The sequence below is a fragment of the Giraffa tippelskirchi genome, chromosome 13 (genome assembly GCF_054371585.1).
Source record: "Giraffa tippelskirchi isolate mGirTip1 chromosome 13, T2T-mGirTip1v1.2.pri, whole genome shotgun sequence".
NCBI classification, from domain to species: Eukaryota; Metazoa; Chordata; class Mammalia; order Artiodactyla; family Giraffidae; genus Giraffa; species Giraffa tippelskirchi.
In genome coordinates this window covers 74,403,690-74,547,868 of record NC_137287.1, presented here as the reverse complement: position 1 = coordinate 74,547,868, position 144,179 = coordinate 74,403,690, and the positions used below count along the sequence as shown (strand labels likewise).

Genomic DNA, 144,179 nt, shown 5'->3' with positions numbered 1-144,179 from the left:
GGTTATTTTTTTCCTTCCCATATATTCCAGGGCTCAGTTTACCTATCAACTCCTCAGAGACGTCCTGGGTGACTACTACTAAGGTAGCCCACAGGGCACTGTCCCATCACCCTGCTTTTATTTTCTTTACAAAGTTTGGTATCCTTGCCTGGTTCATTATATTCTTGTGTCTATGATCTATCTCTTCCTTTTCTGCCCCCGGGTTCTTGTTCTCACTGAGTCCTCACTGACCACTTATCACCGTCTCCTGGGATAAGGGAGACCTTCCGGTCCATGCCTGATCTGACCTGATCTGTTATAGCAACCTCCTAACTGGTTATCAATAAGGTGCAAATGAAGATGGGTGGGAGTCCTTGAAGGTGATTCCAACAATTTTGTCCTTTCAGTCCAATCTGGATTTAATTTCATATACAAGGATTCCCCCCACCACCTTTCTCACTGGAACAGTATAGCTGTAAACACATGAAGAAAAAAAATGAACACCCTTCTTCCCATAAAAGATCTTTGTTTAGCATTTCAAATTTAACATCTTGGAACTCTTCGGGTAACCACCTGAGTTGATCTCAGCTGGCAGAGTTGAGAAAGGTGATCCTGAGACCAGCCAGAATTTATGAGGCAATTTAGCAAAAGATAGATTTAAAAACATTGAGTGTTCCTGGTAGACTTCGGAGCACAGGTGTACTTTCTTCTATTTGGAAAGAATTGCAAAGAAATACTGTCCAACACTGTACAATAACTGATGCATGGCAGCGGCTTCTCAATTACCTGGAAGTAAATGGGCTTTAATGGATGATTTGAGAGGTTCAGGAGGGGCTCAGGGATTTTTATTCCTCATTCTCTGAAGGGAATTACACCTATACCTCAAAAACTATCATGGGATGAATGTGTTAATGGTTTTGGTTGGTTTGGTTTTATCCTTGTGTGTTTTGCTTTGTTCTGCATACAACAGAAACAAACCAGTTTAAGTAAAGATGGGACAGGAGAGGGAGAAATTGGTAACAAAGACACAAGGGTGTCTCCTGGAAATGATGGGCAGAAGTGGAAGCTGGCTCCAGGTGGCTCTCAGTCTCCTTTCGTCTCTGCCTGGCTGCCTGCACCTTCAATTTCTCTGTGGACTACCTTTCCTTCAGTGTCACAAGGTGGGCCTCAGTTGCCCTCTTTCTATCACCTAAATAGACAAAAATAAGTCTGGCAGCTGTGAGAGGCCGGCATGAGTCTCTCTGTCTCAATCCAAGAAGTTACCCTGGTGGGACAGCATCCATCTCTGGTCCAGTGTCTGTGGCCAAGGGAACGAGACAAGAGACTCATGGTACACACTCACCTCCATCCATCTCTATGCTGTGTACCTTGATTGTGGAGGAGAGATGAGAGGTGGAGAAGTGAGAAAATCTGAGAAGGAGAGTCATTGGGACGGGACTAAAAACTCCCCCAGGGTTCCACACCGCATTTGCCTTAGTCATTCAGTCATTAGTGGTTTACTGAGCTCCTCCTGTAATAAAAGGGCACACGCAGGTACTGAGAACAATCTCTTCCCTCTAGAAGCTGGTAATTTAGCCAGAAATAAAAATATGCATGTGGAAATTGTCAGGAACCATGTAAAGGGGACATAGGGATAAAAATTCATGAAGTACCTGTGTTTATAAGATGCTACAGAATGTTAAGGAGCAAGGGTACTGAAACCTAGCACCCCGTCCTTCCTGCCCAAGTTTAAGACCAATTGAGAAATAGTATAAAGCAAACAGAGACCAAAGTACTACCTTTATTACCAAAAAAAGCTATGTTTTGAGGAGGGGTAGTTGGTATCTGCTGGCCAATGGACTTCCCCAGAATTAGGCAGAGATGGCTGGAGCTGGGCATATAGAAAGGGCTCCAAATTTCATTTCTTTGAACACCTACTATCCGCCAGGCCCTAAGATCTAGAAAATGAAGATACGGCAGTGAACAAAATTAAGTTTCTGCACTTTTGAACTTGACTTCCTAGTAGAGGGTATGCTAAGTCACTTCAGTTGTGCCCGACTCTTTGCGAACCAGTGAACCATAGCCTGCCAGTCTCCTCTGTCCATGGGATTCTCCAGGCAAGAATACTGGAGTGGGTTGCCTTGCCCTCCTTTAAGGGATCTTCCTGACCCAGGGATCGAACCTGCATCTCTAAACATTTCCTGCATTGGCAGATGGGTTCTTTACCTTTACCACTAGCACCACCTGGAAAGCCCCTAATAGAGGGACATAGATTCAGAACAATAGATAGTAATGTCTATACCTGTACTGTTTGTGCCACCATTTTAATGTATTGCAGACTGGATGACTGCAACAACAGAAACAAATTTTCTCGCAGTTGTGGAGGCTGGAAGTCTGAGATGAAGGTGTCTGCAAGGGTGGTTTCTTCTGAGAGCCACAAAGGGAGAATTTGTTCCAGGCCTCTCCCCTTGGCTTATAAATGACCATCTTCTACTTGTATCTTCATTGGGTCTTCTCTCTGTGTCTGCATCCTGATTTCCTCTTACAAGGACATCAGTCACATTGGATTAGGCCCACCCTAGTGACCTCATTTTAACTCTATCACTCCTCGAAAAAGTCCCTATCCCCAAATACAGCTACATCCGGAGGTACGTACTGGAGGTTAAGACTTTAACACAGGAATTTTTGAGGGAAACATAATTCAGCCAGTAATAGCACCATAAAGAAAAACAAAGCAGGGTGATAGGATATCAGTGGATGAGGCACCGTTGTAGACAAAATCGTCAGGGAAAACATTTCAGAGGAAGTAAAATTTGAATACAAGCTTTCTTTTAAAATTTTTATTGGAGTATACTTGATTTACAATGTTGTGTTAGTTTCAGGTATACAGCAAAGTGAATCAGTTATACATACACATGCATGCATGTGTGCTGGGTCACTTTAGTCATGTCCAACTCTTTGTAACCCTATGGACTGTAGCACACCAGTCTCCTCTGTCCACGAAGTTCTCCAGGCAAGAATACTGGAGTGGGTTACCATGCCCTTCTCCACTTATACATACATATATCCTCTGTTTTTCAGATTCTTTTCCCATATAGCTCATTACAGAATATTGAATAGAGTTGCCTGGGCTATACAGTAGGTTCTTATTAGTTATCTATTTTATATATAGTAGTGTGTATATGTTAATCCTAATCTCCTAATTTATCCCTCCCCCTATTCCCCACTGGTAACCATAAGTTTATTTTCTACATCTGTGACTCTGTTTCTGTTTTGTAAAAAAGTTCACTTGTACCATTTTTTTAGATTTTGCACATAAACAATATCTTATGATATTTGTCTTTCTCTGTCTGACAAGTTTTCTTTTAAAGAATGGTGAGCCTCCTGAAAGCTGAGACCTTTTGAGATATTCCAGATGGAGTGATATAAGCAAGGACTTGGGCTTGGAAATGTGTATGAAATGTGTAAGAAGAAAGTTGAGGAACTTGATCTAGAGGGATTCAGAAGAGAGGCTTTTGGGGTATTTTTGGTAGCAATAGAAATTAAAGTCTTAAGCATGCACTTAGCATGACATTAGGAATGTAGGATTAATCTTGAGATGATTAAGCTGAGACAGCCTTCTTTGAAGGTTACAAGAAATGGAAAGAACAATGAACAATGTCTCTTGGGAAGAAAAATCTAAGCTCGGTATGTACAGCAAACTAGAACCGAGCAAACTGGAGGCCAGGGGTGGTACAGGAAGCTGTTATGAGGGTCCTGGTGTTGGTCATAAAGATCTGCTTTTGATAGCAGTTGGAGGAAGGAAAATTCAAAATTAAAGATGATTTCAAAAGAAGACTGGACTGAGTCACAATTGACATTCAAACCTCATAGTTACATGAAAGAAGTCACACTCATTAAACTCCCAGGAAATGGTAACCTAGCGTCAAGCGATGCCCATGTCTGTAATTCATCTGCTGCCACAATTAAAATGCAGAAAATGCAGCCACACTTGAATTGGAAATGCTTAATAGGTCTCCAGTCTCAAGAGATACCAGTTTCCCAGCCATGCTAATGACTGGAATTTTCAATGTTGCTTTGTCTCTGGGGCATATCCACATTAGACATTAGTTATGGACTGAATTATGTCCCCTCTGCAGAATCCACATGTCCAAGTCCTAACCTCCAATATCTCAGAATATGACTGTATTTGGAGATAAAGCCTTTAAAGGAGTCACGAAGATAAAATAAGGCTGTGGTTGGGCCCTGGTCCAATGGGATTGGTGTCCTGTAGAGGAGATTAGGGCACAGACACACACAGAGGGAAGACCACATGAAGACACAGGGAGAAGACAGCCGTCTACAAGCCAAGGAGAGAGGCCTCAGAAGAAACCAACCCTGCTGACACCTCAGTCTTGGACTTCCAGCCTCCAGAACTGGGAGACAATAAATGTCTATTGTTTAAGCCACTCAAAAAGGAAGGTCGGCTTCTTTGGAAGATATAAAATACCCCACAGGATTAGAAGAACAGATAAAAGAGCCAAGGACAGCTCAAACAACTCATCGTTGTTCTCAATATTTATGTATTTATTTATTTGGCTGCGACTGGTCTTTGTTATGGCCTGTGGGCTCTTAGTTGTGGCATGTGGGATCTAGTTCCCTGACCAGAGATCGAACTTAAGCCCCATGCATCAGGAGCAGGGAGTCTTGGCCACCGGACCACCAGGGAAGTCCCTAACAAGTTTTGCAATTGGCATTTGTGAGCCTTTCTTCCATGGAACTGTCAATGTCCATGTCTTTCTATTCCACATCTCAAAAATCAGGAAAGAGAAGAATCTGAATGGCCCATTTTGAGATGAAGGTCTACTCAGCCAAACATGGGTGGTCAAGAGATGGCCCCTTAAGGACAAAATGGTCATGTGATGTCCATCCACGTTTCTTCCTCTTCATCTCAGGGAGCCAGGAGTCAGTGTAAGCGGAGCCACCACCTCAACCAGGGTTCAGTGCTCTGGATAAAGGTATCTCTGTAGTGGTTGATCTAGAACCATCCATTGCATGTTAGCATTGTATATGTTTTGCTCTTTTTGTAAGTCACAAGCAGCAAATAGAATGGTTCTCTTTATGGACTTGTGGACACAGCTGGGGCAAGAGAGGGTGGGATGAATGGAGACAGTAGGATTGAAATATATATATAGTACTGTATGTCAAATAGCAGTAGGAACCTGCTGTATAGCACAGGGAGCTCTGCTCGGTACTCTGTGATGACATAGAGGGGTAGGATTTGGGGTAGGTGGGAGGGAGGTTGAAGGGAGAGGGAATATATGTCATACACATAGCTGATCCACGTTGTTGTATGTTGTTGTTGGCAGAAACCAACACAACATTTAAAGCAATTATTCTCTGATTAAAAAAAAAAAAAAGATGGTTCTCTTTACCCATTTTGACAAATAATTATTGAAGACTCACTTGGTGCCCAGGTGCTGGTATGGATGCTCTGGGAGATATAAAAGGGAATAGGATATATTTTGTTAAAAATACATCTAGTTCCTTCATACAACTCATTCTGTACAAAATTGAATCATCTGAGAACTGAAAAGAGGCTGGTTTCTCTGGCTTCTTTGGCCCCTTACTTTAACAACCTGAAGAAGTACTTTTATGCTTTTGTGGCTTCATCAGTATGAAACATTACACGAAACAAACAGCCTTCAAATCAGAGTCCCTCCTTTCCAAAGCAGCCACCTCGTTTACTTTCACTAGCTCTTATTGCCAAGATCAGCTGTAGTGACATCTTGCCAGAGCCCAACATTTCATGTGAGTGAGAAAAATCCTGTAATTTTCCATTTTCATGAATAGTTCACTCAAAAAGAGTTTTCTGACTCGAATCCTGTACGTTTTATTTAAGTCGGCGTATATATAGCCCCCAATCATCCTGCAACGCTGAGCTTTATTACGGCAGCTAAATTCCACACAAAGACTTCAAACCCCTTCAAAATATGCTCTCTACCATCAAGAGGCCACTTCATTTCAGAGAACTCAGTAGAGATTGAACTCTCTCCTACTTTAAATTGAAAAACGTTCCACAAATGAATCATTAAAAATGATTGCATTGGAGTTGAAAAATTAAATCACTAATGAGTCCAAAATTAATAATCAGCAAACAAAGGGAGGAGTATGTGGAGTGGGTGACAGCAAAAATGAATCTCCAGGCCAACAAAACAGGGGAGATTTTAATTTGGAGTTGCCCACTCCCAGCTATCAAGTCCCTGATGAATATGAGGGATCACAGTTTATCATGAGACCAGAGGGCTAAGCACTTCAACAGATTTGGGATTGGTGAAGGGAAATGGCAGAACTTGTGTGGCAAGTCTTCACTGTCCCTCTGATTCTTTCCTATTCCTTATTTCCAATTTCACTGATAAATACTGTAATTGCATTTCCAAAGGGCTCCATTCTTTAGAAATGCTCACACTGCTTCAAAGCTCTCCATGACCACGACAAGAGTTAAACGCAGAACTTAATGTGCAGCCATATTTGAAACTTGAGTTATTCTAAGAAAGCTCGGTTTGTAAAGCCCTCCAAGAAAGAAAACCAGCAAGTCATTTTTCTCCCTCATTCAGATTCTCCTACTAGTTTAAACCACCTGTATTTATTCTTGCATTTTTATCTCCCTGGCTCCATTCCCTTTTGTGTTGTGAAAGAGTATTTATTTCCCCCCCTTTGTGAAATACGCTGTTTATCGCTTTGTAAGAGCAGTTTGCCTTTTATCTTTTGCTGATGCGGAGAGTGTTACTTTCTGAGTGGTTTCTGAACCCTGGGTATTAAAGCACTCAGCATAGAGATGGCTTTACCATCCACTGAACCCATTTCAATTTCATTTGCATTAGCCAATACATATTTCTATATTTGTGTGTGGATCTAAGAGGAGCTGAAAAATCATTAAAATTCACACAATGCTGCATGCTCAAAAATCTTCAGAAAATTCATTGGCTGTCTCAGGAGTACTGGGATGCTTTTAGTTTGCATACACTTGTCCATATTTTAGAGATTGTGAGTAAATATCCAATGAGTTACTATAGGCTAAAGTAAAGAGTTGTTGGTGTTGAAATCAATATACTTACTGAAAACTGACCAGTTGAATGTGAAGGGAGAAAAGTGATTTTTTTTTTTTTTTTTTTTTTTGCAGTAAGTAGATCAGTGCTTGTAATTCACAGGGGCGCATACAGTTGTTAATTTTTTATATAGGTAGTTCCGGGTGTTTATGAATATCCTTGTCAAATAGTATATGCCTCGTTTCTTGTTTACAAACTTGGAGATTTAGGTGGGATTCAGTTAACTTCCTATTGGCTCAAAGTTGTTTTGATAATACAAGTAACGTTTTTATCTCAGTCATAATTCACAGGTCAAAATATGGTAGTCATGACTTGGGAACAAATCTGCCAAATGGTTTAACTTTTTTTTTTCCTGTAGCTAATCACATTTGACTGATCTTTTCAAATTACACACTAAAAGGAAACAGAAATGTGGAATTTATTTGCATTTGTTTTCACTGAGTTTTGTCACTCCAGGGATATCATTTACTGCACTTTTGATTTTTATTTGAAAATAAGTCATCACCTCTTTTGCTTTGAACTCCACTCTCATTTTTTCCCCCATTCATTCTGTTCTTGCTAATTACGTATTTTCTGAGAGCTGTATTTGCCTGTTATTCAATATGTCAGCTTTCTTTGAATGAATTTCAAGACATTCTAGGGTTAGTAAGCTGAATTAGGCTTGGGCTACTTTAGTTCCTCTGTGGGGAATATATTTTTATTTCCTGCAAACCATCTTTGACTATTATCCATAATATTGGTTCATACCCCCTCACTTGATAAACTCTTCTTACAATTCTGTGTGAGGAACAATTATCTTTCTCCTGAAAGATGGATCTATTTCTTTCAATGAGTCATGAGCTAAAGTTCATTCATGATGTTTCCCTTTTTGCCTCGGCTCCTGGGGAGCTCAGAAGTATTTGATTTTCCATAGAGCAGCTACCAGGTTTGCTATAATACTTCTGATGCAATTTTTTTCTCCCTTGTCCAGCCTTTCTTTCAATCACATAGCTCAAGTTCTCGTATTTTTACTTTAAAAGAACTATTTTTTAAAATAATTTTATTTATTTTGGGCTGTGCTTGATCTTTGTTGCTGTGAGTGGGCTTTCTCTAGTTGCAGTGAGTGAAGGCTACTCTCTAGTTGTGGTGCACTGTCTTCTCATTGCAGTGGCTTCTCTTATTGCAGAGCATGGGCTCTAGGGCATGCGGGTTCCGTATTTGTGGTTCTTGGGCTCTAGAGCACAGGCTCAATAGTTGTGGCAAACGGGCTTAGTTGCTCCACGGCATGTGGGATCTTCCTGGACCAGGAATTTAACCCATGTCCGCTGTATTGGCAGGCAGATTCTTAACCCCTGGACCACCAGGGAAGTCTTTGGGCAGTTTAAAGAGTTTTCAGTCCTTGGAAATGGGCTTCCCAGGTGGCTCAGTGGTAAAGAATCCACCTGCCAGCGCAGGAGACACAGGAGACTAGGGTTCGATCCCTGGGTTGGGAAGATCCCCTGGAGTAGGAAATGGCAATCCACTCCAGTATTCTTGCCTGGAAAATTCCATGGACAGAGCAGCCTAGCAGGCTGCAGTCCATGGGGTCACAAAGAGTCGGACATGAGTGAGTGAATGAGCAGTCCTTGGAAGTGTCTCATTTGCAGTCCAGCTTTGTTCAGTACATCTGGATTTCTTCAGTCTTTTTTAAAGATTCTTTTGAAGATGCTGCTGCTGATTCCCAGTTCAACGATTCACATCCACAAACACATATTTAGTCCCTAGTAAATGTGTCTATAGTGTATGTGGATGGGGGAAGGAGTAGGTGGGGGGCTAAAGATGAAAGACTTGGGATTTTTCTCTGTCACAGGAGAAAGGACATGAGCCTTTAGGAAAGCAGGATGAGTTTAGTGCTATAAAGTGAAAGTGTTGTTCGCTCAGCCGTGTCCAACTCTTTGCGACCCCATGGACTGTAACCTGCCAAGCTCCTCTGTCCATGGAATTCTCCAGGCAAGAATACTAGAGTGGGTAGTCATTCTCTTCTTCAGGGGATCTTCCCAGCCCAGGGATCGATCCCAAGTCTCCTGCATTGATGGCAAATTCTTTACCATCTGAGCCACCAGGGTTGCCAGTGCTGTAAGACAAAGGGAACTCACTAGAGCTTGGGAGGCCCAGAGAAGAAAGAGGCAGTGAGGTGGGAGGTGGGGGAGGGGAGCTGTTAAGAAACAGGATGACAGAGGTGGCTTCCACAGGTGCTGAAGGAAGATGCCTGCAAATGCTGTGTGAGAGAGACAGTTTGCAGACGGGAGAGACTGGAGGCAGAGGAAAAGACAGCCAAGTCCAGCTCTCTTCTTGCATGTTTTCAATTAAATTAAATTGAATTAAATTGAACACATTAATGAGAAGATAATAGAAGTGACTTATCCAGAGAATTCATTCTAACTAGTGCCGTCAAACACCAGATAAAACATTAGATTAGGGCCTTCTGAGCTTGTTCTGAATTTCTGAGGATAAAGTTAATTACGTAGTTTAGACCTGATGCATGATTTTTCCTCTGAAAACCACACTTCTCCTAAAATTCCTTCTGATTAGCTCCTATTTTTTTCTTCTCTTTTCTGTCCAAGGCCTTTATAAAAAAGGGACCATGTGGAGGCCTCCCTCAAGCGTTAGGGAAATGGGCAAAGAGCACCAACCAGTGGCCTGTGTAATGAAAGGACAAGTGCTCACATGTCCTGGGGTGTCAAGGTCATGGCCTGGGCCTTTTGAGAAAGAGAAAGCACCATGGGTGGTCCATAGCTGGCTTTCATTATCTGACCATTAAGACTTTCTGCCCACCCACAAAAACAATCCTTACAAGTTTATGTAAAAGCAATTATATATATATATATATACGTATATAATTTATGTGTATATATATGTAAAAGAACAACAAACTGTGGAAAATTCTGAAGGAGATGGGCATGCCAGACCACCTGACCTGCCTCTTGAGAAATCTGTATGCAGGTCAGGAAGCAACAGTTAGAACTGGGCATGGAACAACAGACTGGTTCCAAATAGGAAAAGGAGTACGTCAAGGCTGTATATTGTCACCCTGCTTATTTAACTTATATGCAGAGTGCATCATGAGAAACGCTGGGCTGGAGGAAGCACAAGCTGGAATCAAGATTGCCGGGAGAAATATCAATAACCTCAGATATGCAGATGACACCACGCTTATGGCAGAAAGTGAAGAAGAACTAAAGAGCCTCTTGATGAAAGTGAAAGAGGAGAGTGAAAAAGTTGGCTTAAAGCTCAACATTCAGAAAACGAAGATCATGGCATGTGGTCCCATCACTTCATGGCAAATAGATGGGGAAACAGTGGAAACAGTGACAGACTTTGTTTTTTTGGGCTCCAAAATCACTGCAGATGGTGACTGCAGCCATGAAATTAAAAGATGCTTGCTCCTTAGAAGAAAAGTTATGACCAACCTAGATAGCATATTAAAAAACAGAGACATTACTTTGCCAACAAAGGTCCATCTAGTCAAGGCTATGGTTTTTCCAGTAGTCGTGTTAGGATGTGAGAGTTGGACTATAAAGAAAGCTGAGCACTGAAGAATTGATGCTTTTGAACTGTGGTGTTGGAGAAGACTCTTGAGAGTCCCTTGGACAGCAAGGAGATCCAACCAATCCATCCTAAAGGAAATCAGTCCTGAATATTCATTGGAAGGACTGATGCTGAAGCTGAAACTGCAATACTTTGGCCACCTGATGTGAGGATCTCACTCGTTTGAAAAGACCCTGATGCTGGGAAAGATTAAAGGCAGGAGGAGAAGGGGATGACAGAGGATGAGATGGTTGGATGGCATCACTGACTCGATGGACATGAATTTGAGTAAACTCCAGGAGTTGGTAATGGATAGTGAGGCCTGGTGTGCTGCAGTCCATGGGGTCGCAAAGAGCCGGACACGACTGAGCAACTGAACTGATGTAAAAGAAATCATATATATGATATACACATATCAATATAGAGATCATATATAATATACATATATGTGTTATGATGACATACTATATGTGCCATATTTAATATATATAATTGGGATTGTATGTATATATACAAGTACAAATACATGACGACAAGTACTGGATAATAGACATGTTCAGTTAATCCTTCTAAGTTAGCCAATAATTTAAAATTTTTCTGTCATGAAAATTTACCACAAATTCACAACAGCAGCCATTGGTAATAAAATGAACAGTCTTGTCTCTGTTCCCGCCTCTGTAAAGTTGCCGGCTTGCTGGAATGATCCCAACCAGGCAGCAGCAATAAAAGGCTAAAACACCCAGAATGATTAACATCACACTCAGCATCTTCCTGCCTGCTGGTGTGTGTCAGAAGGGCCGAGAGTGAAATCCGAGAACCTTTGTGGATACTGGCAAGTGGAAGGATGATGACTTCTGTCTTGAACTATCTAGGAAAAAGAAAATCACAAAACCCTGGTCTATGTAGGATCAACTTTGACTGACCTTTTCCTCTTTCCAGAGCCAAAGATAAAGTAATTCACTGAATTATGAATTGTGACAAGTTCTTTCAACGGGAGGTATTGGCGTATACCGCCACTTATATTGAATATACTACTACCTCTGATAGGTTAATTTTGGATTTTCTTCCTTTGAGCTTATTACAAATCTAAACTACCTTCACAATTTGTTTTGGGGATTATGGTTTCAAATTAAATCTATTTTTACACTGTTTAAGACTATTCCCATGAGATTGCCTGCATTAGGGAAAAGCGGATATGTCTGTTCATGTACAAATACTCAAGACACACAGTGTTTCTTCATAGCACATACATATTGTTCCCTTTTGAAGGTCAGTTACTCTGGGAGGAGTGGGGAGTGGGACCAAATTCACCTCACTTGATGCTCATGCCTCCTGCAGCCTAATTACTCTCCGAGCTAGTTTCTAGAATATTGGCTGCTCTTGGCTGGGTCTGGTTCCCTTGGGAGCTCTCTGTAACCTCTCCTCTCAGAATGCCTAATGCTTTAGATTTTTTACAACAAAACGTTAAGACCACCCCAGTTCTTATTGCTGCCTGTCAGTTCATCTGTCTGTTGCACAGCTTCTCAACTGTGTCCCTAGGATACATCTTCTGCTAGAAGGTTCCCACTTTTAGTTTCTTTCTTTATTTTAAATATTTTAGCATATATATAGTTGATTTACAGTGTTTTGTTAGTTTCAGGTGTATAGAAGAGTGATTCAGTTATATATATACATCTATTCATTCTTTCCTAGATTCTTTCCTCATATAGGTTATCTCAGAATATTTAGTAGAGTTCTCTGTGCTACACAGTAGGTCTTGGTTAGTTATCTGTCTTATATATATACTGGTGTGTGTATGTTCATCCCAAGTTTCTGATTTATGCTCCCCCATGTCTCCCTTTTGGTAACTGTAAGTTTGTTTTCAATATCTGTAAGTCTGTTTCTGTTTTGTAAATAAGTGCCTTTAGTTTCTTGAATTCATCCATCTACCTTGTATTACTGAGTTATCCTGGGCACAGCTTGGGAGGACTTGCCAATTTCTTAGACCTCAGTCTTTGTAATATTTCCCTTCATTTCTACATTAAGTAGAGTCATAGGGACCAAAAATTTGATCCATGACAAGCAAGTAGAAAATATCATATCCATACTAGAGATTTCATCCTTCTCTGGATGGACAGAACAAGAATTCGCGACCAACTTGAAACCATGTATTGTAACAGAGTCTTATATAATGTGCTAGTTACGATCTCCATCTGGCTATTCGATCATTTTCTGACAGTAGATCTGCCAAGCTAGTTGTTCAGCTCACTATCTGCTATGGAGGGTGTGTGTTGGAAATCCTCTCCTGCATGTGGTTCTGATTTAGGTCTGCAGCAGAGGGATGGCTCTTCTGGCTGTCTGTTCAAAGCAGCCCTCTCTGGTTTGTCTGCATTGTTGAGAGTCACCATCCAGAGGCTCAGGTCCTGAAGAACTACCTCAGTCATTTTTAAATACACTTGCTACTTCAGATTTGGAGAACTTTCCAGTGGACAAAAAGCATATTCTGATGCTTTCTTGGTGTGTTGTGCTGGGCTAAGTCCCTTCAGTCATGCCTGACTCTTTTGTAACTCTATAGACCATAACTCGCCAGGCTCCTCTGGAATTCTCCAGGCAAGAGTACTGGAGTGGATTGCCATGCCCTCCTCCAGGGAATCTTCCTGACCCAGAGATTGAACCTGCATCTCTTAGGTCTCCTGCACTGGCAGGCAGGTTCTTTACCACTAGAGCCACCGTGGGAAGTCCTAGGTTTTAAATGCAAAAACTTGGCCTGGCAAACTGCTGTGAATTCAAACTGCTGTGAAGTTTTTTCTTCCTTTGAAGAAGAGTAAAGTGATGCTTGTTTTGAGTTTTGTCTTTCTCTGTTTTATATTACGGAAGGCTGCTCTCCTGGACAACTTTTGTATTCTTTCTCATTTTATCTAAGTCTGTATTACTCATTGTTCATTGTATACAATTTTTCTGAAGTCTGGTTCTTTAGCTTTAACTCCCTTGAGAGCCTTGTATTCTACATCCAATACATAGACATACACACACTCTTCAGTAGACCTACAATATATTGGGTTGGCCAAAACGTTCGTTTGGGTTTTTCCCTAAGATGAAAAAGAAAAACCCAGATGAACTTTCTGGCCAATCCAATACTAAGATAAAAATTGACATTTACTGGCTTCTCACTGGACATTGAGTATCATTGTAATTAGATGTGTTAACTCAATCTTCTCCACAATCCTGATTTAGGTATTTCATAGAAAAGGAAATTAAGCCTCAGGAAGATTACCAGTAGCTTCCCTAGCTACTAAATGAGGAAGCTAAGATTCAAGTTGGGCTTCCCAGGTGGCTCAGTGGTAAAGAATCTGCCTGCCAGTGCAGAGGACGTGGGTTCGATCCCTGGGTTGGGAAGATCCCCTGGAGTAAAAAATGGCAGCCTGCTCTAGTATTCTTACCTGGAAAATTCCATGGACAAAGGAGCCTGATGGGCTACAGTCCACAGGGTTACAAAGAGTAGGGCATGATTGAAGTGACTGAGCACAGCACAAGAGTCAAGTTAAGACCCTTCTGATTCCAGAGCTTCCCTGTGTAACTTGAAGCAGACCCCATCTGGCTGGAAACCTCCAATTCTTCAATCAGAGCAGTGTGTGTCCTGAAATACAATATGAAGACCCAGAAATGAAAGATCAATAGCTGATCCAGCCCCAATTATTATTTTTTTTTTACATTTTTTATGTCTATTTCTTTAACTAGCCCTTGGGTTTGTGAATTCATTTTTTTTTTTCACTGTTATAAGAAATGCTATTTCTGTTGAAGTGCTGCTGGACTTGAAAATTATTCTCATGACTAAATATTTACCCGCCTCAGATGAGCCTGGTGTAGGGCTATGCTTGCAGTGAGTGCTCAATAAAGATTAATGGATGGCCGCACACGTCTGTGTGGGAGTCGTGGATTGAGGATCTGCTCAGTTCTGCGAAAGAGACAGAAATGATGTGGGAAAGGTGAAAACCACAGGATTATCACCAGTCCAGATCATGGGCGTTTGATTTTATTATTTAATGGCCCAAAGGCCCAGGTGCAGAAGAAATGGGAAGATGAAGCCTAGTGTTTTCCTGAGAAATGACTGGGAAGTCTTGTGAAAATGAGATTCTGGGGCCTGCTTCCAAAACTAGTATCGATTATGAGACACAACTTGATTCTCTGATGAGGAGTGAAAAGAAGCAAATATATTTTTTTCAATTGACACACTTTCTATTATTATAAACATATAAAGATGATGAGTAATATGCCATATCAGATGGTTTATTCAAACTGTCAGAACAAGGGCTGAAGCGTGAGTAACTTTCCAGAGAACCTTCTGAAAAATTCAAGCAGTGCAAAGTGGCAGAAATCAGCCATGAGTTCATCTACCACATAGGTATCCCTGAAAATCTTGAGAAAAGATGCTTCTCCCTAAGTATTGATATATGATTTCTAGAGGCAAGGAAGGAGAAGGATCATTTAAACTTCCTTCACTAAAAAGCAAATGTCCAGGCATTGCCCAGGTGTGTGCACTCAAGGGGAAGACTAGGATCAGCCATGTGAACTCAGAGAAGGTGTACTCCTTATGAAGGATGACGTGATGATTGAGCACCAGTCCACATCTCAGCAAAACTTTGAGATATTAGAGCCCTCACTTGCAAAAATCAAGCTCGGCTTTGGCATTAGAGAAAGGAGGAGGAAAGCCTGAATTACTAGGAACAGTACTGCAGGTCTTGGGCTGGGCCGGAATGTATCCATAGTACAGTGCAGAGGAAAGTGTACCAGCAAACACTGGGTGGATTTCCGTTCAGTGTGCATGTATGGGTCAGTCTCACCAGCTGCCAAGTGAGCAAGTAGAAAACAGCTTTCCAGGGTCCCTTTAAACTACTGTTTCCTCCTTGATGGGTTCCTCTATGGGATGAACATTCATCCTTGTATTGGGTTGGCCAAAAAGTTCGTTCAGGAAAAAACCCGCACAAACTTTTTGGCCAAACCCAATATCTTGAGGTTTTTGATGAGTATTTATTTATACAATTCTCCCTTAAAAAAAAAAAAAGCTTTGCTTTTATTCCCCTACTCAACTCTTCTTTGCAATAAAGAACTCAGATGACATCTGATAATTTGGTGTATCAGGGAAGAACTTATTAATACATTATCTGCTACTGCTGACACCACATTTTGTCCCCCGCTCCCCTCTCCCCCGCCCCGCCCACCAAAGAAAGGTGACTTTGAGAAGCAACCCAGAAGAGATGTTAGGTAAACAGGTACTGTTGCCTGGAGAGAACTATGTGTTTGTTGCTTAAGCATATGAAAATAAGGCAGCTCATGTGAACAAAAATAGTGTGACATGTATGTGTGAACAAAAACTGTGAAATGTATAACTATGTCCAAGGTAAAGACAGATGTTTATAAAACCAACCCCTTCAAATAAAAGTGAAAGGTTTGAGAAGTGAGAAGGACTGTGTCCCAGTAGCAGGGGCAGGGGCCATGTCAGCAGCCAGAGGGAGTGATCCTGGGGAGTAGGGAGACCTGGGCTAGGATGCCCCCCACTGCCCAATGCCTCAGTGTTGATTCTCCCAGGAAAGATCTGAGGAGCTGCTGACATTTCTTGTGGAAGAATCAATGAGTCTTTGTTTCCTTCTGCCTCCTCATTTGACCTTATTTTGTTCTGAAACAGAGGAGGAGGGGAGAAAGAACTGAACTGGTGGGGTGGGATGAGGGGAGGGAAAAAGCAAGAGAGGAGAGGATGTCCATCCGTTCTGTGGAACCCACAGAACAGATCACAGGCCCCTGATGGGCACCTGGGATGCTATTGTTTGCTGGTTGTGCAATCTTACTTGTTCCTGCTTCTCATTTCAATTCTTGCCCTGATGTAATAAGTCACCGTCTTCCCAGCCATCATCCCCTTATTGACAAGCAAATGTCACCCGCGTTTGATTGACATCCATTGCTCCTGAATGCAGAAGGATGATTTACGAATCAATTCTACTTGTTTATTTAAAGTCGTTCTTGTGTGTCTTATGTATTTGTTGGTGGGATAACTTGCCTAATATCTACTGCCGAGGGGCTTTCCATTAATATTATAAATTCAGGTTGTTCTTTTTGCTCGCTATCACAAATGAGAGCTCTTCTTTCTCATATTTTGCCCATTTTTCCCCGCCCCCAAGACACATGCAGGTAATGTGCTTGAAGCTTGCAGGACTCTTTCTGTGTCTTAGGAAAAGATCTTGTCCAGTACTTTTGTGAATGCTGCCTGCTTTTTCTCAAGACTTCTGAAGGCATCCTGACAAGTGATTATTTCTCATGCATGTACTGCCTTTAAGTAAATGTAACTTAGGTCCATGGCTGAATCTCCTGAAAGGTTGCTAGAATTGTAAGCCTATAATCAGAGTACCTATCTGTACTCTCACCATTTGCAGCATTTGTCAAAAGAGTCCCCCCTCCCCCTTTTATGTGGTGGGCATGTTCATTTAAAATCCTTGAGAAAGATCCTTTGGCTTTTCAACACACCTTACTGTTTTTTGGGTAACATCTTATTTCACTTTGGAAGGCTGGTGAAGAAAATCATAAGGTTAAAAAAAAATCACATCTACCATCTGGAAAATTCTAAAGGGCCCTCCTTATGTTAAAAGTGGCATTTTGAAAAAAAAAACAACAACAACAAAACAAAACACCTGAAGCGCTGATTGCGGGTGAGCCATTAGAGAAATACTGTCAACCCAGCCACCCTCCATTCAACCTTCAACTGTACCCTCCAACTGGGGCTGCAGGCAGTGGGGAAATAGAGGACTTAGGTGTGACCCTTGAGTTCTGAAGGCTCCTCCTGTACATCTGTCTCACCTTCCCCCCCACCCTCCACCCCCCACCCCATATGTCCAGGGAGAGCGCTGCCATCGCCTGAGTTCAGCAAGGGAGTATTCAGGATCTCACTGTTCATCCATGTGCAGAGAAGGAAAAAAAAGAGAGAGAGAGAGGCCGAGGGGGGGAAAAATCCCACATTGTCAGAGTAATGCCAAACTCTCTTTGAGTGGGATGAGCAGAGCAGATGCCGCAATGAGATGCCAAAGCGGCTCCCCTTCCTCTGCGCCTTGGGTGCCTATAAATTGCTCCGGCGCGCGTTTGTCAGCCTCCTCTTCTCCTGGCAGGTGGTACCCAGGCAGAATTCTGCGTTCAGTCTCTCTCTCGCTCCGCTCCCAGCCGTGAGGCGCTCGCCACTGCTAGCCAGCTCCTCCGATCCAGCCCGGAGCCTCTCCGAGCCGCCGCCGGTGCCCAGCGCTGCCGCTCCGCTCACCCGGGGGGCGCCGGGCCCGAGCTCGTGCGGCCGGTGCGCGGGGTTTTGGAGATGCGCATCTATTAGAGTTCTGGTGGTTGCCGAGGAGGGGAAATAAAAAAAAGAAAGAGAAAAGGCAGGAGAAGGGTGATCCCAGCGAGCGAAAGAAGAGAAGGAGGCAGAAAAAGGCAACTTCAGACGGAAAGTTGGTGCGAAGTGGCGCAGTCGGCAAAAACGGAAAAGTCGATCGCAGGCGGCGGCATAAAAGTGTGAGCGGCCCCGGCGAGCGCGGGAGGCGGCAGCTGCTCTGCGCTCGCGGCGGTCGCGCCGGCGCCCAGGCAGCCACAGGTGCGAGGGGCTCGCGGGAGGCGAGAGGGCGCCCAGCGCACCCCTCCCCCGGCCCCCACCCCCACCCGCACCCCCAGCTCGGGACTTCAGCTCAAGTCACTTGGCGTCCGAGCTCCCTCCCCAGCCGCAGCCTCAGCTGGGGGGAGAGTAAGAGCCCGAGAAGAGAGGCCGGCGAGCGCCCGCCCAGGGGACTTGGGGTTCGCAGGGGGTTGTTTTCGGCTCTGAAGAGGTCCCCGCCCAACCTTCAAAATTTTGTCCAAAAGCAGACAAGAGGATCGCCCCGCGCTGAGCCGGCTGGTGGGCAGCAGGAGGCGCCTGATTGCAGCCGGGGCGCTGGGGGTGGTGATGGTGCTGCTGCTGGTGATCCTCATCCCGGTGCTGGTGAGCTCGGCCGGCACGTCGGCGCACTACGAGATGCTGGGCACCTGCCGCATGGTCTGCGACCCCTACGGGGGCACCAAGGCACCCAGCACGGCCGCCACGCCCGACCGCGGCCTCATGCAGTCCCTGCCCACCTTCATCCAGGGCCCCAAAGGCGAGGCCGGCAGGCCGGGGAAGGCGGGCCCGCGGGGGCCCCCGGGTGAGCCTGGTCCGCCGGGCCCCGTGGGCCCCCCGGGTGAGAAGGGCGAGCCCGGCCGCCAGGGCCTGCCAGGCCCGCCGGGGGCGCCGGGCCTGAACGCGGCCGGGGCCATCAGCGCCGCCACCTACAGCACGGTGCCCAAGATCGCCTTCTACGCCGGCCTCAAGCGGCAGCACGAAGGCTACGAGGTGCTCAAGTTCGACGACGTGGTCACCAACCTCGGGAACCACTACGATCCCACCACGGGCAAATTCACCTGCTCCATCCCGGGCATCTACTTCTTCACCTACCACGTTCTGATGCGAGGAGGGGATGGCACCAGCATGTGGGCTGATCTCTGCAAAAACAACCAGGTGAGAGCAGGCGGAGGGCGCGGAGGGCACGCGCGGGAAGGTGCAGGCGAGAGGGAGAAGACCCGGGAAATGGGGGGCGGGAGCCCGCGGAGGAAGGGCGCGGCAGCTCCCGCTCCCGGGAGCCGCGAGCGAGGGGGGACGCTGTCCCCACCCTGGGGAGGTGGGGGTCGTAAGCCAAAGAGAGCCCGGTGGCCTGGCGAGGGTGGCTCCCGAGCCCGGGCACCTGTGCTCGGTGCGCGCGACCCTAGAGAAGCAGGAAGCAGGATTCGGTCCCGGGACAGTTCGTGCACCTCGGGCAGTCCGTGCACCTCGGGCAGTCCCGGAGCAGAAAGCGACCCCCCGGCTGCAGGATGCTCACCACTGTGGGGTCGCTATCAGGTTTTGCCAGGAATTAGGAGGGCTGGGGGAGCCCAGAAGTGGGCGTGCCAGCGTGACAAACCCAGACCTGGGCCCAAAGGAAAAAATAGAAGGGGCTCGGAGGAGTGAGTCCGAGCGGAGGGCGCACCCGGGGCCAAGGCAGGACCACGGGATCCGCGGTCGCCAGGCCTGGATAAACTCACAAGTAGTCAAATTCGAGATGCAAAAACTCTGGTTTAGATTTCAGCCGAAGAAGGGGGAGAGGCAATGAGTGCTGCTAACAAAAGGAAAAGTTGAGAATCCTGGGTTTGTGCCATAAAACACGCTCCCAAACAGAGCCCAAACTCCACTGGCTGGAGCCACAGGACGCACAGGCGGGTGATCAGGAGGCTGGCGGCCCAGCCCAACCCCGGGGCGATGAGCCTCCCTGCCAGCGAGCCCCAGGGCGCCTTCGTGAGGGTCTCTCCGACCCAACCTTTCCCTCACAAGCAGAGTTGGCCTAGACTGTGAAATAGCGTCAGGTTAGCCCTCGGCCAGACGATTTGCTCCCCTGAGCCAAGCCGTTGCCTGCTGCTCCAAGGGCCACTGGTCTGCGGTGTTAGGCTGGGGCCACTTTCCCGTTGCCTTGGGAAATTCACGGTCATTGCAAAACCAAAGTGTGTCTGATCTCTTAGTCAGGGGAGGAAAATCATATTTGTATCTACCTCAAAGTGTAATCAGACCCTCTGCACACAGTAAATCAGCAGCCGCTGGGGGAGGCCTTGCAGCCTGCAGTCTGGGCTGAGTTCTTGGGTTTAACTTTGCTTCTCGGGTGGCACAAAGAGTCCCCCCTCCACCCCGGTCCCCATGACCGTGCGAGGGCCAGCTGTGATGTAACAAGGACTCTCAGGCTTCAGGTCCCTTGTCCTTTGAATTGAGACCTTTCTAGCTATAACCCTGGCTTCTATTAAGCCACATTAAAGCAGAATTTATTCCAAACACCCAATTCACAGTTTCAGAATTCTTCCAAAGTGAAACACAAATGCTCTAAATAAATAAGAGAAAGGGAAAAATATCCTGTCCGTTCTCTTTCCTATCACCCTTCACTTCTAAAGGAATTCAGAAGTAAATGGCTTAAGGGACCCTAAGGTCGGATAGAACAAAAAAGAGGAAAAATGGCCACCAGGAGGCACTGACAGGGTTGTTTATTATAATTATCATGCATGAAAATAATATTAAGATAAATAAAAATTATTCAGAGAGCAGTGGCTTCATTATAGGTAAATGGCTAAAAAGGGCATGACTCATTGTACCAAAATAGAGCTATTGTGTCACCCTAACAAAGTGATTTGTGAACAGCCCCTCAGTAGGCGGTGATGAGGCACCCATTTATTTGCAATTTGGCTGCCTTCTGACTCAAAGATTAAGTCTAGCAAATACTGTCAGGCTGAAGAGATTGTTTTTAGAGGTATTAATTCAAATTAAAAAAAAGATTCAAGTTGTTTCAGCCAGAGTATAAAAACACACATCTTTAAGTCTCTGGAAATTGCAATTGCAGGAAAAGCCGGGGAGCAGTACATTTAAATTAGTTTAAATGTTGTCACTGAGGCCAGATTTAGATTCCAGGAAAACCATGCCATATATGTGTTCCATGTGCATTTTGTTTTCTTAAATTATTTCATTGTTTGGAGTGTAGAAGGCTTCTTTGTATCATCCTAGGATATGCATTCTGTGAGGATCAGGGGAAAAAAAGGCAAAACAGCTGACCTGATAATGTATAATGCTTTTCATTGGCATTATTAAGCTGCTGCTTCTATAAAAGGTGAGCAACAAGTTATTCAGAAAAACAAATACCGTACCAAACAATATATTTTCGAGTTCAGCAGGGACTGTTTTGCAAAATGGTTATTACAATATTAGTGTTAAGAAATTCTATCTCCAGAATAGAACTATTTTGTAAAGTCTGGTCTGCAGGCATTACAAATGACAAATCTTACAAAATCTTTTTTTAATTAACATTAAAGAAAGAGTTGATCCTTGATTTTCAATTTTCCTCTTGTCTGATCACTTCTTAGATGGCAGTTCCCTCTTCTGAGCTGACCTAATTTGTTTTCATAAAACAGAAACTCAAGAGATCCATGTCAGCGTAATGTTCTATGGATTAAGTAGATTTGAGAAGCACAAAAAATTAAACTAAAAAGCAGTTCACTCTAGGATAGAGGAATGCCTCTGGACCATAACCATATGAGAACTATTTTATTTATGCTTTGTGTTTGAATGCAGAATCACAGATGGAAACATCAAAGGCTGGTAAATTAACCTGATGCACCACTTAACCTTTTGTTTATGATTCCACAGAAGTACAATGAAAATGAAATTATGAGAGCATCAGTAGCGATTAATTAAATTAGCAAATGTTACCATAAATATTGTCTCTAATGATAAACCCTCACTAATAAGATAATGCTAAGGCAACATAACCTATTATATCCTCACAAACAGAGAACTAAAAGGACCATGATTCTCATATTCCCCATGAAACCATCGACCTAAATTTAATCTTACCATGTGTTAAAAGCCCATGACAGTGCATATTAAAGGCAAAAGTTGGAGTCAGATAGCTTTAACAGAGACAGGAATTTTTTTTTTTTTAAGTTTGTATACTTTTAGCAGGAAACCTGAATAAAAAATATAGCTATTTGAATCCAGTCACTATAATACCACTGTAATAAGCTACTCTAATTTTCTGGAAAGAAAAAAAAAAATAAGCTACTCTAATAAAAAATAAAACTGGCTTAAGATTAGAACTATAAAATAATTAAAGATCCATTTTTACTCTAAGAATTTATTAGTCATGGCACCAGTAAATATGAGATATATTGGAAATAATGGACAGTTTGTGGGCTGGTATTAATTTATTAGCAAGATTCACGAAATGTCAAATTAATTATCTTTTTAGGGGCTGTGAAACATGCACTAAAGATCAGCAGAATCTAAATAGTTAACTTATAAGATGAAAAGATATTAGAGTACATTTAGGTAGAAATGGGTATATGGGGCAAAGAAAAGAATACATCAATCTCTCAGAGAAAATGCTGAAATCAGTGTACATTTTGGAACCTGAAAATAGTCTCCAGGGTAGATACATTACTTTCCACAATAGTTTGATGGCTTAAAGGAAGAATTGTTGGAAGTTACTGGGCTGGATACTAGAGCTTGAAATTTCAAGTTCCATTATACCTTTATAGTATGATCAGGTGAGCAGGCATACAAAAATCATGCAAAGTACACTAGAACATGGCACGTATTTAATTGGGAGAGTATTACGGTACAGTACAGGTTAAAATCTTAGAGAATCACTTTCATTAAAAAGCAATCACACTGGCTTTATCCAACAAAGGAAGTGAAAACTGTAAGGGTAACCTTCCAGTCTGTGGGATCACCCTAATGCATTTGCAGATTTTCATGGTAACACCTATTGAATAAAAATGGTAACATTTACATGGGTTTGTGGTTAGACCCCATAATGCAATAGAATAAAAATTGCATTGTATATGTGTTTAAGACTGTTATCTCTAAATCAACTGATTTTGATAATCCCAGTTCTCAAATGCCCTCATGTAGAAAACAGTGTTAAAGCACAATATCCATAAAATTTCATACTAAATGCCTAAAGCACTAAATAAAAATGTGTGGCTGATTATTAGGTGAGAAACCTATTATGGATTGATAATTCATATATAACTAATATGGCTAGTTATTATTTTGTATTTTAATTTTTCTCACTCATTAAAAATCTACAGATTAAAAAAAAATCAAGTCCTAAGAATACTGTCCTTCTTGTAGATTATTTTCCCTTGGGAATGTAATGACTAGATGAAATTAGTGAATCAAAGCATCCAACCCCTATAATCTAGTGGATTAATTCCTAAGAAATATTATGACATTAAGTAGTATTTTTATTAATGTTCAAAACAGAGCACTTCACTAAACTAGTGTATACATTTGAATCAGTGCTTCTCAGCATAATTATATATCGCTTTCATTATATTAGTGTCAATTAGCACAGTGTTAAACGATTCTAAATCTTTAAGCCCTTTTCTCCTTTTGCCATATGATATCCAGAAAGAAATGCTTAAAATACTACTCGAATTACAAGTTCAGCAGTGTCAAAGAGCCTTCTCCTTTTTTAACATTTCAGCATTACTGTGAGAACATACCACATGAAAATTTAATTTGAAAACCTATCATTTAAATTTTGAAAGAAAGGAATGGAAATGCTTGACTTATGTCTCATTTCTCTCATTTTGCCAGGTGATAAAATCCCACATATTGCACCCCAAGTCATGCATTATTACGTAGTACAGGTTTACAAAACCACTAAATCACTCGCTGTGTTATATGGGGAAATATCATTACAGTGGAATAGAAACAAGCCACAAAGTAGATGTTTTACTGAAATAAATCAAGTACAAGTCTGCCTATTGAAAAATTTTTTTCCAAGGTAGACTCAAAATACAACTAAATGAATGTGAAGCCTAATTGGAGTTGAGAATGTGACAGAATGTCCATATTACTTGATATGATGGGGAACTGGACTGTTTGCAAGTGTCTGTCAGCTCTCTAATGAGATCACAGGCTCAACCTGAGTGGATTATAAGCAAAGCTCCATCCTCAGAGCAAACCAGAATCCCCGAAATATAAAAGGGTATTCCATGAGATCATTCAAAAATTCTAGAAATTTTAGAGACATCAAATCATGGAAATGCTGTTCCTTCTATAACTTTTAGATATATTGAAATTAAATAGTTTAAGTGCACACAAGTAAGTGATAAAAAGGCACAAATAGAAATAAGAGCTATGAAAACTTTTAAACCAAAGATGTTTGATTTGGGTACAGGGGCTTTTCCTTGAATTAAATTTCGAAAGCCTCAAATAAAAAAGATTTCTTCTTTTTTTCTTTCTGTATAGTAGAGTTAGAGGAGTCAGATTTCTCTGAGTCTGTACGTACCATGGATCTCAATTTTCTAATAATCAGAGGGACCAACTGCTTGGGACCAAGTTTGGTTTGAACTTCTGTACTCATCAACAACTGGTTAGAATACTGCTGCTTGGTTTAAATTAAATGCAAAAAACAATGGCCATTTCAGGAAGTGATTGGGCATAGAGATACAAGGAATTAAAAAATCCTGATTTAGGAAGAGAAGAGATTGGTATGCATTGTTTACCACATATAGTTGAAAGAAAAAAAAAAGACTGCTACAATGGCCCTCAGAAAAGCGCTATTTTCTGTTTTCCAATAGCGTAGTTGAAGCTGTTGCAAAGATATCCTCATAAAGCCCCAAGGCCAAGGTGGACTTGGCTGTGCTACATTCAGGGCCCTGATAGACAGTCTATTTATGGTGCTGTATGGATGGCAAAAAAAAAAAAAAAGAAAATCTCTTTTGCAGATTCTAATTCTTGTCTGTTTCACACAGGTGCGTGCCAGCGCGATAGCCCAAGATGCAGATCAGAATTATGATTACGCGAGTAACAGTGTGGTTCTTCATCTGGAGCCAGGGGACGAAGTCTACATCAAGTTAGATGGCGGAAAAGCCCACGGAGGCAACAACAACAAATACAGCACATTTTCTGGATTTATTATCTATGCTGACTGATCATGCAAAAACTAAGCTTCTTGCTCTGAGTTCAGACCTTGGATTCATGTGGCTAACGTCAGTGAACCGAGGACCCCGGGAGATGCCGGATGCGGGGCACCTCAGCTGTGTATATGATGTGGGGGATTCAAATGCTACCTGACTCACATCTGTGTACTCAGAACATGATGTAAAAAAAATATATTAAAATCAAGATAAGCAGATGTGTGATCCACTACCGCCAAAGCAAATACTCCTTATTGTTAGTGTCCATGTGAATGAAGTCCTATATATAGATCACAAATTTTTATAGAAAAATCTAAGACACTGAATTATTTCTTCGATATATATGATACTTTGGTGTACTGTGATCTCGCTGCTTTTATCCATATGTCAGCTTTGGTTCCTGTGAGTTTATCTGCTAATTATGAAACTCGGGGTCCATTTACAGTGTGGGGAAGAATGACTTTTGCCCTGCAGGAGAGGGTCTCATTGACACAATGCTGCTTTGTCCCCAAAGAAATCGTTTGCCTTGTATTTTTGTTAACTTTAGCTTAGACCTGGGAATGATTCAACTTCAAGCCTTAACCTGGAATTTTCTGGATTTGAGGGAATTCCCAAGCCTATGGTCATTTTTCACATTTTCTTTGACTTAGGAATCTTCTTTTCTTTTTGGGTGATAGTCCTTAAAAATAGAGATTGAACTTGTATCATAGGATTACCCTCTAAGTGTGTAAACGTGTAATTATGTATGGTATTTAGAAAAATCCCCTGTGTCCGGTTTGTCAATAGAACGTGTTTAGGTTTACTTGGACAAGTCAGAGAAATTTATTCTTTGGTGTTAAATCAGACAGAGGCTTTGCCTTTTTTGAAAAAAAGATTATTCATAACCCAATGCACATAGGTTTAATTTGCACTGCTGCATGCGTCACCGAGGGGACACTAAATAAGGCCTTCAAATAGTTACAACAGGTCATGGCCTGAGGTTATTTCAAAACAAACCATTTCACATATAACCAATATGACAACAAAGTGTATATATTTTATACAAATACCTGCTACATATATATATATGTGTATGTATATATATATATATATATATATATGTTAGATGAAATATATATATGGCTTCAGACCATAGGTACAGTGGCTGTATAGACCCAAAAATTTAATTTAAAAATATGTACATGTAGGCACAAACACAAACGTGCATAAATTACTTGACTTATTTTGAATTGAAAAATCATATTTTGGAAGACAAAAATATATGGAGTAGCAAAGTCATTCAGATGACTTCTAAGAGTGATCCAGAAAATTAAATTTTATCAGGTTAAAATGCCCCAGAAATCACATGTCTGTAAATTAAGCCTGTGGCTTCTTTATTACCATATGCCAATCAATACTTTCATTGCATTCTGTGACTGTTACTGTTAGGACTGCAGAGACGAAGTAGCTGTCCTTTGCAATGTTTATGAATCATATGCATTTGAATGATCAATTTTTTTCTTTTTTCTCAGGTGGCCTGAAGCTGACAGTAAGGTAGATTTTGAGAGTAGTGCAAATCCTTCCTCTCTGTTTAAAATACACTGCCAAAAGCCATCTCTTTAATCTAAGAAAAAGATTTGAAATGCATGTTGATATATCCTAACTATCAGACTACTTCCACTATTACAATGAAAAATCTGTTCCACTCTCAGTTGCCTTTGAAGACTCTTTGACAACTAGATTCAAAAACAGAGACTGAAAAATCTGTCTCTTTTACTGGCGAAGGGCATTTGCATTTTTTCATTTAAAGGAATTAGTTTGTTCTCCTGGCTCCTTCCTCTTGGGTGCTTTCTGTTCTAATACACAGAAAGCTTGATCATCCTTGATCCACAGAAATATCTTTCATTTCACAAACCTCAACTTTCTGAATGAGTTACGCCTGGTGTTCCCATCTGAAGGTGCTGTTTGCTTGGTTTAAATGCCTTGGTCTGAGTAACTCTCATGATTTACATGATTAGCAACACTTAGCCCCTTTATCAAGACTAATGACTAACTTTGTTTGGCTTTTCTAATACGCAAGATAAATCATAAAGGAGTTGCAGTGGATTTTATTTCCATTTAACAATATGTATTTATTGAAGAGGAATTAGCAGTAAGGCTTTGGAGACTTTTCTTTTTTAGGTAGCAAATAGTATAGTGAAGGATTCAACCAAAAGATTAGTTTATAAACAGCAGTATACATCAACTAAAAGTTTCAAAAAATGTTTTATTTACACTAAACATCAGGTCTGGGTACCTTTTAAAAATTTGGCTCTAGAATCAGACTGTCATTTCTAATAGATCTGACCTTTTCTTCAGATAAATAAGCATTATTTTCTGTTCAGGCCCAAGGAAAGACAAATGAAAGGTAAAGAAAATAAAGGGAATATATATATATATATAAGGCAAACATTTCTCCTTCTTTGCATTCTATATTATTATTTAATTAAATTGTGGCCTTTGTTATTATAAATGTAATGATTCATTAAACTATATTATGTAATATATTTTGACTATTATGACTGAATTTTTATAATAGAATACTATGCTGTGTGTTCATATCCCCTTATATAAATTTTTCAAATAACAAGAAAATATAGGAAAACTGGATGTCAGAAAGGCACAGGCAACAAAACTGATTTATTTTAAGTATATGAAGATAGGTGAACAGATATAATTAACCTTCCACAATATTTTTACTGTTGTGAATTTTTTATTGTATTACAGTATCCTTAAAATAAATGGCTCAAAATTTAGCTTCCTTTGCTGCAGAAGCTATTTTAAAGTGGGATAGTATTCATTAAGCATTAATTAAAGAACAGCAGGATAATTAGTGGAATCATCAATATTACAAGAAACATTAGATTGCTCCAGAAGGGGGTAATTTAAGTAAAAATGGTTTAAATTTTCTCAGGGAGTTCTGCTGATGGATTAAGAAAACAAAACAAAAGGAAGCAAAACTCCACTCAGGGGATCTAAACTGTAAATCATCATTTGGAAATGGCTACTTTTGTATTTATTTTGTGAAGGAAAAATAATAGGGCTTAATTAGGCTCTGCAACTCCCTAAAGGTACAGATGTAATAGCCAGTTTCTGAGAAGGCAAAAGTCTTCTACTTCTCATAAAAAGGAAATATTCTGTCATTAGTCCTCTGTGGCTCTGATTAATATCTCACAGTGGGTTTGAAATCACTCTCTGTTCCCTGGCAAGCTTTACACTCAAGGTGTGAATTAGTAACAACCATCCTATTTGAAAGTTAGCCATTGCTTGGGGTTCTCGATCAGTATCTTATCAAGTGCACCCTCAGTTATCCCCCTCAGCAACATTTTAGGGACAATGTTGGTGAGGATATGGGAATAGCCGTGACCTCCATATTTCATCAGCCGATTCTTCGTATGTATGTCATGTGCCATCAGAATTCGATCCTCGTAGCCCTCATCCACCAGAAGTCGCACCCTGTGAAAAAATGGTAATTCATTATATGGCACTGGTTTCATGTTTACAACATTCAGAATGCTTTAAACTTTTTCCTACTCATAAACCTATTGTGTTGTCATAAAGATACCATCTTCCGTTGCGAAGACACCCTTAATAAATATTGCGTGGTGATGCTAAAGATATTATCCTGTCGTACTAGGAAGAGGATCTTTATTCCATGCACACAGAAATTCCTAGCCTGTGATATTTATGATGATGCCTGGCAAGCCTGCATTAAAGATAGCTTCTAATCAGATGTGCCAGTTTGAATAAATGGCCACTTTAGCATTTCATTAAATAACTTTATCCTGAATTTGTATCCAGCTCTCTATTCTAAAATACCTCACTTAGTGAACCATTCTTCAGATCTCAGTCTCTCTGTCTCTCCTATTTTTGTTTTCTAGCAAGTAAAATCAATGACTATTTGGGACTAAAATAGCAAAATGATAGGAATTTTCGTACAAGTAAAACATTCTGAAACTAAAATTGGTTTTAAAATGAAGGGCATGTGATGCAGTAGACATCTTTAAAAAATATTTATTTATGTTATTATTTATTTGGCTGCACTGGGTCTTAATTGTAGCATGCAGGATCTTTAGTTGTGGCATGGGGGATCTAGTTTCCTGACCAGGGATCAAACCTGGGCCTCCTGCATTGGGAACACGGAGTCTTAGCCACTGGACCAGGGAAATCCCTTGGTTGTCATTTTTCTAAATTAATTTTATTGAAGTAGAGTTGATTTACAATTTGTGTTACAATTTGTGTTCATTTCTGCTGTGTAGCAAAGTGACTCCATTATACATATATATTCTTTTTCACATTCTTTTCCATGATGGTTTATCACAGGATATTGAGTATAGTTCCCTGTGTTACACAACAGACTTTGTTTCTCCATCCTGTTTCTAAAAGGTTGCATATCTGCTAATCCCAAACTCCCAGTCCTCCCCTGCCCCAACTCCCCTCTCCTTGGCAGCCACAAGTCTGTTCTCTATGTCTGTGAGTCTGTTTCTGTTTCGTAGCTATAGTTCATTCGTGTCATATTTTAGATCAATCATCATTTTTAAAAGGTCAGTTTCCGTCCCTCTGCGTTAGTCCTTTTGAAGCTGATGGGTATTTTGACTTAGTAGTAGTGTGGGAGCGTTGGCTTAAATTGACCAATAAAAATTTACTGTCTTCCTTCTCTGTCGATGAGATTGCTATAAATAATGAACTGTTCCTTTAAATTTATAGTCAGTGAACTATAGACCAGCTTCCTGCCTATTGTCTAAACATCTAATCCTGTTTGCTTTGTTAAGTGCTATAATCCTTAGTGTGAGCCAGTCCCCTCATGACAGCCACCATCTGTGAATGTCTGGACTCTGTGCGGTGACTTCCATGGGTCTCTGATGGCAGGACATGCAGCTTCGAGACCCTGGCTGTTCTCTGACCTTTTCAATATTATCTTGTTGGCTCCTAAATTCCCCAATGGATCTAGACAGATGGGCAGCACTTTCCTCCAAGGGCTAATTATTTGAAAGGTATCCTTTTTGCTTCAATAGTACTTCTTGGGATTCTAGTACATGAGTCATATTTAATAAATACTGCAGTAAGCAAAGGGCTTCCCTGATGGCTCAGTGGTAAAGAATCTGCCTGCTAGTACAGAAGATGGGGGTTTGATCCCTGGTCTCAGAAGATCCCCTGGAGAAGGAGATGGCAGCCCACTTTAGTATTCTTGCTTGGAAAATCCCATGGCTCCATGCCAGGAGCCTGGCAGGCTAGAGTCCATTGGGTCTCAAAAGAGTCAGACATGACTTAACAACTAAACAACAACCACAGTAAGCAACATGTGGGTCACCACAACAACACACTTGAACACAAAGCTTTGCCTTCTGAGAATGTGCATTTTATTTTATTCTTATTAATTTTTATTGAAGTATAGTAGCTTTACAATGCTGTGTTAGTTTCTGCTGTACAGCAAAGTGAATCAGCCACATGTATACCTATTCCCCCTTTTTTGGATTTCCTTCCCATTTAGGTCACCACAGAGCTTTCAGTATGGTTCCCTGAGCTATACTGTAGGTTCTCATTAGTTACTTATTCTATATGAGAACATACATTTTAAAACAAATTATACTTAAAGGGATGCCAGAAAAGAGCCAACCTGGGTGTTTCATCTAGAAATCTTCAGTCATACCACATGTACCCCAAGTGTGTCCTAAAAATACTTGGAGTGTTATCTGTGCCACCATCATTATTTGCTTTATATTTTTATTGAAGGATAGTTGATGTACAATAGTATGTAAGTTACAGGTATACAGTACAGTGATTCACAAGTTTTAAAGGTTATACTCTGTGTATAGTTACTATAAAATATTGACTGTATTCCCTACATTGTACAACATATCCTTGTAGCTTATTTTATAGATAATATTTGTACCTCTTAATCCCCCACCTCTGTATTCCATGTACCCTTACCTCCCCCTATATAGGGGTAGGACGTTGGTTTGTCGGTCTTTAAAATTTGTATAATGTCCAAACATTCTGATCTAAAGTTGCTTTTGGAACAACCTCTCTTTAAGGGAATTATCTAAGCCAGCTATATCATCATTTATGAAGGAAGAGAAATATTTCACTGATACATGCATAATGCTGAAACTTAGGGTGACAAACCCTGATCCACAATTAAAAAGGAATTTCCCATTAAAGGAAATTTTAAGGTATACTTTCCCCCATGTATTTTCTGAGCGTTTCTCAACATTTTTGTTTCTTTTCCTTGTCCGTGAAAAAATGATATTACTACAGAGGCACATCATATAGATAAACAGGTACCTGTAAGAGGCCTGAGTCATATCCTGGAACACAAAGTTACTAAATTTTACAGTTGCAAGGAAAGATACTTATTTCAAAATGGGAACCGTTAGAACTCAGTAAGTCAAGAAACTGAAGACTAGTTATCTCATGAGAAAGAGAATGTTCTGGTTCTAGAAGCATAATTTTATCTTGACTATCAAGAAAACTGCCTAGTTGCTCCTAAAATAAGGGATCATCTCACATGCTGTGCCATTGTGTAGAAAAACAGTAGTTAGAGAGAGGCTGCCAGAAGGAAGGAACCACTACAGATGAGAAGACAAAAAATCACAGTAATTATAGAAATACAAATGAGTTAGTGTTTTGCAAACAAATATTAGAGAGAGACTACAAAGTGTGAAAAGGCAGAGATATAATAAGATTTGAGAAATGGAGCAGAAGATTGAAAACAGGTGTTAGACACAGAATTTCTGGTGCTGAAAACCAGAGGTAGGCAGAAGCATGCTTCTCTGTTCACTTCAAAGCTTTACGATTCCTGAAGCTCAGAGAAGGACTGCTGATGAGTGATGAAAACCAAGAACCCAAGAGGTGGGGACAAGGGAATAAACTAGGGTGTACACAACCCAGAAGTTCATTTAATAATCACCATGAGCTGTACTGGAGTCCAGTGACTCAATGCATGGCTTTTTTAAAAATTAATTTTTGGTGGAATATAATTGCTTTACAATGTCTTAATTTCTACTGTACAGCAAAGCAAATCAGCCATACATGTACATTTATCCCCTCTTTTTTGGACTTCCTTCCCATTTAGGTCACCACAGAGTGCTGGGTAGAGTTCCATGTGCTATACAGTAGGGTCTCATTATCTATTTTATGCATAGTAGTGTATGTACGTCAATCTCAATCTCCCACTTCATGCCATCCTCCCTTTCCCCCTTGGTGTTCATACATTTGTTCTCTACATCTGTGTCTCTACTTCTGCTTTAAAAATAGGATTATCAATACCATTTTTCTAGATTTCACATGTATGTGTTAAAACATGACATTTGTTTTTCTGACTTACTTCACTCTGTATGATTTATAATTTACAAAAGATTAAAGATACATACATACACAGACACCCAGATATACACAAACACAGATGTGTATATATACGTAAAATTTTTATGTAGTTCCATACATCTAGAATGTTTACATTTGGCACAGTGAAAGCTCATATCTCCATCGATCTCCCTCTAGGGATCCCCTCTTTTATTCCAGAAAGTCTAGGAGCCTTATGCAAAGCATAGGGGTATACAAAAGATACACCTCACTGCCACAAGGGGGCGTAGAGGAAGGAAGCGAACCCTGGGAGCAAGCTTCCTATTTCCAAGACGAATTGTAAAATATGTGTTTAGGGCATTCATGAGGAAGTCATGATTTTGAGATCATGAAAGATGAGAAAGATCTACCACACAGGCTCATCTTAAATTCCAGAGAATATTCACCTCTGAGTATGGTTCAAGCTAGTACAGTTTGCCAATACTGAATGGTACTCCTGGGCAAGTAAATTTAAATTATAAAACAAACAAACAATAAATCTGTTAAAGAATTGGTTTGAGTAGTTGAAAAAAAAAGACCTAGTGATCCTAGTCAGGGCAGTCAAGGCAATTTAAAGATGTAGGGTGAGTGTCTCATATTTTTGTAACTACTGTGACATTGCTCGACTATCTTTCTCTAATGATATTCAACTGGAAGTTATTTTAATTAATGAGCGCATCAAGGAGGTATGTTAGTTCACGGGACAGCAGAAGACATACATGTAAAGATAAACTGCCCAGGGGAAAGCCCCTAAAGCTGTTAGACCTTCCCCATACCCCAGTGTACATATGTACCTATGGGCATAGTAGTACATGTGCTGCTCAAGCCTCACATTTTCTGGACATCACTTCTTTATTCCAGTTTGGCTTACTCCCATTCCAACGAGTTTTCTCTCTGTTCTGCGTTTGTCATCGTGGAGAACTACTTCTCCTCAACCTTCTGTTTTCCACCCTGACCACGAGTTGCATCTTTCTACTTTTTTGCTCACCCTCTTCCACATTCTGTATTCACTCCATTAAAGCATCCAGGGATTTACCCCTGCTATGTTGCTGCTAGATATCTCTCCATCTCTCTCGATACTTTCTTCCCTCCAGCTTGGACCTCATGACCCTCATCTCAACCCTGCCCTTGTCCCCCTTGGATATCAAGCACGTTCTTCAGACAGAATCCCAACCTTCTCTCTGTTTACATCTATTACTTGTACTCACAAAACTTTTTTGGCCCTACTACCAAAACACAAAACATTTTTTTAGGAAAATAACCACCAAATCATGCAGCTTGGTGCTAATAGACAGTCATGCAGTAATGATCTCTGGCCTCCACTTGGTCTTCCATACAAGATGTCCTGAGTCAGTATCTCTCTCAGTCACTCTCCATCCACTCCCAGCCTTCACCCTCCTATACAAGGTCCTGCCCTGAATCTATTCCTTCCTTCACAGGAGACGACCATGTCTCTTTCATAGGCACTTTCAGGATCAAATGGGACCATCTGTCCTCAGTGTTCTGTTCCTTTCACCAAGACATTGATCTGCACTCATTCAATCACCTGCCTCGCCTCCTCTCATTTCTATGGAAATAGCATACCTCCTTTTATTAAAAAAAAAATTGGTTTATTTTTAATTGAAGGATAATTGCTTTACAATGTTGTGTTGGTTTCTGCCATGCATCAACATGAATCAGCCATTACTATGGCTGATTTAACCAACCTTCTATTTGCTGCCCCAAATCTCTTTGTCTCCTCAGGAGTCTTGCTCTATATTTCTTATCTGTCCAGATTTTTTCAAGTTAACATTGATTGATCACTTCCATAGTATACCCCAGATACTCAGCTAAAAACTGCATACTTTATTTCATATAAATTCTATAACAACCCTATAGAATAAGCACCAGGTCCCTGGATTCATTCTCTCGGTCTCCTAACAAAACCTTTCTTTGGCCCTGTCTGGTCTTCTTCTTTTTTTTCATATTTATCTACTTATCTATTTGACTGTGCCGGGTCTTAGTTGCAACATGTGGGATCTAGTTCTCCGACCAGCAGTTGAACTGGGCCCTCTGCATTGACAGCGTGCAGTCTTAGACACTGGACCGCTAGGGAAGTCCCCTGTCTGGTCTTCTAGCTGTAGCCCTACAACCCTCCTTCACTTTACGACCAAGTTTCTTGAAAGAGTAGCCTCCATATTCTCTGTCCTCTTCCTCACCTTCTAGTCTTTCCTCAAGCCTTTTCTGCTAAGGCTGCACTTACTGACTGTGAAATGAAAACTTCCTGACGGTGAAATCCAATGGATACTTTTCCGTCCTTATCTCTCTTGGTATCTGCCGATTGGTACGAGGGTTCGAGTCCTTCTGCTTTAAGTATCCTTCTCCACCAACTTCCATAACAATGCATTTCCCTGATATTCTTAACGCTTTGAAGATTTCTCAACCAGTCCTTGAGGGACTGTTTCTGAGTTCATCCCTTAAATGTGGGTGGTCACCAGGGTTCTGTCCTCATTTGCTTCTTGGAGTGGTCTCATTCATTCCCACGCTACTGACTGTCACACGCAAACCAACAATGTCGAGCTGCATGTCCAAGTCTCTGTCCTGAGCTTCATACCCTTTCCCCATGGCCCCAGGGGGTAGCAACACTATATTCCCAAACTAAAGTCATCCTGCCGATCCCAAATCTGTTTCACCTCCCAGGTTCCCTAACTTGCTGCATTCATTCTTCATATCACCAGGTAACCACGGCAAACCAGGTGACCAGCTAGTCTTGACTCTCAAAAATTTCCACTTGAGTGCAGAGAATGACTTGTACAATTATTTGCTTTCCCTCACAAATATTGAAAAATTTTGAGAGGTTGGACTTTATATAATGTTTGACCTGATAGCCTTTCAGTTGCTACTACCTCTTTAGTGAATATTTTTAATAAAAATTTCAAAAATTCATTGCAGGAGGTTAGAACTTTGGTGTGATCAACCTGAGAAAGAAACAGCTTACTTCATTAGGAATAAAAACAGGGAAATGTCTTTTGTTTTTTTTACGGTCAGAGCAGAGATTGAGTATTATCTGTGTTTCTTATCAGCTGCCCATCTGCACTGAACTTCTAAGGCTCTGCTAAGCTTTTTCCTACTTAGGTTGACTCATTTTCTCCTTGAAATAATATATAGAGATTTGCCTTCCTGAAACAGCATTGATATATTTTCCCTTGCAAGTCTCTGGTTCTGCCTGCTTATTGTTTTCTGAATCTTTACTAATTCCCACCCAGATATGAAAATCCGGAAGAAATGGTAAAAGGAAATGCTGTGAGAGATTTCATCATATTTACCTTTTAATTCTTTTATTATCATTGGGCATGTCAATATCTGGGTTGAACTGATAATGAAAAAGTTCAGTACCAAAGAGATCATATTCCAAGTAACAGCCAAGTTGAGCAAACTCCAGTAGTTCCTTCTTATCAAGGATAGTCCTAGAGACAAGAAGACAGACATATTGTTACTATCAAGGCCATGTTTTCCACACATACAGATTAAAAGTGTTAAGCACATTATGTACTGGAATATAGTTGAAATCAAGTAAAAGAATTTTGGAGTTGGCTTTTAGGATGTGACTATAAAATATTAAGTTCAATTGTTACTAGAAATTAGAAAAAGTGAAGTAAAAGTGCTAGTTGCTCAGTTGTGTCCACTCTTTGTGACCCGATGGAATGTGACCACCAGGCTCCTCTGTCGGTGAAATTCTCCAGGCAAGAATACTGGAGTGGGTTGCCATTCCCTTCTCCAGGTGATCTTCCCAACCCAGGGATTGAATTTGGGTCTCCTGCATTGCAGGCAGTTTTTTTGTTTTTTGTTTTTTCCCCACTGTCTGAGCCACCAGGGAAGCCCAGAAATTAGGGAACATTCTCATCCAAAAGGGAGTTTTCTCATCTCAAGGACTTCAAAACTATAGACATTTTAATTATGCTGCCATCTCAAAAACAATGTAATTCTTTTCCAGAATTGTCTTCAGGGTAGGCTCTATATTCTTTTGAAAATCCTTAGTGGGACTGATGTGAACTATGGAAACTATCAAAAAGGAAATTTGGCCAGAACTGGAGAATTAGGTGAATAATACTGATCTGGATAAAACATGAAGCCAAGATAAGGCAACAGGGTGATTTTCTTGTGATGATCATATAAGTGGTTCTAAAATTAATCCCAAAGACTATGTGAATATCAGTGCATTTTTTTTAAAGGGGCAATGCTCCTATAGATATTTATGTTCTGGTGTGTTTATTTTTTAAATAGAATTTATTATTTTATGCTAATTTTATGGGTATCCTCTCACTTCAGTAGAGATCATAGCAAAAATATCACTCTTTGTAAGACTATGTAAATGAATAGAAAAGGAGAAAAATATAGGATAAGTGCAGGCTTCAGACAGAAGAGTCAAGTCTGGAACAAGAGTAGATTATCTCAAGAAATTTAAACTCTAACAGATAAAAAGGATACATAAAGTTAACCCCTAGAATGCAAAAGTAGGAAGTCAAGAGATACCTGGAGTAACAGGCAAATTTGGCCTTGGAGTACAGAATGAAGCAGGGCAAAGGCTAATAGAGTTTTGCCAAGAGAATGCACTGCTCATTGCAAACACCCTCTTCCAACAACACAAGAGAAGACTCTACACATGGACATCACCAGATGGTCAATACCAAAATCAGATTGATTATATTCTTTGTGGCCAAAGATGGAGAAGCTCTATACAGTCAGCAAAAACAAGACCGGGAGCAGACTGTGGCTCAGATCATGAATTCCTTATTGACAAATTCAGACTTAAATTGAAGAAAATAGGGAAAACCACTAGACCATTCAGGTATTACCTAAATCAAATCCCTTATGATTATACAGTGGAAGTGACAAACAGATTCAAGAGATTAGATCTGATAGATAGAGTGCCTGAAGAACTATGGACAGAAGTTCATGACATTGTACAGGAGGCAGTGATCAAGACAATCTCCAAGAAAAAGAAATGCAAAAAGTCAAAGTGGTTGTCTGAGGAGGCCTTACAAAAAGCTGAGAAAAGAAGAGAAGCTAAAAGCAAAGGAGAAAAGGAAAGATATATCCATCTGAACGCAGAATTCCAAAGAATAGCAAGGAGAGAAAAGAATGCCTTCCTCAGTGATCAGTGCAAAGAAAGAGAGGAAAACAATAGAATGGGAAAGACTAGAGACCTCTTCAAGAAAATTAGAGATACCAAAGGAACATTTCATGCAAACATGGGCAAAATAAAGGACAGAAATGGTATGGACCTAACAGAAGCAGAAGATATTAAGAAGAGGTAGCAAGAATACACAGAAAAACTATACAAAAAAGATCTTTATGACCCAGATAACCACGAAGGTTTGATCACTCACCTAGAGCCAGGCATCCTGGAACGCGAAGTCAAGTGGGCCTTAGGAATTATCACTACAAACAAAGCTAGTGGAGGTGACAGAATGCCAGTTGAGTTATTTCAAATCCTAAAAGATGATGCTGTGAAAGTGCTGCACTCAATATGCCAGCAAATTGGGAAAACTCAATAGTGGCCACGGGACTGGAAAAGGTCAGTTTTCATTCCAATCCCAAAGAAAGGCAATGCCAAAGAGTGTTCAAACTACCACATAATTGTACTCATCTCACACGCTAGCAAAGTAATGCTCAAAATTCTCCAAGCCAGGCTTCAATAGTACATGAACCATGAACTTCCAGATGCTCAAACTGGATTTAGAAAGGCAGAGGAACCAGAGATCAAATTGCCAACATCCTTTGGATCATCAAAAAAGCAAGAGTTCCAGGAAAACATCTGTTTTATTGACTATGCCAAAGCCTTTGACTGTGTGGATCACAACAAACTTTGGAAAATTCTGAAAGAGATGGGAATACCAGACCACCTGATCTGCCTCCTGAGAAATCGGTATGCAGGTCAAGAAGCATCAGTTAGAACTGGACATGGAACAACAGACTGGTTTCAAATTGGGAAAGGAGTAGGTCAAGGCTGCATATTATCACCCTGCTTATTTAACTTATATGCAGAGTACATCATGCAAAATGCCAGGCTGGATGAAGCATAAGCTGGAGTCAAGATTGCCAAGAGAAATATCAACCTCAGATATGCAGATGTCACCATCCTTATGGCAGAAAGCGAAGAAGAACTAAAGAGCCTCTTGATGAAAGTGAAAGAAGAGAGTGAAAAAGTGAGCTTAAAACTCAACATTCAGAAAACTAAGATCATGGCATCTGGTCCCATCACTTCATGGGAAATAGATGGGGAAACAGTGGAAACAGTGACAGACTTTATCTTTTTGGGCTCCAAAATCACTGCAGATGGTGATTCCACTCATGAAATTAAAAGACGCTTGCTCCTTGGAAGAAAAGCTATGACCAACCTCAACAGCATATTAAAAAGCAGAGACATTACTTCTCCGACAAAGGTCCGTAGTCTAGTGAAAGCTATGGTATTTCCGGTAGTCCTGTACGGATGTGAGAGTTGGACTATAAAGAAAACTGAGCGCCGAAGAATTGATGCTTTTGAATTGTGGTGTTGGAGAAGACTCCTGAGAGTCCCTTGGACAGCAAGGAGATCCAACCAGTCCATCCTAAAAGAAATCAGTCCTGAATATTCATTGTAAAGACTGACGCTGAAGCTGAAACTGCAATACTTTGGCCACCTCATGCGAAGAACTGACTTATTGGAAAAGACCCTGATGCTGGGAAAGATTGAATGTGGGAGGAGAAGGGGACGACAAAGGGGACGAAATGGTTGGATGGCATCACTGACTCGATGGACATGAGTTTGAGTAAGCTCCGGGAATTGGTGATGGACAGGGAAGCCTGGCGTGCTGCAGTCTATGGGGTCACAAAGAGTTGGACACGACTGAGCGACTGAACTGAGCTGAAAGTTAACCCCTAAAGTATCACTGTAGAGATTCAAAAACAGAAAGAAACAGAAAAAGGAAGAGAGAAAGGAAGGAAGGAAAGAAGGGATGGAGGGAAGAAGGATGAAGAAAGGAAGGATCCTACCCGGAGACCATATGGAAAAAATAAGAAGGAAAAATAAGCCTCATTAAATATTGTGTGAAGGGAGTTATGAAAAAAGAAGAGATTGTTCAGGATCCAAAGCTGGCCTGGAGAAGAAGTGGAACATCAGATAATCATTGTCTTATTAGGCTTTTTTCCATTATGATATTCTATTACTTTGGCAACATCAGGATGCCAGGGTTAAAGCACTATTATATGTCTATAAATCTGCTTCTAAGAGGTCAGAAGTATTTTCAGAGCCTCTCTTCCAAACCCTAGGAGGACCAGTTAAGCCTCTGTGTCCATGAGTGAGAGGATTCTGCTGTCCCGGGCTGCTTCCTGGGATCTGGCTCTTGACTCTGATTCTGAGCAATCATACTGTAGCTGGTTCCTTTTTATTCTCTTTACCAATTTAGCATAACTTCTAGTTCATGATGTTGTTTTAGGCAGGAAGGCTAAAAAAACTCTTTCCTTTATACTATAAAATGCACATTAGTTTGGTGCCACCTTCTATTAATACTACTCCTTTTCTTTCTTCTTACCATGGAGACCATTTTTGCTTCCAAAATTACTCGGCTAAAAGAATATGTGTTTTTCTATGGTAAACATATTCTGTTTTCCCCGAAGAATCATGCTTAAAAATGAAATATACACAATTAACATAAGGGGGAAGAGATAAGTTTAGTATTTTTTTCCTTTTGAGGCAGTTCATTTGGTTTGTTAATTACCAATTGTTAATTACCAATATGGGCAAAATACCAGGGTGGGTCAGGGTGGCGAGTCAAGAAAAGCAATGGAGTTGCCCATAACAGGTTGGATCAGACTCTTATTTCTGATTGCAATGTCTTTTTGCTTCTTTAGGCCTAAATTCTTTGAGACTCAGTTTTCTAAGTATTTAAGTGATATAGTGAGTCTATATCCATGGTAAATGAAAAACTATAAGAAAATCTTTCAGTCTTAGTTCCAACTGAAAACAAAAGTAAATTTGCTTATCATCATCATAGGCAACAAGTATAAGAACTTACTATGCTTCTGGCACGGTGCTATGTGCTTTTTATTTATTATCTCACTTAATATTCTCTATAATCCCATCTGGTCTCGGGTTTATAGATGAGGAAACTGGGGCATAGAGATTAGATATGCAAGTTGATGTGCTGGAATGTAAATTCATTTCGAGGCGAGAATTTAGTTCCTTAATCATCATACTATGTGACATCTCCTATGGCTAAATAGTTTATCCTCAAAGGACATTTTCCAGAATTGCATTGACTTTGTATGTGCATCATGTTTTTTAATTTTTTTTTGGAAATGTAATTCCCTCCCCACTGTACCTTCAAACTGCACTTGAAAAATGAGAAATTTACTCCCCAAATAAGAAAGGATTATTTTGTGGAGGTCTTCATAATCACTGCATATAATAGACAGGATTTGACCATTATGTCATTCTGGATATTTCCAGTGATATGGTCAGAGAAGGAGAAGGAGCTCTATTAATCATGACTGTTACCTACTATCTTAGAACCTGAGGTTGCTCTAAGCCTCTCACAAATATTAAGGGTCACATATTAAGGGTCTTCTATGGTGAGGTCCTTTCTTCCAAAGTTCAGACTTGCATGTCTAATTGCCTGCTTGCCATCTCTACTTGGATGTCTAATAGACAACTCAGGTTTAACATGACTTGAACTAAACCCCTCATGTCCCACCCCAAACCAGCTGCTGCAGCACCTTCCCCTGTCTCAGTTGATAGCAACTGCATCCATCTACTGCTCGGACCAACAACCTTGGGGTTTTCTCCTCTTTCTTCCTGTAAAACCCTCTACATCTAGCCCATCAAATAGACTTATGGCTTGATTTTCAAAATATGACCAGAATCCAGATACGTCACAACCTCCCCTGCTGCTCTCCTGGTCGAAAACTCCATCATCTTTTGCAGGATCCCTGCAATAGATGAGCAAACACTCTCCTCGTTTCTCTTCCTTTGCTCTGTTGCTGTCTATTCAATTACAACCACCAAAGTCTGTCTTCACAACTAAGTCAGATCAGGTCTCTCTTCTGCTCACAACCCACCAACAGCTCCTCATTTTCCTCAAGAAAGAGCCAAGGCCTCACAGCGGCCCATGAGACCCTGCGTGATCCTCCCGTATGTGGTCTTCCAAAAGCTTTATCTCAGGGAGGGTTGGGGAATGCAGGCATCCAGATCTCCAGACATCAGTTACATATAAATCCTGCCTGGATTGTAAATGTCATCTGAAAAATGGCATGGTAAGTTTCTAGAGGAAGATGAACATGTTCAGTAAGATTCATGTACACGTGTAAGTGTCAAATGTAATCCCTGGGAATTAGAAAGAAGTGCAACTTGAGGGAAATGGTCCCTCTGTAAAACATTGTTAAAAATTTCACAGTAATGTATAGGAGAGAAGACTTCAGAAAAGAAGCAATTAGGCTCATGTTTTAGACATTGGGTAAATGAAGTTAAAAAAGGAGACAGACAAATTTGCTGTCATTAAAAAGCCAGGAGATATATATACACACACACACACACATATGTCTCTAGTCGCTAAGTTGCATCCGACTCTTTTGCAAATCCTGGACTATAGCCCACCAGACTCTTCTGTCCATGGGATTTCCCAGGCAAGAATACTGGAGTGGGTTGCCATTTCCTCCTCCAGGGGATTTCCCCGACCCAGGCATCTAACCTGAGTCTCCTGCATTTGCAGATGGTTTCTTTGCCACTGAGCCACCAGAGAAGCCTTGCACATACATATACACGCATATATTGAGTTGGCCAAAAAGTTCATTCCATAAGATGTTATGGAAAAAATCACAAACGAAGTTTTTGGCCAACCCAATATTATTATTAGTGACATTTGGTGATGTGACACAGCCTAGATAACTGAACATTAGTGTGAAGGCAACTAAGAAATGAGTTCACTTAAATTCTCCTTATTAAAGAAGGGAATGCAGTATAAAATCTATGGGAAAAAATAGTGTCAGTGGTCATACATACTTTTCAGAAGAGAGCCCTGGCCAAAAAAAAAAAAAAAAGTTTGGGATTAGATATTAATGAGGTGGTAGGATGGAGAAGCAGGAGAAGCAAGAAAATAAAACACTTAATAATCCTCAGGCATTTCAGATGGCCCCATATCATTTAATTCTTACAAAAACTACATGAGAAAAGTATGAGCATCCCATTTTATTTTTATTCTTTTTTGGCTTACACAATAGACATATATTGCTTTTTATAGTTTGGAGGCTGGAAATCCGAGATCAGGGTATCAGCATGGTCAGGTCTGGTGAGAGCTATCTTTCTGGCTTGCAGGCAGCCACATTCTCACAAGTTTTCTGGTGTCTCTTCTTAGAAGAGCATTAATCCCATCATGAGGGCCCCACCCTCAATGATTGTCCTCATTTTATAGATGAAGAGACTAAGTCTCAGAAAAGTTTGGGAGTCCTTAACTTCCAAAATGAAGAGCTGGTGAATAAGAGCAATTTGTATTCATCTTCAGATGTTCCGGTTTTACACCCCACTACTCCTTTTGTGATGAGAGCATCCACCCACTTCCGCTGCCACATTCCCTACGACAGCACTTGCCTATGGAGAACTACACCCCATCACAAAAGCATCTCACCCAGCATACAGAATGTCTAATAAGGTGACTTAACCACACTCAACTGACAGTCAGCTGGATGACTTCCAGGGACTGTCAAGGTGCTACTGAAGTTGCATTTATGCATGTGACTTTTTTTTCCACTTGGTGAAAGGATTGACCCCAGATGTCAAAATGGTACCAGGGAAAAATATACTCTGCTTGACGTCTTTCAGATGAGGCTTAAACAGAGGTCCTGCCTCTCCCAGTTACCAGTGATCTCATAGCACTTCTTATAAGAGCGAAGGTGTCAACCTCAGCCAGTTTTCCTCATTCCATATTCTATGTGTGTTAGTCGCTCAGTCGTGTCCTACTCTTTGTGACCCCATGGACTATAGCCCGCCAGGCTCCTCTGTCCCTGGGATTCTCCAGGCAAGAATACTGGAGTGGGTTGCCATATATTCTATTTCCATGAACAATTACATTCTTTCTTATTCCAGTCTTCCCCAGCCTTTGAGGTAAATATATCTTTCACCTCCTGCCCTAAATAGTGTGGTGATTGTGAGATGCAGAAGAGCTGCTGTGTTTCACACTGGAGAAAGTCCCTTCTTCAAGGTCAATAATGTTGCTGCTGCTGCTGCTAAGTCGCTTCAGCCGTGTCCGACTCTGTGTGACCCCATAGACGGCAGCCCACCAGGCTCCCCCGTCCCTGGGATTCTCCAGGCAAGAACACTGGAGTGGGTTGCCATTTCCTTCCCCAATGCATGAAAGTGAAAAGTGAAAGTGAAGTCGCTCAGTTGTGTCTGACTCTTAGCGACCCCATGGACTGCAGCCCGCCAGGCTCCTCTGTCCATGGGAGTTCCCAGGCAAGAGTACTGGAGTAGGGTGCCATTGCCTTCTCCCAATAATGTTGATCACAATGTTATCTGTAAAATACCCAGGAATTTCCCAAGAGGAAGATGAGATGTTCGTATCAAGTATTTATTCTTGTTATTTTTATTATATCATTTCTTCTGTTTGCGCCTCAACCAGTAAACAAATTCTCTCTTTATAAGGAACAGGCATACATTGATGACAAATATATCGCTATTAACTAAGAAAACAGTTCTCTAACACCATCTGGCTATCTTCATTTTCAGAATATGGTTATCACGTACGTACGTTTTTAAGGCCAGTACTGAAATGCAAGACGATTGATTCTGTTTTTCAAACCTCTTTATATTCTAGATCTTTATCCAAGAGCTGAGGGGTTTAGTTTAATGTCAAAATGCACTCTGAGTGGGAGCAAGGAAATCTGTGTGAAGTGATAATTTAGACAAGGGCCTGTGAGCTCTCTGGGAAGAAAGAACTAAGAAGCAGAGGAAAGGATATGATACGTGGGTGTGATCCAGATGATAACATTACTTAACATTTGTCTTGGGCTTTTCCAGTTTCAAAGAACTTGCAAATATATGATTTCATCTCATATATTCAAGCACACCTTCATGAATTAATTCAGCAAACATTTACTGTCTTGTACTCTTACCTACCCTGTGCTAGCTTTTGTGTTGGGAATACTCCTATGAATAAGAAATTTAAGCAACAGTTTCAAAGAACTGAAAGTCAGGGAAGGAAATACATATTTAAATTAATAATTAGTTAAATGTGTTGAAAGCTTTTTATAGTACAAATACATACAAAATATTGTGAAAGGATAATGAAAGAGGCAACTCATTTGAGTTGTCTTGAAGAAAACTATTCAGATGTAGGTTGGTGGGGTTCAAGTGTCAGATGAAGGATGGATAATCCAGAAGAACACCTATTGAGAGGTAAAAGAGCTTGTTGATTCTGGAAGATAAGACTGAATTTATCAGTGCTAACGTGCATGAGGGGAGATGCATCCATTTATCCATCCATTCATCCATCTAATAAATTGTTGATCATTTATTTACTATGATGTACGATCTGGGAAAACAAAGACAAATAATATGGAGTCCCGTCCTTCAAGAAGATCACTGTCCAATAGGGAAAATAGACATGGAAACAGATCATTGCTTTTCAGACCTGACTGAGTCTAAGAAAGTACTCCTAGGATCTGGGTTGACACAGCTGCTGCTGCTGCTGCTGCTAAGTCGCTTCAGTCGTGTCCGACTCTGTGTGACCCCATAGACGGCAGCCCACCAGGCTCCGCCGTCCCTAGGATTCTCCAGGCAAGAATACTGGAGTGGGTTGCCATTTCCTTCTCCAGTGCATGAAAGGGAAAAGTGAAAGTGAAGTTGCTCAGTCATGTCCAACTCTTAGCGACCCCATGGACTGTAGCCTACCAGGCTCCTCTGTCCATGGGATTTTCCAGGCAAGAGTACTGGAGTGGGGTGCCATTTCCTTCTCCCGGGTTGACACAGAGGAAATACCAAACACTGCTTGGCTCATTCAAGAAAGGCTTCATAGAGAAAAACATCTCTGATGAGATGTATATTGAAGAAAGGCTCTGCCTAGTAGATCAGAGAATATTGTATTCACATCAGAGGGATGAGGTCATGTGAGAAGCATGTAAGAACACTCAGCAGAGGTTACTCAAAATTGTGGTCAGTGTGGCTTTAGCCCAGCTTCTGCCTGTACATCTAGAAAGGATGGGAGATGAGTTGGAAAGATTGGTAGGGACCAAATGACCATGATGTTTGGATTTTGTGCTGCAGGTGACATGGAACTTCTGAAGAGTTGTAAATCAGGATGGAGATATGTAAAGCAGATTTGTGTTTGGGAAGATCCAAATGGTAGCAACATGGAGGCTAGATTAGGGAGCAAAACTAAGAGAGTGATTTCCTATTTAGACATTATTACAGTGGTTTAGGGGACAAATGAGGATCTGAATTAAGTTAACAACAGAAGAATGGATAGGAGGGGCTGTATTTGGAGATCTTAGTGGGGTAGACAGTTATTATTTTGTGGGAGTGCAAAGGGAAAGGGAGTTTAGACTAGCATCTGGACGAATCATGCTGTCATAGACCAGAACAGGGCAAAGAGGAAGAGTAAAGTGATGGGACTTGGTCCCCATTGTGACACAAGTGGAGAAGGAGAAACCAGGGCCTGCTGTGGGCAGTTCATTAGATGTTGGCATCATTAAATGCTACCAAGAGCATGGAAAGGGCAGGTTCTGAAGCTCATAATGAGCTGGTGAATGATGCTGCGTATTAACACAAATGCAGAAATGAAGAAACCAAAGCTTGGGTCTCTTAACTGATCAGGAATCCAGGAATTCTAGCTCCTAGGCTAGTACACTTTCCATTATATTGTGCAGTGACATTTTTGGAATTCATCAGCCATCCAACCTGTGATTTCCTGGGCCTGGAGGGTAAGCACCATGAGTGTTGGTCTATTTTGAGACTTGAGTTCAGAGCCTGACACATCCAGAAACACAGAATATATTCAGTGCCAAAACTTATGAACTTGACCAAGTAATTAAAATTTTCTTTAATTTAAAAATACAATAATAAGGGGATGCTTATAGACAACTGATTTATTTAAAACAATGTTGAATTTCAATGACTGATTATTATAAAAATTGTTTACCACGAAAGAAACTCCCCCCAAAATTCTGTCTTCCTCTTCACTGAATTTCTTTTCTTTTTTTTTTATTATTATTATTTTTTTTGTTATTTTATTTTTTTTAATAAATTTATTTATTTTAGTTTGGGGCTAATTACTTTACAATATTGTAGTGGTTTTTGCCATACATTGACATGAATCAGCCATGGGTTTACATGTGTTCCCCATCCTGAACCCCCCTCCCACCTCCCTCCCCATCCCATCCCTCTGGGTCATCCCATTGCCCCAGCCCTGAGCATTTGTCTCATGCCTTGAACCTGGAATGGTGTTCTGTTTCACATATGATAATATACATGTTTCAATGATATTGTCCCAGAACGTCCCACCCTCACCTTCTCCCTCAGAGTCCATAAGACTGTTCTATGCATCTCACTGAATTTCGTAATTTAAAACCAATGAATATTTGTGCAGATAGTACTGTGTGGCATTCTTTACAATTTTATGAGAGTTCTTCAACAGCTACTTAAAAGAATTATTAAACTCACCTAGAACTATTGATTTAATAACTTAAATAATTTTAAAAATATTTATAATATAATGTCTAAAAGAAATTAATATATAAATTACTATAATCTAATAAATTCATTGTTAATATAATTCTAAAACATTAGTCACATGTATTCCTATATTACTAGTGGCAGTTACACCCTAATTACAAAATCTGAAAAATTCTTAATTGATGAATTTCAATTAATTTATTTTTAATGTCAAAAACAGAAACTGAATAGAATGGTGTAAGTTTTAAATGTAAGACTATTCCCTCAACAATGCCTAAACATTGTCTATAGCCAGAAAGTATAATTTATTACTTCAAGTAAATATTTACCGGGAACTTTGGTTTCACACAAACTCAAAACCATCAATTCACATGGTGCATTCATATTAATATACTAGTTTTATTCACATACATGTAGGTATTTTAAAGATTCTTTTGTCTTTCTTTAGAGAATTCTTTTTGTGATAAAGGATTACTTTTATGCTTCTCAACTGTAGAGAGTAACTGGGAATGAAAAGCAATAGAGAAATAATTTATATTGCCATGTATTTATTTTACATATTCCCTATTATCTATATATTTGAACAAACATGATTCAATTGTCTGCTTGGGCCCATTAGCCTACAGAGATGCCTTAATGACATCATAGGAGAGAATGACGTCACATTTTCAATATTATGACATAAGCGTAAGCTTAAGAAAAAGGAACAGATGGCTGCAAGAGAGAAAAACCCTTGTTTAAATTACACTAAAACCAGAAGTTGGCTCTGAATTGCAAAATGTAATTAAAACTTCATTTTAAAATGCATTTCACAGTTTATCCACCCTAGGAAGAGCTTTTTACCATATGAACTTTGCAGCTGCCACAGAGCACAAAAGAGGTTGCGTTTTTCATGTAAAGCAATACATAGTTCATGGAATGATGGTATTGAGGAGAGTGAAGATAAATCTCATAGACATGGCAATCCTATTTGTTAAAATGTCACATTTCTTGGGAATGGTGTCAGAGTCATGAAAAATGGCTTTAGAAGAAAAAATTACTTGTGGGAGGTTTTGGTGGTTATAATGTGTTGGAAAGAAGACAGGACTAGTGTCTTCATTTGCTATTCACGTTGGGCTGATTTGCTCAAGTGTCTGTGTTAAAGAGTGCAGTTTGGGATAATTAACACATACCAATTACCAGCATAAGTTAATTAATTGCATTTTATTCAGCACTTTTAGGTATACTAAGTAGTTTTGCTCCATTTCAGTTTGTCCAATATTTGTCTGGATTTTCTATTTCTTTTTAAATAGGTCTTTTTACTTTACTTTTACTTTACTTCTTTTAAATAGTAAAAGGAAAACTATGACAAGCAATAACTGGGGAAATTTGCCTAACACTTTAAGGGTTAAAAAATAATTTTTCTTAACCCCTTTTGACAGATGAACAAAAGACTTGGAGGCTTCAGTGACTTGCTCAAGGTCACTCAGAAAGTAGGTGCTGTAGTCAGAGGTAGGATCAGACACTGTGTCCCCAGCACCCTCTCTTTCTCCATTGTCCCAGACAGGCATAGAATATGCACTGCATTCGTGAAGGGATAGCTGTGGCCAGTGTCACTACACAACATCACACTGAAATGTGCTCATGTTTTGTGTGTGTTTCTGTCTCACTGAGTACTCTCTACAAACCAATGTAGATTTCTTTAAAAATTTTACTGGGGTATAGTTGATTTACAATATTGTGTTAGTTTCTACTGTACAGCAAAGTGAATCAGGTATATATATAAATATATCCACTCTTTTTTAGATTCTTTTCCCATATAGGTCATTATATAATATTGAGTATCGTTCCCTGTACTATACACTAGGTTCTTTTTAGTTATCTATTTTATATATAGTTATATAGTAGTGTGTATATGTCAATCTCAATCTCCCAATTGATCCCTTCCCTCCTTTCGCCCCTGATAACCATAAATTTGATTTCTATGTCTGTGACTCCACTTCTATTTTGTAATAAAACAAATTTTTTTACCATTTTTTTAAGATTCCACATATAAGTGATATCATATGATATTTGTCTTTCTCTGAGACAGAGATTGTCTCTGTGTATGACAGTCTCTAGGTCCATCCATGTTGCTGCAAATGGCACTATTTTGTTCATTTTTATGGCTGAGTAATATTCCATTGTAAATATGTACCACATCTCCTTTATCCAGTCCTCTGTCAGTGGGTATCTAGGTTGCTTCCATGTCCTGGCTGTTGTAAATAGTGCTGCAGTGAACACTGGGATACATGTATCTTTTTGAATTATGATTTTTTTCATATATATGCCCAGGATTGGAATTTCTGGATCATATGGTAGCTTTATTTTTAGTTTTTTTAAGGAACCTCCATATTTTTCTCCATAATGGTTGTATCCATTTATATTCCCATCAACAGTGTAGGAGGTTTCCCTTTTCTCCGCACCCTTTCCAGCATTTGTTGTTTGAAGAGTTTTTTCCTTTTCTTTTTTAATTGGAGGATAATTGCTTTACAATGTTGTATTGGTTTCTGCTGTACAGCAATGCAAATCAGCCATATATATATATAATATTATATAATATATATATATTTACATACACTCCCTCTTGAGCCTCCCCCCCCATCTAGGTTATCACAGAGCACCACGCTGAGCTCCCTGTGTTATATAGCAGCTTCCTACTAGCTATCTATTTTACATATGATAGTGTATATATGGGGCTTCCTAGGTAGTTCAGCTGGTAAAGAATCTGCCTGCAATGAGGGAGACCTGGGTTCAATCCCTGGGTTGGGAAGATCCCCTAGAGGAGGGCATGGCAACCCACTCCAGTATTCCTGCCTGGAAAATTCCTATGGCTAGAGGAGCCTGGTGGGCTGCAGTCCATGGGTTGTGAAGAGTCTGACATGACTGAGTGACTAACCACAGCACAGTGTATATATGCGATGCTACTTTCTCAATTTGGCCTACCCTCTGCTTTCTTAGTTTGTCCTACCCCACTTGATAGCCTTTCTGATTGGTGTGAGGTGATCCCTCATTGTAGTTTTGATTTGAGTTTCTCTGATAAGTGGTGATGCTGAACATCTTTTCATGTCCCTCTTAGCCATCCATGAGTCTTCTTTGGAGAAGTGTCTATTTAGATCGTCTGTCCATTTTTGATTGGGTTTTTTTTTTTTTAATTGAGCTGCATTAGCTGTTTGTATATTTTGGAAATTAATCCCTTGTTGTTTGATTCATTTGCAACTATTTTCTCCCATTCTGCGGGCTGCAATGTAGATTCTTAAAATTTAACTGCAGAAATAACTAAGTTTATACAGTAGCCATGATGACATGTTTAAAAGCATCTAGTTTTTCTTATATGTTCCTATCATCTGCAATAGTAGTAACAGAAGAAATGTCAGTGGACATTAGGAAATGGGAAAGGAGCAGTGTCATTAGTAAATATTTGCTTTTAAAAATTCTCATGTGCTTATCAGGCCCTTACTTTGTTCCTGAATTAATTTCTTTTTTTACTTGTTTGTTTTTGGTTTTTTAAAAATATTTATTTATCTGACTGCATCGGGTCTCAGTTTTGGCACATGGGATCTTTGTTGCATCTTTGGGATCTTTCATTGTGGTGCACGGATTCTCTAGTTGTGGCACACGGGCTTAGTTGCCCTGCAGCATGTGGGATCTCAGTTCCCTGAAGAGGGATTGAACCTGTGTCCCCTGCATTGCAAGGTGGATTCTTAACCACTGGACTACCAGGAAAATGCCTGCATTTCTCACTCAGTAGTTAGATATGAGCCAATATGACTAAATAAGTTGTCTTTACTATATATAATGTGTAAAAAGTATATACTCTACAATGCATACTCATTCCTGTCCCCACATACTATACATTTCATACATAATGCATGCATCAGCATAGTCCTAACAATAAACTATTAAGAAATACAGCACTGTATGTAGAGAATTATAAATGTTATAAACCATTTCACGTGCAAAACATTCCAACTGTTTTTTTTAAGTATTTCCATTCTATTTACATATATTAAAATATTTTGGTCAGGTTTAAATTTGCTAAATTTCTGCCTGGAATTGTTTTTGAATGGGTTCACATTAATTCCCTAGTATTCATAGGAATTAAAAGGATACAGTTCCAAGGATACCAAATGATTATTTTGGGGTGGCTTTACAAAAACACCCTTAAGGTTGTTGCTGCTGCTGCTAAGTCGCTTCAGTCGTGTCCGACTCTGTGTGACCCCATAGATGGCAGCCCACTAGGCTCCTCTGTCCCTGGGATTCTCCAGGCAAGAGTACGGGAGTAGGTTGCCATTTCCTTCTCCAGTGCATGCATGCATGCTAAGTTGCTTCAGTCACGTCTGACTCTGTGTGATCCTATGGACAGCAGCCCACCAGGCTCCTCTGTCCACAGGATTCTCTAGGGAAGAATACTGGAGTGGGTTGCCATTTCCTTCTCCAACCCTTATGGTTAAGTCGCCATAATTATAGTGGAATACTCATGTTGAAGCCAGAAAGTGGATCTTGCTCCTTGCTACATCCTAGTGTCTGATATATGGTACTTAGACACTTAACAAATATTTGGTGAATGAAAGAATAGATGAAATTATTCTTCACTCCATTACTTCATCTAATTAAGAGCATGAAAAAATGTATCAAAATTGCATTCTTTAAAGAGGTGGGCAAATGTGGCATGAATAATCAGGGATAAAGAGAATAACATGTGTTGATAGTCCATCCCCTGTGTTCTGCCTTTTCTTTCAGAAACCCTCAGGTAAAATTCCTCTGCCTTCCATGGGGAGAAATTTTCAGAGAGATGTGCCGTGTTCCTGCACTTAATTATCATGGTGCCCCTAATCAAACTCTAGGCCCTGAGTTTCCATCAAAGCCCTCTGTTTTGTTAAATACATAATTAAGTAGAAAAAGACTGAGGCACAGCACCTGTATGTTGCCCTCCCAGGGGCTTGGAGTTTGATCAGCAAATAGCTAGTGCCCAAATACCTTCCAACCATGTCTCTCTACCCCACCTTCCTTGGTAATGAAAGAATTTTGTTGTCATAAAAATACATACAGCTACTTTATAGTCCATTGCAGATAAAACTTCCTTGGAGGCAGATGGCAACACGACTCTTCCTGGGTTGTCTTCTTCCATCACATATACCCTGTATTAGACCAGGCCCAGAGGCAGGGCTATGATGACATGCCACCTGAAAATGTGGCTGGAGTTTTAACAGATAGTCAAGTTTTAGTAAGTGATTAAAAGGCATAAAGCCTCTGTGGATTTAAAGCCCAGACAGCAACACGGAAGTGCTGGTGTTATTTTCTGACAAATGTTGACTTTGGGTGGCTGTAACTGTCAAGGGCACCCCCCTGCGATGTTCTCTAGGGTTACACCCGCTGCATTCCTGGGCACTTCCACGGGCCTGCATTTCCTAAAGAGAACAGATGGTTAGGGGAGGGGACTAGACACAGAAGCAGATTTATCTTGTCAGGCTGCTGTCTCCAGGCAAATGACCTGAAGCAGGTCACAAGTGGTCACGTGACAACAGTGTGGTTGAGAGTGTCCTAAGGTGATGGCCATTCATTAACCCTTCCCTCTCAGGGTCCCAACTGCTTCTTTTGGCTAGGCCTGTCACAGTTTTGTTGTTGTTGTTGTTGTTTTATGTGTACGTGCACATATTTGAAGATAAAATGCCTTATGTCTGAATGTGAGTGAAGAGTTACATATCTTCAAAAATATTTATTGCTTTAAGGGATTATGGACACCCTGAATTGTTTTATTTTTTATCATATATCATTTATTTACTTATATTTCCCTATCATTAAGTACTCTGACTCTGAATTAATTGTATTTTGTATTCTCAAATGATAGAAATCCTACCTTTAAAGAGAGGAATGAACAGTTTTACAGGGATTAAAAGCCTGTAAAAAGCTAGAAAGCCCTGTGTGCTAAAAAAGGGTCACAGGACAGAGCCAGCATCTTACCTTGCTACCGCAACCACAACAGCCTGTGGGTTCAGAACTTTCTCCTTTATGCCAAAAAATTTCTGTTGTTGTTTTCCTGGAAGCCTTGTTTTCAGGATTCTCTTCTTTTTGTGTCTGTTGTCTGTGCATTTTGTTACACGAAATACATGTCCTTTTGTGATGTGTCCCCATTATAGAAGCTGAAGTCCTTGCCCTTTCAATACAGATCAGACTGTGTGTGCAGCCCAGTGGACCTCGGAGAGTCTGTGAAAAGATGACCTAGTCAAACGTTAGCCTGGCAACTGTCTTGCTGTGAACACTCACATCAAAAAGCTAAAGTTGCTCTCCTCTGCCCCCCTGAATTTTTTATTCTGTTACTTTATTTGGTTTGTTTTTCCCAGTGCACTCCTTTTTGTGAGGCCATTTCCCCTAATTTGCCTGTGCTCTGAAATATTCATACTTATAGGTACAGTACTGTTTTTTTAGACACTGGAACTCTGAATCATCCCTGTATGGGTACAGAATGGGTGACTGTTCTAGGATTGGTCTCAGGATTTTCTAGGATGCTCTGAGTTTGGCTGATGTCAGGTCAAGCTCTACTTTCCATCCCAGGCCATTTTAAAAAGAAGCAATGAAATGGCAATCAATGAAACTAAGATAGTGTACCTTTATTGCTCAAAAGAAAATACATATACAAGTGTGTGTACACATATATGTGTACCTATACATGTTGATTTTATGAGCAAAAAATAAACAGATATACATACAGACATATATATGTATATATATATTTATATATATTTTGACTTAATAAAATATTTTTAAAGGCCCAATTTTATTTTATTTATTTATTTATTAAACCTTTTGTCTGCATGGCATGTAGGATCTTAATTCCCTGATTAGGGGTATAGTCTGATTTTGTGAACAGAGAAGTCCTACTGTTTTAGAAGTTAAGGTTTATCTCACAATTTCTAGTGAAAGGTTATGTTCTATTAAGACCAAGCATCATTTTCTAGGGCTTCCCTGATGGCTCAGTGGTAAAGAATCTGTCTGCCAATGCAGGAGACGCAACTTGAATTTCTGGCTTGGAGAAGGAAATGGCAACCCACTCTAGTATTCTTATCTGGGCAATCCCATGGACAGAAGAACCTGGTGGGCTATAGTCCATGGCATTACAAAGAGTCGGGCATGACTGAGCAACTGAGCAAACATCATTTTCTAACTTACTTACATGTCTAGCTATAAACGATAGTTAGAAAGATTCTTTAAGAATTAGCTGGAGCCAATTTAAGCAGTAGGGCAGGCTGAACATTCACAGGAAAACTTCCAAGCAGAGTACATGTAAAATAATGAATAAAATGAAAGGGGACAAAAGATCATATTTTAAAATGCCTGTCTAAGCTGGTAGGAAAGCAACGGACTTGCTTGGGGGAGCAGAAACAAAAGAGAGAGCAGAGAAATGAGGTGTAGGGGTGACCCATAGCTGCCATTTGCCCATCTGTTTTTTTATTGAGGTGTAATTGATGTATAATATTATGTAACTTTCTAGTGTACAACATGGTGATTCACAACTTTTAAAGCTTGTATTCCATTTATTAGTTATAAAATCTTGACTATATTCCCTGTGTTGTATAGAATATCATTGTGGCTTATTTATTTTATACATAGTAGTTTATACCTCTTAATCCCCTTCTGCTACCTTGTCCCTCCCCCTACCCTCTCCCCACTGGTAACCACTAGTCTGTTTTCTTTATCTGTGAGCTTATTTCTTTTTTGTTATATTCACTGGTTTGTTGTATTTTTTCAGATTCCACACATAAGTGATATCATATAGTGTTTGTCTTTCTCTAGCAGTATACTATCTATCCATGTAGTTGCAAATGGCAAAATTTCATTCTTTTTATGGCTGAGTAGTATTCCATTATATATAATGGAGTACCGTATATCACCTTTTCTTTATCCAGTCATCTGTTGATGGGCACTGAGGTTACTTCCATATCTTGGCAATTGTAAATGATGCTACTGTGAGCATTGGGGGTGCACGTATCTTTTTGAATCATTGTTTTTGGCTTTTGGGGCTTTATATACGGGAGTGAAATTTCTGGGTCACATACTACTTCTATCTAAAATTTCTGGGCCACGTACTACTTCTATCTTTAGTTTTCTGAGAAACCTCCATACTGTTTTCCATGTAACTGTACCAACTTACACTGCCACCAACACTGTACAAAGGTCCCCTTATCTCCACATCCTTGCCAACATTTGTTATTTGTGTTCTTTTTGATGATGGCCATTCTGACAGGTGTGAGATGATATCTCACTGTGGTTTAATTTGCCTGATGATTAATGATATTGAGCATCTTTTCATGTGACTGTTCATCATCTCTATGTCTTCTTTGGAGAAATGTATATTCAGATCTTCTGCGCATTTTTTTAATCAGATTGCTGTTTTTCTGTTGCCTGGAGGGTTTTAAAGGGTGAAATGAGAAAGTGCTGGGGCTGAACAGAGAAAAGTCAGAGATATAGCCTCCACCAGCACATAAAGGGAGTACTCCTTTCACTCCCCCAAAAAACACCCATGTGGGTGGACTCAGTAAAAACCTGGCCCACAGAGGAGTCTTTAGAGATTTTATTTCTTCCTCAGTCTTGTCTGATGGAATGGAGGTAGTCAGGAAAAGAGTCTTCCATGAGAATCAGTAACCACAAACCTGTATTTACTGAATTTAGGGGCCAACATTCATAGCATCTGTGTGGTTCTAAAACCCTCAAACATTTAAGCTGTTACAAAAAGACAAATACGGTACAATTCTACATATATGAGATACCTGCAGTAGTCCCATTCGTAGAGACAGCCAGTAGAATGGTGGTTGCCATGGACTGGGGGTGGGGAGCGGGGAGGGGAGAGGGGATGTTGTTTCATGGGCATAGAGTTTCGGTTGTGCAAGATGAAGCGAGTTCTAGAGATTAGTTGCCCAACTATGTGAATGTACCGAAAACAACCAAACTTTACACTTCAAAATGGTTGAGGTGGTAAATGTTATGTTATATATATTTTCAGTTCAGTTCAGTTGCTCAGTGATGTCTGACTCTTTGCGACCCCATGGACTGCAGCATGCCAGGCCTCCCTGTCCACTGCCAACTTCCGGAGTTTACTAAAACTCATGTCCATTGAGTTGGTGATGCCATCCAACCATTTCATCCTCTGTTGTCCCCTTCTCCTCCTGCCTTCAAACTTTCCCAGCATCAGGGTCTTTTCTAATGAGTCAGTTCTTCACATCAGGTGGCCAAAGTATTGGAGTTTCAGCTCCAGCATCAGTCCTTCTAATGAATATTTAGGACTGATCTCCTTTAGGATGGATGGTTGGACCTCCTTGCAGTCCAAGGGACTCTCAAGAGTCTTCTCCAACAACACAGTTCAGAAGCATCAGTTCTTCAGTGGTACGTATTTTACCACAGTAAAAATTGATTTATAATTTTTAAAAATTTAGTTTAAAGTAGTCTCAAGTTAGTAGTGCCCCTTAACTACCTATAAGAAACAAACAAAACAAAAAACAGGAAAATACCCTCCAACCTGGGACTCATAATAATTCCCAAGCAATCTAAGATCACAGTAATATTTTACAAGGAAATAATGAATGAGGGCCAGAAGAACCAATAAACTATAAACTCAGAGTAAAAAGACAGTGGAAATTAGGTTTATTAACTACAAAGTTAAGATTGTATTTATGATAATTTTTAAAAGATGAAGCTGAAAATATGATGAAGGAAAAATAAATGATCAAAATTAACCAAGGAGAATTGAGATGTAACCAAATGGAACTTATAGAAGAAAAAAAATCTATAGTTCTTAATATTATAAACCAAACTGATGGACTAAGCAGCAGATTGATTCCACTGGAGAGAGAGGTGGTAAATAGGAAGATGAGACTGAAGAAATTACAGCTCAAAGACACAAATGGATAATGAAGTACAGGTATTAAGATCCTACATGTATCAACTTACAGTTTACAATGCAAATAATAAGGAAGTAGGAAGCAATATTTGAAGAGACAATGGCTGAAGTTTTTCAGAAACAATGGAAAATACCTTCCTACCCAGGAATTCCAAGCAACAAAATAAAAAAGAAATTCACATTGAGATAGCTCATAGGGGAAAATACAGAACAAGTGACAAAGATTCTACAAGTAATCTGAAGAAAGGACAGATTACTTAAAAGGAAACACAATTACTTAAAGCTGATATAACAGCAACAATACATGTCAGTTGAAAATGGAATATCTTTAAAGGACTTAGGGAGAATAACTTTTAAATATAATTATCCATTCTAATTCATTATTATAAATTATCTATTATATTAAATTATTCCTTATGAATGAAGGAATAAAGTCATTTTCAGAAACATGAAACCTAAGTATTTATTACCAAAACAGCCCCTCAGTAAAGGAACTTCAAATGATGTACCTCAGGAAATAAGTAATATTTCAAGGATAAAGATCTGACATATGAGGAAAAAATGGTAAGCAAAGGAAAAAAGCAAGAACATTAATCTAAATATACACTGACCATGTTTTTAATAACAAAATAATATCTCATCACTGGGTTTTAAAAAATCAAGTAGACCCCACATCCTGAAAAATTTAGCATATAACTTAGATTATAATTGAGGCTGAAGGATTTTAAAGTCCTTGTATTACTAGGAAGGAAGGAAGGTAAAAATATTTACTGTATTTGAAACCTTTAAAATTCTATGTGTTAAATATACATGTTGAATTTTCTACTGTAACCACTAATAGAATATAAATAGTATACATACCTTCCAAAGAAGGGGGAAAATAGAATATGGAAATGAAAATGAAACAGTAAGAATAAATCAAGAAATTTTAACAGTAACTATGACAAAAAATCAGTAAACATAGTGAATGTAAAAAATTGGGTTTACCATATAAAAAGAATATGGCTGGGTAAAACTCCAAACCCAGCCATATGCTTTTTATATAAGACACACGTAAACTATAAAGAGAAACATGTAAAGATTGGTATAGGCACGTCAACATCAGGTAAACCAGCTTTTAAAACCAACCCCCCCCCCTCGTATTCACATTACAATGTAAAGCAGCTCAATATATGTTGATATATTTCAATTCACCAGGAAAAATAATAATTTGTGCATGTGATAACATACCCTCAAAATAAATGATGCAAAAATTGAAATATGTACAATCAGAAACTAAAAATCCACCATGATGGATTTTAACATACTTCTCATGGTAACCAGTAGATTGAGAAATCAAAAAATCAGTAGAAATATAGAATATTTGAACACCACCATTAACAACTGTAGTCTAATGGATATATAGAGAGCATTTTATATGATAACAGCAGAACACAATGTTTGCAAGAACCTAATAAATATTTTTAAATTTTAAAAATATATATTATCTATACACTTTTGCATGTCTGATATATTTCACACTGTTTAAAAAGAATTAAAAATCATCTTATTGATTAAAGATGCTACATATATTCCATATCATACAAAATATGATAAAAAATACATTATTTTAAATTCAAATGAAGCTACCCAAGACCTCAGAGCAAATGGTAGAGGCAAGATTTAAAAGCAGGTGTCTCTGGGTCCAAAGATTCTATTGTTCACATTGTGATGTACTACCTCAATGACCATTATTGAGAAGCATCCTTGTATTTTATCAGTACAACCAGAAGATTCCTGAAGATTGCCAAGTATTGATCTGGATACCAGCTGCCAGAACAACTGCCTTTACCTCGATGTCCCTCAGTTTTCCCATTAACACTGGCTTCTCTGTTCTTCCACAACTGTAACATGTTTAATATTTTTTTGGCACAAGATTTTACAGAGTTTTTATCAAGATGAAGCATTCGCCAATACATTCCATAGGAACATTAATTTATTAAATAGCAGACTGTCAGGTCTCATGATCAGGATTTATCAGTCTGATAACATGACTTTATTCCACTTTGCAAGATATAAGTAATTGTAATGTATTATTAATCTCATTGGAGAAGGCAATGGCACCCCACTCCAGTACTCTTGCCTGGAAAATCCCATGGACGGAGGAGCCTGGCTGGCTGCAGTCCATGGGGTCGCTACGAGTTGGGCACGACTGAGCGACTTCACTTTCACTTTTCACTTTCATGCATTGGAGAAGGAAATGGCAACCTACTCCAGTGTTCTTGCCTGGAGAATCCCAGGGACGTGGGAGCCTGGTGGGCTGGCGTCTATGGGGTCGCACAGAGGCGGACACAACTGAAGCGACTTAGCAGCAGCAGCAGCATTAGTCTCATTGGTACTACGTTAATTCCTTCATCAATTCAGTGTAAGAACCAGTGTCTAGCCTTTGCAACATTGTTGGGCTTTTTCATTCCAATAACTGTAGCCAATGTCTGTTTATATAGTCAATTATTTTACTGACCCTACACATCTAATATAATACAAGGAGGCTGAGTGGCCGACCTCAAAACACATGTCCATGTTTCAACTCTCTGAATCTTTGAAAGTGACCCTATTTGGAAAGAGGATCTTTTCAGATGTAATTAAGTTGACAATTTTGAGATGAGGTCATTCTGGATGATCTGGATGGGCACTAAATCTAATGACGGGTGTCCTCATAAGAAACAAAAGAGGAGACACAGACAGGCTTGAGGAGGCCATCTGAAGGCAGAGCAGAAATTGAATATAGGCGGCTACAAGCCAAAGAAAGCCTGGAACCACCAGACGCTGAAAACAGCAAAGAAGGCTCCTCCTTGTAGGTCCTTGGAGGAAGCACAGCCTTGCCAACACATTAATTTCAGACTGCTGGCCTCCAGAGCTGTCAGAGAATACATTTCTACTGTTTTAAGCCCCCCAGTTTCTTATAATTTGTTACAGAACCATAGGAAACTAAGATATAATACCACCAAACAAATAATATACGTATTATTTTTTTTTTTTAGCATTGCATTTTCCAAAATTCAGATGATTCAAACCATCAGTGACAACAGCAAACCTCAACATTTATATGTGTTTTTATTCTCAGAATGAAACCAATTTGCCTTCCCTTTACATTTGCAGATAAATTTACCACTCTAACTACTGGTAAATACTAAGCAGGTGGAATTGACACCAACTGTGACATCATACCTTGAGGCAAAGCAGTGATACCAACCATGAAGGGTTATGAAGGATTAACTAAATCAAAAGAAATGACTTATGCAAAATACCTAGGGTACTGACACAGAGTAGGGACACAAAAATGGCATCAGTGACTTTTATTAATGTTTGTGGTAAAACTTTCTAAATACTATCTAACATGTAGTTAGTAGTTTTCTCTAGTGTTTCATTGATCTGATGATTCTATTTATTTGATCACCCACAAATCATGTGATGGTTGACATTAATTGGTAGAGGTTCTCCTTACCTATCGAGGTGCGACATAACTGTTTTGGAGATGTCTGCTCCAGCTTCTTCCAACACTCGGATAATCTGAAATGGTGCACTTTGATTCCTTCCGGGATGAATAATAACAGGACAGCCAAGCTGAGTCTGGGCGTGAGCTGTTGCCTGCAGAACCTTTCTTTCACTGTCAGTCAGAGGCCAGGAGCAACCAATTTCCCCAATAACGCCACACTTGATACTGGTTCCATCGGCTCCACAGAGAATTTCATTAACAAGGACATCAGTAAGCTAAGGAAGAGTGATAATGAAAATTTATAAACTGCATTTTATCAACAGAGAGTCAATACAGTATGTGAATGAATTTATTCATTGAGTCACTCATTCTTTGAAAAATGTATAAATGCATTCAACATTCATTCAGTTAATACTGGCAAATGAGAAAAGCATTTTACTGGCAAAATCTCAAATTCAACAAGTTACTCTAAAAGAATTTTAGAGTAGTCCAGTGGTTAAGACTCTGTGCTCCCAATGCAGGGGGCCCGGATTCAATCCCTCGTTGGGGAATTAAGGTGACATATGCTGCACAGTGTGGCAAAAAAAAAAAAAAAAAAGAATTTGAAAAGAATAGATACATGTATACATGCATATGTATAACTGAATCACTTTGCTGGACACCTGAAACTAACACAACATTGGTAATCGAATACACTCCAAAGAAATTTAAAAATTTTTTTTAATTAGAAAAAACACAAGTTACTCTAAATCAAAGATTTAATAGTATCTTACTGTGATTATTTAACAAGAAATTCATGGATTTAGGAAGCTACATGGGGAAAAGTGACTTAATAAGAGTACATACATTGTACCTTCATGCATTCATTGAGATAGAAATCCGTAATTTAATCTCGGGCATGTAGAATGTAAAAAGACTGTCTTTGAGTCTGTGTCAACTGTAGCAAGTAATTCTTTAATTCTCTATTATTTATTCTGCCCTTTACCCTACTGTTTTTGTTGTTTGTTGCTAAGTTGTGTCTGACTCATTGTGACTTCATGGACTGTAGCTTGTCAGGCTTCTCTATCCATGGGATTTCCCAGGTGAAAATACTGGAGTGGATTGCCATTTCCTTCTCCAGGAGATCTTCCTGACCCAGGGATTGAACTCATGTCTCCTGCATTGGCAAGTGTATTCTTTACCACTGAGCCTCCTGGGAAGTTCCCTTTACACTATGAAAAAGAAAGTGTCACTCAGTCATGTTGACTCTTTGCAACCCCATGGACTATAGTCCTCCAGGTTCCTCTGTTCATGGAGTTCTCCAGGCAAGAATACTGGAGTGGATTGCCATTCCCTTCTCCAGGAAATCTTCCTGACCCAGTGATCGAACCTGGGTCAGGCAGATTCTTTACCGTCTGAGCCACCAGGGAAGCTACAGTATGCAGCAAAGCAAATTTACAGCATACAATTCTAAGATGACATTTTGAGGGAGTTCCTATTTATATTTACTGCTAAGTGTGGTTAGAAGAATGTATAATCCCCGATATCAGGATAGTCTTCAAATAATATAAATGTATAAAAAGGGACCAGTTAAAAATATATGTATATATATTTGAGTACATCCCTGGGCTTCCTTGGTGGCTCAATGGTAAAGAATCCATCTGCCAATGCAGGAGACACAAGAGACTCGGGTTCGATTCCTGGGAAAGTCCCCTGGAATAGAAAATGGCAACCAACTCTGGAGTTGGAGAGTCTTGCCTGGAGAATCCAATGGACAGAGGAGCCTGGCAGGCTATAGTTCATGGGTTGCCAAAGAGTTGGACACAACTGAGCACATACACAGACTGGCAGTCCATGTTCCCAACGCAGGGGGCCTGGATTCAATCCCTGGTCAAGGAACTAGGATCCTGTGTGCTGCATGGTGTGGTCAAAAATAAATAAATAAGACACCAATTAAAAAGAGAAAGGCCTGATTGGAAAAAATGCAGATAAAAATCTGAAATATAAAGTATTTTAAAGATTAACTGATTCTTTACAGAGGCTGCAGCTGACATTCTATGCCTATGAAACAGATAATGGAAGATATACATGAATATATACATATACATGTAAATACATATACATTTGTATTATGTGTATATATAGAAAGAGCATACATACACATGCAAAAAAGCTTTGTGGCTTATTCTTTCTCTTTAATTCCTGAAAGATTTAGTTTTCCTTCTGCCCATTCTTGCTTAAGATCCTATTTAAACAAAAACAGGAAAGTAGATTTTCTTCTACCCGACTTGTTTTGTAAAAGGAGAAGGAAACATATTTGCAAAAGTGCCAAGTCTCTTCCTGCCAAGTTTCACCCTACAGTGAATTTTTATTGCTGGTTACATTATAAAATCCAGAAAGAAAACTGAGGTTGCATAACTGAAGCTTACAATGGAAAGTTGAGGTTTACACAAAGCCTGTGCCACCACTACTGAGCAGATATCATATACGTGAATCTAAGTATGAACATATCAGGTTTTTCGGTGACCCATGCGTTAAGATCTTCTTCCAGGACACTGTTTCTTTATAAAATGAAATGTTCCTAATTTAGGTCCCAGTGACAGATGTCTTTGCTAGCTGGCAAATTTCCATAGCATGCCTCTGAGCCAATGACATTTCCAAAAGTAGATGACGTGTAGGGATAATCCAAGGTCTGAAGGGCTGACTGTTCTGAATTTACACACAAATATTGTCCAAGAAGGGCTTCCCTGGTGGCTCAGTGGTAAAGAATCCACCTGCCAAGCAGAAGACAAGGGTTCGATCCCTGGATTGGGAAGATGCCCTGGAGAAGGAAATGGCAACCTACTCCAGTATCCTTGCCTGGGAAATCCCATGGACAGAGGAGCCTGGTGGGCTATAGTCCATGGGGTTGCAAAAGAGTTGGAACAACAACAAAGAACAACAACAGCGATTGTCCAAGAAATTAGGGCTTTTATTGATACCTGCTCCACTGACATGGCTCTGGTCTCTGAAGAGTGAGTCGCATCCACATAAAAGCCAGCTCCAGCTATGATGTGGACGCCAGTCTCTTCCGCAAGCCACTTCAAGGTCCGCACGTCTCGGCTGATCCCAGTGGTCGTGTTTTCCACCAAAGCTCCTCCACCTTTGGCTTTAAAATCCAACAGTTCTTCCTTGATGGCTTCCGTCTCCTGATTAAGCTGCAGATTCTCTTTATGGGAATAAGGGTTTTTCTGGATCCAAAATAAATTTTTCATTATAATAGGCTCCTTGGAGATAACTTCGTGGCTTGGAGGAGGTGGATAGTAACAGCAGTCGAAGGTCATTGTCAAATGTTCGTGGGTCAGGGTGCGACCCAGTGTGCCAGGCTCCACAAGGCCCAGGACCGTTTGAACTTTCCCACTTAAGGAAGACATTTCTGATGGGACCAGGCGATGCTCTAAAAAGAGTGTTTGCTGGAAAAAAGAAAACGATAATCAGAAAATTTAACACACACATAAATTCTGTCCATAGGGGATGTGAGCCTGTGAATGTATACCAGGGTAAGAGAATCAATGAAACTAAAGATATGATCTCACTCATCATCCTGCCAAAGTCAGAGTCTGTCGCTTGTAAATTGTTCAAGTTCACTGCAGCTCGAAGTGATGTGTATGGTGTTAAATGTCCTCCAACCACTTCCACTGGGACTTCTCTGTCTGATTTAATCCCAAGCTCATCTACTGGAAGTATTTCTTGATATTCAGTTCACATTTTTCTTTTGCTTAATTTTATCTCATTAGTCAGAGCTATGCTTCCTTGGATAATTCAACAATAGTGTCCATTAAAAAAACTTCATAGTCAATAACTTGTATCAGAAGTAGCCATATATCAGAACTGTTTCATTTGTCATTTTTCAGCTAAATTGAATATACTGTGATGACTCATCACTCCATGACTCATTTACTAGCCACATGATGCAAGGTCCACCATGTCGAAACTAGAGATATAAAAAGGAATACAACAAAATCGACTATGATGATTTCACAGATTATTCCCCAAAAAACAGCTAGGAGGAACATGTCTAGGCCTAATAATGAAAAAACAGAAACAAACAAACCTCTCCATTCTAGGTGTTTTATTTTGTCTAGGGAACACAGTCAGAAATACACTTCAAAAATACTTAAAAGCAAAAATTCTTAGGCTTAATGAAAGTGACTGTGCATTCTAAAACAGAAATCTATTGTCTCTAAAAAGAATAAATGTCACTCTGTTTATCCTCTGTTTACTTTCATTTGTAACAGAAATAAGTCTGCACCAAGTTTCCACTGGTGACAACAAAGATCCCAATTCCATAGCTTTTCATTTCATTAATGAAGGGGTTTCACTTGGAAAAAAAGAAAGGAGATCCTGAAAGTGATGATGGTACACGGTCAAGGACAAAACCACTGCCAGAGACAGTGTCCCACTGGAGCACCAACCAGACACATCCAAGGGATGGCAGAAAAAAATCTACTGGGAACTGAGTAAAATGGAGTGTCCTTTGAAGCTCTCATATTGTTGCTTTTTTTTTTTTCTCCTCTCCCATCTTTTTTTATTATAGTAAAATATATATGTTGTTGTTTAGTTGCTAAGTCACGTCTGACTCTTTTGCGATCACATGGACTATAGCCCACCAGGCTCCTCCGTCCATGGGATTTCCTAGGCAACAATACAGGAGTGGGTTGCCATTTTCTTCTCCAGGGGATGATCCTGACCCAGGGATTGAATTCCAGTCTCCTACACTGGCAGGCGGATTCTTCACCACTGAGCCACCTGTACTGTAGTCGCTCAGTCATATCTGACTCTTTGCGACCCCATGGACTGTAGCTCTCCAGGCTCCTCTGTCCATAGGGATTCTCCTGGCAAGAATACTGGAGTGGGTTGCCAAGCCCTCCTCCAGGGGATCTTCCCAATCCAGGGATTGAACCCAGGTCTCCCACATTGCAGGCAGATTCTTTACCATTTGAGTCACCTGGGAAGCACAAAATATATATAGCATCAGTTCAGTTCAGTCGCCCAGTCGTGTCCGACTCTTTGCGACCCCATGAATTACAGCACGCCAGGCCTCCCTGTCCATCACCAACTGCTGGAGTTTACCCAAACCCATGTCCATCGAGTCAGTGATGCCATCCAACCATCTCATCCTCTGTCTCCCCTTCTCCTCCTGCCCCAAATCCTTCCTAGCATTAGGGTCTTTTCCAATGAGTCAACTCTTCGCATGAGGTGGCCAATGTATATATAGCATACAATTTGCCATTTTAACAGTTTTGTGTTTGTTTGTTTTTTTAATTTGTCTGTGTGGACTCTTCATTGCAGCATGTAGGCTTTTTCTCTTGTTGCGGTGCACTCAAGCTTCTCTATTTGCAGCTCTTTAGTTGCAATCTTGGCTCCCCAAACAGGGATTGAACCCACATCCCCAGCATTGGAAGGTGGATTCTTAACCACTGGACCATAATTTTTAAATGTACAGTTCAGTGGCATTAATTACATTCACAATGTTTTGCAACCATAATTATCTGTTTCCAAAACTTTTTCATCACTCCAGACAAAACCTCTGTAAACATTAAGCAATAAGTCCCCATTTTCTCTTTCCCCAAGACTCTGATAACTACTAACTGACTTTGTGTCCCAATGAGTTTAACTCTTTTAAATATTTAATTAAATATTTGTTCTTTCACTTTGTTCCTTTAGATGAAATTCTGAAACCGTTTCCCCCCTTTGCCAGGGAACCACATCCCTTTGAGGATGGTCCTTTCTGACTTTCTGAGCATCAGTTTTCCCATCTGTAAATTAGAGCAACAGTGCACATTTCATAGGCTGTCATAAGAATGAAATTAAATTACATAGCACAGGTAAAACGACCTGTCAAAGTGTCTGGCACCCAGCACACACTTTTGTTACGCTCACTTTGGAAACTCTTATTATATATGTCCTGCATTATTCCTTTTTAGAGGAAGTGATTGATTAAAAAAGTCATCATTTAGGGGCACAGTGGGTATATGACAAATTTGTAATGAGTACAGCACATGTGTAAGACAAGGTGAAAATAAAGATAGAGAAAGAGGAATACTGAGTTATGGGGCCACTTTATATCAAGCCACTGCAATCATCTGGAATCCAAGTGTTTGACATATATTGGTGTGCAATGCATAAAGGATTGATTTAGACTGTTTGACAGAGAACTTTAGGACTTGTGGCTAGCATGGCCATTAATTTTTGCTTGAGAGTGCTCTTCTGCAAGTCAGGCTTCCAACAGCTAAATATTTCACATGGCGGTCATAACAGAAGATGTTTGTCTATTTATAGAATCACTCTGTAGCTGCCAGTCACTACAGAGGGCAATATTTTCCATTGATGATGTCCAAGAACCCACTATTCACTGCCTTATTCCTTGTGACTGTAGCTAGTTCCTTCAGTTGATGGAATCAAAGTGTCATTTAATAATAGACTCAATGTTCCATATGGGTTCATTGGCTCTTTCCCTCCTTCCCGCTGGTGGTCCTACAGATGTGTTCCTGGAGTATCTCCAGGTGCCAGAAACTTGGATAAGTTGACAAAACAGTATTACTTTTACTATAAAAGTGCCAAACCACATATTTAATTGATAGAGATTTGAAAGAGCAATGTTGGTAAGTTTTAAGCTCACAAGCTGGGAGTCTTTGTGAAAAAATCACTTAAGAAATATCATCTCCTCCAGGAAATTCCTCTAAGGGTCTCAGGCAGAGCTAGTTGGTGCTTCCTATGATCACATACAATGTAGCCCATACTTAAAAGATAAGAAAAGATTAAAGAACAAAGTAGACCCAACACCACTTTAAGCTAGAATGTGTCTTTCAGTGCAGTGATCCCTATCCTTATTGGCACCGGGGACTGGTTTTGTGGAAGACGATTTTTCCATGGATGAAGGGGTGGGGTGGTGAGGTGGGAGGGATGGTTTGGGGATGATTCAAGCGCATTACATTTATTGGGCACTTTATTTCTGTTACTATTACATTGTGATACATAATGAAATAATTATACAACTCACCATAACACAGAATCAGATCATCAGGCCTTAGATTCTCATGAGGAGCCCTCAACCTAGATCCTTCGCATGCACAGTTCACAGTAGGGTTTGATCTGAGGCTAATCTGACAGGAGGTGGAGCTCAACTGGTAATGTGAGCAATGGGGAGTGGCTGTAAATGCAGAGAAACTTCGCTTACTCACCCACTGCTCACCTCCTTATATGTGGCCCGGTTCCGGTACCAGTCCATGGCCCAGGGGCTGAGAACCCCTGTTTTAGTGAGATTAAAGTATGCAGGTAGATTTCATAGTTTCTGTGCAGAAACTATGGGGTTTCTATGAGGCAGCCCTTTGGGGTCTATTTTCAGCCTGGAACTTGTTCTCTTCTTAATTGGCAGGCAAGGGGCTATTAATGGCCTTCTGCCATAGAGAGAGAGCACAGAACACAGTGGACAATAAAAGCTGCAGTGCACAACTGTGCAAATAGGAGTGACCTCCCCACCTCTCACCCTCCAGCCCCAACCACAGCCCCAACACAAAAACGAAGCTTCTGGCATTTTATAGAAGACTACAAACTTCAGCACTGCATACACTTGCCCAGAAGGTACTGGGGAAAGGGTTGGTGGTGGTGGTTGTTTAGTCGATACGTCATGTCCGACTCTTGTGACCTCATGGACTGTAGCCTACCAGGCTCCTCTGTCCATGGAATTCTCTAGGCAAGAATACTGGAGTGGGTTGCCATTTCCTTCTCCAGAAGGGGAATGGGTTAGCCAGAGCTATAAACACAATTGCCACAAATTTTTGTACTTCACATATGAAATATGAGCAGTCAGAGAGACTGAGGAAAGTCTGCAATTACTATTAGAGCCCAGTCAAAGGAAACAGCACGGCCAATTCCAATGGGTGTGGAGTCAAGAGAGAGAGAGAGACAAAAAGAGCATACAACATTAAAGAAAAAAAAAAGAACAGACTCAGAGAATGGTACTACATCATTGAGCTGGAAACTAGAGACACTATGTAGGCTCAGTCTTTTTTGAAAATATACGCGTCAATGAACTTTTATAAAATATAGAGTGAAAGTGAAGTTTCTCAGTCGTGTCCGACTCTTTGCGACCCCATGGACTGTAGCCTACCAGGCTCCTCGGTCCATGGGATTTTCCAGGCAAGAGTACTGGAGTGGGTTACCATTTCCTTCCCAGGGGATATTGCTGACCCAGGGATTGAACCGGGGTCTTCCACACTGTAGGCAGACGCTTTATCATGTGAGCCACCAGGGAAGCCGTAAATTGGCCTAATTATTAGAGTTGGGAGGTAAGTTGGTAGTTTGGGAGCAATTTAGTTTCGTTTCATTGAAATTGTGCCACATGCTTTCACCCTCGTCATTATGCTTAGATTTTTCTGTCTACCTAAAGTGAGATCCATTTCAGTGATATTTCATATTTCAGAGTAGGACTTCTAGAACTCTGAGTATTTTACATATGCCTGAATGGAATTTCTTTAATGGCAATGCACTGTCCTATTCCACAGACATAAGCCCTCTTTCTGCCCTTATGTCTTCTGTGCCAGGTACTAGACTAGATTGGAGATACACAATTATAATTCTAGAAGCAGTGGTGAAATTGGCAAGTTGATGTTTGGTGAATTGATTTTCAGTTCACTTCTTCAACAACTTTTTAAGTTCTAAGTTCTGCCTTCTTCAGTGATCGATGCAAAGAAATAAAGGAAAACAACAAAATGGGAAAGACTAGAGATCTCTTCAAGAAAATTAGAGATACCAAGGGAACATTTCATGCAAAGATGGGCACAATAAAGGACAGAAATGGTATGGACCTAACAGAAACAGAAGGTATTAAGAAGAGGTGGCAAGAATACACAGAAGAACTATGCAAAAAAGATCTTCATGACCCAGAAAATCACGATGGTGTGATCACTCACCTAGAGCCAAACATCCTGGAATGTAAAGTCAAGTGGGCCTTAGGAAGCATCACTATGAACAAAGCTAGTGGAAGTGGTGGAATGCCAGTTGAGCTATTTCAAATCCTAAAATATGATGCTGTGAAAGTGCTGCACTCAATAATGCCAGCAAATTTGGAAAACTTAGCAGTGGCCACAGGAATAGAAAAGGTCAATTTTCATTCCAATCCCAAAGAAACGCGATGCCAAAGAATGCTCAAACTATCGCACAATTGCACTCATCTCACACGCTAGGAAAGTAATGCTCAAAATTCTCCAAGCCAAGCTTCAACTGTACATGAACTGTGAACTTCCAGATGTTCAAGCGGGATTTAGGAAAGGCAGAGCAACCAGAGATCAAATTGCCAACAGCCTTTGGATCACTGAAAAAGCAAGAGAGTTCCAGAAAAACATCTGCTTCTGCTTTATTGACTATGTCAAAACCTTTGACTGTGAGGATCACAACAAACTGTGGAAAATTCTTAAAGAGATGAAAATACCAGACCACCTTACCTGCTTCTTGAGAAATCTGTATGCAGGTCAGGAAGCAACAGTCAGAACTGGACATGGAACAACAGACTTCAATAGACTTTTCAAAATCAGGAAAGGAGTACGTCAAGGCTGTATATTGTCACCCTGCTTATTTAACTTATATGCAGAGTACATCATGTGAAATTCTGGGCTGGATGAAGCACAAGCTGGAATCAAGATTGCTGGGAGAAGTATCAATAACCTCAGATATGCAGATGACACCACCCTTATGGCAGAAAGTGAAGAACTAAAGAGCCTCTTGATGAAAGTGAAAGAGGAGAGTGAAAAAGTTGGCTTAAAATTCAACTTTCAGAAAACGAAGATCATGGCATCTGGTCCCATCACTTCATGGCAAATAGATGGGGAAGCAATGGAAACAGTGGTGGACTTTATATTTTTGTGCTCCAAAATCACTGCAGATGGTGTCTGCAGCCATGAAATTAAAAGACGCATGCCCCTTGAAAGAAAAGCTATGACCAAATTAGACAGCATATTAAAAAGCAAAGACACTACTTTGCCAACAAAGGTCCGTCTGGTCAAAACTATGGTTTTTCCAGTGGTCATGTATGGATGTGAGAGTTGGACTATAAAGAAAGCTGAGCACCGAAGAATTGATGCTTTTGAACTATGGTGTTGGTGAAGACTCTTGAGAGTCCCTTGGACTGAAAGGAGATCCAACTAATCCCTCCTAAAGAAATCAGTCCTGAATATTCATTGGAAGGACTGATGCTGAAGCTGAAACTGCAATACTTTGGCCACCTGATGCGAAGAACTGACTCACTGGAAAAGACCCTGATGCTGCTGAAGATTGAAGGCAGAAGAAGTGGACGACAAAGGTTGAAATGGTTGGATTGCATCACTGACTCAATGGACATGAGTTTGAGCAAGCTCTGGGAGTTGGTGATGGACAGGGAAGCCTGGCATGCTGCAGTCCATGGGCTCACAAAGAGTCAGACACGACTGAGCAACTGAACTGAGCTGATTGAATAAATCTCTTGGTCCATCTTGCTTAGAGTTGTTTCCTTCCCTAATCAAATCCTAACAGATTAAAAAAATAAATGGGAAAGCATGTCAGAGTTTTGTGCAGAAGATATGATCTGAATAACCTGGCAACTGTGTGGAGAATGGACAGAAGGGTGGCCAGTGTGCCTGTGGAGACCAGCGGGGTGTTGGTAGAATCTGGACAAAATGAGGTGGTGGCTTTGTCTGAGCTTGACGCCAGTGGAGATGGTGAGACAGCAGAAGCAGAAAGAAGTACAGCAGATGGAAGTTTCTCACTGGCCTTGCTGATGCCATAAAAGAATCCCCCAAATAAATGGGCTCCTTAGAAAGAAGTGCCGTCTGATGGAAATGTGTGGGCACTTCTATTTTTTTATGGGTGACATCATACAGAGCAGCAGTGCTCCACAAAAGCTGCACTTACAGCTGACATTTGATTTGTGACTAAAATATTTTAAACACCACCTAATACTTTTTCAAGCTTGTTTGAATACTTCCATCATGCGCAGGTTCAAGCCTTTGACATGCCTCCTCTCAGGCAGCATCGGTCGGGTGGTTGAACAATAGTGACACAAGGAATCTCTCTTCACACACGTTACCGCATGTCCACTTCCCCAAATATTTATGGTTAAGTGGTTCTACTGTGTGGAGATTTATAAGTTTTCCTATTAAACGCTGTCCAAAGATCAATAGCCATGCCTGAATAAAGAAAAAGAAATCCGACAACCTCAGTACGCAGAGCAGTAATGGGACCCAGCCAGCTCTTCAAACTGTGACATAAATAAAACAAAGCCATGGACTTCCTTTGGTGGTCCAGGGGTTGGGACTCTGGGCTTCCACTGCAGGGGGCACAGGTTCAATTCCACATGCTGTGCAGTGAGGTCAAAAAATAGAAAAAAAAAAAAAAAAAAACACTCAGGGATACAAATGAGCAACTTGTATCTGGAATTCAGAGGAAAATGGTGGGTTTCTTCCCCCAATTTCTTTTTTTCTATTTGACTAAGAAAGTAAAAGAGACAAACTAGGGTATTTCCAAATCTCAAACAACAAATATGAAGATGGCAGCAGAGATGTACCCAAGGTGTGACATTCCTAGAAAAATCTGGTCACAGACGGGTGTGCTTGGCAAAGGGACCCTTCTCTAGGTCAGATCCATCCTTCCCGGTCCTGTGCTCCTTAATGCGAACAGTTCCTCTAAACTGAGAAATCATTCACATGATTATTAAACTCAGAAATTACACAGGGCTCTCGACTACAGGGATAGAGCCTGTAGCTTCATTGATTCTAATTTAGTCAGACATGTGCTAACTGGTCAACTCTTCAAGTCACACACATTATAGCTATGATAAATCATACCACTGGCTTCTTGAACCTATTACCTGTTTAGGCAACAAACAGAAAATATATTCCCCTCAACTGGAAAAGACCCTGACGCTGGGAAAGATTTAAGGCAGCAGGAGAAGGGGGCAACAGAGGATGAGATAGTTGGATGTTATCACCAACTCAAGGGACATGAGTTTGAGCAACTCCAGGAGATAGTGAAGGACAGGGAAGCCTGGTGTCCTGCAGTCCATGGGGTCACAAAGAGTCGGACAGGATTTAGCAACTGAACAACAACAACAATAAAAGAAAGGGAGAGAGGAGGGGTGTATGGGAGAGGGTGGAAGAGAGGAAAAAACTATTTCTTTCTACTGAGGCCAAAATACAATATTGTTTACTACTTATTGTTGTAATATAAGTAATAGTTGTGCAATGTTGGCAAAATGCTGTCTGCAGAACTGAACGGATCTTTGTGTTTTCCTTCATTTGAAAAACTAAGATCTTAACTCATCTTAGCCCTTCTCATTCTCAGAAGAAGTTTCCACACTCAGTGCTGAGAATGTTTGATGTAAACTTTTTGATTTTGCTAACATATACTCTTGGAAGTGAAACATAGGACAAGCTACTGGATGCAATAGTTAGAACTTCTTTTTCTTTGTAACGAACTCTCTGAGGTGAAGTCAGTGCTCAGCTTATTATAGAGGATTTTTTTTTTTCTTTTGTGGATTCCCAGCACTAGGTTGTCTCTTGGAAACAGCAATATTTTGAGCAAATTGCACAGCTGGTCCTTAACTGTATTTAGTCATTAAGAGTCTTAAAATTTGTGTTACTTTTAATTCCTGGCAAATTAAATTAATGTCTTAACCACAAAACATCTCTATTCCTCACACAATTTCATCTGGGAGGCTGTTTTTGAGGTGGCTTGGTTTAATTGGAAGAACAGTTGGGTTAGTGTCAAAGCTCTTGGTTCTGCCACTAAACAGCTGTGTGACTTTGGGCAGATAACTTCACAATCTTGAGTCTGTTTCCCCATCTGTGAAATGAAGGGGCTTACCAGATGACTTCTAGATGACATCCATGTTTTGGTGATAGCCTTGAACTTGAAATGGATATTACTGACTTTCTAGAGATCATTATCCATGAAGATAGTACTGTTTTAAACATTTTGTAACATTTTTTAAAATGTATGTTTTATACAGATGTGCATGTGCTAAGCCACTCAGCCATGTCCAACTCTTTACTATCCCATGGACTGTAGCCTGCCAGGCTCCTCTGTCCATGGGACTCTCCAGGCAAGAATACTGGAATGGATAGATATGCATACATGCATACATATAATAAGAAAGTGAAAAAATGAACTTCATTAAATATCAGTGCTATTCATTCACTATGAATAAAGGCTGTACTTTAAGAATAATTTTTAAAATGTACATCTTAGGGAGTTCCCTGGAAGTCTAGAGGTTAGGACTTGGCACTGACATGGGCCTGGGTTCAGTCCCTGGTTGGGGAAGTAAGATCTCACAAACCTTGTTGCCAAAACCAAAAAATGTACATTTTATATACATGTGAATACTTATATACATGACAGAGAGTCAGAGACAGAGAATTAATTAATTAATTTCAGTTTCAGCTACTGTTCAGCTTAAAAGAGGACTCTCCAGGAGGCTAGGAGGGATGGATGATTTGAAAGGACCCCAAACTTGAAGTTCTGGCTCCAGTGTTTCCCACCTGTGTAATTGTGAAAAATTTTAAAGCTTACAATGAGCTAATATGTTGGTCTCCTCACTTGAAAACTGTGGTAGATCTGTCTGATCTACTGCTTAATATTTGAAACAAAAAGCAAATAAGATGGTACCCAAAAGCATTATGTAAACTATAAAGCACCAGACAAATGTCCTGAATTATTATTATTATTTGCCCAACTGTATTTTTTCCAAATAGTTGCTGAGTATCCTTAGGCAAATGAACCTAAACTTGCTCTCTAAAAAAAAACCCCTAACAATAAGAGATTGGAGTTAATGAATCAAACTGAGACTAATTTGCTTAGAAAGGAATTCCTTCACTTGAGGCCCATGATTGTTAAAAGCAGATTGACTGTTGGAATTGACATCACAACTCACTGGGCTTTTGGAAATGACTGACTGAAGTGATTACAGCTAGAGGAGGTCCTCATTATCCATGGATAACTGGTCCTAGAAATGCCTCTTTAAATGAAGGCACTTCAAACTGTGTGTTAGCTGGTCTCCATAGCTGGCTTTCAGTGAACTGTGTTTTCTAATATTCATACACTTGTGCAGCCTATTTCTAGGCTTAACCTGAGCTGGTCTGAGATTGGCTTTAACCAATAGAATGCGGCGGTAATGATGCTATGTCAGTTGGGGACTCACATTTTCAGAAGTAGCTTCTGTTTTTGTGATTTGGGAAATCTTGAGCTACAATGTAAGAAGTCTGGCTACCCTCTCATGTGGAGAAGGAGAGACCCTAAGACTACATGTATACTGCAAGAGGCTTACCCCCACCCCATCATCCCACTGAGCTCAGCCTTGTGGCTGTCTCTGGAAGGTACCACATAAATGAGTTGTCTTGAACCTTCTAACCCAGCTAAGATCCTACCTGACTGCTGCCCCAGCTACAGCCAACCCAGCACAGTCTGGCTAACCCACAAGGTTATGATTATGGGAGATAATCAAATGGCTGTTATTTAAAACCTGTGTTAGGGGGATGGTTTGTTACACAGCAGTGGGTAATCAAAATACACAGAGGCCAACATTGAATAATAAGTCACATTTAAAGGACTTGATTAAAATTTCAAATTAGAAACATAAAATATTATAAAAACAAGTCAATATTATAGATAGGTCCTAATTCTTAGAATGAAAAAATTAATCGAATGTGGATTTGGGGAAAGAAGGGGTGTACGTTTTTTGATGAAATTCAGTTCAATTGTCGCTCAGTCGTGTCCAACTCTCTGCAACCCCATGGACTGCAGCATGCCAGGCTTCCCTGTCCATCACCAACTCCCAGAGCTTACTCAAACTCATGTTCCTTGAGTCAGTGATGCCATCCAACCATCTCATCCTCTGTCATCCCCCTTCTCCTCCCACCTTCAATCTTTCCCAGCATCAGGCTCTTTTCAAATCAATCAGTTCTTCGCATCAGGTGGCCAAAGTATTGCAGTTTCAGCTTCAGCATCAGTCCTTCCGATGAATATTCAGGACTGATTTCCTTTAGGATGGATTAGTTGGATCTCCCTGTTGTCCAAGGGACTCTCAAGAGTCTTCTCCAACACCACAGTTCAAAAGCATCAATTCTTTGGCGCTTAGCTTTCTTTATAGTCTAAATCTCACATCCATACATGACTAAGGGAAAAACCACAGCTTTGACTATATGGACCTTTGTCAGCAAAGTAATGTCTCTGCTTTTTAATATGCTATCTAGGTTGGTCATAACTTTTCTTCCAAGGAGCAAGTGTCTTTTAAGTTCATGGCTGCAGTTACCATCTGCAGTGATTTTGGAGCCCCCCAAAATAAAGTCTGTCACAGTTTCCATTGTTTTCCCATCTATTTGCCATGAAGTGATGGGACCAGGTCCTGTGATCTTTGTTTTCTGAATGTTGAGCTGTAAGTCAACTTTTTCACTCTCTTCTTTCACTTTCATCAAGAGGCTCTTTAGTTCTTCTTCACTTTCTGCCATAAGGGTGGTGTCATCTGCGTATCTGAGGTTACTGATGTTTCTCCTGGCAATATTGATTCCAGCCTGTGCTTCTTCCAGCCTAGCATTTCTCATGATGTACTCCGCATATAAGTTAAATAAGCAGGGTGACGATATACAGGCTTGAGGTACTCCTTTCCTGATTTGGAACCAGTCTGTTGTTCCATGTCCAGTTCTGCAGTTCTGACTGTTTCTTCTTGACCTTCATATAGATTTCTCAAGAGGCAGGTCAGGTGGTCTGTTATTCTCATCTCTTTAAAAATTTTCCACAGTTTGTTGTGGTCCACACAGTCAAAGGCTTTGACATAGTCAATAAAGCAGAAGTAGATGTTTTTCTGGAACTCTCTTGCGTTTTCAGTGATCCAAAGGCTGTTGGCAATTTGATCTCTGGTTCCTCTGCCTTTTCTAAATCCAGCTTGAGCATCTGGAAGTTCATGGTCCATGTACAGTTGAAGCCTGGCTTGGAGAATTTTGAGCATTACTTTGCTAGCATGTGAGATGAATGCAATGGTGCGATAGTTTGAGCATTCTTTGGCATCGCGTTTCTTTGGGATTGGAATGAAAACTGATCTTTTCTATTTCTGTGGCCATTGCTGAGTTTTCCAAATTTTGGCGTTATTGAGTACAGCACTTTCACAGCATCATCTTTTAGGATTTGAAATAGCTCAACTGGCATTCCACCAGTTCCACTACCTTTGTTCATAGTGATGCTTCCTAAGGCCCACTTGACTTCACATTCCAGGATGTCTGGCTCTAGGTGAGTGATCACACCATCATGGTTTTCTGGGTCATGAAGATCTTTTTCATATAATTCTTCTGTGTATTCTTGCCACCTCTTCTTAGTATCTTCTACTTCTGTTATACTATTCCATTATACCATTCTCCATACCATTTCTGTCCTTTATTTTGCCCATCTTTACATGAAATGTTCCCTTGGTATATCTCTAATTTTCTTGAAGAGATCTCTAGTCTTTCCCATTCTGTTGTTTTTGGAAGGCTTTCTTTTCTTTCCTTGCTATTCTTTAGAATTTTGCATTCAAATGGGTATATCTTTCCTATTCTCCTTTGCCTTTTGCTTCTCCTCTTTTCACAGCTATTTGTAAGGCCTCCTCAGAAAACCATTTTGCCTTTTTGCATTTCTTTTTCTTGGGGATGGTCTTGATCACTGCCTCCTGTACAATGTCACGAACCTCTGTCCGTAGTCCTTTAGGCCCTCTTTATCAGATCTAATCCCTTGAATGTCTTTGTCACTTCCACTGTGTAATCGTAAGGGGATATGATGATATGCTTTACTTTTGCACCCCAGTGATGAAAAAGGTTATTTTTGCAAAAATATTCCTGAAGATGTTTTCATTTTCTTTTTTTACCACAATCCTCTATTAACCAGTTTTATGCTTCATATTCTCTTTTGAAGCAGTGATCCTGATACTGTTAAAGGTCTAATTCTGTCACATCCTCATTTGCGTGGGTTTGTATATATCACAGGATATGTGTGGGTATATATTGTAGGATTTCTCCAGTATCACTTTCCTCAACTTCATGATACAACTGCATCTTTTTTTTTAACTTTAAATTTCAATTTGCAAGCTATTTGCATCCTATCCCTTGATATTTTTTGACTATTTGTGCCAATCCACAGAGATGAAGAAAAAGATATTCAGATGCTAGGCAGGAATAGAAATTGGGATGATGGAAACAGGAATGCTTAAATGGGAACTAATTTTTGAATGGTCAGTTCACTAGTGTATAGATTTGGTTTATCTAAACCTGATAATGTTGGAGGGGGAGGGGTACTCATAGTGAATATATCACAGGATGAAATTCAAAAGTAGATCCCAGAAAATGTCACACTGCTCTGAATTGACCTGTGAAGGTATGTGTCTCTATTTGATTATGCGCTGTGTGTGTGTGTGTGTGTGTATGTAGTAGTAGTAGTAGCAGTAGTAGCAGTAGTAGTAGTAGGGTAAAGGAGGAAATCTCTTTTTCTGAATAACTGTCAGTTCAGTTCAGTTGCTCAGTCGTGTCTGACTCTTTGCAATGCCATGGACTGCAGCATGCCAGGCCTCCCTGTCCATCACCAGCTCCCGGAGTTTACTCAAATTCATGTCCATTGAGTCGGTGATGCCATCCAACCATCTCATCCTCTGTCGTCCCCTTCTCCTCCCACCTTCAGGGTCTTTTCCAGTGAGTCAGCTCTTTGCATTAGGTGGCCAAAGTATTGGAGTTTCAGCTTCAACATCAGTCCTTCCAATGAATATTCAGGACTGATTCCTTTAGGATGGACTAGTTGGATCTCCTTGCAGTCCAAGGGACTCTCAAGAGTCTTCTTCAACACCACAGTCCAAAAGCATCAATTCTTCAGTGCTCAGCTTTCTTTATAGTCCAACTCACATCCATACATGACTACTAGAAAAACCATAGACTCTAGCCTCGACTAGACAGACCTTTGTTGGCAAAGTAATGTCTCTGCTTTTTAATATGGTCATAACTTTCCTTCCAAGGAGTAAGTGTCTTTTAATTTCATGGCTGCAGTCACCATCTGCAGTGATTTTGGAGACCCCCAAAATAGTCTGTCAGTGTTTCCACTGTTTCCCCATCTATTTGCCATGAAGTGATGGGACCAGATGCCATGATCTTAGTTTTCTGAATGTTGAGCTTTAAGTCAACTTTTTCACTCTTCTCTTTCACTTTCATCAAGAGGCTCTTTAGTTCTTCTTCACTTTCTGCCATAATGGTGGTGTCATCTGCATATCTGAGGTTATTGATATTTCTCCTGGCAATCTTGATTCCTGCTTGTCCTTCGTCATAGTGTAAACTTCCCTAAAAATCTGTTTCTGTCTTCCTTTTTTTGGTGTATAATTGCCTGACAGTGTTGTGTTAGTTTCTGTTGTACAACAAACTGAATCAGATGTATGTATACATATATCCCCTCCCTGTTAACCTCTCTCCCACCCCTCAAGGTCATCACAGAGCATGGAGCTGAGCTCCCCGTGCTACACAAATGAGTCAGAAAAAGAAATATCATATATTAACAGACACACACACACATATATATGGAATGTAGACAAATGGTACACATGAACCTATTTGTAGGGCAGGAATAGAGACACAGACATAGAGAACAGACTTGTGGACACAGAGGGGGAAGGAGAGGGTGGGACGAACTGAGAGAGTACAAATGACATACATACACACTAGCATGTGTAAAATAGATGGTTAATGGGAACTGCTGTATAGCACAGGGAATCTCTTTTATCCCCTAGACTTATATAGTATCTAGGATGTAGTTTGCACCTGTGAAAGTGGACTGAACTGAATAGAGAGAAAGTCATTTGTTTGTGCATTAAAGAATGAATGAAAGAGGAAAAAGTTTCATGAATAAAGGAAAATTTACTCTAACTCTATGATTCTAATAAGATTACCCCCTCCTCCACTTTTTGTTTTAGTATGTAAGTGGAAAGGGCACATAATACATAGAACTATACCCCAAATCCCAATGGATTATCCCACAAATAATTACTTTTCTTTTATATACAAACAAATGTGACAGTCTAGTTTCAATTACGCCTTCTTAGTGAGAAATGAAGAGAGCAGTGGCTACATACATAAAATTCTCAAGCCTACAAACTAAACCTCAAGCATGATGTATTTTTTAAAAATAATTTCCAGCGAATACAGCATAATGGAAAACTGTCCAAATTTCAAATAGCTGTCCAAATATCAAATAGCTAAGATATTTATTTGAAATTGCTGCTGCCAGATAATCCCCAAAATGTAGTGGCAGAGAGGGGAGCTTGATTTCAATTTTGTGCAAACAGTGCTTAATAATAAAAGCATTTAGGGACTTTTCTGGTGGTGCAGTGGTTAAGAATCCACCTTGCAATGCATGGGACGCAGGTTCAATCCCTAGTTAGTGACCTAAGATCTCACATGCCACGGGGCAACCAAGCCCGCATGCCCCAACTAGAAGAGTCCTCACACTGCAATGAAAGATGTCACATGATACAACTAAGACCCGATGCAGCGAATAACTAAATAAAAATATTTTTTTAAAAAAGTATTTATAATATATACCACATTTAAGGAACATAACTTCCATCTGCAACACAGGAAACACAGATAACCATTTGAAAATTTTCATAGAAATCTAGCATCACATTAAAAAAGGAAAAGCTTTCCACTGTAAATGACAACTGAGTCCTAAAAGTTAGCAGAAGTGGCCACATTTTGGGGGACCCAGCAGAAAGCATCAGCTGGGAGATGGTTAAAACAAAGATAGTTTAAACAAACTAAACGGTTTGTGAAAAATGAGTAATATCATAGTGAACATGGTGACACACGGCCCTCCTTTCTGTAACCCTAGCAGAGTGCAAATTTGCCCAACTTTTCTGAAAAGCAGTTTAGCAATATGCAGCTATGGTTTTTAAATGTTACAGTGTTCCGGAGATCTGTCCTCAGGAAATATTTAGATACCTGTAAAAAATATTTATGCCCAAAGGTTTCTTTATGGCATTATTTTAAAGAGTGGCCAAAATATCTAATAATATAGGAATGTTTCCCTATAATCTAGGAATATTTCCCTATAATCTAGGAATATTTAGTGATAGAATAAAATGCTCTTTTAACATGTGAAAAAAATGCAAAACTGTAAATTTACGGCAAGTGTATATAGCCACATATATGTAGAGTTTAACTAGAAATACTAAAGTGTATTGTGTATCTTTGGGCAGTAGACAGTGAAGATAAATTTTTTCTTTGTTGCAATTTAATGTTTTTTTCAAGCTATGAAAATAAAAAGCTTATCTGTTTTGTTAAGTTCATCTTACTCTCCCCCCTTTTTTTTAGATTTCACATATAAGCAATATCATATGATATTTGTCTTTCTCCAACTTACTTCACTCAGTATGATAAACTCTAGGTCCATCCATGTCACTGCAAATGGAAACAGATTTGATCATGTCTCTTCCTCCTTTAAAAATCCCCTAAAAGTTTCCCATTGCCCTTAGGATAAAATCCAAAATACTTGGCATGACCTGTAAAACATGGTGTGATCTAGTTCCTGTCTACCTCTCCAATCATTTCAGTCTACTCCACCCATTCACTCTAACCATTCTCCCCCGTGGTCTTTCAGTTACTCAAAAAGGCCAAACTCTTCAACTCAAGATCTTCCTACAAACTCTAACATTTGTGTAGTTTTCTCCCTCACTGATTTTGTGACGTAATTCTCAGCCCGATGTCATTTTCTTAGATGCCTACTCCATTTTCAAGTCCGTGTGGTCCTGAGGGCACCTGAGAATTGGTCCTAAGTGTATTCTCCTCACCCCTTCCTTGCCACGGTGCACTTCAGGTACCTTCTCCCATCATCTGCCTCTCTCCAGAAACCTCCACAAATTAACCCTTTCACACCCAGTTTCTCCATTCTTAAAAAAAAAAAAAAGCCAGTTATCAGATTCCATTAATATTTATTGCATATCCCTTAAGTGCAAGACCTGGTGCTTGGCAGGTAGAGCCTATGAGAAATACTCAACATGCTTGCAGCTATCTCAAAGTCTTTGATGTGTGTCTGCCTCCTTTTTTCTGAGATAACAAACCCAGCCTACTCCCCCTCCACTTCCTCAATCCTTTTCTTCTCCTGACTGACTTGTACAACACCTTCAGGAGGCAGTTTTCACATCATTTCTAACTGGAAGCTTGTCCTGATGTTCCTCCTTGTTGCTCAAGCAATCGGGGTAAGATGCCCAGTTGAGGTGCTCTCCTGTCTGAGGTTACCCTTGAAACTCACTTCTTGTCTCAATGTCTGTCCATCAGACTTTGAGCTTCTTGAGGACACAGTCCATGTCTTATCTCTCAGTTTTCAGCCCCTGGCAGTGTCTGACACATAGAGGTACTTGATTAATAATTATATGCTTGCTGGTTTTAATCCAGCCTTTTTCCATTAAGGATCTGAGGTGACTTACACAAAAGATACATAACATAAAGAAAACAAATATTAAGGCCAAAGCAAGGAAATAATAAGCAGAAGTAGAATTAGGACCAGAAGAGAACAACAGGTTTGTGGTTGTTAGAAAATGGCTAAAAATGTTCTCCCTGGAATATTTATTAATATACATGTGATATAGGTAATTCTGAGATCATAGCATGCCCCTTTTATGACATATCACATTATTTTCCTAAATTAAAACCACTGAAATTTATTTAAAACTATGGGAAATGTTTTCCCCAAAGTTTGGGAGCTATGAATTTTGATTCCATGTTTGTTTTTCTAACTTTCCTCTATCTTTGCCTTCCAAGCTCTCAGAACATAGCAAATATGCCATTGTAGCTTAATCCTTCTGCAGCCCATGCAGAAGGATTCTGCACCCCATTCCTACTACATAGGAATACATGTACTTAAAAAAAAAAAAAAAACTTTCCCTTATGCAATAAAAGTAAGACTCTTGAACAACAACAACAACAAAAAATCAGTTGCCTTTATCTTCAAGGAAGTTCCTGCCTGAATTGGTAGACACCAAATATAAATCATGCAACTAAAAATACTTAGTAAAATTGCTACTAGTGGTTCATAGTAGTAACCACTCCTTTATAAGAACTAAAACTGAACAACATCTCTTACAACTAGTTTTTTTGTTTTAATACATAGGCCATCCACACTAATTTCTCTTTAGGACAGTTGAACTTCAAAATAATTTTCCTGGAATCCCAGAAAGTCTTTCTGTTGCACAAATACCCATCTATCTAAAAGGTATGGCCCACAAAATCAACTCAAGCCATGTATTTTGAAGACCACACAGTAGACTGTCTTAGTTCCTGTGTCTTAGACACAGAAGAGTCTTGAGTTTCACTATCCTGCTTAGCTAGTTCAGACTTAAAGACTCAGTATCAGGTACGTGCTTTTACATTGTCAGGCTTAGCCTGTTTGGTGTCAAAAAGTAGTCTTGCAGAAAAAGATCAAGGAGAGCCAGAGGACTCTTCACCTGATTCTAGCCCTCCTTGTCTTATTCTAGAGACTTGCAAAACACGATCTGTTGTCTACCTGGATACCTGTATGAGACATGCCACCCATGCTTGAGGAAGAGGTGCTGATGTGCTCAGTCATGGCTGACTCTTTGCAACCCATGGACTGTAGCCCGCCAGGTTCCTCTGTCCATGGAATTTTCCAGGCAAGAATACTGGAGTGTGTTGTACACATAACTACCTTGACTTTGATAACCACTTTAATTCCATTCCCATACATGGGAAGTAGATACCACCTCTGAGCAGTATTAGTTATAGGCAAGAAGCAGATGCCCAAAAAGTGTCTATACAGGGACTTCTCTGGCAGCCCAGTGGTTAGGAATCCATGCTTCCAATGCACAGGGCATGGGTTTGATCCCTGATCAGGAAACTAAGATCCCATATGCCCCATAGTGTGGCCAAAATAATTTTTTTTAAAGAAGTGTCTGTTCAACCAATGAACAGTTTGAGCTCTACCCACCCTTCAATTCCACACTGATGGACCATAATTTCAGCCAAAAACAATCTGATGCTCTCATCTGCACTGTGGCCTCTTTATCAGCTTGTGATGAGCTACTGTTATTTGTCTTGAAATAGTAAGAGAAGCAACTTTGATTTGTAGGTTTGAGGGGATAATTTGAGCCTTCAGTTCTCAGAGCATTGAAAGGTGGCATAAAAGAGCCTGTTTTCCAGGCATCCACAAGTTTCACCTGCATACATTTCAATTCAATGTCTGCTGAAGATGTTTGCTGAGGATCTACCATGTCCAAAGGAGGAGGATACTATGGCACACAAAGATGAAAAAGGAACGCTTGTGCCTGAGGAAGCTGAAGCATCCCAACATAAGTGTGTGATACAGGGCAAGCTTCCAATGCAAGACTGCTATTTTCTGTGTATTAGTGGCACAGCTATGGTATAAATCAGAGTGCAGTAAATGTTAGAAAAGAGGTACAGAGCAAGTGCCCTGAAGAGTACTGTCTGGACAACATTCACCAGTGCTAGAGGGACTGGGAGGGCTTCCTGGAGGAGGTGGCATCTAGGCAAGGGTGCAGAACATTAAGATTTTAGCAAAAAGGCATTCGGGTAGCATGAGCAATGAAAGGCATGTTTAGTGGTTTGTAAGCAATCTTTAGAGGCTCATACAAGGATTGAACAGCAGGTCTGTAGCAGAAAACACTACAGAGTGGGCTAGCCCCAGAGGATGAGACTTGTATTAGGATGGTAATTAAATGGGCAGTGCAAGTATAGGCTGAATGCTGGAGACTGAAGGCTAGGATGAGTTAGGAAACAAAAGTGAATTTTCATTCTTCCTCAGAGACTTTAAGAGCGGAGTACATTTCAGAGGAAAGGAATCCTGGATGAACATGGGCTTTTTTTCTCCTCTAACTTGCAAAAGTGTTACAATACTAGCTGCGTAAAATACCTTTCCCATAGTTTGAAAACATGATTGGAGATTTGAAAACACGATTGGAAAGTCTTAGACACTGACTGAACACAGCATGACTTGCATACTCACTGACCTCTCAAACTTATTGATGGGAAAAATGAAATCAAAATACTTCAAACAATTAGAACATTCCCAGTAACTGAACTCTGAACTCTCAAACGACAGTGACCACTATGAATATCACGTGGTATGAATGTGTTTCCCTAAAACAAAAAAAAGTTGTGCAGCCCCAACTTTCTATATTGCTGGTTTCATTACCTTCAAGAGATTATGAAATATCAAAAGTCTGATCTACAATGATAACGTCATGCATTTCTCAGGGCTGCATGTTGAGCCCTGAAAAGCTCAGGGCTCTCTGCACTTTAATTAAATCTCCTAATGTCCTTGTGACATTAAGAAGGGATCACCAGAAGGTGAGCCACAGAGAAGACAAGAAGACTGGACCATTGGACATACTTTTAGCTGAAATCCACTTTTATTATTATTATTCCCATTTCACCAAGGAGGAAATGGGGTTTATTCAGATAAGAATGATGAGCTATCTTCCATTTTCACTGAAGGCAGAATGTACTGCTCTAGTCCCTGGAAGCATCCCCTAGGAGGCCTTTAAAAATAGTATGAGAAATCTCTCAGGTTTCTCCTTTGTGATTCAACTGGCACTTTTTTTTCTTTTTTACTTATTTATTTTTAAATTGTAGTATAGTTTATTCACAGTGTTGTGTTAGTTTCTGCTGTACAGCAGAGTCAGTTATCAATATACATATAGCTACTCTTAGATTCAATTCCCACAATAGTCAACCTGCACTTATTAATGAACACTTAAAGTGTGCACCAAAGAAAATAGACATCACCCTTTTCTTGCAAAAGAACACAGGACAAGAATCCAAATGTATCATGATATCAATCTCTTAGCTTTGATTGGCAGGCTTGGCTGCCTTCCCCTTATCCCCATCCTTCCCTTAGCAACACAGAGATTGGGTACCAGTCTTAAGGAGGTTGGTTATGTTAAAGACACAGTTATAATGGCAAAAGCTAGGAAAAATGAAGAGTCCTAAATGAAGAGTTAAGATAGTGGCATAGATTCTATATTCAGACTCTAAAAAACAGACATGCAGTTATCATATATTATCTAGTTTATAAACTAATTCCACTTCTTATGAAGGAAATTAAAGGGCCAAAACCACTTCACCAGACTATGTCAACACTGTTTCGATCTTACCACCTCCTAAAGTCCTAGAAACCACAGTCGTGGCTCCCAAGGAAACAAAGACAGTTTAGGGGGGGAAATCAGAAAAAAAGATAGATGCTGCCTGTGGTTTTCGGTAATAATTTCTTATCACTGAAGTCTGGAAAACAAATGGAGATACAAACAATGAAATCTTATAGCAATGATCAGTTGTAAGATGCTATAATGATCCAGACTATGCTTACAGTTATTTAGATTATCATAAAAATGGAAAGACAAAAATCAAAAATTTTGTTGAGAATCTATAGATCCTCAAGTTTGAGAAAGACAGTGTTAGAGATAATCTTTACTGATGGATCTAGGAAAGAAGGCGAGATAATGAATTTTGCCTGGTCCTAAGAGAGGGTGGCACCTGACACAGAAACCTCTTTTGGGGAAAGACTGGTATTTGATGTACTAAAAATAAAGTAACACACAGCTTATTTCTATTCCTGAAAACTGATTTACTACAATGGGAGCCAGGGCAAGTCTGTAATAACTATGTGTGTCTTAGAGCAACAATCACTCTTTCTCAATCTTTGAGATGGCAGAAAAAGTGCTCTAATGGAATTCTAAATTCTCCAGATAATGTCTCACAAAATTAGAAAAATTCCCTACAACCAACTAACAAACTTAACTGATCCCTAGTCATGTATATCCATTTAAATGTAAAGGAAATATATTATTTATTTATTTTCCTCCTAAAAGTAAGATATCCTAAAAGATTTAGAACATTGGTCTAGTATTATAATTTAATTTGGTACCTCAAATCATTGCTGTTACTTGCTTTCTAAGAATTCACAAAAAATCATATACTTTAAGTATCATTCAACACACTATTTCCTTTCATTGAGTTCTGACTGTACTTTAACAAGTATGTATATGCCAAAGCACTATAATTTTAATCTCTTCTTTGCATTAGATTTACATCTGCAACTTTAATCATTTCCATCAATTTCCTAAATAGAAAAGACTTTTGAACTCAAATTACAAGTCTGCTAAAACATGACATTATTAGCTGCATCTAAATAAGGTAGGGTTTTGCATTTAGATGAATGGCTTTGAAGCAGGTAAAATAAACATTAAGATTAAATACTAAAATGCATAAATTTTATAATTAAAATATGAAAGCTTCAATTAATGTTACATACTATTTGATCTCGAAATTTTTGAGCTGGAAGGGACTACAGAAATTACTTAATTCAAAGACTTCATTTTTATTGTATTTTAAATATTTATTAATTTATTTGGCTGTGCTGGGCCTTAATTGTGGCATGCAGGATCTTTAGTTGTGATATATAAACTCTTAGTTGAGGCATTTGGGATCTAGTTCCCTGACCAGGGATTGAACCCAGGCCCCTCCGCATTGGGAGCATTGAGTCTTAGCCCCTGGACCACCAGGGAAGTCCCAGCAAAGGCTTCATTTTCAGATGCAAAAACTGAATCTTTTTTTTTTTCCTGGTAACTTTGACCAGAACCCAGTCTCCCAACTCGTTAGTCCAGTGCTGCCTTTATTCAACCACGTAGATATTTACTGTAAACACCACATTAAGTTATCCTGGTGTCCATTAGTGTGGAAATACAGTTCAGAGGGAACATCACTCACTGGCCTCAGGAAGAAGCTACAATTATCCAGGACCAGAAAATCTAATCCCAGCTCAGCTGTGGACTGGATGGCAGGAAGCAAGCCATTAAGTGCGAGTTATAAAAATAAGGATTGGAGTAATTTACATGTATCTACCTAAATTGGTTGTTGCAAATAGTGGTAATAAAAATGATGATAAAGCATCCAGCATCTCTAAGTGCGAATGAAATACTTAATAACAAAAAACTCAAGTATATTTGAACCAAGGAGTAATAACCTCTTTGAGTCATCACTAGGAGGGAGTATATATTAGCTGTTGCGTGTCCTTATGCCATCTGAACAAGCTAATGCGGGGGTTTATCTAACAAGTTCAGCAGCTCCTGAATTTTCCTAGTTTTTCATAATCTGTCTTTATGTTGACCTAAGCCATATAGAAATTATCAATTAAGAACAAATTAGAACTCTGTGACTTATCAAATGCCCTACTCATTACTAAACAGAGACAAATGTTAATGAAGCATTTGTAGTGTTGCCAAGAATCTGAAAATTTTACTATAGAACTATCCTGTAACTGATATATGCAGAGCATAAACCCTGCCAAATACTATTCTCTAATAGCAAAATATAGTTTCCTGGGTGACATGTAAAATCATCCAGTTTGGGCTGACCTTTAGAAAACAAAAACTTATCAACTAGATTCTCTTGGATAAGAAATAAATCTTGCAACTTCGAGGGATGGGAAGAATGAATAAGTAGGTTTTTACAGTATTGTAAAAAAAAACACCAAACATATTTTGAGGGATAAATTGCATATACTATGCATAGGAAATAGTCTGAAAGAAAGAAAATACCCAGAGGTGCTAATAGAGGTTATTTCTACGGGTAGAATTTTTTTAGTTAAGTTTCTATTGGAGTAGAGTTGATTTACAATGTTGTATTAGTTTCAGGTGTACAGCCAGGTGAATCAGTTTTACATATACATATATCCACTCTTTTTTAGATTCTATCCCCATACAGGTCATTACAGAATATTGAGTAGAGGTCCCTGAGCTATACAGTAGGTTTTTTTTTTTTAATTTTTTTTGGCGTATAGTTGCTATATGGAGAAGGAAATGGCAACCCACTCCAGTATTCTTGCCTGGAGAATCCCAGGGACGGCAGAGCCTGGTGGGCTGCCGTCTATGGGGTCGCACAGAGTCGGACACGACTGCAGCGACTTAGCAGCAGCATAGTTGCTATAAGGGTAGAATTTTTTGTTGTTTTCTTTTTCTCCTTTGTGCTTATCTATTTGTTGGATTTTGAACATGGATTAATTGTATCATATTTTTTTAAAGATTACTTTTAATGCCAAAAAAAATTGCTTTAGTTTCTTGTGTTGAGGGAGGTAAGGTAGTACTCTCATGCCCACTTCAAAATAAAACCAGAAGGCTTCAAATGTTAAATGATGGCAGTGATAGAAATGGGAGTTGCTTCCAGGGTTCTTGGGTCCTGATGTGGTTCTTCGTTACTTTAGGGGCCAGCAGAGGAGGAGAAAGTCTCAGGAGATCACTTCAAGGTGAGCTTTCACCCTGAGTAAGTACAGGGTGAGAATTGTAAATAGTTCTAACCATTCCTAAACCTCTACTTGGCATGCATTCTTTCCTACCATTTTCATTTCTGGCTTGTATGTCTCCGTCTTAAATTTAAACAAGCATTGCTTTCAGTGTTTAATTACAACTTAATGGAAATACTACTTGCATTCAAATTAGCTTTTCGTTTTCACAACACGAATGTGCATCCAAGTTATTGTGTCATTATAATCTCATGTTATAATGGCTTCATAATGCAAGTCCCTGCAGAGTTGAATTACTAGTTTCCTATGGTAATCACCCATCACTAGAATATCATAATCACATAAGCACAGTCCCCACATGCTTCCACTGCAATCATTTTGACATTGTAAGAGCATTTTAATAGTATTAGCTTAGATTCTCCAGAGAAATCATCTCATTGTCACTACATTGCCATATAAGATTAATTGTGATGGAGCCCTGTCGTTGTGATATGAAATCTTAAAAAATATTTTTTAAAAAAGTGATGCTTAGCAGTAAAGGATTTCACTTCTCAAAAGGTCAGTGCATTTTACAGTAACGTTGGCCTTGGGACCTTTAATTGAAGAAATTTCCTTTCACAGGAGGTGAGGTTTTTGTTTTCGTTTTTCTTTGTGTTTGTTCAGGATTCACACAACAGTAAGAAAGGAGGTCAGTTCCCTCTCTGTAGTACAGAAAGGAAAAGCAGACGTTGTCCCAGTCTTTAAGGACTTTGTAATTTAGTCAGGTTTATGACCAATTACATGCAGCATTAAATGCTCTTATGCTAATTTTTAAAAGAATTTTTTTTATGTGGCCCATTTTACAGTCTTTATTGAATTTGTTAACAATTTTCTTTACCAGCTGAGCCACCAGGGAAACCCAATGTTACAATATTGCTTCTGTTTTATGTTTCGGTTTTTTTTGGCCATGAGGCATGTGGGATCTTAACACACCCCCCTGCATTGGAAGGTGAAGTCTTTAACTTCTGGACCGTCAGGGAAGGCCCCGTATGCTAAATTTTGAAGTAACTGGTGTTACATACCTATGAGAACAACCACACAAGGTGCTCCTGAAAAGAAAAGGTTTGCCAATTAATAAAGGGTGAGACAAAGACTGTATGGCAGGAATGGAGTCCAGGTTATCAGCCTTCCTTACAGTCCAGCTGGCATCTTTGTAGCCGTTAACCCCGGGAAGAAGGAAAGCCACTAAAGACACTAGTAGGTTTTACAGCCACAGCCCCACCCAAGGATGAAGCAAAAAGAGGTTGTGGGCATGAAACTGCTCCTCAGCTGGGATCTGAGCAGAGCATGGAAGCTGGACCTTGATCTTTCTCACTAATAGAGGGATGAGCAGAGACAGTCTCCCTAAGCACCACATCAAGGCTCAGAACAGCACCGCCCAGACCCCGACACTCTCCTTGGTTTGAAGCCACAGGGTAAACTGACTACGTGTGTCAGTGACAAATGCATGTGATGCAGAGCCTGGCAGGGCACTGTGCTCACTGGAGGAGCCTCTGATCTTCTCTGGAGACACTGTGGGGGAATTGCAAACGGATTGTCCTAACTCTCAAGCAATCCTCCTCTCTGCTCAATGTTCAGTGAGAGTCAGGTCACAGCCAGCATTGAGCATGGTGACAGGCCTGTGGCAGGCGTTCTAGAGATGCTGATGGATGGAGGCGTTCGTTATCGTGGCTGGAGAGAACACACAGGCTTCAGAGCTGCTGTGGGTCCGAAAACGCAGGGGGCAGATGTGGAATATGGGCTCTCCGGTCACATTAACGGCAGAGGAATTACCAACTGGCTGTATCTCTTACATTATTAAAGACTGCCCGTTTTCTTAGTGATGGCAAATATCAGCATTCAGAGGGCTCGTGGTCACTAATTTTGCCTTTCTCAAGTTATATGTGCCTGGGAAATCTCAGAAGTATGCCATGGCTCAGTTTCCCAAAAGAACTAATGACACTTGTAAAATTGGAGCACAATGAGATACAGATGTGCTTTCTAAGTGCTCAAAGCAGCTTTTACTGACAGGCTGTGGAGCAATATTAGTACATGAATGAAATTAGCTATCCTTCCTTTAGAAGTGATTTTTAATTTCATAGGTAAAGTCTGTGGCCCTCGATACCCTAGTCTTCCTTGAGTTCTAACATGGGCATCACATGACATTCAACTCTCACTTCTCAGGCTATTCTTCACAGTAACTCTTGTCATATACTTTTCATTATGAATTCCTATCAAAAATTACTCTGATTACCTTTGGTTATCAGTTTTCTATTATTTTATTATTAGACATACTGAGATTAAAAAATCAGGAACTCAGGGAGATTTGAATCCAAGAGCACTAACCATAAGAACAGAAATTTTATTTATCATGGGAAATATATTGAAATCTTGATGCTGCTTAAAAAATACCAGTTTCCCTCTCTTGTTCAAATATATTGAAGGCAACAGACATCATTCATGATAATATGCAATAGGTTAATCTTTTGATACAAACAAAAGTTAGAAGCTATATGATATCACTTATATGTGGAATCTAAAATATGAACATATCTGTGAAGCAGAAACAGACTCACAGACACAGAGAACAGACTTGTGGTAGCCAAGGGGGAGGGGGTGTGGCAGGTGGATGGACTAGGACTTCTGGATTAACAGATGCAGACTATTATATATAGAATGGGTAGATACTAAGATCCTACTGTATAGCACAGAAAACTATATTCAATGTCCTGGGATAAACCATAATAGAGAATATGAGAAAGAATTTATATACATGTATGACTGATTCATTTGGCTGTACAGCAGAAAGTAACACAACATTGTAAATCAACTATACATTGATTTTTAAAAAAAGCTACAAGCTATATAATATCTTAAGTGCCATCAAAAGTTAATACTAATGTGCTGTATTCCAAAAATGGAAGAATACGCACAGATGGGACAGCATACTACTTTATGAAAATATCACTATTTCCCAGAGAGAAAAGAAAAGCTAGAAATTTACCAACTACATCCATATTACAAAAAAAAAATTGACTTGCTCAGAGTGTGTCTTTGGGTGTATCACTTAGTCTATGGGCCTATTTTCTCCTTAATAAGACAAAGGAATAAAACAAAGTGACTTCTAACATTCCTTTCAGATACATCTTCTCTGATTCTATGTGAAGTAGCATTCAAAGACCTGTGAACTGGTTTTGTAGCCGCCCCTCCAAGAGTTCACTGTGTTTAGACGTTAAACAAATGGGGATATACATGTAGTAGAAAATCAGGCAAAACATCGCTATGCAAGGAACATAAAAAATATTGATCTTTCTAGTTCTTTTTCTGATTTCCCACCAAGGCAAACCATCCTATAACAAACTATATTACAGTATTTACTGTTAACTTCAGATTATTACTAGCAAATGAAAGAAAAATATTTTGCTACCCGGATGATTACTTTTCTATGGTCACCCTTTATATTGCTTATGACTAAGAGTAAAATAGAGGCACTAGTATAAAATAATGATGGTGATTAGCCCTCAGATAAATGATGCTGACTGTCTAAACTGGGACCCCCAGTTAAGAACTGGGCTGCACAGCAGGAGGTGAGAGGCAGGTGAGCAAGCAAAGCTTCATCTGTATTTACAGCCATTTCTCATCACTCACATTACCTCCTGGCCTCTGCCTCCTGTTAGATCAGGGGCAGCATTATACTCATAGGAGCATGAACCCTGTATGTGAATCATCCTGAAACCATCCCCCACCCCACCTCCACCCTGGGTCTATGGAAAAATTGTCTTCCATGAAACCAGTCCCTGGTGCCAAAAAGGTTAGGGACTGCTGGTCTAAGCAACTGAAAACTTTTGGCTCTTTCCCAAGTACCAGCTAAAATGATCCGTTATCTAAGCATATGTGTACACTGATACATATGCATGCATAGGTAATTACATTTTCTATTGTTTTCAGAGTTTCTAATCATCACAGTACAGGTGCAGAAACTATTCTGAAAATGACTGTGTGCCAACTTTTCAACTAAGAATTATTTTACTTTTTAGTGGGCAGTGAGATAGGTAAAAAAATTCAATTTGTTTGTTTTTTGTCACTGTTTTCAGAAAGTGATATATACTCCACTGGTGTTCAAATAGATTTTAGGTGATATATGGACATTTAAAAATGTTTAAGAAGAGAATTTACTTATTTTAATATATGTTAGGGGAGAAAGTAATAAACACTGCAAGCCTGTGATTTCAGACATTTTTGCTTAGGATGAGGCCAAAGAAAAACAATGGGTTGGTTTAAAGAAAAATATTGTCATTAGTAGTGAAGGTAGTACACAGGCATAGCAAACACCCTTATTTTTTTAACTTTTTTTAAATTAAACCTTTTATTTTATATTGGAGTATAGCCAATTAACAATGTTGTGATAGTTTCAGGTGAACAGTGAAGGGATTCAGCCATACAGATACATGGATCTATCTCCCCCAACCCCCCTCCCATCCAGGCTGCCACATAACATTAAGCAGAGTTCCCTGTGCTGTACATTAGGTCCTTGTTGGGCAAACACTGTTAAAGATGATATGAGAGTGAATCAAATTTGATGAATACCAATGAATGATGAATTTACTCATTCACTCTGATGAACATTATACACAGAGAGTTCAAATCAGGTACTCTGTGATAACCTAGACATGTGGGATGGGGTGGAAGGGAGGTTCTAGAGGGAGGGGACATATGTATACCTATGGCTGATTCCTGTTGATGTGTGGTACAGACCAGCACAATACTGTAAAGCAATTATCCTCCAATTGAAAATGAATGAATTTTTAAAATGACATTTAACATCTCTGCAATGTCTTGTAACACATTTAATTTTTCTGGCCTATTAAGGAACTAACTCCTCTTCTGGAGGTAACATCCCCACAACACATCAGAAATATAATCTTGACTTCTAATTAGTCAGAGAAAGTTATTATCCAGTTTTAATTCTTAGACTTTTTCATTGATCCTATAATTGCCATTATTTTAAATGATGTGGACATAAATATATAAATGTGATATTATATGGTGTAAAAAAATATAGATCGAGACATTGTGGTCAGACATAGTACAACTACTTAGTTAGCTTTCCAATTTTTATATAATAAAACTCTAAAGTTTTAATGCATCACTCTTTTTAGAGAAACAAGATATAAATAAACTCTCTTTTAGTGGCAGTGTTGTAAAATCATCACATTATATAGGAACAATTCATGAAAACTTGGGCTTCCCCAGTGGCTCAGACAGTAAAGAATCTACCTGCAATGTGGGAGACCCGGGTTCGATCCCTGGGTTGGGAATATCCCTTGGAGAAGGGAATGGATGTCCACTCCAGTGTTCTTGCCTGGAGAATCCCGTGAACAGAGGAGCCTGGCAAGCTATCCAGTCCATGGGGTGGCGAAGAGTCACACATGACTGAGCAACTAACACTTTCACTTTTCTTAATGAAAACTTATTTTAGCCAAAGTATTACTAAAAACAAAAATAAAAATAAGTAAGTGGAAACAGCTTCATCAGATAACACAGTATCCTTACATAATGCCTTATGAAAACTTCACATTAAAAAAAAATTGCAATTCTGATTTTTAAAAGCAAAATAATTTAGAAATTAATCATTTTTGCCTCACTGTGGCAAGAATACGTAATAGCAAAGGCCCATGAAATATCCCTAATGCTAGAAACTGTTTATGTTCTTGTATATATTTTAAATCTAACAATTAAATGACATTCAGTAGGCAAGAATATATAGAACGATGTAGAATCTGCACCGAGACTGTTTAAACTTGAATCTCTTAGTTTGACATATTTTAATTTTTCCACTGAAATACTCTGATAGACAAAAAGTTAAAAAGGCAATACCTGGGAGGAATGAAGAAGGTCAGAAAGGAACACCGCAACTGGATCTGCTGGAATCTTCCATCTCCCTGGACACGTAGCAGGGCAGATATGGCTGTAAGGTCAAAGTCTCTGTCATGTCTGTACTTAAAACAGCAGAATCTTCACTACTTATGCACTCAGCTGCTCCCAGATATTTAGTTCCACAGGAGAAAGAAGAATACTTGGAAACTTATTCTTTCCTGGTTGATACTGGGGCAAGTTCAAAAGCACACAGAAGCCAAAGGGAATCAGTGCTAGGCCTTAGATCTGCACCGGAGGCCAGTGGCCCCTTCTGAAATTCCTGGGTTGTGTGAATTTGTGCAGTGGCAAATGGAGGCTCTAAGGTTAAAAACTGAACTTGGAGAAACTGCAGCCTGGGAAACTCTATAACTCGTAGAAAAGCACTGACTCATGAAACGATAGACGTGCCATAGACCAGGGAGTGATAAATAAGAACATGTGTCAAATAATCTAGGCTAAAACTAGCCAAGACATCCTTGTAGCCTTTCCTGGGCAAAGGTTTCAACAGTACTTTTCTATGGAACGATTGGTAGTGAAAACCACATTCTACCTAGGTGTGTATTCTCTTATGTAAACATGCATGCCTTACTATTCAGATTTAATCTGTCCCTCTAAATGTTATGGTATCAAATTTTGCATTATAGGAGAGAGAGATATATATCTATGTATATATAATTATATATAAAGAAGAAATGAATTATATATTCATATGATTATATAATTATATACATAATTCATTTTATCTTTGAAGAAATAATTCTCTTATTTGAACTTATTCATATGGACATTTTAAAAGTTTACAAACGTAGAAAGAGCAGTGTAATGAACCCCTATGTATCATCACGCAGCTTCAACAGTAATTCCAACTACAAACAGTTTTTGAAGGGAAAAATAATGTTTCACAGCTCATTCAAAACCATTCAACCAATTATCCCAAATATTACTAACATACGCTTATAAACCCACATAACAATCCTCTAAGGATTTCTGGCTATCTGTTTACTGCAAAAGGCGTTTTAAAAAAGAGCTTTTAAAAAAAAAAAACAAACTACAATTCTCTTCTGAAGCTGAACATGGTGAAGTTTTCCAGTATCAACTCTAGTATGCATGGTTGATGCAGACAGGGCACATTGATGTCTTTGAGGTTTTCACGTTCCCAATATTTCTTCAAATATAAGAACTTATCTAACTTCCTCTTGGTTCATCATCTTTCTTCAGAGACTCTTCTGCTTTCATGGACATTTTCAGCTGATAATAAGGAGGCAGAGATTCAGAACACATCTTATAGCAGGAGCACAAGATGTCTCTCTCTAGGGAAAAGATGTGTGATAGGACCAAAGTGTATTTTATATCCTGTTACCCTTTTTGATGGCATAAGTATGCAGACTAGTCAAGGTATGTTTTTGATTCAGAGAGGATATTTTAGGTAAAAAATATGTGCTAGTTGTCATCACAAATATCTGGATGGTGATAGTTCAGACAGCAAGATATACTTGCTTACATGCATTTTATGGTTAACAGCTTAATACACTATGTAGAATTCATCTAATCATGTTGCTTTGATTTTCATCAGTTCAATCTTTTAAGTCACAAACATAAAGCTCTCCTCCAAGTCATGTTAAGAAGTTCCTGAACTGAGTAGACTCTCCAAAAATTTGTAGTTATCACTTGATTGCTCAAATTTGGTAATTTTTTTTAAAACCCTCCCAAAATGGTAGTTTCTAGGGACCATTGGGTTTCCCTGGAGGCTCAGACAGTAAAGAATCCACCTGCAATGCAGGAGACCTAAGTTTGATCCCTGGGTCAAGAAGACCCCCTGGAGAAGGGAATGGCTACCCACTCCAGTATTCTTGCTTGGAAAATTCCATGGACAGAGGAGCCTCACAGGCTACAGTCCATGGGGTCACAAGGAGTTGGACACAACTGAGCAACTAAGCACACACACACACACACAGAGACCGTCATTACTGTAGGCCAGTCTGGTGGGCTTAACTGTACCCCCTCTAAACATTCTTAGGTTCAAGTCCTAACCCCCACTATCTCAGGATGTGACAGTATTTGAACATAGGGTCTTTAAAAAAGGTAACTATATTAAAAAGAGTTTGTTATGGTAGGTCCTAATCTAACAGACTATTTCGTGTAGTTGGAAGAAAAGATTAGGACACAGAGAGAAGACCATGTGACATTACAGGGAGGAGGGGGTAATGAATAAGCCAAAAAGAGAAACTTCAAAAGAAACCAAATCTACCTACAACCTTGATCTTGGACTTCTAGCCTCCAGAAAAATGAAAAAATCAATTTCTTTTGTTTAAGTCACCCAGCCTGTGATATTTTGTTATGCAGCCCTAGCAAACCAATACAGTCAGTAATAGAGGTTGTGTAGTCCAAGCCATGGAAGTGGCCTTTAATTACACCAGGGGGCTCTAGGTCTATCAAGTGAGTAGAAAATTTGTCAAGAGTCTGGCCAGGCATATGCAATATAATCTAATCCTTTTTGACAAATGTTGATGCCAATGAGGTGACAGCTCAGTGTACAGACTGAGAGTAAATAAATCATTATTGCAGTTATTTGTCAGGGCTTAATAGAAAAGCTTGCTGAAAAGTTAAGCAGATACCACACACAACAGATGTGGCAGTTGTATAATGTGAAATACCCCTGAACCAGGGAATCTACTTCATATTTCCTACAAACTTTCACAGACCAAGAATATGACTTCTAACTTTTCAGACACATAAGGAATGTAGTAGATGAGACCTAGAAATGTGACAGAATAAACATTATAACTTTGAGATTGTATGAAAGAAAATATTTTAAATATTTAAAAAATCAATAATATACAAGTTTGAAAATAGTAAGCAATATTATGAAAGCATCTTTTTTGGTACACAAAAAACTAAGGATTTTGTGGTTGCAGTGGACTTTTGATTGCACATGGAGCATTAAATTCTTAATAATATTTACCAATAGAGTCTTCAAAGTGTTTTTCAAACACTAAATAAGTACCCAATTAAGCCATTGTGAGATAAGCTGTCATTGCTCTGGATTTAGTGGAAAGGACTAATAATTATTATGTTAACAGTTTCTGTGAAGAAAGACTCAGTGTTTACTGAACACAACTGTGAGACACAGACCAGCCTTTTAGTGAATAGGGAACAGAAAAAGCAAAGGGTTGATTAGCTAAGTGAATTCAGAAGAAGACAGAGACGATTAAGATCTAAAAACCATGACCAGTGAGAACAGAGAATTTAATATGCAAAACAGAGACCAAAATGGGCAGAAAGCTACTTATGAAAACTGCCAATATTCAGTGTGGCCGACTGACAGTGGAGGATCTTTGGTCATGCCCTGAACAACATAATTCATCACACCAGTGCTCAGGGCAGTCATGTCCAAGCAATTTATCATCATCATATCATTCATCTGAGTAAGAGAGGGGGAGAACTTTGATTGTTAACCTCTAGGGAGACTGGATTTATAGCCAACATCCCTAAGAAGGCAGCTTGGCTCTGCCCTAAGCAAAATGCTCCCCGCTTCACTTCTGTTTAAGTCAGAAGAAAAGAGGGAACACGTTGCTTCCTGCATGGGGAGAGCAAAATCTAGGTCTGATCCTCTTAGATCTGAAATAAGAAAGCCAGGAAATGATATTTAAAGTATTGTTTGAGGCTGCTTTAAAAAAAATTAAAAAGTAGTCAATGGTAAGTATGGATGATTCATTTCAAGTGTCCCTTGGTGACAAAGTAATTTCTGCAATGCATCCATTGATACAACTACATATGAAAAGACCTGTCTCTTAACAATGAATCTGTGAACCTTCCTCTATATTGGAAAACTTGGAAAGAATGATGAAATTTTAAATAATGTATTTATATAGAAAAATACATTTATATTTTATAAATACATAAAATATATTTATACTGTAAATATACATTTTATATTATATATTTTTAAGTATATAAAATATATTTATATTTTATGTATTTATAAATATATCTGTATCTATAGATACAAATATATTTTTATATAAATTGCATTTTTCAAAATGAAAATGACAGCCTTAATTCCTATCCCTTATGGACATTGAACCTTTATGTACTTTACACTTTAACACCTGCTGCCCTTAGAGAATGTGATTAAATATCTAAATGCCATCTTCATCACCTTTGATTAAAATCACAAAGTTGACTTGAGTGTTCTGAAAAAAATCTACCTGCTATCTCATCTGATAGTTAAAGGAACACTGGTCACAACAGCACACTTCTTACAGAACCTTTCCTCTTTTAGGCTCCCAAGATATCTGATAAGCTGGAAACCAGTAATCCCTGGAGGCATGTGGCTCAGACCTTACCTGAGTGTATTAGTCAGGATAGGCTAGGTTATGCTGATTTAACAAACAAATCTCCAAACCCTGGGGCCTAAACCCAACAGAAGCTGATTTCTGGCTCACACTGTGTCTAACACCAAGTGATGGGGACTCTGCTGGTTGTCTTCATTCTATGTTCCAGGCTGACAGAACAGCCACCGTCTAGAAAACCGGTGGTCACTCTGGCAGAGGGAAGGAGAGTGGGGTATGCCTCTCACTGGCTTTTGAAGCTTCCACCTGGGAGTGACACAGGTCACTCCACTTATATTTAATTAACCAAAGCAACTCCATGGCCATGCCTTATTGGAAGGGGACAGAGAAATGGATAACACTTAGGACTCCCATGCTGAGCAGGCAGAGACAGATAATGGTTTCATGAAACAGGTCGTCAGAACCACAGAGCCAGTTTATGCCAGATGACTAAGTGGGAGCAGATATTTTATTTTTCTTCTTCTTCCTTTTTTTTTTAAGTGAGGGAGGAATGTCTATGAATGAGAAGGCTTTTTTTAAATGAAGCATTTTTAGAAAAACATGAACCACTGAGAAACAGAACGATGCCGTGTTCAGTATATGAAAAACATATTCAACAACTATCTCAGGTTTTCCTATTAGCTGTGATGTTCATAGGCAGTACACAGCTTAAGTACTTCTCAGCAGTGTTACTGTTTGGTTCACTGGGGTATTTAAGACATGTAGAAGAAGGATTCCTCATATAGTAACACTTTAAAGCATATGGTAACAAGAATGGATATTTTCCAAGGTCAGAAGCTCCTCCCATTCTCTGTAGTTCATTATTTTGTCTTCAGGCTTAATTTGAGAGCAACTTCTACAAGCCTTACATAGGGGCCCACTACCTACTATAGTATTAGGGATCTTAAGGCCAAGCGCAAGACTAAGGAGGCATTAAATACATAGGGGTAGACTTTTCAAGACTGTAAATGATCTGTTGTTCTTTGCTCCTATCTGGGTCAAATTTTAACTATGCATACTGCAAAGTGTATAAGGAGATCAAACCAGTCAATCCTAAAGGAAATCAACCCTGAATATTCATTGGAAGGACTGATGCTGAAGCTGACGCTCCAATACTTTGGCCATCTGAGGCAAAGGGCCAGCTCACTGGAAAAGACCCTGATGTTGGGAAAGACCGAAGGCAAAAGGAGAAGAGGGTAGCAGATGATGAGATGGTTGGATAGCATCACCAGCTTAATGGATATGAATCTGAGCAAACACCAGGAGATAATGGAGGACAGGGAAGCCTGGCATGCTGCAGTCCATGGGGTCTCAGAGTTGGACACGACTTAGCGACTGAACAACAACAGAATATTTATTTTAAAAAATCTACATTATATATATTTTAGTCACTTTTATAATAATAAAGCGGCATCTAGCCTTACAAATGAACACAGCATCTCATAAAGTAGAACTCTTATCCTTTTTAAAATTAAGTTGCTATCTTGCTATCAACAGTCAGCCAGCTGTCTGATCTCTTTTTCTTTGCCTCTTGCACTGAGATTTCTTTTCGAAGAGGCTTGGTTATTTCTGGAATTACATCAGGCCTTCAGGATAAGAGCTATACACCCCTCCTGCCGATGTAAAATATAATGTAACTGGCCAAGGAGGAGTTCTACTTCTTAGGGCTTTTTTCTTACGGATATTCATTCTATATGACAGTGAATGTGACAGATCTTTTAGGATAGGAGTCAATGCTTGTCAGTTTTCTCCACTGGAGAGGTGATTTAAGGACGAATAGACTCGTGTGTCTACACATGGAGGAAGTTCTCTAAACGTCCCCCCACCCCAGGTGTCACTGCACCTGAGGTGTCTTCAAAATATCACATCGCGGCTGTAAATACCATGATCATATCCGTATCCATGATACTTAAGTGTATCTGGAGTATCTTTACGATGGAAAGACCACGACAGTAAAATAAAGCGGCAAGCTGAGGCCCAAGGCTTAGAGGTATGATTTCAAAGCGTATAAAGAAGAACAATTGTGGAATAGATAACTCTGATGCCAGCACAGCTGCCCAGCTACGATCCCAGAGCACTTCTTCCCAGCAACCCTGAGCTGGACCCGCGAGGGGCCCTCGGCCTCTCGTTCTGCGCGGGATTCTGAATCTCGGATTTCAAGCTCGACTTTGCAGGACTTTAGACTTCGGGACTGAAGAAGGAAATGGAAACTCCAATATTCTTGCCTGGAGAGTCCGATGGACAGAGAAGCCTGGAAGGCTACATGCAGTCCATGGGATCCAAAGAGTGGGACACGACTTAGCGACTAAACCACCACCACCAGACTTCAGGGCAACAAGCCACCGGCAAGCCTAGAGCAGCCTCCCAGGCCTCCCGCAGCCTCAAGATCCCCGTCTTTGCAGCTTCCGCGAGAGCGCTAGGAGAAAGGCAGCAAGAAGCCAAAGCCTTAGGGACTTCTTCCCCAGGCGGGACCTACGCCACGGTCCCTTCAGGAGTTCACGCGCCCAGCTCTGCAGCGACCGCACCCTTCCTACCGGGCCCACAGCTCCTGCGCCCGCTCCGGTTCCCGGGCGCCTTCCCTCCACTCGCTGAGCGCCGCCTTCTCCCTCGGGACCCTCTGCAGGGCCAACTTCCCGGGTGTTTGACTTGTCCCCAATCCCCGCCCACTTCACCCTCCGGTCTAGTCTTCTCCCCGCCCTCCGTCCCTGGCCGCGCCCACCTACCCTCGGCCACGCCCACTGGGCCCCGCCCCCGAGCTTAGACTACTCTCAATGGGCTCCTGCTAGGCGGTGCTCCAGACTCGGCCACGCCCAGCATATTCCGGCCAGGCCCCGCCTTCGGCCCCAGCCCCGCCCGCCTCCAGGCTATTTGAGCTCAAGTTCTGGACGCTGGGCCTTCCCCTGAGCAGTCAGAAGACTTACATCCTGAGAATCCGCTCAGCTGCTGAGCTAAGAACCCACTTCCTCTGCGCAAGCCTGTTGTACCCGCCAGATATTCTGGAAAGAGTGGTTTCTCTTTCTAGTTCGGCTGAGTCTGAAGGATTAGGAACTAGAGCCCTCAGGGAGAAAGGAAGCAGTTGCATTTACCCCAGATCCCAGTTCTCCGTGGCAAAGTCTGGAACGTGGAGGCCCTAGAAGCTATTTTGAGTTTCCTGCAGGGACAGCAAGCCAGGGGGAGTGCACTGGTAGCTTGATGGCAAGAACAGAATTTGGATCGGCATCCTGAATACGGACAGCGTTGAGTTTCCTTCTTTTTTTCTTTTTCCCTCCCAAATGATTTTTTAAGTTGTGGTAAAATATACATCGGAGAAGGCAATGGCACCCCACTCCAGTACTCTTGCCTGGAAAATCCTATGGATGGAGGAGCCTGGTAGGCTACAGTCCATGGGGTCGCTAAGAGTCGGACGACTGAGCGACTTCACTTTCACTTTTCCCTTTCATGCATTGGAGAAGGAAACGGCAACCCACTCCAGTATTCTTGCCTGGAAAATCTCATGGACGGAGGAGCCTGGTAGGCTGCAGTCCATGGGGTCGCGAAGAGTCGGACACGACTGAGCGACTTCACTTTGACATCAGTTTATTCCTTCATTGTTTCATATTCTTGGGCCTGAGGCTTCTCACCGTTAAAATGAGAGTGATGCTGTGAGCACTGGCCCAGGCATTTGATGTGACCAGATAGGCTTCCCTGGTGGCTCTGACGGGAAAGAATCTTCCCGCAGTGCAGGAGACCAGGGTTCCATCCCTGGGTGGGGAAGATTCCCTGGAAAAGGAAATGAGAACCCACTCCAGTATTCTTGCCTGGAGAACCCCATGGACAGAGGAGCCTGGCAGGCTACTGTCCATGGAGTGGCAAAGAGCCGGACACAATTGAACCACTAACATGAGCTCTGGCCCAGGCACTTGATATGACAAATAGGCTTCTTGAATACTTGTGAGTCAATCTAGGAAACAGTGTGGAGTGCAGTTACCACTGGATACAGTTTAAGTATTAAGTCTGTGGTAACTGCTCTTTGCATTGCTTTAACTTTATCCTGAATTCTGAGAAGGAAAAAAAAAGATGAGTACTCAAATGGGAAGAACCTCCAAGTGTCATTTGAAATAATGATAATAATAATAATAGATGTTTCCTGAGGCCACTTCTGCTACTCCAAGGACTGTCTGTTATCTTAAATTTTAGAACAGTGTACATGGTAAGATCAATTGCTCCTCTGATTACAGATAAGAAAGCAGGCAGAAAAGTGCCTTGTGCAAAGTCAGGGCTAGAACCCAGTTCGGTGATGTTGCAGCACCTGCCCACTTAGTAGAGGACCGAGAACTTCGATATGATGCTAGGAAATACATGAATATATTTAAGTGAGAAAGGACTTCTCTGGTGGTCCAGTGGCTAAGACTCCATGCTCCCAATGCAGGGGGCCCAAGTTCAATCCCTGGTCAGGGAACTGGATCTGACACATGCTGCCTGCATGATCAATGAATATCCCTCCTTCTTTAACTAAGACCTGGTGCATCCTAAATAAATAAACAAAAAAATATCTTTGAAAATACATATAATGAGAAAAAGAGGAGAAAAAAAATAAGGGTTTTGGCAAGGGATGTTTTTGTTTTATCAAGAGGGTGAAAATATAAGAAGTTGATTGGTGAGGGACAGGCAGAGAGAAAATACTGGGAAAGCAGTGGTCTTTAAAGATGGGGGCTTCTTACATCCTAGGAACCAAGAAGGGGGTAAAAATAGCATCCAGGGGTGGCAGAAGAAAGAATAAATGTTGAGGTTAAGAACTCCAGAGGTGTGAGTCTTGGAGAGGTGACTATTACCAGGAATGACTGGGGCTCATCTGAAGATTATGTGATGAACAGATGGGTCAGCAGAAGCTTCTGGAGTGATTTCAGTGCTGCCGGCCGCTCTGATTGTACCATAGCCATGAAACCCTATAAATGTGTACCTGACAGTGGTTGTTAAGGAGAGGCCTAAAAGTCCATTATTTATAATGTTATGTATTTCACTAGTCCACGCTGCCAGACATGAAATTATACACAAGATTCATGTTTAGAAAAATGACTCCAGTTTTCCTTTATGGAAGTTACTAAATTCTCCACTGCCCACATTACACCCATGGTGGAAGATTTGTGATGGATTTCACATGCAGCCTCTTCCTTCTAGGACTTTATACCTTAAAAAGATAGTGTTAAAGAGAAACTGCTCTAGATTTTATTTCTCTTTGTTTTGAAAGAAGCAGCTTCAAAGAAACTTCAAATTAATAGGTAGGAGTTTTATTTCAGGAAATTTCTCAAACTATTGTGAACATGTGTGTTTGAACATGGGGAGTGAAATCACACAAATTCAATGTACAGCAGTGAAAAACCTTGATAGCGTGTAGCATTTGAGTTTATAGTCTCTAGTTCCATTTCATGTCACATGTGATGTAAGCACTATTGTTAGTGAAACACCAAATGTGGTCCTATTTAAAAATAATGAAAATAAACATGCTCCAGAACTGGACCCCAGATCTATTAGCCGTGATGACTGGTAGGCAAGAATGGATGAAAGAGGTCTTTTATGATGTCCTCTTGTGACAAATCATAATCTGCCATCAAGCCTTGTACCCAATGTCATTTTTTCCTCTTCCTGGAAAAGCTTAACTTGGAGATATTTTTTGAAACCTAGAATATCACCATACTTCATCTCTCTGTGATGAAATAGTTGAGTGAAAAATCATATTATTAAGGAACCAAAGCTTCCCAAATCAATCTCTCTGTTAAGGGTTTAGTTCAAATACACTCTCATTTCCACAGTACCTACTTTTCATTTTCGTAGTATCTTTGAATTTTGACAGTACTTATGCTCAGAAACACTAAATTGGCAAAGAGAATAAAATCCAACCCAAACATCCAGTACCCCTTGCTGTTTGGGTTCAACTTCCAGAAGACACTCAGGTTTTCATCACCCTAGTTAACTGTATTAAATATTTATGCAGACATAGACTATAGGAAAAAATCTGGAGAAGACAAAATATAAAGTAATCCAGATAATTACTATATGAGTGGCAGGGGAAAAGCACAGTTAATGATATCAATTCTTGAAGAGTGTTGCTGTCAGGTTTTAATTGGTAATTAGAAGTTAAAACTTACACTGCTACAGAAATTTTTCTCAGTTTAATTTTTGGTCATGGTGTGATAAACTAGTCCCATCATTTCTAGGAAATCTGTTAGATGCCAATGTCACAAGAGAGATAAGACAGAGCTTTCCACAGTTTTTCTACCAAAGTCCTATTCTTTTTACCTCCCAGAGAATACAACTAACTATTCAATGTATTTTATTATTTAGAGGCAAAGAAAAAGTGAAATTAGAACTATTCTAGTTCCTAAAGACCTAGAATAACATAACCCCACCCTCACCCCAGTCCAGGGAATTATTTTTACATTTTTTTAAATATTCTTTTCCATTATGGTTTACCACGGGACATTGAATATAGTTCCCTGTGCTATACAGTGGGACCTTGGGCCTATCCATCCTAGATATGATACTTTACATCTGCTAATCCCACACCCCCAGTCCTTCCCTCCCCCTTGGCAACCACAAGTTTGTTCTCTACGTCTGTGAGTCTGTTTCTGTTTTGTAGTTAGATTTATTTGTGCCATATTTTAGATTACACGTATAAGTGGTACTGTATGGTATTTCTTCCTCTTCTGACTTCAAGTAGTATGATAATCTCTAGTTGAATCCATATTGGAGCAAATGACATTGTTTTGTTCTTTTTTATGGCTGAGTAGTATTCCATTGTATATATGTACCACATCTTCTCTATCCATTCATCTATGGGTGGACATTTGGGTTGTTTCCATGTCTTGGCTACTGTGAATATTGCTACTGTGAACATAGGGGTACATGTATCTATTTGAATCATAATATTATCTCAGTGGGGTTTCCCAGGTGGTGCTAGTGGTAAAGAACCCACCTGCCAATGCAGGAGACTTAAGAGATGCAGGTTTGATCCCTAGGTCGGGAAGATCCCCTAGAGAAGGAAATGACAACCCACTCCAGTATTCTTGCCTGAAGAATCCCTTGGACAGAGGAGCCTGGCGGGCTACAGTCCATGGGGTCACACAGAGTCAGACACAACTAAAGCGACTTAACATGGTGTGTGACATTATCTCAGTATATACCCAAGAGTGGTATTGCGATTGCTGGATCATATGGTAATTCTGTTTTCCATAGGGGCTACACCAACTTACATCAGAGAACTTTTTAATAGGGACTCTACTTTTACAAAGGAGTCATTACAACCATTTGTAGAAGCCAGTCACAAATTTGTCTTCAAAAACTATTGCAATTTACAACTACTTTGAAAAAGTAGAGCATTTCCTCAAAAACTAGTGTTAACAAGTGATCCAGCAACTCCACTACTGGGTGTAGATCCAAGAAGTGAAAGCAAAGAACCAAAGAGATATTTGTATGCCTGTGTTGATAGCAGTGTTATTCACAATAGCCAAAAGGTGGAAACAACCCATGTGTTCATTAATGGATGGATGGATAAACAAAATATAGTCTGTATATACAATGGAAAATTATTTAGCATTAAAAAGGGATGGAATTCTGATAATGCTACAGCTTGGGTGAACTTTGAAGGCATTATGCTAAGTGAAATAAGCCAGGCACACAAAATAACAAATATTGTATGATTTCACTTACATGAGGTGCCTGGGAATAGTCTAATTCATAAAGACAGGAAGTAGAATAGAGGCTGGGGGTAGGAGGATGGGGAGTTAGTGTTTAATGAGTGCTGGGTTTCAACTTGGAGAAGATGAAAAAATTGTGACGATAGACAGTGAGCATACTTGATGCCACTGAACTAGACATTTAAAAATAGTTAAAATGGTAAATTGTATGTTTTGAATATTTTAACACAATAAAAAATATTTGACTTTAGGTAACTGTTTGTAAATAACTTATAAAAGTTGACTTGAATTTCGAACACCTATTACTCACACTAGATTTGCTAGTATAAGTAAAAGGTCATAATTTTTCATTACATCATCATTAACTTGAAACAACTTTTAAAGTGAATTGTCTGGGTTTTTTGTTTGATTGGTTGGGTTTTGTTTGTTTGTTTTTGTTTTTTTCCGGCCTAGCAATTTCTTTTGGTATTTGCAACAGAGACTCAATGGTATTTGTGGTTTGTTGTTGTTTTTATTTAATTGCTAAGTCATGTCTGACACTTTCATGATTCCATGGACTGTAGCCTGCCAGGCTCCTCTGTCCATGGATTCCCCAGGCAATAATATTGGAGTGGGTTGCCATTTCCTTCTATATGGAATCTTCCCAACCTGACCTAAGTATCATACACGTGTCTCTCGTCTCTTGCATTGGCAAGTGAATTCTTAACCACTTGGCCACATGGGAAGCCTGCTGCTGCTGCTACTAAGTTGCTTCAGTCGTGTCCGACTCTGTGCGACCCCATAGATGGCAGCCCACCATGCACCTCGTCCCTGGGATTCTCCAGGCAAGAACACTGGAGTAGGTTGCCATTTCCTTCTCCAATGCATGAAAGTGAAAAGTGAATGTTAAGTCGCTTCAGTCATGTCCGACTCTTAGCGACCCCATAGACTGCAGCCTACCAGGCTCCTCCGTCCATGGGATTTTCCAGACAAGAGTACTGGAGTGGGTTGCCATTGCCTTCTCTGCATGGAAAGCCTGCTGCTGCGGCTGCTGCTGCTAAGTCGCTTCAGCCTGGGTGCTCACTAAACCTGTTTTCTTCTCTTCCTCCTCCTGGGCACATAAAGACACTGCATTTCCCAAACTCCTTTGCAGTTAGATATGGTCCTGCCCCTACTGCTGCTGCTGCTGCTAAATCGCTTCAGTCGTGTCCGACTCTGTGCGACCCCATAGATGGCAGCCCACCAGGCTCCCCCAGTCCCTGGGATTCTCCAGGCAAGAACACTGGAGTGGGTGCCATTTCCTTCTCCAATGCATGGAAGGAAAAGTGAAAGTGAAGTCGCTCAGTCGTGTCCGACTCTTGGCAACCCCATGGACTGCAGCCTACCAGGCTCCTCCATCCATGGGATTTTCCAGGCAAGAGTACTGGAGTGGGTCGCTATTGCCTGCCCCTGAGTGCCAGCCAATAGGATATGGAAGAAGTGCCTTTGTGAAGTGACCTATCAAAAAGCCTCCCCACCCTCCCAAACATCCTGTACTCCTTCTCCACTCTTTGACAGGAGGGAGACAATTCCTCGAACGTGGGTCATGGAGCCACAGGAGAGAAGTAGGCTGTATCTGAATGGCCATGTGAAGGAAAGCCCTCCTACCAACCTTAACTACCAGAAAATATGAGTGGAAGTTTCAGTTTCAGTTCAGCCGCTCAGTCGTGTCCGACTCTTTGCAACCCCACGAATTGTAGCACGCCAGGCTTCCCTGTCCATCACCAACTCCTGGAGTCCACCCAAACCCATGTCCATCGAGTCGGTGATGCCATCCAACCATCTCATCCTCCGTCATCCCCTTCTCCTGCCCTCAATCTTTCCCAGCATCAGGATCTTTTCAAATGAGTCAGATCTTGATATCAGGTGGCCAAAGTATTGGAGTTTCAGCTTCAGCATCAGTCCTTCCAATGAACACCCAGGACTGATCTCCTTTAGAATGGACTGGTTGGATCTCCTTGCAGTCCAAGGGACTCTCAAGACTCTTTTCCAACACCACAATTCAAAAGCATCAATTCTTCAGCACTCAGCTTTCTTCACCGTCCAACTCTCACATCCATACATGACCACTGGAAAAACCATAGCCTTGACTAGACAGACCTTTGTTGGCAAAGTAATGTCTCTGCTTTTTAATATACTGTCTAGGTTGGTCATAACTTTCCTTCCAAAGAGTAAGCTTCTTTTAATTTCATGGCTGCAGCTGCCATCTGCAGTGATTTTGGAGCCCAGAAAAATAAAGTCAGCCACTGTTTCCATTGTTTCCCCATCTATCTGCCATGAAGTGATGGGACCGGATGCCATGATCTTAGTTTTCTGAATGTTGAGCTTTAAGCCAACTTTTTCACTCTCCTCTTTCACTTTCATCAAGAGGCTCTTTAGTTCTTCTTCCCTTTCTGCCATAAGGGTGGTGTCATCTGCATATCTGAGGTTATTGATATTTCTCCCGGCAATCTTGATTCCAGCTTGTGCTTCCTCCAGCCCAGCGTTTCTCATCATGTATTCTGCATAGAAGTTAAATAAGCAGTGTGACAATATACAGCCTTGACATACTCCTTTTCCTATTTGGAACCAGTCTGTTGTTCCATGTCCAGTTCTAACTGTTACTTCCTGACCTGCATACAGATTTCTCAAGAGGCAGGTCAGGTGGTCTGGTATTCCCATCCCTTTCAGAATTTTCCACAGTTTATTGTGATCCACACAGACAAAGGCTTTGGCATAGTCAATAAAGCAGAGGTAGATGTTTTTCTGGAACTCTCTTGCTTTTTCGCTGATCCAGCAGATGTCAGCAATTAGATCTCTTGTTCCTTTGCCTTTTCTAAAACCAGCTTGAACATCTGGAATTTCATTGTTCACGTATTGCTGAAGCTTGGCTTGGAGTATCTTAAGCATCGCTTTACTAGCATGTCAGATGAGTGCAATTGTGCGGTAGTTTGAGCAAATATATTTTTAATGTCTTAAGCCACTGAGATGGGATTATATGTTACCACAGAGAGCCTACCCTGGTTAATACAGAATTTGTCCTGGTAGAAGAATGAGGTGGTTCCATATGCAAATTAAAGATGACCCTCTTTAGCCAGTTGTTAATAACTAATACAAAATGCCTTTTGTGATGGCTTCTGAATTCTTGACAGAATTACTTAAGTGTTAGAGGCATCTGTTAGCACATGATAACATAATTATTTGTCTCTAATATTAAATACAGTGTTGAAAGATACAGAATGAGAAACGGAATGATGTTAAACAACTCCCTCCCCCCAAAAATCTCTGTAAGGAAGTTATTCGTTAACTGTAAGTACAAGCATGTGTGTCTGTTAAGAATGCCAAATGGTAGTTTTCTCAGTGTTGAAAAACAAAACAATGTGGATTTGGAGCAAACATTAAAAGGATGACTTGAATGTATAATTCAAATAACTTGACTATTTTTTCCTTTTAAGTAATATGGATAATTTCTTTGTTTTCATTTCAGGAGCTTTAAAATGTGTATGTGTATGTTTTACCATGGATTTAGTTTAAATTGCTTTTCTGAAACCTTGTTTAAGTACTGGTTTTAAATATTTTGTGCTATGTAAGGAACACAGCCTGTGCAACCTTACGCTAAAGAACTCTTTCCTGTGAGTAGTTGGCAAAATTGTGTCTGACTTAGTAAATATTGTTAAGAGAAGTAACGGTATACTGTGGTATGTAAAAATCATGTTGTAGCTAAAATAACTGAGGAGAGGAGTTTGCTTCCATTTGTAGATAAAATCAGAGGGGCGGGGGGATGTCAGGCCTTCTGTTAGAACGAATCTCCAGACAGAGTGTGCTGGAGGCAGCTCCGTCCTCCGTGAACACAGAAAACCAGGTAGAACCGACCAGTACCTTCAGAAGCAGCTCTGGAGTCTGATAAACCTGACTTCAGTTCCTGGGACCTCTTCATATCCCTGAGCCACGCTGTCCTCATATGAAATGCAAACATGATCACCTCCCTCTGGCAGCCTGGTGGTTGTCCTTAAGATCCTTTCTCCTTTGCTTTCACACTAATATTTTAGCAGGGTTCATGGACCCCTTTTTAAGTAACGTATGAAAGTTAAAATCTTTAAAGATTTTAACTGCCTCTTTTGCAGCTAAGCTTGGCCATGTGACTTAGCAGATTTGATTTGTGACCCCTCCCACTGGGAGAAAATGGAAATTGAAGAAGCTGTCTGGAGACTAGAAATAGAATTTCTCTGTTAAGGATGGCAGAGACCTCATGTCTTCATAGGTTGCTGTGTGAATTAAGTTCTGCGCTATATGAAGGTATCTTTTCTGGAGGCTTCATACGAAGACTGGGAGGTTTGGTAGACAGGAGAGGTAATTATGGTTTAAGAATAGAGAAGTAGTGTTGTAGGTCAATGATACTTCAAGAACAAACAAAGTCATAGAAAAAGAGGTCAGAATTGTAGTTACCAGGGGCAAGGGGGTGGGGAGAGGAGGAATCAGATGAAGGTAGTCAAAGGTACAAACTTACAGTTATAAAATAGGTAAGTACTAGGGATAGAATATATGACATGATTAACGTAATGGACATTCAGTTCAGTTCAGTTCAGTCGCTCAGTCATGTCCGATTCTTTGCGACCCCATGAATCGCAGCACGCCAGGCCTCTCTGTCCATCACCAACTCCCGGAGTCTACCCAAACCCATGTCCATCGAATCAATGATGACATCCAACCATCTCATCCTCTGTCGTCCCCTTCTCCTCCTGCCCCCAATCCTACCCAGCATTAGGGTCTTTTCCAATGAGTCAACTCTTCGCATGAGGTGGCCAAAGTATTGGAGTTTCAGCTTCAACATCAGTCCTTCCAATGAATACCCAGGATTGATCTCCTTTAGGATGGATTGACTGGATCTCCTTGCAGTCCAAGGGACTCTCAAGAGTCTTCTCTAACACCACAGTTCAAAAGCATCAATTCTTCGGCACTCAGCTTTCTTCACCGTCCAACCTTCATATCCATACATGACCGCTGGAAAAACCATAGCCTTGACTAGACGGACTTTTATTGGCAAAGTAATGTCTCTGCTTTTAAAATATGCTATCTAGGTTGGCCATAACCTTCCTTCCAAGGAGTGCTGCTGCTGCTGCTAAGTGGCTTCAGTCGTGTCCGACTCTGTGCGACGCCATAGACGGCAGCCCACCAGGCTTCCCCGTCCCTGGGATTCTCCAGGCAAGAATACTGGAGTGAGTTGCCATTTCCTTCTCCAATGCATGAAAGTGAAAAGTGAAAGTGAAGTTGCTCAGTTGTGTCCGACTCTTAGCGACCCCATGGACTGCAGCCTACTAGGCTCCTCCGTCCATGGGATTTTCCAGGCAAGAGTACCGGAGTGGGATGCCATTGCCTAAGCGTCTTTTAATTTCATGGCTGCAATCACCATCAGCAGTGATTTTGGAGCCCCAAAAAATAAAGTCAGCCACTGTTTCCACTGTTTCCCCATCTATCTGCCATGAAGTGATGGGACCAGATGCCATGATCTTAGTTTTCTGAATGTTGAGCTTTAAGCCAACTTTTTCACTCTCCTCTTTCACCTTCATCAAGAGGCTCTTTAGTTCTTCTTCACTTTCTTCCATAAGGGTGGTGTCATCTGCACATCTGAGGTTATTGATATTTCTCCCGGCAATCTTGATTCCAGCTTGTGCTTCCTCCAGCCCAGCATTTCTCATGATGTACTCTGCATATAAGTTAAATAAGCAGGGTGACAATACACAGCCTTGACATACTCCTTTTCCTATTTGGAACCAGTCTGTTGTTCCATGTCCAGTTCTAACTGTTCCTTCCTGACCTGCATACAGGTTTCTCAAGAGACAGGTCAGGTGGTCTGGTATTCCCATCTCTTTCAGAATTTTCCACAGTTTATTGTGATCCACACAGTCATCATTTCATGATATATGTAAGTCAAAGCATTATGCTGTACACCTTAGACGTATTCCGTGCTATATGTCAGTTATACCTCCATAAAAGTGGAGAAAGCGGGGGGGGGGGAGCAGTAAATGGAATGAAGTTAATAGTATGTTTTCAGTTAAGAAGGTAGGTGGGGCCTCAGGGTACAGTCCTCTATGAAACCACCCATGTGAGGAGCATCAGACAGAGGCTCAGGAACCAGAGTCAGGAGAGGGGATTTGAAACCCAGACTATAGGCAGGAAAATCAAGCATCAGATCCTTGGGTGAGAAGCTGAGGAGCAAGAACATATGAACAGTGGCCCTGGCAATAAAGCTAATAATAGTTACAAAAATAGCTATCATTTATTGACAGTTGGTGTGCCAGTCTCTATTCTAGTAGCCCTTGGTAACCATTTGTAAGATTTTATATTTGCATAATCCCCATTTTACAGATGTGGAAACGGAGGCTCATAAATGTGATGTCTTTTTGCTCAAGGTCTCATAACTATTGAAGGGCTATGCTAAGATTCAAATCTAGGACTCGCTGGCTCCAAAATCCAAAGGCTAAGAATTAACTACCCGGTCATCCAAGTCAGATCCTTAGCATAGGGCTTAGCAAAGGGATCAATAAATGTTAGTTGTTATCATTCATACAAGGAAATGAGTATGGATTGGCACAGATCAGCATAAGCAGGATTAGATGTGATCTGGAGAGACTGTGAGCCTAGGTTCCCTGTATACAGAGTGTGTGCATATGTGTGTGTGTGTGTGCATGTGTAGGAGAGAGCACTGGGGAGGTGGGAGAACCTATAGGGTATTCTGTAGAGTAAATCACATGGAAGGTAAAGAAGTGAGAAGTCAGGGAGCAAAGTAATTCCTCGTTCCAAGCACTCTTCTTTTTCTTGGATCATACGGGGAAAGGAACCTGATTCTTTGAGAACAGAGAAGCTGGAAAAGAAAAGCTAATGCTTTCCCTGATTGTCCTAGAATCAGAGATATTTTAGAGCCAGAGAAGAAAGGGAGGGGGTATATGTATACGGATGGCTGATTCATGTTGAGATTTGACAGAAAACAGTAAAGCAATTATCCTTCAATAAAAAATAAATAAAATTTAAAAAATACCTAGTATCCACCCCTCTCTTTTGGAAGGAGACAAGGAATAGTCAGTGGGATTTTTTTTTTAATCACCCACTGCTGAGAAAGGTGCAAACTCAAAAGGGCTTTTAACTCCAAGAATCTGCAATCCAGAGGAAGGTTTTAACTTGAGAGAAGCGGAGCAAGTCAGAAAGCGCTCTGTAATCACAGCATATGTGCGAAATTAATGCTAGACTATGGGTTAATAGTAACAGATGTCAGCAGAAAACTCCCTATTTTAGGTGCTGCCATGCTTTATCTTGCTGTGCTGGGCTCAATTGCTCAGTCGTGTCTGACTCTTTGTGACCCTTTGGACTATAGAACTCCAGTCTCCTCTGTCCGAGGGATTTTTCAGGCAAGAATACTGGAGTGGGTTGCCATTTTCTTCTCTAGGGCATCCTCCTAACCCAAGGATTGAACCCGCATCTCCTCTCTCTCCTGTATAGCAGGTGAATTCTTTACCCACTGTCCTCAGGCAGTTCAGTTCAGTTCAGTTCAGTCGCTCAGTCATGTCCGACTCTTTGCAACCCCATGAATTGCAGCACGCCAGGCCTCTCTGTCCATCACCAACTCCCGGAGTCTACCCAAACCCATGTCCATCGAGTCGGTGATGCCATCCAACCATCTCATCCTCTGTCATCCCCTTCTCCTCCCACCCCCAATCCTACCCAGAATTAGGGTCTTTTCCAATAAGTCAACCCTTCGCATGAGGTGCCCAAAGTATTGGAGTTTCAGCTTCAACATCAGACCTTCCAATGAACACCCAGGATTGATCTCTTTTAGGATGGATTGATTGGATCTCCTTGCAGTCCAAGGGACTCTCAAGAGTCTTCTCCAACACCACAGTTCAAAAGCATCAATTCTTCGGCGCTCAGCTTTCTTCACCGTCCAACTCTCACATCCATACATGACCACTGGAAAAACCATAGCCTTGAGTAGACGTACTTTTGTTGGCAAGGTAATGTCTCTGCTTTTAAATATGCTATCTAGGTTGGCCATAACCTTCCTTCCAAGGAGTAAGCATCTTTTAATTTCATGGCTGCAATCACCATCAGCAGTGATTTTGGAGCCCCCCAAAATAAAGTCTGACACTGTTTCCACTGTTTCCCCATCTATTTCCCATGACGTCATGGGACCAGATGCCATGATCTTAGTTTTCTGAACGTTGAGCTTTAAGCCAACTTTTTCACTCTCCTCTTTCACCTTCATCAGAGGCTCTTTAGTTCTTCTTCACTTTCTGCCATAAGGGTGGTGTTATCTGCATATCTGAGGTTATTGATATTTCTCCCGGCAATCTTGATTCCAGCTTGTGTTTCTTCCAGCCCAGCGTTTCTCATGATGTACTCTGCATATAAGTTAAATAAGCAGGGTGACAATATACAGCCTTGACGTACTCCTTTGCCTATTTGGAACCAGTCTGTTGTTCCATGTCCAGTTCGAACTGTTGCTTCCTGACCTGCATACAGGTTTCTCAGGAGGCAGGTCAGATGGTCTGGTATTCCCATCTCTTTCAGAATTTTCCACAGTTTATTGTGATCCACACAGTCAAAGGCTTTGGCATAGTCAATAAAGCAGAAATAGATGTTTTTCTGGAACTCTCTTGCTTTTTCGATGATCCAGCGGATGTTGGCAATTTGATCTCTGGTTCCTCTGCCTTTTCTAAAACCAGCTTGAACATCTGGAAGTTCACGGTTCACGTATTGCTGAAGCCTGGCTTGGAGAATTTTGAGCATTGCTTTACTAGTGTGTGAGCTGAGTGCAATTGTGTGGTAGTTTGAGCATTCTTTGGCATTGCCTTTCTTTGGGATTGGAACGAAGACTGACCTCTTCCAGTCCTGTGGCCACTTCTGAGTTTTCCAAATTTGCTGGCATATCGAGTGCAGCACTTATTGAGTCCTCAGGCAAGCATTTCATTATTCTGATGTTTAGGTGGTAATAGGGTATGAGGATGGTGTGGTCATTTTAATTAAAAAAAAACAACTATTTTTAAACAAAAGTTACATAGAACATTCAGGAGATTAACCCTGAATATTCACTGGGAGGACTGATGCTGAAGCTGAAGCTGCAATATTTTGGTCATCTGATGCACACAGACGACTCATTGGAAAAGTCCCTGATGCTGGGAAAGATTGAGGGCAGAAGGAGAAGAGGACATCAGAGGATGAGATGGCTGGACAGCATCGCCAATGCAATGAACATGAACATGGGCAAACTCCGGGAGATGGTGAGGGACAGGGAGGCCTGGCGTGCTGCAGTCCATGGGATCGCAAAGAGTCAGACACAACTGGGCGACTGAACAACAACAACATAGTTTTGTGGAAGGTTTAACATATTCATCCTATTTGAATATCAGGCACACAGTATTTTTATTTGACACAGAATATAATAAGGACTTCCCTGGTAGCTCAGCTGGTAAAGTATCTGCCTGCAATGTGAAAGACCTGGGTTCGATCCCTGCGATGGGAAGACCCCTGGAGAAGGAAAGGTCTACCCACCCTGGTATTCTGGCTGGAGAATTCCATGGACTGTAAGGGTTCACAAAGAGTTGGACACGACTGAGCAACTTTCACTTCACATATTCAAATTACGAAAAGTAAAAAGTGTAGTAATAAAATATACATCTGTGAACCTACCCTCCAGCATTACTGATACCATAGATGTCCCTTACAATCTCTTCTTTGGTGTTATTATCCACCACCCCCATCCAGGGACAACCACTTTCCAGAATTTAAGGTTAATTACTCCCTTGCTATTCTCAGAGATGCCTAGCATTTCTGGCACCTCCACCATCACCATCTCCTGGATATAGGATTCCAAAGAGTAGGAAAAGTATTACTGTTAAAACTCAGAGTTGTGAAGTGACAACAAATGCCACATTTCTTAACACAGTTTTGCCCAAATTTAGCTTGTTTTTAAAATTAGTTAATAATGGTACTAGCTTCTCACAGACATAAAAAATCAGGCAGACATGACTTTAAAAATTCCCTCCAACAGCAAAATTAAACACACAGTCTGCAAGTCAAATTCTGTTAGCAAATAATGAGCTTGACTTGGTCTCAGCCTTAGGAAGATTAGAATTCCCCAAGAAGTAATGTCCACAATAGTTACATATTGAGAAGACTGTTTTAGCATAGTTGTTGTTCAGTCAATAAGTCGTGTCCAATTCTTTGCGACCCCATGGACTGTAGCCCGCCAGGCTCCTCTGTCCTTGGGATTTCCCAGGCAACAATACTGACGTGGGTTGCTATTTCCTTCTCCAGGGGATCTCCCAACCCAGAGATCGAACCTGGGTCTCCTACATTGCAGGCAGATTCTTTACTGTCTGAGCCACCAGGGAAGCCTGAACTCACGTCTATTGAGTCAGAGATGCCATCCAACTATCTCATCCTCTGTTGCCCTCTTCTCCTTAACACTCAAAATTCTCTAACGTTCAGATCAAGTGTATACAGAGGCTTAACAGAGTCACAAAATAGGTATTTGCAAGAAGGACTGTTTTGTATTTCGCAGATTTTGGATGAGGGTGAAGACGTACTGGCTTACTTTTCTGCTCTTTAAATCAGAGGTCCCAAGCTTTCCCTGGTGCATGTGTACATGGTTATTCTCACAGACTCCCTTTTTGTAGGTGCAGTGTGGGGCAGGGAAGTTGGACAGAGAGGATGAGAAGTTGATAAGAGCGGTTCTGCTGATATTAGGGCAGGGACAGCTCTGGAAAGGCTGGAGGGGCAACCAGGAAGGACTTCAGATCCACCGCAGGTCACGCTGGACTCCAGTTAACTCTGTGGTACCTGAGGGATAGCACAGATGGTAGGTGCTCCATCTCCATGCTGCCTGGACTGTCCCGATTAAATGTCCTAAACTGCGTCATCCACAGAAAGGAACTTGTAACCAGAGATTTGGACTCGATGATATGAGATGAGAAGGTTGTGACTTTGTCAGAAATGGAGTGGGAATAGAGGTGAAAATACATGTAAGACAGTGCTCCTGGCTTTGATTTTTGTTCAAAAAAAAAAAAAAAGGCAATGAGAGGGAAAAAAAGGATTGGGAAACAAGGCAGTATCTAGAAACTTTCTAAAATAAATAAAATCACCACACATACACAAAAGGCAACAATGTTGATGAGCTTGTTTCATTATTTTGATTGGAGAGTATTTTGGTATCAGTGGTCTGAAAGGTAATGTTGTTGTTGTTTAGTCGCTCTTTGCAACCCCATGGACTGTAGGGCTCCTCTGTCCATGGGATTTCCCAGGCAAGAATACTGGAGTGGGTTGCCATTTCATTCTCCAGGGCATCTTCCTGACCTAGGGATCAAACCTGTGTCTACTGCATTGGCAGGTGGTTCTTTACTGTTGAGCCACCAGGGAAGTCTAAAAAGGTAGTGTTGGTTGTGTATTATTTTGTAGCACACATTTGTACATTTCTGTGTGATTTTAGTTGTGTGCTCTGGAAACCATATTCCAGTGATGACACTGGAAAAGCTTGCAGAATGGAGTTGCAGGGGGTTCTATGCACCGGCCCTAAGACAGTTGTTTAAGTCGTGCTTTGCATAAAGGTAGCCTAGTGCTACTGAGAATGTGCTGTTCCTCTGCCTGGTGATCAGGTTGCATAGAACACCTTTGCTTTGTTCTGGAGTTGTTTCTTGCCCGCACATTGCTTGAGAACCTAGTCTGGCTCTTCACTGATCACACGTGACCTAGCAGACGCACCGGCCCTGTGGTTCTGCTGAGATTCATGATCCTAAACCAGCCTTATTTGATTATTCTAATTGGTGAGGGATAGAGAGACAGGCAAAGAGGGGAAAAGTGGAAAAGACGGAATTGGAGACTTACTTAAAAGGACAGACGAATGGATAAGGAAGCTGTGGTACATATACACAGTGGAATATTACTCAGCCCTTAAAAAAATACATTTGAATCGGTTCTACTGAGATGGATGAAACTGGAGCCCATTATACAGAGTGAAGTAAGCCAGAAAGAAAAACAACAATACAGTATACTAATGCATATATATGGAATTTGAAAGATGGTAACGATAACCCTATATGCGAGACAGAATAAGAGACACAGATGCATAGAACAATTTTATGGACTCTGAGGGAGAAGGTGAGGGTGGGATGTTCTGGGAGAATAGCATTGAAACATATATATTATCATATGTGAAACAGAACACCATTCCATGTTCGATGCATGAGACAAAGGCTCAGGGCTGGGGCAATGGGATGACCCAGAGGGATGGGATGGAGAGGGAGGTGGGTGGGGGGTCCAGGAAGGGGAACACATGTAAACCCATGGCTGATTCATGTCAATGTATGGCAAAAACTATTACAATATTGTAAAGTAATTAGCCCCCAACTAAAATAAATAAATTTATAAAAAAAAAAAAAAAAGGACAAGCTACTCTCTCTCTCTTTTTGTTTGTTTTGGCTGTGCGAGGTCTTTGTTGCTGAGTGGGCTTTCTCTAGTTGTGCTGGTGGGGGCTACTCCTCTTTGCAGTGTGGTGGTTTCTCATTGTGGTGGCTTCTTTTTTTGTGGAGCATGGGCTCTAGGGTGCGTGGGCTTCAGTAGTTGTGGCTCCTGGACTCTAGAGCATAGGCTCAGTAGTTGTGGCGCACGGGCTTAGTTGCCCTGTGGCATGTAGGATCTTCCTGGGTTAGGGATCAAACCCATATCTCCTGCATTGGCAGGCAGATTCTTAACCACTAAGCCATCAGGGAAACCCAGGCGAGCTACTCTTTATCACATCATTTATTGTAGTAATAGAAAACACAGGGACCTCAGCTTAGTGCTCTGTGATGCCCTAGAGGGGTGGGGGGGTGGTGGTGGGGAGGGAGGGAGGCTCAAGAGGGAGGTGATATATGTATACTAATGACTGATTCATGTTGTTGTATGGCAGAAACCAACATGACAATGTAAAGCAATTACCCTCCAATTAAAAATAAATTAAAAAAGAAAACAACCTACTGTTTTAAAAAACATCAGGCACATTCAATATTTTAAAATAAATTAAAAAGTAATAATAAAATAAATCATATGGGAATGAGATTTCACTTAGACCTCTCAGAGATGAGATTATTACTTTCCTTCTGGCCTGGGTGAAATCATGGAAATGTTCATTTCCCTAACTTTCTTTCCTTGCCTTCTTTCCTCTTTCAGATAACAGGACAGCCTGACTTATCAGTATGAAAAATATTTCTGTCAGTTTCCAGAGAACACAGAGTAAGTGTAAAAGGAGAGCAGTTATGTCAGCCTGCTCTTTTAACCTAAGCCTAGACACCCAGAACTGCCCTGGATTAAAAAAAGTTGCAGGCTGTCACACTAATTAACAGTTGATAAGATACAAATATCTCAGCACATCATATAACAAGCAGGTTGTACCTTTTGACAGGCAGTAGAAACCTCACATAAAAATATTTCATTGAATGTATTAAGATGGAAAACATGACATTAGATGGGTGGAAGAAATATGCTTGCTATGGCAAGACACAGTTTTCCTTCAGTAGGAAAAGTCTGCAGTTCAAAGTAACAGTCCCAACAGATATCATGTCTCCATTGAATGTGGTGCTAACATGATATACTCATTTCTCCAAATAAAACCTCCATCACCACTGGCTTTTGAACTATTTGCAGTTATAAGAAGGGGCAACATAGAAGAGTTTTTAGGCACAAGCAAAGTCTTCATCATTTCAAATATTTGAGAAATTTAATTTTAAAATTAGAATGGTGTTTACGTGTTAATTCAGAGTCTTGAACAGAACTTTACAGTACAAATTAACATCCCACTGGGATTCACGATATGAGGTGAATCTTCAATTCTCATTATAGGAGAAAATTCTAAATACAGAATTTAAAATTACGTGGTTTTGAGGAATGATTTTAAAATAGTAAGTTAACCCATTTTCTGTAGAAGTGGGGAGTTCCGATGTAGGTGATGTTAAACTTCCGAGCCTTGGAGAGTCTCAGCATATTGACTGTTAGGCATTAACTTTGTATTCCTGAAGGTCTCCACTCCTCTGCTCACTGTAATTATAATTATTGATAGATGATGGCAGGAAGAATTACATTCAGAGGGCCTATAGGCAGGGGGACCTCACATAGCTGGCTGCCTCTGGAAATCAGAAATAGTGGCATGTTTGTTTCCTACTAAGGATACTTAGGCAAAAGATTTCCATGAACAAAAATCACTTTTAATGTCACCCACTGTTTCCCCTGTTCACTTCTGTTTTAGTCTGTTTGGTGATTCTTGCTCATGCTCTCTGGACTCCTCATTATGCTTTCTTTGCTCACTCTGGGATTTGGAATAATTCTTACTGTACTTGAGATTACCTGCCCGGCAAGACCGCTCCCCTGCCGCCAGCACCTCTAGGTGCTACCTGTTCTTTTTCAATTGCTTCAAAATGTAAATTCCTTGTTACTGCAAGTTACTATTCTCTGTATCCAATGATTAATATTGTTTTACATTATCTTCACTTCTTATTTTTTTTAAAAAATTTTATTGGTATATAGTTGCTTTACAATGTGGTGTTAGTTTCTGCTGTACAACAGTGTGAATCAACTATATGTATACAAACATCCCCTTCCTCTTGAGCCTTCCCCCCACTTCTCTAGGTCATCACAGAGCACCCAGCTGATCTCCCTGTGCTATACAACAGGTTCCCAGTAGCTTTTTTATACATGGTAGTGTAAAGTGTATATATGTCAATCCCAATATCTGAATTCATCCCACCCTCTTCTTCCCTGCCTCTCTGTGTCCAAAGTCTGTTCTCTATGTCTGCGTCTCTACTCCTGCCCTGCAAATAGATTCAAATACCATTTTTCTAGATTCTACATATATCTGTTAACAAATGTCCTATCTAGATGGACACCTTATGAACCCATAACATTCATGAATATTTGAGCCTGGATTAGCAGAGCAGCTAATTATTTTAATGGGAAAAAAATCCAAGCTCAGATATTCATGAATAGTGTGGGTTCATACATTGTCCTTCTGGTTAGGGCATTCACATACTATTAGCAGTCAGCTAGGGAAGATGCATTTTCTAATCTAAGGGGGAAAAAAGCAATCTAATATAAAAATATATTGTAAAAAAAAAAAAAAGTGTCCCATGGTCAGTAGAGTTGGAAAAGGCTACTTATTTATATCCTATTATTGGAGATTCAGAAGTTTGTAGTTTCTCCCAGCACGGGTAAGTTCTATAATAAAGAGCTGTGTATTTAAACCTGAGATTTTTTTCTACACTTATGAACATTAATGAACATATAAGTCTGTGTGCATTTTTTCCCCTCACTATAACATCTCTTAATGCTCCATGGAAAACACACTTAGACTCAGGCATCAAACCTGGGTCTCCTGCATTGTAGGCAGATTCTTTACCGTCTGAGCCACCAGGGAAGCCCACTTAGAGATACACTTCCTTAAACCAAAGTAGTGATTCATTTGATGGTGTAAATTTCAGATACCACTGCAGTACCTTGTATGAATGTTTTGTAATTAGAGTCTTTCAGTACTTCTAAAGCCACACTGTGAATTTCTGTCTTTTCCAAGCATAGGTAGTAGTTGGTTTTCTTACCCAGTTGAATTTAATAACCAGCCAATTCTGGTTTAAGTCTATTCAAACGAATCATTCACATGTCCTTTATATTATCACAGATCTTCAAAACCCTCTGCAGCAGCTCATCCAAGACATGGAATGGATCAAGTGTGTAGCCAGGAAGACAGGCTTCATCTAGTCTCCTTCTGCTGAACACTGACCATTTCTGTTAATTTGGTTAAAGGAATCTGTGATAGCAAGGATCCTTGCTTAGAGCATAAAACTCCCACCCAATCAGACTCTGTAGAACCAGCAATCATTGCTGTAAATGGAAAACTGAGGTATATAATGTATTTTCCTTACTATGCATTGTGTCTGTTGGAGAAGCTGTGTAAGTGGTGGGGTGATAGCTTCTCAAGGAATCGAGTTGCATTTCAAAGCTGAACTGTCCAAGTCTGTGTGGGTATGAAATGGCTTACTTTTGGTTGGAGCAGTTTCTTTCATTATCTAGGGTTAGGATGGAGAGGCTGTGCACAGGAAATCACATTTCTCTTTCATGATCTTTGGAAGATTAGAGACAGAGCCACTTGTCACCTAGGACCCATTTTTATTCTCCCTCTATCTGGAATGCTCTGGAACTCTTTACCTAAGGGATTGGTGTCACTTGGTGAATCTGAACCTTGCTTGAGGTGGTGTCAGTAATTTTATTCTTCTGTAAGTTAAGTTGGAAAGAAGTTGGATAGAGAAACATTAATAGAAGCGTAAATGCTTTAAGTTACTATAGGATGTATCATTTCTACTGAAAAGTGAGCATTATGCATTGTCTTGTAAATGGAATAATCCTATAATAATTGACTGAAGAAAGGCATTCACCATCCAACAGTAGTTGTTTTGCACATTATTTGAGAATTTGGGGGGAAAGATATTGTCCTCCAAAAGCAAACCAGAACCAAAACAAATGAAAAACAAACAAGAATTAGAGAGATACACATTAGAATCTTAGTAGCTGTCCTAAATCAATGGAAAAAGTGTATTTATTTGTATTTCCTTAGCCTTTAGGATGATTTTTTTAAAAATATTGTTCAGAAATTTCAAACATTACTAATAAAAGTAGATTGGAGAAATAGCTTAACTTTCAAAACTTAGTTTTTATACATTAAAATTAAATTTTAAAATGTACAGAACCCAGTTAAAGGTTTTAATGAACTCCACTGAATCTCCCTTTACCCTCCCAAGTGGCTCAGTGGCCAAGAATCTGCCTGCCAATGAAGGAGACTAGGGTTCAATTCCTGGGTCAGGAAGGTCATCTGAAGGAGGAAATGGCAACCCACTCCAGTATTCTTGCCTGGAGAATCCCATGGACAGAGGAGCCTGGTGGGCTACAGTCCATGGGATTGTAAAAAATTGGACACGACTGAGCGTGCATGCAGATGGGAATATATTCTGGGCATATAGTAAGTTTTATAGATTATAATAATGTGAAATTATTTTAAATAGGAAAAATACAAGGTGGGTCAAGTTACTATTATTCTAATTCAAATTTCTTTTAGGGGAAAATTATAAGAGAGAAAGCTATTCTATTTAGAAAAACTTAGCAGAATAAAACCATGGCTCCATGCCAGTATACCACTAACCCATCTTTGTCTTCTACAGTCATGTTCCAGCTTAAGAACTGGAGTTCTGGGACTTCCCTGTGGTGCAGTGGTTAGGACTCCTCGCTTTCACTGCCAGGGCATAGCTTCAACCCCTGATCAGGGAACTAAGATCCCACAAGCCACATGCTATAGCCAAAAAGAAGAAGAAAAAAAAAAAAGGTGGGGGGGAATTTGAGTGCTAAAAACATGTCCTGAAACACTGACAGAACTTAGACTAGTAAGCACTAAATGATATTTTGTTTACCTTATAAGAAAAGAAGTTGCTGCATTTTGGAAAGATGGCCAATAATAAGGATTGAAATATAAAGGTTTCCTGCTTAACCTGGAGTTACATACACACAAGTGGTTTATTATTGTTAAAATTTACCAACCACGTTGAAACTGATCACAGTGACTTTTAGTGAACATTCACTCCAATCCAGGCAAATAGTGACCTTTCAGAAAAGTACAGAAGTTTTTAATCCTTTTGTTTGACAATAGAAAGTGAACAGGTGACAGAGTACAGGCAGACCTCGAAAATATTGTGGGTTTGGTTCCAAAATGTCATAACAAAGTCAATATTGCAATCAAGCAAGTTACAGGAATTTCTTGGTTTCCTAGTACATAAAAGAGTTATGATGTTTACACTGTACTGTGGTCTATTAAGTATACAGTAGCATTAGGTCCAAAAAAACAATTACTTACCTTAATTAAAATGTAATACTGTTGGAAAAATGACAATGATAGACTTACAAGGTTCTCACAACCCATGAATTTATACAAAAAATGTAATAAGTATGACGTGAAATAAAATGAGGTCTGCCTGTTCCCCACTGGCATTAAACAGTTCTAATTTGCAAAGTGTTTCCCCAGTATATTTACAAATTAAAAGCTCACTGTATTCAGCTAATCTGAGTGCAAACGCCTTCGGGCTAGGATGAACCTCTAGGTCCGACACAGCTTAGGAGTGTGGTTCTTAAATGTTTATTTGTCTTGGACTCATTTACGTTCTTAAACATTACTGAGGGCTCCAACGTGCCTTTATTAATGTTGCTATTTGTCTCATACTTAACAAATTAGAACTGGGGATTTTTTAGGACACAGGAATGCCTAACACATTTTCTGTGAGCTGTCAGAGCAGCTAAGCCATCACATAGCAGGTGTTCCTTGAAAAGCTTGACTGTAGTCTTGTAAGAGAATAAAAGTGGTAAAAGCAAATAGCATCGAAATATTTTTATCAGAAGAGTTTTGACCTCATGAACTTGCAGAAAGGGACCCAGGGGACACCAAGTGTCCCAGATCACAGGTTGAGAACCGTTGTCTTCATATAAACTTTTTCTTAAAAGTCTTGTCCCTTTTGTATTTGTGGGGGGAGGGAGGGGGCAAAGGAATTGCTGAGAAAGGGGGTGAGTATTGGTTGAAATGCATATTTCAGAGTCCCCTACCAAGAAATTCTGATTGATTTGAGATAAGGTTCAAAATGCTCCTAATTAAATATCATGACCCCTACTCCTCTTATCCTTCACCACCACCCCTATTCCTTGTGATTTTGATGTAAGTGGTCTGAAAAGGCATTTGACAGACCCTGCCTGGATCTCATGGTTCGGTTGTTAATATTCATCCTTATCTAATTTATCCTGCATAAACATATCGTGTGTTCTGAATCAGAGAGAAATTTCATATTAAATACCTCATAGTAAATAGTAACTTCTTGCTGCAGTCTCATCTGTGAGGGGATGTGATAAGTAATGAGATGATGAGATGTCCCTGGTCCCACTCCACCCCCTCCCCCCCCACCTACTCCATCCTTTTGTATGTTAATAAATTTCTCCAGAAGCCTTTGAGACTAGGTGTCCTGGCTTTTGTGACTTTGAGAATTCTCTAGGTTCTGGGGGACATTCCTCTTTTTTCTTTAATTGAAATATAGTTGATTTACAGTGATGTGTTAATTACTGCTATGCAACAAAGTAACTCAGTATATATACATTCTTTTTTGTGTATTCTTTTTCATTATGGCCTATCACAAAATATTGAATATAGTTCTCTGTGTTGTACAGTAGGAACTTGTTTATCCGTTCTATATTATAAAAGCTTTCATCTGCTAATCCCAGCTTCCCACTCCAGCCCTCACCCAACCCCCTCTCCCTTGGTAACCACAAATCTGTTCTCTTTGTCTGTGATTCTGTTTCTGTTTCATAGATAGGTTTATTTGTGTCATATTTGAAATTCCACATAAAAGTGATATCATTGTCATTCTCTTTCTGACTTTTTTCACTTAGTATGATAATAGCTGGTTGCATCCATATTGCTGAAAATGGCATAATTTTATTCTTTTCTATGGCAGTTTTTTTTGTGATATATATGTACTATGTCTATATATCCATTCATCTGTTCAGATGGTAAAGCATCTGCCTGCAATGCAGGAGATCTGGGTTCGATCCCTGGGTTGGGAAGATTTCCTGGAGAAGGTAACAACTACTCACTCCAGTATTCTTACCTGGAGAATTCCATGGACAGAGGAGCCTGGTGGGCTACAACATGGGTTCACAAAGTGTCAGACATGACTGAGCAACTTTCACTTTTACTTTCTATCGATGAAGATTTAGGTTGCTTCCATGTCTTGGCTATTGTGGACAGTGCTGCTCTGAATGTAGAGGTGCTTGCATCTTTTTTGAATACAGTTTCATCCAGATATATGAAACTGTATATATGTATCTAGGAGTGGGATTGCTGGATCATATGGTAGCTCTATTTTTAGTTTGCTGAGAAACCTTCATACTGTTCTCCATAGTGGCTGGACCAACTTACATTGTCACCAATAGGATAGGAAGGTTCCCTTTTCTCCACACCATCTCCAGCATTTGTTATTTGTAGACTTTTTAATGACGACCATTCTAACTGGTAGGAGGTGGTATCTCATTGTAGTTTTGTTTTCAATTCCTCTAATAATTAGCGATGTTGAGCATCTTTCCAAATGCCTTCTGGGTGCCATTTCTCTTTGAAATGCAAAAATCTAGGGACCTAGCACTCCTGTCTTCAAGAAACCTTGGGCTTAGCCTGGGGACCTACTAGAGTTGTAACTATTTGTTCCACCTGGGAAGGTAAGAGAATTTAGTACTCTTTCAGATCAGGGAAATTAACTAGACAAATGGCTATGTTTCAAAATCCCCTGAAGAGCCTTGAAAGACTATGGAAACACAGAACAATTCCAGGAAAATTTTCTTTCTCCACACCTATTTACCAGGAGGAAAAAGAAACTTTCTAGCTAATCTAACCTGTAATACAAGTAATCCTGTTGCTTGGACCTTGTGATCTAAAAATTCAAAAGTACATCTAGCATCTGCAAAATATTATCGAACCTGTGTAAAACCCTGGTGGATTTCAGTATTGGGCTGGCCAGAAAGTTCATCTGGGTTTTCTATAAGCTGTGCCGAAAAACCCAAACAAACTTTTGGCTAACCCCATAGAAAAGTTTCCATGTTTATGAAATGGATATCCAACCACAAGGAAGGTGGATGTAAGACCATAAATAAAGCGTAAAGGGAGACTAACAGTGAGCAGGACCACAGAGCCAGTCTGGGAAGGGCATCACAGTCATGGCTGCTTCTTAGGCCATAGTTGCAGGGCGTGATGGCTACTCTCTAGTTGCGGTGTACGGGCCTCTCATTGCCGTGGCTTCTCTTGTTGAGGAGCACAGGCTCTAGAGCACAGGCTTAATAGTTGTGGTGCACAGGCTTAGTTGCTCCATGGTGTGTGCGATCTTCCTGCAACAGGGATTGAACCCTTGTCCCCTGCGTTGGCAGGTGGGTTCTTTACCACTGAGCCACCAGGGAAGCCCCAGGCAGGTGGCCTTTCATACTCTCAACAGTGTCGTGAATAATGCTGCCTTCACATCCAAGCCAGAGCGACGGAGCAACCCCTGCCCCGGGTCCTGCCCTTTAGAGGGCTCCACTTCTGCCCCCCCAACCCCCACCACACACACATGTTAAAGAATGTCCAGGCATCCCTGATATATGGGATCTGGTGCTCGGAGCTGGCAGTGTAGGAGTCATAAACATCCATTCTTGAATCTGACACTCTTTAGGCCCTGGGAAAGCACTTGTTCACATCTTTTGCTCTCCATCTTTGAAATGAAAGGTGCCTGTTCCCAAGGCTGTGAACGTTTGTGTGTTGCATCCCTGCCAACATGAGAGACATTGCTTCAGAGCCCAGGGACAATTGGGGAAGCCAAAGAACTTAGGTGTAAGAATAGAGAAATTAACATGTCCAAGAGTTCTCAGATACTATCAGGGAAATATAGCGTTACACCAGGAAATAACATTTCTTAGTAATGCTGAACATCCTTTTCCTTACTGCTCTTCACGTTCTAATTTATGGCCCTAAAGATACTCATGAATTCATGTGGAACTTGTGATAGTTGTACATGACAACTGACAGCTAATATGGAAATGTTCGCCATATTAACTCATGTTTCCCTTTTATTTGTGTATATGTCAGGCTAATCTGCCATTGGGCTTCCCAGGTGGCTCAGTAGTAAAGAACCTGCCTGCCAGTGTAGGAGATGTGGGTTCGATCTCTGGGTGGGGAAGATCCCCAGAGAAGGAAATGGCAACCCACTCCAGTATTCTTGATTGGGAAATCCCATGGACAGTGGAGCCAGGTGGGCTACAGTCCATGTGGTTGCAAAGAGTCAGACAAAACAGCAAATTCTCAACGACGACAAAAATCTGCCCTTACCGCTTCTGAAAATTAGATGTTGTTGCCACCAACAATAAAGGATTTAAGGCATTTTCTCCCAATTCAAAGTTAAGAGTTTAGGTATCGACAGATTAAAGATGCCTGTGTACCAAGGCTTGGCTGTAAGGGAAGTGATGAAAGTGAATATTTGATATTTGGGCTCCTATGATATCAAGTGGGTTTTGTGTCCTACCAATTTCCACACGGTGAAGATTAGCCAAGTGTAGAAAAATCATTGTATTTTTTCTGAAAATCAGGATTTGTGGTCACTTAGACACAATCTCACTTTTAGTATCTTGATGAATTATTGCTGAAGAAAAGAGAAGGTAAAAGAGAATGGCAGAGGGTAAGTCTTTTTTCTTTTGAGGAGATATGAAATGGAGGTTGAGGTTAGATGCCCAAACCCCCAAGTGTTCTGTAATCTTGCACGAGTCCCTTCATCTACCTAGAATTCAGGTACCTCATACAAAAAGTGAGATAATTGAGCAAAATAATTTCTAATTCTCTGTTAGCACTAATAAATAATGTATCCTTCCTTTTACTCCAGGGGAAGTATGAAGTTCAGTCAATGGCTAAATGGAAATAAAGCTAGCAGTTCTCTCAGACATCACATACTGAAGATGTATTTTTTAACAGCCTATTTTCCACCTTATTTTTTTTTTTAAATATTAGTAATGTACCAGTACTATACCTCAGTGAAAAGAATAAAATATCACTGCACACATCAAGTTGGATGCATCTCAGAAGATACTATTGAGTGAAAAAATCAAGTTGCAGAAGAATTCAGACAGTGATTCCATTTATATCAACTCAGAAGATTCAAGACTAAATCACCCACTGTGTGAGAATATCAACATGTGTGTCAAAGCACGGTAAGGATAATCAAAAATTCAGGGCGGTCGTTCCCTCTAAGAGCAGTATGACATCATGCAGTGATGCACAGAGGCCCTTAAAAGTGCCCCAAACACTCCATACTCCTTATTTTCAGTGGTGGGCACATGGTGATCAGTTTTATTGTAATTCACTCTATCTTATGCACATATTGTAATTAAATTTTTGTATCCATTCAGTGTTTAATAAAAACAGCTTAAACTAAGTTGAGAACATGCATATCCGTGTAGAGTAAAATTTTCTCGCCTATTGTATGGTGTTTCCATGTTCTTTTTCTATTTCTTAACAGACTTTCATGTTTAAGTAAACAGATATTTCATGAGAAACATGAAACAGAACCTTGTACTTTGGGAGTCCTTCATATAAAAACAAAACAGCATCAACAACACAAGGTAAGAAAACATCAACAAATATGTAATAGGCACCTTGGCCAAACCAGAACTGTATAAACGTGGATTGTGGAAGGTATGCATTTCTGCAAACACAGAAATTTGGTGCCAGATTTCTAAAGCATCACTCTCCAGAGATATTATTAGCTCCTTAACTTGGAGTAACACACATTCCTTTGATTCACAAATACTGAAAATTAGGGCGTATTCTTTCCCATCTCCTTGATAATAAGTACAATTACTCATTTTTAAAATATCGTTATCCGGTCCCTGCCTTTCGAGAATTACTCCTCCAAAGAACACCAGGTTGTATGAGCATTGAATCTGGATTTCTTGGCCACACTGTTGAACCCAGGAGTCTACGGCTAGTTGATAGGTGACTTTTCAGGCTTTTGTTGTTGTTGTTTAGTAGCTAAATTGTGTCTGACTCTTTTGCTACCCTATGGACTACAGCCCACCAGGCTCCTCTGTCCATGGGATTTCCCAGGCCAAAGTACTGGAGTGGGTTGCCATTTTCTTCTCCAGGGGATCTTCTCAACCCATGGATCGAACCCACGTCTCCTGCATTCACAGGTGGATTCTTTACCACTGAGCCACCAGAGAAGCCCTTTCAGGCTTTAGAAAATGCTTAATTAATCATTAGCCCCTTAGTATGGTCGGTGAGGCTTCTCAGCTCATAGAAGATAAAATGTCTAATGAGGGAGGGAAAATAACCCAACAGCAGTGAGGTCTGAGATTTTAGAACTTGTGACCTTTATCCTAGTGTGGGAAATCAACATGGCTCATCAACAGTGGCCTCTATTTTCCCTGACATATACACACTCTACCTCACTGCTTCATTTACTCACCAAATTACAGAATGATTCAAATCCTGGGGGTCATATAGATATATGTGTGAGAGAGAGAGACAGAGAAACTGAGACACACAGAGAGAGATTAGCTTCCTTAATCACATTGCATTTCTCTAAGTATTGGAGCTTCAGCTTCAGCATCAGTCTTTCCAATGAATATTCAGGGTTGATTTCCGTTAGGATTGACTGGTTTGATCTCCTTGCAGTCTTAACACTGGTTGTAATTAAAATATAGTTGGAAAATAAAAATAATTGACTCAGTTGATTTAGAGCCACACACAATAAATTTGGGGTGTTGTCTCATCTGTGAATGTTGCAGGGGTGCATTTAAAAGGCCAAAACCCAAGTAGCTCATATCCATTTAGCCTAGAAAATGCAAAAGAAAGCTGTGCCCTTTCTTATATCTTGTTGCTATGTATGGAAAGCTTCCCAGTCGGGATATGTACCCTAAACTGTTTTCAACAACTGAAGAGACAATAAAAGTTAAATTCATCTTTGTTCTAAACATTTAAAACAGAGGTAGCATATGATAGGAAAAGTTACAGGATTTCTCTTCTATTCAGATGGAAAATATGTTGTCTCCATTTGTAATTTTTATATAGGCAAGATTTCTTTCAGGGCTGTTTGAAAAGGTCTGTCTAGTCAAAGCTATGGTTTTTCCAGTAGTCATGTATGGATGTGAGAGTTGGACTGTAAAGAAAGCTGAGCGCCAAAGAATTGATGCTTTTTAACTTTGGAGCTAGAGAAGACTCTTGAGAGTCCCTTGGACTGCAAGGAGATCCAACCAGTCCATCCTGAAGGAAATCAGTCCTGAATATTCATTGGAAGGACTGATGCTGAAGCTGAAGCTCCAATACTTTGGCCACCTGATGCGAAGAGCCAACTCATTAGAAAAGACCCTGAGGCTGTGAAAGGTTGAAGGCAGGAGGAGAAGGGGAGAACATAGGAACGAAATTGTTGGATGTTATCACTGACTCAATGGATGTGAGTCTGAGCAAGCTCCAGGAGATGGTGAAATACAAGGAAGCCTGGCATGCTGCAGCCCATGGGGTTGCAAAGAGTTGGACACGACTGAGTGACTGAACAAGAACAACAGCGATAACATACATGACACCTAAAAATGGATACAGAGAAGACATACATAGAAACTGAAAAGACACGCCTGAAAAGATTTGCACAGAATACCAACTTGAGAAGACATACATAGAAACTGAAAAGACATGCCTGAAAAGATTTGCACAGAATACCAACTTGAGAAGACATACATAGAAACTGAAAAGACATGCCTGAAAAGATTTGCAGAGAATACCAACTTACTTCATCGGTTTCTTGCCAGATGCGCATTTGTTTAGACTGAAGTAAAAACGGAGGATCATTGAAGTATGTAGAGAACCAAGAAAATACCTGGTAGGAACCCAACCTCTGTGCGAGTCAAATTAAAGGACCCCATGATCAACGTGGTCAAAAGCAACTGACGATTCTAACACAAATAAGATCTGAACAGTTTGGTGGAACTGTTTATGTTTCTATTCAGACTCCCTGAAACAGACCCTATTAAGTCACACTAAATTGTACCAAGTGCCTTAAAGAGGTGCCTGTCTGTTTTAATTTTCCTGACACTGCTAGCTAGGGCTTGGTCTAATAGTGGTTGTATACAGAGCTATTAGGAATGTATCTGATAGAAAAATGCAATTGTCAGCTACTGTTTTTTGATCCTATACAATAATCTCTCGTGACTATTATTACATAAAAGGAAATATTGGCCTACCAGCTCAGCCTCTAATTGAACAATAGCAAAATTTTCTACTTATATTGGATTAAAGGGAAGATTGTGAATGCATTTACCTTCAAACCTTCCTAATTATTGCTAGTGTACTATTCGGTACATAAAGAAACTACAAATGAGGTTTCCAGTGCAATTCATTTTGTGTTATTTTTCTGAAATTCTTTTAACTAGTTGGGTTTTTGAAACTTACTTTCCTTTTAAAATTAAGACTCCCAATGCTGGAGACCTGGGTTCAATCCCTGTTGGGGAACTAGACCCTATGAGGCACAACTGAAAGATCCCACATGCCACAACTAAGATCTGGTGCAGCCAAATAAATAAGTATTTTTTTAAATAAAAAAATATAGACTAGAATTACTTTATATGCAAGTAAGACATTTGAAGGCACTTTTTTTTGGCATGTATTAGAAAAGTAGGTTCTATAGAAATAAATAAATAAATAAATTATATAACAAAGTAGAAATAATTGGTTAATAATAAAAAAATAAATAAATAAAAATAAAAAATAAAAAAAAGAAATGTCATATTTCATGAATAACATGTTTTGATTTTGATGTGATAAATCAATCAGAGAAACACTGAGCAGGTAAAAATTAATCTAAGGGAAATAGGGATTTCTTTTACAAACAGGTAACAACTTCCAAATTATCTGGAAAATCAGTGAGATGAAAATAGTTGGCTAGTGAAACACAAGGAAACAAACAAAAAAACGGACCGATCACCAATGTACGCCTTGATTTGTTTGTATCAAATTTAGGCACGTGTAGTATTTTCTCTCCACAACAGCTATTTTCATTTCCATGTTTGTATACCATAATTTTATATTTCCTGGCCCTGACCTTCATAATCATTAAGTTGCTTGCAAATGCCCAGGTGCTCTGTACCCATCCATGTTCCTGCCTATTATTCTGACCACTCCTTCATTCCCAAGACACTGATGTTCATTCTTGGGCTGTGTGTGTGTGCTCAGTTGTGTCCAACTCTTTGTTATCCCATGGATTGTAGCCCCCGTGGACTGTAGCCCACCAGGCTCCTCTGTTATGGGATTTCCCGGCAAGAATACTGGAGTGGGTTGCCATTTCCTTCTCCAGGGCATCATCCCGGCCCAGGGATCAAATCTGAATCTCCTGCATTGGTAGGCAGATTCTTTACCACTGTGCTACCTGGAAAGTTCAAATACTGTGTCAGCTCTAGCTGGCTTCCTATTGTTACCCTCAAAATGTTTCTTTATGTCTGAGCAATCTATTTCCAGTTTTGTAAGCTATCAGATGCTGATGGCTTCACATATAATATCATTTAATCAGCAGCATTGCTATCAGGTAGATATAATTTTGTTCTGAGTGTGTGTGTGTGTGTATGGAGAGAGAGAGAGAGAGAGAGAGTGCCAAGATTCAGAAGACAAAATGACTTGTCGAAGGTCTCACAGCTTCTAAGTGGCAGAGGCAGACTTTGAACCCAGTGCTCACCAGCTTTGCAACAAATGCCTTTAAAGGCCTTAAAACAGTTTAGCCCAGTGCCTAAGAAAGCAATGTGGTCTACACAAGGACCCTCTGAAGAGGAAATTAAGGGTAGAGAGCTAAGGATAGAGTGGGCTAGCACATCTTGAAATGAGGCCTGTGTTTACTTGAAAAATATTCATAGCCTAAAAGTTGAGAGTTTATTCGGCAAGAATTTTTAGGACTTCAAGCTGGGAAGACATCTCAGGTAACCCTGAGAGAACTGCTCTGAGGAGGTGAGAGGTTGGGGTAGGGAGCCAGGTTATATAGAAGTTTTGCAACAAAGAGCAGGTAGTCTGAACATCAAAAGATTATTGTTAATTAAAGGAAAACCAGATATCTCAAGTTAAGGAATTTAGCACTTTTCCATGTATGGGAAGATGCAAGAGTCTGAGCTCATTGAAATCATTCCTTCCATGCGCACCTGAGCTGTCTGAGGCCAGTATCCTGTGTTTACACATCCAGAGTTTCCTCGGGGCTCACTATAGGGAGTGGCTGCAGTCTGTTGGCTGCTAGATGGCAGGTATTCCTTTCTTCCTGAGTTCCCTCAGGCTCACCAGCTCGCCGTTCTCCGTTCGTGGTGACTCAGTCACTGATGACTGTAACATCCCTTTTTTTTTTTTTTTAACTGATATGGCAGGAAATATTCCACTTCTCACCTGTGATGTTTGAGAAATTGGTGATGATGTCAGATGAGTCTTACGTGGATATCTGAGTGGATAGCAAACTATGTATCAGTTAAAAAACAGACTGGGTTTAGGGCAGTGGTTTTCTAGTGGAATGATTTGCCTTGCTCTATTCCCCCTGCCCTGGGACCATTTGGCAAATGTCTAGAGACATGGAGTTGGGGGGCTTCCTACTTGCGCTTACTGGTTAGTGGCCAGGCATGCAGCTGAGCATCCCATGGTGCACAGGGCAGCCCTCAACAACAAAGAATTATCTGGTCCCAAATCTCAATAGTGAGAACCTTGGGCTGGGGTACTTTGAAGGTAACAGAGTTTGAGATACAGCTTCACTAGCTCATTTCACTACACTGGTTTTTCTTTGTGGAGCCAACAGTTTTCACTGAATTACTTCCAGTGAGTTTGATTTCAATTATTTCAAACTGAATGAAACAATTTTCAGCTTGTTCATTTCTGACAAGTTGATAGCTGATTCACTATTATGCTATAGGTGCAAAGTCTCTAGAGATCTCTCTTCCCAGAATGTCCTTCGACTCTAATGACTTTGAACTAACTACAACTTAAAAATAGCCCTTGGCTTTGTGATGGTGGAAACACTCTCTCCATCTTTGTGATGGAGGAAACACTCTTTCCATTGTTTTTAAACCAGAGGTAAAAGGGGGTGTTTTCTCTGCAACCCCTCTTCCCTTTTCTGTTTGTGTCAAACCCTATAGAAATCTGGGATGCCATTCTAGTTTGTGACAGGAGACAAGTTCTCAGAATCTGATACACACCATTCAGTCTTTGAGTGGAGACACCTCTTCGTTCTCTGTATGTTTCTTTTCAAAACACCACAATGAAATCATTCTTTTTCCCTCCAAGATAGAAACTCAGATATAGTGAAGTATTAGCAGCTTACATATTCATCAGGCTTTTTGAGGGGGAAGATAAGATTTCTTCTGTGCCAAATATGAAAAAGCATTTAATGCTATCTCTCTGACTATTCTCCCATGCTTTTCCCTTTACGTGTTCCCATTATTCATAGCAATGCCTGCTCTTCTTTCTTTTTAAATAGTGCGGCTTTGAAGCTGGGCAGACCCTGGTGGAAATAATCAGGGAGGATTTCATAGAAATATTGCTTCTATGGCAGCGTCTTAGTTCCCTTCCTAACAGACTGAAGGAGAGCAGTGTTTGTTGAGAATGTTTACCGCTCTTCTTTATCAAAATCTCCTCCACTGCAGTTCTTGAGAGATGAATCAGGAATAAAGTTATTCTTTTTTCTCTCCATTTCAGCCATGGATAGGCTATTCACTGCTAAAGGATATTGATTATGATCTTGGATGGAGAATAAAGCAGAAGGACAGAGGGGAGCTGCCTTCACAAGGCACATGTCTCACGGGACAGTGGGGCAGGGGGCTCAGTGCCCTCATTTGCCAGAAAGAATGTTAGGCACCCTCTGACCCCCACCATCTCCATACAAGGTACTTGATACTGTGCAATAACAGTGCAGAACAGTTACAAGGTTATCAGGAAAATCAGCTACTCAACAAATAGCTGTCAAGTGCTCACTAATAACCAGAGTAAGGAGAATTGTAAGAGGGTTGCCAAGAGTCGGACACGACTGAGCAACTGAACTGAACTGAAGGAGGACCGTGTCCAATGGTTCACATGCAAAGGGTGTGGTCTGCTCTGGATATATAGCCATCATTATTGTCATCATAATTAAGTTCAAAAGGCCAGAAGCAGTGAACAATATTTTAAGGATCAAAGGTCAAAGAGGAAGTGCAAGGCATTTAAGTCAAAACCAAACCCCAGGAACTGTAATTGACAAGAAGGAGCCAGAATTCACTGATGAGGTGTGCCCTTCCTTTCAAATACTGAAAAGTCACCTCTCTCTACACACTCTCCTCCACCAAAGACTAAAGACTTGCTCTAATCCAAACAAACCCCTCTTGCTTTTTTTGTGGGGTGGGGGGTGGGGCAGGCATGCTTTGCATCATGCGGTATCTTAGTTTTGCTGGCCCAGGTTGAATCTCGTGCCCCCAGAAGTGGAAGTGTGGAGTCTTAACCACTAGAACACCAAGGAAGTCCCAGGCACTCTCTTCCTATATAATGTCTCCCCTTTGCTTCATTTTTCTCTAGCAGTGTTTCACCTTTATTATTCTATTTATTGAGCACTGATTGCACACCTAGCTTAAACATTCTGACATTTCCAGAAAGTAGATACTGTGATTAGCTCTCATCAGCTGGTGCTAGTGGTAAAGAACCTACCTGCCAATGCAGGAGACATGAGAGATTCGTGTTCGATCCCTGGGTCAGGGAGATCCTTTGGAAATAGGCATGGCAACTCACCCCAGTATTCTTGCCTGGAGAATCCCATGGAAAGGGAACCTGGCAGGCTATAGTCCACAGGGTCACAAAGAGTCGGACACGACTGAAGCTACTTAGCACCCACACACGCACACAGGTAAGAGACTGTGATTTGCACAGTTAGCCACTTGCACGGGGCCACACAGGGAATAAGTGGTGGTAGGTGGTACTCCACTTTGAATCCCCGTAGTTTAACTTCAGACTGAGTTGTGTCTACTGGCAGCCTGGCTTATGTGCTACCCAACCAGAGATGTGAGTCAGTCTTTGATGGACATCTTGCTCCCCGAACCATCCTGGTCATTTTTGCTATGGGACCTAGAATTTAGTATAAGCCACATACCTACCTTCATGGATTGTTGACCTACTACCCTACCTATTACCCTACCTATTAGAGTCAATGGCTAGTTCTTTGGTTTTTAGTAAAAAAGAACTGAGCCCTGATTTAGAGTAAGGAGTCATGAAACTGGAATCAGAGTCAAAATTTAGGAAAAACACTAGCTTCTTTCTTTTTAAATATTTACTTTTATTTAGTTTTTTTTTTTTTTTTTAACTATACCAGGTATTAGTTGCAGCACATGGAATCATTAATCATGGTTGTGGCACACAGGATCTTTAGCTGTAACATGCAAAATCTTAGTTATGGCATATGCAGGATCTAGTTCCCCGACCAAGGATGGAACCCAGGTCCTCTGTATTGGGAGTGGGAGTCTAAGCCCTGGACCATCAGGGAGGTCCCATGAGGTTTTTTTCTAAAATAGAGTCCATCATTAATAAATTAGGGATAATTTCATTTATTTACAAATTCACATTTAACGTTAGGTGTAAAAGAGGAACTCAGAGGCAGTTAACAGAAGCCCAACTCCTTTGCTATTCCCAACTTTAAGAAAGAGTACAAGATAGCTTTCTTCCCTACTCCCTAAGATGCCTTTCCGGTGGTTTCAACATGTTATTTTCCAGGAATTTTATTGGAAATGCCTGTTGTTTTTTATACATGTTAGTTTCCCCATGGTGCTTAAATTAAATGACTTTTTTTCTTCTTCTTTGGTCCCTGGATAAGCCCTCATTGTGTTTAAAGAAAATTGAAGACCCCTGTTGCTAAAAATAAGAGAGATGAATCAATAGTTAAACGTATTAAGTAAAAACATTATACTTGGCTGAATGTGAGAATAGCAAAACATAAAAAGCACCATTATAATATATTCCACTTCCCATAATTTGACACTAAGCTGCTTCCTTGCCTTTATCCATAGTCAACATCAGCTTACCAGAAGGTTGGTAGTTAAGAAACAAGCTGTTAAATATTAAAGCTGTATCTATGTAATTGAATGTTTTTGGTATGGCTGCCTTCTAAATATATGCTATTAAGATACTGTTCAGCAAAGATATTTAATTACTGACATCTAATCATGTTATTGCTGTTTCTTTAACCGAGCAAAAATATGAAGTGCTGGAAAGAAAGCAGTTTCATTTTAAACAACAACGTTTTATTAATCTCAACAATAAAACCAAACTCAAGTCTCCAAATGAAATCACACCATTTTTAAAGATAGCACTTCTGAGCTTGGTAATCCTTGGGTAATGCTGAGATAGATGGCTATACTTAACGTGTTAAAACATTCCCACAAATAATGTGCACAATAAAAGTTAATTATGCTCGTTTATTACATCAAAATAAAATCTAAACTATGAAATTCACAAGGAGAATTATTTCATAGTCAACTGTGAAGCACCGTTATAGATGTTTATGACCACAACATTTTTACTATCAGAGACAATTTGGGAAGATGTTAAGGTGATAATCAGATAATGATAATATCTTTCATTTGTATAGAGTTTGTGCAAATTCACCAATATTACCTCATTTTATCATAACAGCGGTGCTATGAATTTAGTGAGGAAGGTATTATTATAATGATTTTGCATACAGGAAAGCTGAGGCCATGGAAATGTATGTGACTTGTAGTTTGCATGGCAAGTTAATAGCAAAGCTGAAATCATGACCTAAGACTCCCAATTTCAGTTCCTGAGAATGAGAAAGTAGGTTAAATATTAGTAGTTTTATATAGTGCTTGCTGATGTTCAATCTTATTTTTTTTTAATTAAAGGGGTATCATTTAAAATGATATGGCAAAAATGGCCAATATTTTCTCAGACCAAATGTATGAAAAATTCTAATTTCATACAAATACCACAAATAGTGGCTTGTTTATTCATTTGTTTAAAACTACAAAGCCATCTTTGTTAAAAAGGTAATATTTTAGAAAAATATTTTTTTAGTTTCCTGAGTTTTCTTCTTATCCTCATTCTTTCTCTCTTAAAACAGGTTAATTTTCATCAAAGAGAATTGAGTGACTATTTCTCCTTATTGCCTGTGCATGCATTCAAAAGAGGCAAGTAGGAAGTAGAAATGATGCATATTTACAATATTTAATTTTCTAAGGGTGCCTCTGTTAAGCTTGGGTAAGACAATTTGATCCACATTTATATAAGGATGGAAGTTTGATCATTGGATAAAAAATTGGATATAACACTATCTTATCTTGGCTATCATTAAGATATACAAAATATATCAACTGACCAGCTTTATAATTCATGACTGGATTAGAATGTCAGCCTACCAATCTAAGCAATAAGATGGAGTCCAGCTAAATAGTGGGATGTTCAATTGCCATGGTAGTTGAATGGGTGAATCTGGCTTTCAAAATTCCAACCTGCCTGGAACAAAATTATGATTAACCTTTCTCATTATCTAGCTCAGAAGTCAGCAAACATTTTTAATAAAGGGCCAAATACTAAATCTTTTCAGCTTGCAGGGCATATAGTCTCTGTAGCAACTGTTTACCTCTGCCACCGACTCACAAAATCAGCCTCAACCAATATATAAACAAGTGGACACAGCTGCATCCCAATAAAACTTTATTTACAAATAAAAGGTAGCCATGAGCTGTTGTTTGCCTACCCCTGATTGAGACCTTTTGGGTTTTGTTTTGTGATTACCTATGAGACACTATGCCAAAATGCTGAATTAATTGTGTTTTCCCAACCATTTATTTTAGCATCCTGTCAATGCAAAAATTTGCTTATTAGATTTTCTTGTCAAATAATAACCTTACAGTTAAATTGTCCTTACTATTTTTTCCACCGAGTTTCTTCTTTACAGTCAATTCGATTTACTGAACAACTGCTAAGTAATAAGCAAAATCCTAGGCAATGGAGAAACAACTTAAAAGACCCAAAGCACCCTCCGGGAGACTGTTAGAGTGACTTTTATCAACAAAATACACTGGAATATAATGCAGCTAATGTGGACATTTTGAACAGGAGAGTGAGGCTTTGAAAGGAGGTGCTATAAGCAGAATAACTGCACCCCCAAAGATGTCTAAGTCCTGATCCCCAGAACCTGGGGATATATTGTTGTTGTTGTTGTTCACTCAGTCATATCTGACTCTTTGCAACCCCGTGGACTGCAGCATGCCAGGATTCCCTGCCCATTACCATCTCCTGGAGCTTGCTCAAAGTTGTGTCCATTGAATCAGCGAAGCCATCTAACCATCTCGGCCTCTGTTTGCATGTAAGGGAATACATTACCTTATATGCAAAAGGGTCTTTTTCATTATGGTTTATCTCAGGATATTGAATATAGTTCCCTACGCTACACAACAGGACCTTGTTGTTAATCCAGCCTATACCATACTAGTTTGCATCTGCTAATGCCACACCCCCAGGAACAACATTGTAAATCAACTACAATTTTAAAAAAAACTTTTTTTTTATATTAAGGATCCTGAGCTGAGGAGAATAGCCTAGCTTATCTAGGTAGGCTGCAGGTAATTAGATCCTAATGAGAATCAGGTGCCTTAAGAGTTCTCCTGAGAGAGAGGGGGATGGGAGGGAAGCAGAGAGCAGAGTGCTTGGGGGAGGGGCCACGAGCCGGAAAGTGCGAGCAACTCAAGAAGATGCAGAAAGTGAAGAAACGAATTCTCCCCTCCAGCCTGCAGAAGGAAGATAGTCTGGCTGACACCTTGATGTTTAGGACTTCTGACCTGCAGAACGGTAATATCATCAGTTTGGATTAAGCCCCTCCATTGATAATAATTGGTTTCAGCAACAATTGACAACCAACAGGAGGAAAGAGTTGATTCCTCTGTGGTTAGAAAGATGGTAGAATGGAGCTTGAGAAAGTGGTTCCTGAACTGGGTTTTTTAATTTTGTTTACTTAATTTTGGTTGTGCTGGGTCCTCGTCACTGTGCAGGCTTTCTGTAGTAGTGAACAGGGATCACTCTCTAGTTGTGGAGTGTGGGCTTCTCATTGCGGTGGCTTGTGTTGTGGTGGAACACGGACTCAGTAGTTGTGGCAAATGGACTTAGTTGCTCCATGGCATGTGAGATCTTCCCAGGCCAAGGATTGAACTCATATCTCCTGCATGGGCAGGTGGAGTCTTAGCCACTGTGCCACCAGGGAAGTCCCTGAGCTGGGCTTTGAAGGATAAGTTGGTATTGTGGAGGCAGGAGAGGGTTGGGGAAGGACAGGCCAGGCCAGGCAGAGAGAGGAATGCAGGAACCGACTTAGAGGCACAGAAGTGCTTGATGCATTTTGGGCAATGTTGAGAATTTGCTGATTCACTTGTTAATCCAACGTGGAGGTTCTGTTGAAGCAGGGCAATGGAGAGAATGGGGTGGAATGTGTGTGGAGGAGAAGAGGATATGTTTATAAGCCACTACCGTCACTAGAAGGCTTCCCTGGTAGCTCAGATGGTTAAAGCATCTGCCTGCCATGTGGGAGACCCTGGTTCAATCCATCGGTCAGGAAGATCCCCTGGAGAAGGAAATGGCAACCCACTCCAGTACTCTTGCCTGGAAAATTCCATGGGCAGAGGAGCCTGGTAGGCTACAGTCCATGGGGTTGCAAAGAGTCGGACACGACTGAGCGACTTCACTTTCTTTCACCGTCACTAGAAGAGGGGACTAGCCCAGCACCTCTGCTCACTGTTGCCAAAATTTGGTAGCTCATGGCTGCACTGGGTCCATTGGTTTTCCCATCTTGGTTGTCTCTCAGGTGGGGCTTGCAGAAAAGCGGGGATTCAGAGAAAGGTTGCCAAAAAATGTATCTTTTTTTAACATGGACCATTAAGGTCCCCTATGGCTCAGCGGTGAAAGACTCTACCTGCAAGGCAGTAGACTCAGGCTCAATCCCAGGGTCGGGAAGATCCCCTGGAGGAGGAAATGGCAACCCACTCCAGTATTCTTGCCTGGAGAATCCCATGGACAGAGGAGCCTGGAGGGCTACAGTCCATAGGGTGCAAAGAGTCAAATGTGACTGAGCAGTTGAGCACATTTTTAAAGTATTGAATTTGTTATAATATTGCTTCTGTTTTATATATATGTTTTTTGGTCTCGAGGCATGTGGGATCTCAGCTCCCTGAGCAGGGATCAAACCCACACCCCCTTCATTGGAAGGTGAAGTCTTAATCCCTGGACCGCCAGGGAAGTGCCCCAAAAGTGTATTCTGAAGTTAGTGTTAGTTTATTTAATAAACTCTTTTGGACCAGAAAATGAAGCCTGGGAGCTAACTCTGAAAGAAGAGCTGGATACCAGGTGAGGAGGATTCACACAGGTGAACTGCTACTCTCATTCCAAGCAGAAAAGGAGAAAAGGACAGGTGTTCTAAATCAAACACATGATCAGAAATCACTCTGTACCTTACACTGTGCTTATTGGTGAGATATATCCCACCAAAAAAAAAATGTTTTAAAATCTGATTGATTATTTGAGAAATGGCTTTGTTCTGATTATCCTATTTAGGAAATACAAGTGCATTTGAACTTTTGCTTTTCAAACCAGGGACCTGGTTCCAGGAGAAAAGTTTTCAACAGTGAGCAGCTCTGGTTTAGGCACACGTGCTCAGTCACTTAGTCGTGTCCAACTCTGCAACCTTATGGACTGTAGCCAGCCAGGCTCCTCTATCCATGGGATTTTCCAGGCAAGAATACTGGAGTGGGTTGTCATTTTCTTCTCTAGGGGATCTTCCCAAACCAGGGACTGAACCCACGCCTTCTGCATGGTCAGAGAGGTTCTTTACCATTCATCCACCTGGCAAGTCCCTGGTTTAGACAGTTATCATCAAAATAGAAGGATGATGAGAAAGATAATATATTAGTGTATTAGTTCAGAAATACACTCACTTCTTCTTTATAAAGGTGAATTTCTGCTTCCCACAAGGGTTATTCCAGAATGTTGTATCTGAGTCTAAAGTACTTGAAGGTGAGAATCATATCTATTCTTTACTGTTACCTCTTCCATGATTCTTATTAATATTACAGTATCTTGCACACTCTTAAGTGTTTAAGAAAGTATGAATGCGTGAAGAAATGAATTAATAAAGGTAAACTCGGAATTAAGAATGGAAACCACTATGGCATCTTAGCCTTAATACTTAGTGCCATATTTTCTTATCTCTTCCAGATTATCTTGTTGAGTTGGGTTTCTTTTTTTCCTTGTTTTAAGACTAGCACCCTCGTTTCTAAGGACCAGTGAAAACAAGATGAATCAGGTTCACACCAGGTTCGTAGGGCTTTAAACAAGAATTCCATCTGACCCTGGCCCACACTATTGAAATTCTGCTCTCTTTCTCTATCCATGTCTGTGCTGTCTGAGAGGATATCATATTGCTGAACTTGTAATAAGATTCAGTCATTCTGATAAATATAAATTATTTATCACTTCCCATTTTATGGCCTTGATGGTATTTAGAATTATATTACTCGGCATCATAATGCTCCCTTTTCCACTGCTGACAGTATTGAGCCCCTCTGCTAAAGGGACAAGCTGGTACATGCAGCAGAAGAGTGACAGGCTTTTGAACAGATAGATGACGTGATTAGATAATTTAATCCCAACCACTTATTGCATAGAAGCCTTCGGGAAGGAGAGAATCACATTAGCTACTTTCCCCCCTTCAAGGATAGAAGCAAAGAGACATTCGTCTTCCATGATGGAGGTATTGGGT

At 40.2% G+C, this 144,179-nt stretch overlaps 2 protein-coding genes across 4 annotated transcripts; one reads left to right on the top strand and one right to left on the bottom strand.

Annotated features, from left to right (window-relative positions):
- Positions 1-18,540: 18,540 nt before the first annotated feature.
- Positions 18,541-25,121, top strand: C1QL3 (complement C1q like 3). The gene is made up of 2 exons (XM_081553625.1): positions 18,541-19,128; positions 24,942-25,121. Exons 1-2 carry the CDS (start codon positions 18,541-18,543, stop codon positions 25,119-25,121), a joined length of 768 nt encoding a protein of 255 aa, XP_081409751.1.
- Positions 25,122-27,331: 2,210 nt separating this feature from the next.
- PTER (phosphotriesterase related) lies at positions 27,332-101,731 on the bottom strand. Of its 3 annotated transcripts, XM_081553622.1 has the most exons (6): positions 101,650-101,731; positions 94,746-94,836; positions 63,497-63,967; positions 60,546-60,811; positions 35,774-35,914; positions 27,332-28,580 (listed from the first exon to the last, which is right to left on the bottom strand). In XM_081553622.1, the coding sequence occupies exons 3-6, from the start codon at positions 63,926-63,928 to the stop codon at positions 28,370-28,372; spliced, it is 1,050 nt and encodes a 349-aa protein (XP_081409748.1). In that variant the 5' UTR covers positions 63,929-63,967; positions 94,746-94,836; positions 101,650-101,731; the 3' UTR covers positions 27,332-28,369. The 3 variants fall into 3 exon arrangements, with proteins under 3 accessions (XP_081409748.1, XP_081409750.1, XP_081409749.1); XM_081553624.1 differs by lacking the exon at positions 35,774-35,914; XM_081553623.1 differs by lacking the exon at positions 94,746-94,836.
- Positions 101,732-144,179: the final 42,448 nt, after the last annotated feature.

Excerpts from the sequence above, each read along its gene's own strand:
- C1QL3 (XM_081553625.1), top strand. The coding sequence starts at position 18,541 with ATGGTGCTGCTGCTGGTGATCCTCATCCCGGTGCTGGTGAGCTCGGCC. Across the intron at positions 19,129-24,941 it reads ATCTCTGCAAAAACAACCAG|GTGCGTGCCAGCGCGATAGC; the intron begins GTGAGAGCAGGC and ends TGTTTCACACAG.
- PTER (XM_081553622.1), bottom strand. The coding sequence starts at position 63,928 with ATGTCTTCCTTAAGTGGGAAAGTTCAAACGGTCCTGGGCCTTGTGGAG. Across the intron at positions 60,812-63,496 it reads GAGCCATGTCAGTGGAGCAG|CTTACTGATGTCCTTGTTAA; the intron begins GTATCAATAAAA and ends ACTCTTCCTTAG. Across the intron at positions 35,915-60,545 it reads GTTATGTCGCACCTCGATAG|GACTATCCTTGATAAGAAGG; the intron begins GTAAGGAGAACC and ends TCTTGTCTCTAG.